Raw genomic sequence first — 110,659 nt, forward strand, 5'->3', positions numbered from 1 at the left:
GGATATGTTATGCTATGCCAGGATGTGCCGGGCAGCTGTGCTCAGGGGACACTGATCCTGGACCACCGCAGCCCCAGCTGCACTGCCAGACAGTGGGAAACCCCAGGCAGTGTCCTGCACCAGGCAGCAATGTCCCTGCTGCTCTTGTCCCCGCAGTAAACCTATGGCAGCTGCCCCTTCCCACAGGCTGAAGGTTTCTCCATGCACAGGCACCTCCAGCCCTTCACATAGCTAGAAGAATCCACCAGTTTCTGGTCCTGTCTCCCAGCCTTCCTGCACTCCCCCTCTACCTGCCACAGCAGAAATAAGCCCAGAAAAGAGACAGACAATCCGTAACTAGGTGGTTCCCCAGAAGGACCCCATTGTACAAACAAGCACATGATAGACAGCTTTTTTTGCAGGCTATGAAATGTGCTGTGGGCTTGGAAGGGATGCTGTGGGTTGTTGGAGAGTAACGGCAAGGTTGACACTAAATGTTAGGGCAGATGGATGTGATTCTCCTCTTCCATGGGGCTTTTGCAAGGCAACGGGAGAAAGGAAAGGTTTTTTCCAGACCAGGATGGTAAGGTGCAACCTGCTTGCAGGGTTAGTCAGATCACTTCAGGCAATTAAAAGACCTTCATCAAAGTCACAGGGATCTCACTATCCTGTTTTCAACTTGCAAGGATTACACTTTTTGATTTTGGTTTGTTTGTTGGGTTTTTTTAATAAATAATTAGGGAACAAACTCTGCTACTGCCTTTGCAGGGAATTGGTTGGTTCTCAAACCAAAGGTGTCTTTCCATGTCGAGCCTCATCCCTACAGGCAGACAGCCATGAGCTCCTACCCATCCATCCCCTGGAAGCTCCACAGCAGTGCTCCGAGCTAATGGCCAGCGCTGTGTCTGTCATTGCTGAGCTTCAGGCCTTGTCCCAGCAAAATCAGCTCAGTGTTTGGTATAAAAGCTCAACTTCTGCAGCTACCACCTGCTCTAAGGATGGTTCATCTTCTATAGAGACCGCAACAACTCAAGATGCCATCACCCTGTGCTGCCAACAGGCTCTGGTCATGTAGTGTAAAAGAAAGGACTGGCTGGGGAAATTGGGCAATTTTGGCCTTAACGCCTTTCAGCCAAGGAGGATAATGACAAAGAGGATGATGGACATGGTGCCACGTTTGAGAGGAACAGACGGGAAGGTGCCTGGTTGCTGCAGCAACAAGGCCAGGCTTTGGAAAGACGGGTTTTTCTTTCTCTTTTCACATGCCAATCTTCCCCCCGCGTCAGCGCTCTGCCGCTGCGGGATACGAGCGGTGACATTTACACTCCCACTAACAAGCTGGTTTGGTGATGGGCAGCTCCGCAGGAGAGCATCTGGTGTCACAGAGCCCGAGCAGAGAGGAGGGGAGGGTCCTCTCAAGCAGTTAGCATAATTTGGGGCTTTTTATTAGTATGGGCATTATTAAGGTATGAGGATGCACAGAAGCAGCCGGCAAAGCCTCGGTAGGGCATGCAGCCCTTCTTATGGGTCTGGTGCTGCAGCCAATGGGACCAATAAGATGCCCAGAGAATGTCTCTGCTCAGAGAATGCCTGCCCAGAGAATGTCTCTGCATGTCCTGCTGGGAGAGGAATGGAAACAAAAAGGAAAAGAAAAAGGAGAAGACAACCAAGAAGTCAAGTAGCACCACAGGAGCAATTTCATTTCTCGGCCTGACTTATGATAGCAGGCTGAGCCGTCAGCTGTGCCCCTGTAATTCGGTGTTCCTCAGTGATCCACCAAAGCTGCCTTTGTCCTTGGCGCCTTGGGAGGAACCTTGTTATGGTGGCAGAGGTGAAACTCAAGCTGCTGTCTCCCTCCCATCAGGTTTGCCCACTGCTGAGCCTCCCTGTGCTCTCCTCTGCCTTCTGGAGAAGACAACTTTCAGTTTACCCAAATTGTCCCAGTAATAACAGTCACAGTAGCAATAACAATAATAATGCTGCTACTGCAAAGTCAATGCAAAGAAAACACAACAGCACTGTAATTAATTTTGTGACATAGTGGTGCAGGAAATTGCTTTGGGTCATCTCCTCTCTCTTACTGGTCAATTTGCTGCTGGTGTCAGGAAGAAAGTGGAAATTAAGAACCAGGTGCCCTGTTGGACCATGATCCCCAAACTGAGGGTGGAAATACCAGAGTATCGTGGCCAATAAAACTTGAAATTTGTGTATTCCCATGCCCGGAAGAGCCAAGGAAGCTAGGTTTCCTAAGGATCTGTGGCTGTAAGTCAAAGACCCATGTGGAGTCTCTGACGTCTAGTATGGTTTGCACTGATACATTTTTTCTGAGTGAGAGCGTTAATAGGTTTTCTCTTCTCAACAGTGCCATTTTTTTTCACACAGCTTGGAGTTTCCTGACATCTTGGAGATTTCCACCCTTCTGTCAAATCAACATGAAAGAATGTGCTAAAAATTATTAGCAAGACACAGGAAAATAGGGTGCTCCACCTCCTTCCCTGTCCCTATCATTCCCTCTGAGTGCAGAGCATGTGCTAATCAGCCACTTTTCATTAGGGAGCCAGGCTAAAAGATTAGGATGTCAAGGAGGTCAGCCCACCTCTTGTGTCCTTGTCCCTCCCTGAAGCTGATGCAGCCACTTCAACTGGATTTGAAGAGGGGCAAAGTACCCGAAGTAGTGGAACCCAGTTTTTTCAGAGTAATTGTTCCTCTTTTCTAAATCTTCATTAAAAATCTCCCTACCTATTTCAGCTAGTGCTTAGAAGTAAACCCAGTAACCTGCAGAGAAGTGATGACTGAACAAAGGTACAGTCAAGCCTGGGGAAAAAAATGCATGAAGGCAGATTATAAAAGACCAGATAAATAATCCTTCAAATATGGAAAGTGCAGAATTTAAGAGGATATTTGCAGAAATCTGTCATTACGGAGAGCTCACAGGAAGCATTGTCAAGATCACAAACTGACCAGTGCATGAAGGTTATTCAAAGGAGAAACCAAACCTGTCCATCAGCAGTGACCATCACATCTGCAGTGGTGTAACACGGTGACAGAGGCAAATCTCCTGGCAGCAATGTCAATCAGCAAAGCATGGAAAATGAGGTCACCTGTGGAGGTTTCTCCAGAAATCAAAACTCTGCAGGGGTGACCCCTAACCAAACCTCAGCATCTTTCAGCAGAGGGCTCAGGATGGAATGATGCTCCCCATGGCAATGGAGCAGATCTCATGGGCAGTGGGACCAGATGAAGAAGTAGAAAAAAACCCCATTTCTTTAGCATGGTTTTCTGCTTCCTGAATCCTTGCACTTCCCGAAAAGTGTGACTTGCTTATTGTGAAACCTGCCAAGCAAAGCAAGTGATCAGCTGTCCTAACAGGGCAAGGAAGAGGCTGTGCCACCCACCGATCCACGTATCCATGAGTCCACAGTAGGAGGGAACACCAAGGATCGTGCAGAGGCTTTGTTAACAACTGCAAACACTTCTACAGGCATAAATACTATTCTTTAACTGTGTGGATGCATCTCGCATGATCCATATTCAATTTTCCTCCCACATCCAGGGAGCTGTCAGGGCTGGTCAGACCCACACCAACAGATTTGCACTGACCTGCTGGCTTGCCCTGGGGAATCTGGTATCGATTCAATATTGCAGAGCTGCAACAAGCATGGAGCAAAGAACCTTTGTCTGGTTGAACTATAGAAAAAGCATGTCCCAGAAACAGGAGCCTCGTACACGGATCTGAGCCAAGCTTTTGGGTCCTACTGCTGCCCAAATTATCTTAACACCCCAACTCCACCTGGTCAGCATGAAGGAGAAGGTTTTGAGACCTGCATTGAGTGACATCGGGGTTGGATGTGGGAACTCGGTTTCCCTAGTAGTGAAATGAGTCTTTCTGAGGCTCGCCTCTTCCCCAGAGAGCTGTGACAACTCATTAGGCGATTGTAAAATCAGAATGTAGCTGCTGACTGTGAGCTGCGGTCCATTAATAGCCCTATTTATTGCCAACCAAATAATTAGCTTAGACATGCATCAACAAGTCTTGATTGCATATGAAAAAATAGTCTTATTATCTAGAAATTAAATGAGTTCCTGAGGACAGCTCAGGTGTCACCTCAACCTCGGTATTGAAGAGGAAAAGGAAAAAGACAGAAAAAAACATCCCAGCCATTTTGATGTGTTGCTCAGCAACAGAATTTGTGGGGGAAACAATCTAGGAATGAAGGAATGAGCATTTCCAAGAGAACAGGTTATTTCAGGCAAGACAGCAGGGACAAGCAAATGTCACAGAGGTGGAGAACTTCTTTTTTCCTCCTTTAATCAATAATTTAAAGTAGGCATTTTGAGTAAAATAAGCATTTCAGTTAGTTGATTGAAAAATGGAGATCCCAAACCTTTACAAACAGCCACATTGCTGGAGAAATGTTTATTCGGTTGTGTGAGGGAAACATTAGATTTACTAGACACTGAATTAAAAATTGAAAATGCTCTTAGAAATGTCACCTGTTCATTTAATGTGGAAGATGATGTAATGCCAACATTGCTTTACTGTGCAGCATCCCTCCCGGAGCAATCTCGTATTAATTTTGTTGTTCTCCTTCCCATGTTCCCTCCCCTCCCTCCCTCCTCCTTTCTCCTTTCTCTTCTTGTCTAGGACAAGACAAGCGCGCTGAGTCTCAGCAATGTGGCGGGGGTTTTCTATATCCTCATCGGTGGGCTCGGACTAGCCATGCTGGTTGCCTTAATCGAGTTTTGTTACAAGTCCAGAAGTGAATCAAAGCGGATGAAGGTGGCAACCCATTCCCCGGCCTTTCACACCTTCTCTCTGATCCTACCCCGGCTCCAAAGCTGCCTTCAGAGACGGATGCAGCCCAGACCACGGGTGGAAAGCCAAAACATAGGGATAAAGAAGTGACCGTGTCACTCAACTTGCTAGAAAGGAATAGAAGCTTCAGAGGAAGCTAAGAGAGGGTCAAGTGGGGCATAGCGGGGAGCTGATGCAAGATCAGACGTGGCATAATGCTAGTTCAAAATCCATATACAGAGCAAAATCATAGCACAAACAGTAACAGGAACACATTGCCATTCCTTAAAATTAACAAAAGCAGACAACGGCAATGTTCATGCAGCATAGATGAAGTGTGCTGGGGCTGGTGTGATACAGCTGTTACTGCAAGATGAAAAAATCCCCAAACCCAAGCAGTTAACAGCAAGATAAAACTGGGGGAGCTCGGTAATGAATCAGATCCTGGTGTTCCCTTTGCTGGCACCCTGCTGGCACCGTTTGCAGGTTGGCAACAGTGATATATGCTCAGAGCGTTGATGCCCTGGAACGGATGATGTGGGTTTCCAAAATCGCCATTACAGGTCCTCTTAGAAATTGGCCTCTAATGTCTCCTGTAATGTGCTGGGGTTTTTTCACGACCCTGTCATGGTCTTGCAGAAGCGTACTTCCTATGACCCAGGAGATTCGTTTCTTCTCTTAATTCTAGTGTGCCTGAATTTCAGAGTGTCAAGAGTGGATTAGATTTGAGAGCCTTGGGGATGCACATTTAATGCAGCATCAGTGGAACAAGTACATGTTAACTCAGATGACTAGCAGAAGCGATCCCTTATACAGATACCATTGTGCACAAGAGTGCAAAGGGATCTGTGCTGTAAGAGTAACACATTCCTTTTCTTCCTCATATTGACCTCTCCCGTGAACATGGAAGTCAGTTCGAGCCTATTAGTCTGCAGTGAGTTTCATAACATTTAGAGAGATTTTCACTTCTCTGAGCACTGATACTTACCCGGAATCAAATAGAAAATAAGCAGTCATTTCTTTGGGTTTATGTCACCATTTCGCTACATGCTTAATGTTTTGTCAGCAATAATAACATTTCTAATTCACTGCAAATGTGCAACAGCTCTTTTCCCATTGAGGTTCAGGAAATTCTACAGGCAAGGAGAGGTACATTGAGCACAGGGATAAGATAATGTGAGCAATTAATGTCCCAAATATACAAGAATTAAATTATAATTGCTGTCTACACTGTTAAGCTAGGTATGTCATAAATACACTGTGAAAGAGTGTCAGAATGCAATAGCTCCACAGTTTTAGTCTTAAGCAGATTCTGCCCTGCTCTTGGCTTCCCTGTGTTGCTTGAAATGATCCACTGATTCACGTCAGTGTTAGCTTGCAGTGCTCTTGCCATGTTAAAACCAGCCACTATGGGAAGGAATTTTTGCTCCCAATGTTAACATCAGACCTAAGCTTGTCCCTCTGGCTGACTCCTGCCATCAGTGGCTGCCCTACAAAGCCATTCAGCAGAGCCAGGTGAGCGCCCAGGAGGATGGGCCAGACCCTCTAAATCCAACCTCTCAGCAAGTCCCTACTGACACTGGGGTGTGCTGCGTATCCTGCCAGCACTGGAGGCTACTTCATGCCTGGCAAGGCACGAAGTTGGCTGTTTCTGAATAGCTGTTGCAGATTTATCTGTTCTGGATAATTCTTCACCTGCATATCCCAGTCCAGAAAAGATGATGGTGTCCTTAGAGATAGTTTAAATGCAAAGAAACCACATTGACTTCATCTTTTAGTTTAATTATTCTAAACAGGTGGTTTCCTTAGATCTCTGAAAGCAAACATTTTGGACAGTATCTGGAACAGGAAGATGAGATTTGGTTTCCTGAGTTAGGTTTGCACTTCCTGGTAACCTCAGTAGCCACTGCAGACAAAAAACATAGGCACATGCTCAACTTCTCACATGAGGAAAGTTAAACATATGCTTGCAGTGAGTCAGAGTCCACCACACGTAACAGTACTGGAGTAGTAATAGCGTATCTATGGGGGAAGTGTGTGTAATGCCTCTACTCAGATCCAGGATGGCTGTTCTTTCTTACGTTGTAGTGTTTGAATAGTTTTTGCATATGGCACATATGCTCTATGCCCCAAAATACAGCTGAAGCATTTAATTGTGAATGTAGAAGAGATGTGAATTAACAGAGCAGGTACAGCAGAGACATGCAGAAAGTTAAGAGTCTGAATGGAGACAAGGAGGGAGAGAACAGTGAGAGAAAGACAACACTGGTTTATATTGCAACTTCTCCAACATTGCTAAGGACAGGGGGAGACCCCCCCGTCCTTCCTAAAAAGGGTTTTTGTTTAATCCCACAGCAATCAATCAATGAAGCCATACGGACATCAACCCTTCCCAGGCCGGCTGCAGCAGGAGGCAGTGGAGAAAACGGACGTGTGGTCAGCCACGATTTCCCCAAATCCATGCAGACGATCCCATGCATGAGCCACAGCACCGGCATGTCCCTGGGAGCTACAGGATTATAATTGGCCTTTTGACCCATTGCCTGGGTGAGAGCAGGGGCAGCCCAACTCCACCCCCTCCAGAGCCAAAAACAAACCCAACACCAACAAGACAAACGACGATGACAGAAGGGACAATTGGATGGATCATCTCAAGGAAATCAATTCTATTTCCCTTTTTATTTGCTAACAGATCCACGGGCAGGAGAACAGAAATAGGTCTGTACTGCAATAAGGAGAGTATAATGGGATTTAACAGACTCGTGAACCATCCCTGATCAAAGAACCACTGGAACACTAATGAGGACTATGCCATTTTGTTTTAACTTGGTTGTTAATAAGTCTTAGTGTGTGCAATATATATATTTTTTCTTACTAATTCCTGTGGTGTCAGGGTAACATCAGCCCTTTCCCCTTTCCCTGCTCAGTCCTTCAATCTGGTTTAGTTTGGGATGCAAACCATAATGTCTGAGCTACTAACAGCAAAAAAGAGAATCCTATAAATGGCAAGTTGAACTCCCTACTGGGCATCAGCGTTGACCCCTTTTGTCCATCGTGATTCTGCCTTCTGTTGTTCTGTTGTGAACTTGGGCTGTGGAGTTACTGCAACGAGGCAGACAGAGCTGCGAATGGCTCTCCCTGCGACAGGAAGAACTTTACGTGAGAAAAACCCTGAACAAAGACACAAGGCTGTTTTACAGGGGCAAAGTGATGAGTGAGTTTGGAAACCCCAGGTAACCTGAGGACAAAGTGATTATTCTTCCAGGGATAATAAGTGGTGGTTCAAGAGAAGAATCATGTGCCTGGAGTGAAGAGCGTCGTGCGTGGCAGACTAGAGCAGATGGTTGGTCGAAGATCATGGTCAGCTGCAGTTTATGGAAGAGAGAAAGTAAATGCCGCATTCCCCTCACATGCGACTCTCCTGCCTAGGTTATTGGGGGCTAATAAGCAATTGTGAACCATTTCTTCATTGCTTAGCTTCTGTGTGTGCTCCCTTTTTGGTGGTCACATAAGGGAACCACCTTGAGCCGGGACTAGACCATCTCAAGACATCCAGTTCTAGATGGCTGCGTATTAACCAGTAAAACATGCTAGAAGTCATGGGTCTGCAATGAGAATATCCCTGCCTTTTTGCTCTGAAATCCCTTTTTGGCCATCTTTCTAATGAAGAGGGACATTTTGTAGATAGTCAGCTCCTGGAAGGAACTGCTGAAGCAAACCAAGGAGGAGACCCTACAAGAGCTTCATTCAAGCATCCATGACATTCGACAGCATCAGAGCTGGTCAAACTCAGCCTTCCTGTCAAGTTGTGGCCTGTCTGGGTAAAAAGCCAAAAGTAGCAGATTCCCACTCATGTATCCTTAGAGAGGGGGAAGCATCCACACGTCAGGAGAGCAGTTTACTGACCCCAAACTTGGTATTGCAGAAATCAATAGTCCAGCCACAGGTGTGGAGATGAAAGGGGCAAGGATGATTTTCCAGAACCATACAAAAGGTTCATTCTGTGAACCACTGGCATGGACAGATAAATGCTTCCCACTGGTAGACCTCTGACACCTCCCCGGAGCGAGGGATTCGCAGGGAAGCATCTGGAGAGAGAGATCTGTGGGGCAGGGACCACAGTGAACCCACTTAGCCTTGCCACGTCTCACTGATGGCAAATGAAGTTCAAAGCTTTTCACAGGACTCAGTAAATACCTGTCTGGGGACTGAGCTGCTATTGGAGTGTTCTGAGATGCTTTTTCTCTTCTTTTTTTCTTTTTTCTTTTTTTCTTCTTTTTTCTTCAACGTAGCAAGAGAGGAGCAGGAAAAGAAGAGAGGCAGATGAAGAGAAAGTGATGCAGACAAATGACTGGCACAGGTCTATGAGGAGGATCTGTCTATACAGCTGTCTGTAAGTACAGCTGGAAGCTGCCTGAATACGTTTCCACTAGTGTATGAATGCGCAGAGCAATACGTTTACCACCTTTAACACCAGCCTGGTCTGAAGTATCTGTTCCACTTATCCACTTGTCACGCAACACTTTGGAGACCAGCAAGTCAGAGTCAAGGTCCTAAGCTCGGGCACAGCATGTCTTGTGCCAATCTTTTCCTCTCTCCACAACTGGAAACCATTGTGAACTCTCATCACCGAACATGAACTCTGTTTTCAGACCACTCCAAACACCTCTTCAGGTCACACTGTGGTGGTTAGCATTGTTTTTAATCCACTTCTCTTAATTTTAACTTCAGTTCTGTGTAAGTGCTAGCACAGTGGGGCATCCCACAAGCTAGCCTGTTTCCATGCCCAGAGCTCTTGGATACATCTCTTTACTCAGCTCTTGCCGCATCCTGGACCTTGTCACAGCAATGCACCACTGGGAACTGTGGTGGGATCCAGCTCCAAGACCCATGATTGCCCTGTCCTCCTCCAAAGACAGGACCACGTGGCAGCAGGTCATGGGGAGCCCGGCCGGGCAGTTAAGACTGTCTTGTGAGAAGCAGCACATCTGTGCTAGGACTGGCCGCCTGTGACATGAAGATGTGAGATGCAGTTGTCAAAGGCTTTTGATCAATGGAGGGGTTAAAAAAACAAACAAGCAAACAAAAAAAAGATGAATAGGACAAAAGCGTGGAAAATGTTAACTTGTAATATGTATTTTTACTACACTTTTCTTAAAAATAGAGTAATGGTAAAACTCTTGAAGACATTGACATTTTTTCTCAACAGGAATCCATATTTAACAGTTTTGGCTTTCATTAAATTTTGCTCTTTGGTACCTGGATCTTTTATTTAACAGCTATATTTGTTTTAACTCTTTTTTGGTTTTTTTCCTTTCTTTTCTTTTTCTTTTGGCAGTACTGCAAAGGATTTTACTTTGTCAAACACAAGAGTGCTTTTCTTTTCACATTCTCTTTTTTTCAAGCAACATTTTTATTGGTAATTATTTAGACAAAAATGAAATTATCAGCTGGAATTTTAATACCAAGGATCCATCATCCATTTTTCATACCTGTCCATGCCGTTTTGTGCCAGTGCTGGATGTGTGGAAATGAAAATGATGTTACCCCTCAGGCAATATTACCCAACCTGAATCAAACGAGATTTCCTTGATTATTGCTGTGTCTGACTTGTGAACAGCAGCCAAATAAACTGCTTCAGGTTGAAATTGGGTATCTATCTAATATTTACCCAAGAGTCAGGAAACTAAACATTCATTGGGTTCAAAGTCAGTGATTTTGCTTCCTTTGGAGTTTTGTGGGGTTATTTTTTGAGGAGGGCTATTAAGGGATTTTAGCTTCTTTCTACAGAGAGAGAAGTCAGGGTCAGCTCAGAGATAATTCAGAACCAGCACTGGTCCAAAAATCCTCACCAGGATCAGCTTTCCTAGGAGCTCCCATGCTGTTTCAGAGGCTTGGACATTTAAAGTGTTTCTCACTCAGTTTTCACACAATTAACCTGCTCAATTCCTTGCCCAAAAGTCTGCTGAAGAGGAAGAGAAAGCGGGATTTAAAGAGCTTTGGACATGCTGACAGCTGCTGAGGTTAACTATAGTCATTAATGTTCTTGCATAGCACTTGGTGTCACAGATCTGGGACTTCCCCGTATCATCATTCCCATTTATCAGCTGGGGAAACTGGGACACAAAAGTACCTCGGACCAGGCGTCCCAGCTCACCTCACAGGCTGTAGGTTCCAGGTGTCGAACACTGTCAAGGGGTTTTTAACACACTGGTAAGTTTTAAAGATAGAGTCAGCAAGTGGCAGAATTAATACGATTTGAGGCTGTGAACCCTCAGACTTCAAAGCACAAAAGACTCCCAGTCAAGGGGGCCTGAAGGAGAAGTTTACCATGGGCTATGCTGGATCAGCCCATTTTGGTCTCCCACAATTGCTTAGGCATCCAGTACTGTACTGTGGATTTGGGTCCCGTCTCAAAACACTGTTCTTGCTCAGTGGTTCACTCTCGGTTCCCAGTGAGGTTGCAGAAACACACAAGAAATGTTCCTTTATATCTTGGCATCAACAGGACAAAATTCCTTCCTAGTGGCAAAAGCAAATATTCCCTGTAAGAGAGTTTCCAGTGAGAATCCCAAATCACCTTCAGCAGCTGCTGAAGCAGATGAAGCACAGATGCATCACCCGGTCCATCCCTTTGCTATGAGATGATAATCCTGGTATCAGGACACAAAACTGGGATGCTCTGAAAAGATTTGCCTGGACTTGTTCATTCACCTGCCTGCCATCAGATGCAAGGTGAACTTACTCATCTAAGCTCAGTGAAAGGATATAGCATGGGCTTATCAGTGTTTGCTGTAACACAGTGGATACCACTAACCTGTTCAGCTCCAGCAACTCAGCCACATAGCTCCATCAAAAGTTTGGGGAGACATGGGGAAGTTTTCACTGTTAACACAGGCTCATGCTCAGTTTTCAATGACATGGTCAGCCACCCATCTCACACAGGGCTCTGGGTCCCCAGGAGAACATTTTTGTGCGTGTTTCTAACATATTGGTCCAACACAGAAGCACACATGAGAGCTTAGGTGACCCATCACAGTGATGTGTGGTACCCTTTGGACACTGCTGGTATTCTTCACTGCTATGGCATGAGAAATAACAACACAGACTGCGGCTTAGGTAGCGGAGGTCACTTTGAAGCACCACTTTGGAGACCAGAAGAGTTGAGTTCAGGCTCTTCCCAGCAGCAAAGGTACCAGACTAACCCCAAATACCTTTTAGAGACCTGTGTGGCTTCTTCTCTGATGGCTTTTTTAGCTGCTGACATCTTTTAAACACAGATTCCCCGGTTGCTTTCATGTTACCTGGGGGCGCAAATCAATTGGTCATCCACCAGTGCTGGTTTTGTGTCTTGGCAGCACACTGCTGTCTGAAGCCCCCATGCTTGCATCTCTGCTACCCAGATAATTAATTAATTAACAGAAACTCAGGGATGTCACTGTGTTTCAGCACAATCCATGCACAGCTGCCCACAAGCCTACAGGAGGTCGTTTTGGGGACAAAAATCCACATGCAAGCCCCAGCTCAAAAGATGCAAGACAGTGCCAGACAAAACTGCTAGGGCTCCACATTGCTCCAGCTTCGTTATGAAGATGATACCCCTCCCAGTTTCCTTCTCACACAGAGCTGCTCTGTTCTTTTCCAGGCACTTGGTCCTAATGGTTTGAGTGTGTAAGAGAGACGAATTTAGTGTGAAAGGACCTGGAAAAGGTTCTCCTATGCATGGAGGGGTAGCTTGAGACCAATCTCTCTGTTAAAAACCCAGTCATTCTTACTCTGGGATTCTCCACTCAGCCCTGACCTGCAGCATCACCTCCCATTTCCCTTCTGTCCATCACCATCTCTCTTTCAATCTGTACACCAATCCCACCCTCAGCACTGCCAGCTACTCCTCTCCAGGACCTGGAATAGGCTCTAGGTATGTACATGATGACTATCTTACTGCAGATAAGTCTGTATCACCATACAGCTCTAGAAAGCGGATGACCTTAGCTAGTGGATGTCACCTTCCTTTGGGATGGAGGCAGACAGGTGACTCCAGGTCTGCACAGGGCAAAAGTAATCCCATAATCCATCACACTGCACTCAGCAGCAAGGAGCCTTTCTGCAAACAGAGTGTGATATGGAGCCACAATCTTGCAAAGCACTAAGTTATCTGGCAGTTCCCAGAGCACTTAGACTAAACTGACTTTTGCTGGTGTGCACTTAGCCGAGGAGATATCGCTGTCTGGCTACGAAGAGGTACATCTGGCTCAAGGATGGAGAGAGGCAAGGGCAGCATCTCTACTGAGCAGGTACCAAGTGAACTCGCCCACCAAACATGCGCAAGGGGAGAGCTGCCTCTAGAGCAGTGAAAGACCCTCACCCCCAGAGCGGTATGGACAAGTATAATTAGCCAATGTTTGCACATCCCTTTCTCATGCACTAATTACATAGCACAACACATGCATACACAGACATTAAGAGATGCCTTTGACAGCCCCAATTAGCTGTCAAGGTACCTTTTTGTTTCTAAGGATCTATATGGTATAATGTAACAGTCACAAGTATGTTCATTACAGGGCTGGTTTAACATGCTCTCTGGATCCCTTTGGCAGTAATTCCTCCTCTGTTCCAGCTGGCATCAAAATTAATGGCACGTCGTGTTCTATAAGTCCTGACTTTTTTAGATGAAAGGTACATGGTGTTGTTCACATCAGTATTACACTGTAATAAATCAATGCTTTCCCATCGGAAGGATTTCAGGCGATTCACAACTTGCCCTCAGGAACTCAAAAGACAACCTGCCTGCCAGGCCCTGGCTGGTAAAAAAATTAAAATCCATATAAGCAGGAAAAGGAGGGGGGGAAAACCCCCACATTTCATTGCAGTATTGTCACCTGTTCTGTGTAGGATGCTGGAGCCAAGGCAGCAATGCCAAAGTTTCATCAGGCCCCATCGCACAAGGTGGTGCACAGTGCAAGGGAGCGTATTCCCTGTACTAAGGAGGTTATGGACAAAGCTGATAGAGGGTGGGATACACAGCCTGATTTCAGTTGGCCGAATAGCAGCAGAGACAAAAGTAAAGTTTCCGTTCTGACTGCCAGGCTCTAGAACAAACTGCTCCTAGTTTTCAGGAAAGCAGCAGGAAAAGGGGAGTGAAGACTGAGCATGCCAGAACAGAGAACTCAGCAAGCCACTGAAAGGTGCCCATAGAGAAGTTGACAACATCTTTACCAAGTAAAACTTAAATTCCCCTGCTCCCAGGAGCACATGTGCAAGATGGGAAGAGGCTGAACTTGAAAGGGGAGCCTTTTTGCTGCCTCAGATTAGCTCAAACTGTGTGACAAGATTTCCTCACTTCAAACCCAATGTTGTTAACCTTGAAATCTGGATTATTAATATTTCAACATGTGTCCCATCAGGAGCTGCCAAAAGAGCTGTCCTGGAATCGTGACAGCTCATCCTGTTTGATTCTAATCATATATGAATGCATGATTTAAGAAGACATCATTAAAAGTACATTAGATTTAATTATGCTAGCAGCCACAGACAGTGGGAGCATCAGCTTAATGCAGAATGCATAATTAGATCAGACCTAATCCATTAGATTCATATTTGTTAAAGAAAATGCTCCTTGTCTATGTGTCACTACAAAGTGATCCATAGGATTTGGAGGAATGACACTTTTCTGGGAGCTACTGCCCTCTTCCCTGCTCCTTGCCCATCACCCCTGTGCTCGCTGCTGATCCCTCCCTCATTCAGCTCATTGCACGTCCAGTTTAACAAAAACACACAAAGAAAACAGAGCAAGATCCTCGGCCCTGGCAGCCAAGCCCTGGAGAGGTGCTGCAGTGGTTTAAGCCATTATGGACCCAGATCTGCTTTTCAAGGACCTGGCACCGCCAGAGTGGTCTGTAGATGCAGGAGTACACCCAGTCCTGGGTGGGTAGATGGCCTCACAACCCAGTTAGACCAGTGCAGCAGTGCTCAGGGATGGAAAAGGATGGTCCCAGTGTGGCTGATGCCCTTTCACAGATTCCAGCCACTCTTAGCTGCAGAGTGGGTTGGAACAACTTCCCAAACAAAACAAAACAGAAAGATGTAAATGCAAAAATAAACCAAAATAATGAAAGCAAAAGAGTTCCAGGTCCTTGAGGGCTGGTCCAGCTCCCTCTGCTAACACCAGGAGGGCTGCAGCTGCAGCAGAAGGGAAGGTGGCATGTCTCTTCTCAGCAGCATGTCATCACAAACCACCCATTATCTTGCTCTACAATGCCACTGCATTTGAGAGAAGCCACCACCATTTGAGCTAAGCCCCAGGATGAGCAGCCGTGGGTTGCCATCCCCATCTTCACCCCTCAGTAAGGTCACAGGGATAACTGGTACCAGCAAGCCCTTGCAACCCCAAGCAGCATCATTGAAGTAGGGACAACAAATCTGCCAATGTATTACCCCCATCCCAGTAACCAAGATGCTGTGTCTTGATGCTTCTCAGCTGGGATACAGGGGATCCTGTAGCCATGTGCTTGTCCCACAGAGTGATATGTGTGTCTGTTGAAGGGATTAACCACTAGTCCCCCAGCCCAGGGTAAGGATTTCTTTCCTACACACCTGCTTGGAGAGCAGCTCCATAACATAGAAAGAGCGTGGTGTGATATGCACCGCAGTGGCTGCTGCATTTCGCAGCTCCTGGGGGCAGAGCCAGAGGCGATGCACCTCATCAGCTTGCTGCTAAACCACAGTGCCCATGGGTCCACATGCTCATTGCCATCCTCCTTGCTATGGAGAGAGGTGAATTTACTGTGTGCCTTTACCTGCTGCAGGTTAATTCACATCCATCGCCCCACAGACTAATTCAGCTCAGCACTGGATGTGGAGAGGTTCTGTGCAAAGCTGAGGTCCCAGTCACACTGAGGGTGATTTCAGCTGATGTCCCCTTTAGCGAGGACACAGAGCAGGCTGGAAAGGGGCAGAGGTCTGAGCCACCACACAAGACATGCCTGGCAGCTGTGAGCAAGCACAGGAGAAATTGTGGTTCAGAAGGGAAGCCGAGAGCCCTGCGCTCACTGGCACTCATCACAGGCAGGACACACGCTTAACAGCTCAACCGAGCCCTCTAACACCTGCTGAAGTGTTGAATATTATTGCTATTAAAATATAATGGCCTCTTCCTGCCTCTCTTCCATGGAGCTGGGTGAGGGCTATGATTAGGAAGCCAGCTCACGGAGGCACAACCCCACAGGCAGGGCAGGTGGGCAGGATTAAAACCTTTCTGAAAGTGCCTTTCGCAGCCAAGGGCCAGCTCCAAATGGACCATAACTACCGGTTAGACAATAACCAAGATTTCCAGGAAGTTTTCTGAATAAAGCATTTGCTAATTTAGGTTTGGGGAGGGCTTTTTGGTTTGGGTTGGATTTTACCTTTTTTGAGAGAGAGAGAGAAAAAAATCCCCACCAGTCAGCCCATGTTATCTGTATTCCATTTTCATCCTTTCCACCTCCATCCCATCCCTGCTCTGCTCATGCAGGCAAAGGTGGCACAGGCAGTGTGCAACATGGCTGTGCCATGGGGTCCAGGAGGGGACGGGATGGGGGTCAGCAGCCTGGGGGTCCCTTTTGCCCCCCTTTTGTCAATGCGGTAGGACACCAAAGCCATCCTGCCCACAGGGTTTCACACAGGGGGTTGGAGGACCCCATGGCTGTTTACTTGCTACAGAGGTGGTTCCCATGTTCTCTATTTTTCAGGATTTTTAACCAACAGTGGTCATCAGCATTTCTAATTTCAATCTAATAAACATGGGAAAAGACCATCTAAAAGCTGTTGTGATTTTCTTTCCCATTTGTGTGCTGAAGTGTGTCTGTTTGCCAAGAGCCACCATGAGCCGGAGCCCTGGTTCAGCTGGGAAGTAGGAAGAGACATGGCAAAAACTCGGGAAAATTTTCTTCCCTAGGGAAGCAGTTGATTTCTAGTGAATTGTATGTACTCTTCGCTGCTGTTGTCCTTTTGCTTGGGGCATATTTGGACAGATATTTGGAAACAATCTAATCTCATAAAGCCTCTCAGAGAAAGCATCGATCTTTCTAAAAGGGCAGCAGTTGATGTGTTCAAAGTGAGCATTATGTGCATGCGTGTTTGCACAGGTGTGCATCGGTGTGCCATTTAAAAATAAAGCAGTAACCCTCCCAAAAAATCAAAGACGAGCACAATGAGCAGCTCTTTGGAGAAAGAAATGTGAGGACCTTTATATCCTCACTATTAATTCTCTTTAGTGTGGTAATCCATATGGCAAGATGAAAGACCAACCCGGTGCTGTTAATTGTTCTTTCCAAAGAAAAACAACTACTCATTGAGCAATCAAAGGGAAATCTAAGTTAACCCCTTTGTGGCCAGTTTGCCATAGGCAGACCTCTGTCATCCCTGATGGGAGATGGGATATAGCTTCAGCCCTGGCAGCCACAAGCCGCATATTCCCAGAGACTCACAAGCAAATGTTAAGCTTTAACAACTCTCTCTGAGATGCCGCCAGACACCTGGCAGGATTCAGCAAGATGTCGAATATCTCTATCTGTACTGCAATACAATTTGATATGATCTTGACACAGCGACATGACCACACTGTGATCAGCTCTTAGGTTTCTTTCGAAGTGTTTCACTCTGGGGTAAGAGAATTCTACCCATCCCTCACAGACCATATGGCAACTTTTTAATACATTTGCTGATCATCCGAAAAAGCAGTAAGAGAGCCTGAACACTGTCCCAGCGATTCCTGGATCCTCTTTTACAGTTATCAGCACAGAAGGGGCTGCAAAGTTCCTTACTGAAAAAAGGGAGGCACAGAAAGATTCCCATGGGATTGGTGCTGCACAAGAAGCCCAGGCAGAGGGACAGGTCACTACCCCAGCTCCTGGCTCCCAGAGGGTTCCCCTAGTGTACAGCCAGAAGGTCACCCCACCAAGACCATCCTGACACTTCCATGGAGCCCAGAGCTCAGTATTTCCAGAAACAGAGGAGTATGCCCATGCTGCCAACCCTCATCCTTTTTAAAAGGGTTTTGTGATGCCATGAGTTTGTGCCAGGTCAGAGAGGAAGGGAATAGCCTGTGGTTTGATGCAGGAAGACAAGAGAAACTCCACTTGATCCTCCCTCTCTGTTGTGTTTCTTGGAGGGACTGAAATGTTAATTCAGAAAGGTTTATTTCAGGTTTAAGAGAAGCAAAGCCCAGGTGTGTAGCTTTGCAGTAAATGCTCTGAGTCCAGCCTGCTGGGTCCTAGAATCAGCTAGGACTTCACAACAGCAGCACTACCTCCCTCCACGGAGCACAGGGAATGCTTTCCAGGACAGGGTTTTCATCCTGGTATTCCCAGTGTCCCCTGATGCCACACAGAGGACCACACGTGTACTACACGGTGGGGTGTAAAGGTCCATGTCTGGAGGCTGGTGGAGAAAGGGTTAACCCCCCTCCCAGCTATTAGCTGCAAAGCTGGGCCAGACTGGGAGGAACTGAGAGGTTATCAGGAGCTATAAATGTGGGCAGAGAGGGCTTTACTGGGAGAGCTGGGCTGAGGCAGAAGGTATGGATGGGATTTAGGAAGGGATAAGGCAGGCAGTTTGCTGCCCTGATGCAGGGAGGTTTCTGCAATTACTGCCTGCATCCTCTCCTGGAGCTATGGAGAAGGTGGAAGAAAAGGTGCTTGCTTTTAATACCACAGGTAGTGCAGGAAACATTGTCAGTGCTTTCCTGCTGGCTTTTGAACTGATCTCCAAGCAGGCATGCAGGAAAGAAGGCTTCTTTATCCTGGGCTGAGGGACTAGTGGTTAATCCCTTTGATAGCAAGAAGTTCTTCAGCTGCTGACAGAGACAGGAGGCTGCTGTGTGGGAATAATGCAAGGGAGATCAAAAAGGGTCAAGAGAGAGCCTGAAAACTGCTGAATAATGTGCCTGGGGCTTCATAAGAGACTGGTGCAAAGTGGAGGGAATGACATTAAAATTAAAGGGAATCAGGGCACAGAAAGGGAGATTTCATATACACTGAGCAGAGGCAAAACTCGGGAACAAATACCCTCAAGTAAGCAAAACCAGCTACTTTGCAGGCCAGGAAATACTTTTTGGTAACGATAGTGCATCAGGTAGTGTTATGTGCCAGGAAGAGCAAATATAGCCTGTGTCCAGGAAGGAATAACCAAACTCATGCAGGCAGTCTGCAAGCAAGAGAAAAAGCCCTGTGTGCTTTCCCAAAGATAGAGCGTGACAGACTGCTGTGATTTGTTTTCTTTGTCTGTTTCTCTCCTGAAGATGCTTGTGCTTCTAAGTGAGGGAGGTGTGGTAGGTTTAATGTAAATGAGCTTCACAAAAAACATTTGATTTAGTGAGGGAGTTCATTAGCTAAAATGAAGACTCTAAAAGAAGAGTTGTCAAAGTGAGACATGTAAAGAGAACATAATGAGTTGTACTGCAAAGAATAACTGGGTGGAACGAAAGGTACATATATAGTTTCTATGAAGGATTTATCTTGCAACTGCTGTTGATTCACTTGAAGAATTGAAAAACTTCAAATTTGGAGGATAGAAAGACAGGATGAAAGGTGGTGGTTCAACATTCTGATTGAGGGGCTGACTGCAAGACCACCTACTGCTGAAAAGAACAAATGAAGATCTGGGTACACTTGCTGATCACATTTGCAACCAACAGGACAACATGCTGCGGTCATTAAGAAAAGGGGTGTGAGGGGGAGCAAACACATTCTAGGGTCACAGCAAGAGAGTTCCAGCTGGGAGAAGCCTTTCATGGTACTGGCAGTGTTCAAGGCCAGGTTGGACGGAGCCTTGGGTGACATGGTCTAGCGTGACATGTCCCTGCCCATGGCAGGGGGGTTGGAACTAGATGACCTTAAGGTCATTTCCAACCAAAACCATTCTATGATTCTATAATACCAGAAATATTATGCACAATCCTGGCCAGCCACCATTGATAAAGCTGACATGAAACTGGGATATCTGGGAATTCAGTGGTGCAGGAAATCATTTCCAGCCTCATTTATGTTCCTGTCTACCAGCAGCATGGCAGCCATTGTCACCTGAACAGCCTCTCTGTATGAAATGTGAGTTGTGAAGTTACTGGGCCATGGACTTGTCAAAGGCAAAAAGGATCTTTCCTCCCTGGGCTAGCTAGCCCCAAATTGCATCCAAAAAGTTTTGCAACTGCTTGGGAAACCTGTCCTGAAATTTAAGCAGGAGGAATGTAAGGTGGAGACAGGGCCAAGGACACAGCTGGTAGACAGGAGAAAATGAGAGAGGGGAGGATGTTAACACAGGTGCTGGTGCATAACAAGTACCTTGTCAGGAGCTGTGATGGAGCTCATCCCCAAGCAGCAGTTTACAAGACACAGCGAGGCTGCGAGCGCAGCACTGAGGGAATGGAACTCTGTAGGTGTTACTGTTCTGATTTAATAAGCTCTGGCTGCTCCCTGTGAACGTGCTGGCTCCCTTCGGAGGTGCCAGCTATGTAAGTGGGGCACTGCTCCGGCCCCCGCTGTCAGCATCTCTCGAAGGTGAGAGAAAACCCGTACGAGCACCAGGTTTGCTGGCTTCAGAGGCGCGGGGCTGAGAACAGCCCGCCTTGGAAATACTACCGAGCTGACACGTGGGGCTGCTCCTACGCTTGGCAGGGAAGGAAGGCTTAAAAGCATCATTTGTGAAGGAATAAAAAAGCAGCGTCTTTGTGCCAGTTGGATTGGAGGCAGGGAGGTGCAGCAGGGAAAACATGGTGGGGTGGGCTTTTATGGTGGGTTTGTCATCTCTCCAACAGAGACTGGCTTGTAATTGCTGCTTTTTGCATTGTATTGTGAGTTAAAGAGTGGGTTGTTTCCTACAGTGCCCTGATATGTAAATTGTGGAGTGGTAGGTTTTTAGTGAGATGTTTCTGAAGAGCTGTGGGATGCTGGAAGTGAGGTGGCAGATGACCCCATCAACTGAGGTGGTGTCTCCTTGCTGCTTGGATATGACTTACCCAGGGTCCAGGTGCTGCATATCCCAAATGCTCCCCTCACCATAAAGCCCTGAGCAGTCCTTTGCCACCAGTGATGGAGAGGAGATGCACAAAGCACGCACTACCCTGGAGGATTTTGAAGACCTGGGTGCTCCTCCACGGCTCAGGTCAGTGCTTGGTCAGCTCCTGAGGTTCCCCCATTTCCACCCATTTTAGGAAAGAAAATGTCCTGAGGTTTTTCGCTGACACTATAAGAATGGGGAGATGTATGAACTGGGCTTGTCCCCTCCCATTACCTGAGGGGACAAGGGACTGGCTGGTGCAGAAGCCACAGTGGCTCCCTTGGCAATGGGTGACTGCTGGGCAACAGCAAGGCCAAAAGCCGTGGAAGATCTTATGATGGGATATTTCTTCCAGTGGCTGATTGCTTTGCCATCCTCCCCTCTGCTACTTGTCATGTGTAAACATATTTTAAGGAAAAATGAATACCCAAGGTCCCATATCCCACCATGTGTCCATAAACTGATAAGCATGGCAGAGGGCAGGGGATCTAGGTGGCTGGTGAGTATTGCACTGATCCTGTTTTCACATGCAGCAAAAGGCTTCCAGAGGGAGGAGGAAGATCTAACCATGTCTGACCACTTGTTTTAGAAACCAACTTTGGGTCTCATCAATGCCAAAGTCCTAGGACACATCTTCTAGCTCTAAGTCCAACTGTAAAGTCTAGTCTTTACAGTTGCAGCCATGCAGAGCTTTCTCTTGCAAGGTAAAAGTGGGCTAAAAGTAGCTGAGAGAGGCACTTCATAAAAGATGACAGCAAAGAGAGCTTCTCCTGCTCACAGAGCCCAGCTGTGGTGCCACAGAAGCTGCCTTGCGTGGCAAGGGCCAAATGATTGGGATAATTGCTCTCCCAGCAATACACTGACTATGTACATTTAGGTTTCAATTAATTTGCTGGCTCTAAATGAACTGCCTCCTATTGCTTTCAGCAATCAAGTCTTGTTAATTGAAAATAGCGTTTATCTTATCTCTAGGAGAAGGCTGGACAAAAGTAGGGCAACGAAATCCAGTATGAAGGTAGCACCAAGTGAAAGAAGGAGGGGGAAAATGAAGCTGACGGAGGAGAGCACCCATGGTGGCCAGGGGAAAAAGTTCAGGCTTCTCTTTCTTTCTCAACAGCTTCAATGCTTTCAGGGTATCCTGGGTTTTCTTTTCACTTGGACTGGTGTGGTCCCACTTCTAGCTGGTTGTGTGCTGTCAGTGGGGTTATGTCATTGGGGGGACACTAGTTTGTGCTGCAAAAGCTCATGAACATGGAGTTTAGCATCTCTGAAGCACACAATGAGTAGCTCCCACCTAGTTAGAGCACAAGCAGTTGCATTTAATGCATCTCTTTGGGTACTGGTTGAACGCCAAGTCGTTGTTCATCCCCTCTTTGTTTTCACAGGGGTAGTCATGCTCCTGGAGAAATGGTGGCTGAAATGACAAAAATGTCTTGAAAATCAAACAACTCACATAGCCCACGTCCTGCTCCATTTCCCAAGGAAAGTCCTTTAAAAAGGACTTTTCCCTGGCCTGTTTGAAGAATGATCCCAGTTTGTTACCTCTAAGCTGTGAAGTAAGTCCTTAAGACATGAGATATAGCACAGGTTTGGGTTTCCTTTTGTCTATTTCTTCCTGTGATTATTTAAACCCTCTCTGCGAGTTTCCCACCAATAGAACCTAATGTTATCTCGTAGGCACAGTTGTCATCTCATTAAAGGAAAATCAGAGAAACTGACTTTAATAAATTTTAACACCCTGTGTGAAAAATCTGGCAATTAAAGTTTCCTGCCCCCGGACCTTTGAAAGCGACATGTGGCTCATCCCCTTCAGTTTTTAATAAGCGCGTCTCATCAAAGGATGGTGGCATGTGAGGGTAGAATAGGAGGTAGGGGAAGGAAAGAAATAGGAGCATCAAGACTTAAAAGAGACTGAAAGACAAAAGGTCTCCCATTTTCACCCTCCTTCCAAAAAGCGAGGAGAGAATGAGCATCATTAGGAGACTGATAAAGCCAGCTTGCTCTGAAGGGGAGGAGGGTATGGAGAGGGAGGTGGGATGGAGGTGGGTCAAGGCAGCGCTGGGAATGCATCATTACACAGAGGCACTCAGAGAATAATGTTTACCCTCTAAGCACAGTTCTGTGATGATTTTTGTTGTTGTTGCTGATCTCAAAAGGCAAAATATTATGGAGAACAGCAAGCAGGTGGGTATCAAACAGCCATGGAGCAGGTTGGCTGCTCCTCTGTAGATCTTCTGGTAAAGCATCCTAGAGAGAAATCTATCATCAGGATAAATTCAACCTCTTCACCATCCACTGGTAACAATCACTTATCACTAGGAGGGACAACTGCTTCTAGTGTTGCCTTTGAGGAGAAAGGGTTTGGGCTTTTTTCTGGATGGGGGAAAGAGGTAGATTTGATCACTGCTGAAGCTTGGTCAGTGGGAAGGTACTAACCGGGCATTCAACTTCTCTGTAATCAGATGGGAACCTCTCAAGATATCTTGGTGCTTCTACCTCCTCCTGAAACCTTGAGCGGGTTTTCTGAGCGCTCAATCACCTGGTGTTCCTGGTCGGGTACAACAGAGAAGATGATTTTCGCTCCCATTTCTTTATGGCTCATCTCAAAAGTGCACTAAGTAGAACAAACCTCTTGGAAGAAAGGCAGAAAGTGTCTATCTCTGTTTTTATGTTTACCAGAGTCTAAGTGATGCTGATATCTCTTTATCTGGGGCTAAAATCTTTCTTTCCCTTTTCATTACATTCCTTTATTATCTGGTCCTTCCAAAATGGCAAGAGATGGTGAATGAAGGAGATCTTACAAGAGAAATCACTGATTTTGTGTACAGGCAGGTGAAACACAAGCTGTGATGATGGCCTGGAATTCATTAGCATAAGCATCCTCAGGTGCCTCATAAGGTTCCTCCTCTGCTGAAGTGATAACACCACTGGAAGTGGCTTTTCCAGGAAAGGAATAGCCAACCAGGGACTATTGGTTTGATTGGATTGCAGTGAAGCTTCACATCAGGCCTGAAACACAATCTGCGGAGCCAACAAAAGTTTGCTAGAAGACTGACAGAAGAGACTGTGATGCATCTCGGCTTTTGCCCAGCACAAAAGCCAGGTGAGGTGAGCTGCAAGATGGAAATTGGCAATGTAGCAGGTGGAAGGATATAAGGAACTTGCTCTGGGTGGGCTGAGGAACCCAGACTGATGCAGAGCAATTGGAGGAAAAAAGAGAGCTTAATGTAGGTCCTGGATAGGTAGCTGGGACAGCACTGCCTCTTCCCCTCCAGAGGGAAGGAAAGCTGGTCAGCCTCCATGGACAATGCTTGGTAGCCATGTGAAGAGATGTTAATGCCTCTGTTTGACTCCTGTGGCCATTTCTTCTATCCCTGTCTTTCCTGTTACATGTTTCCCTTGCTGGAGACCTAATCTCACTTGGGTATGCTGTGCTTCTGTGTCAAATGTGAGGTATCCTGGCCAGTCTCTAATGCGATGGGCACACAGTCAGCTGGCAGCTCACCCAGTATTCCCATGGTGTTTTCTGCCAGATCTCTAGTTCTCTCTTTGCCACCTAGTGTCTGCTAACCCCGCCTAACCTCAGCCCCTCACATCCATTTGTGACCCCCATTCGCAGCACTCCCAAGCAAATGCTGCCTTGCAGCAGCAGCAGCTCACCCAAGGTGGACCATGCCAAGAGGATACCTGCCTGCTTGGTGGTTGTCAATGGGTGGTTTGGGTCCTTCCTGTGCCAAAAAACACCATTTTAGGGAGAGCTTTTGTTTTGGCTTTGCAACTTCAGCCATTACTCATCAGTCCATGTTAGCAGACAAGAGGCAACACTCAGCACCAGTTGTACCATGTCCTGTGCTGTATTGCCTTTGGCTTCAGACCTAGATGAGTGGTCTCCTGTCCTGAAGCCCTCTCTCAGCACAAGCCTTTCCTTCTCAGGGTAAAATAGTCTGTTGGCCTTCTATCACACCAACAGGCCCTCCTCCAGCCCCCAGGACCCCAGTTCTGTGGCTACAGCAGCGTTTAATTTCCAAGGCAATTTAGTTTGGGGCAAGAAGCGGTTTCAGCACCCCCAGTCACTGCCCGCTGCCGCCTGCCTGCAGCATCCTGCGTCAGAGCAGCTGCTCTGCTAATGAGCTGCTGGGGGAAAACACAGCTGGGAGCCTCGGGCAGACCCAGGGGCCATGGACCATGGGAAGTCTAGGTGTTTGATGTCTGCCTTATTTATTTATTTAGCAGCCACCACCTCTGCGAGACCCCCTTTCTGCAGAGCAGCGATAAGCTGTGCTCAGCTCCTGCATGCCCACCCCTGCTGGCTCCATTCTCTGCCAGGCATCATCTCGTTAACATGCACCAAAAAGCCCCCGCTTCCATCCCTGCTGGGCTGCCCTCCCTGCCCTGCCTCTGAAACGCTGCTGGTGTGCCATGGAAACAGCCGACTGAGCTGCCAGGCTCAGTGCAGTGTGCAGGGGAGAGGGATGAGGGATGGCTCCAGACATGCCCCGGGAACCCACAATGCAGAGATGCAGCTCCACAGTTAAATCCCTCCTTCTCACAGCTGCGCTGGGTATGGTGAAGTATACAAAGCAATTTAAACATGTATAATTAAGTCAACTTGCTTGCACAGCACTGATTTGCAGCTAACGGTCAATGATGCATGTCTGAGGCTGCACTGGAGGTGACTGAGGGCTGAGCCCAACAGGCCCCACTCTTGGACCTTCTTCCCCTGCATCAGAGGTGGGAGCAAATCCCTTGGCATGGATACTGCGTGCGGGCTTGCATCTCTCCAGGTTAGCGGAACTCATCCTCAGCTCCTGCCCTGCCACATACTCCTGCACACTGCTGCTCCAGCCCACACTAAAATCTCATTGCTCTGCCAGGGTTTGAGCAGCAGTAGTGTGCTCCTGTCATGGCAGAGCTCTGCCCAATGATGCTCCCACATCCCAAATGTCCACTTGCTCCACACTGCGATGCTCCCAGCCCACCCCACTCCTTCCATCCCTCTGCAGCTGAGCAGCCAGGAGGGAGAGATGCTCTGCTGGGGGGGATGATCACTTTATAAAAGGGTTTGGTAGCACTTCCCATCAGAGCAGCAGGCTCAGTGTGCTGCCAGAAAGGGAAAGTATCCAGCAGTACCTAGCAGGGCAGGAGAATGCTATCGCCCAGGCAACAGTTCTGTTTGTCTCACCAAATACAATCCAGGCAAGCTACAGCAGAGCCTTTTCCATGGGCCAGGCCATCACCAAGGGGACATTTGTTAACATGCATGGGCTTGTGAAGCGCTGAGCACGGGGATGCTGGAGCTCAGAAACATCGGTCCAGTTACTGAATTAACAGCAATCCTCTCATGTAATCAGGGCTTGTGGCTGCACGCACAAGCCCTGTGCTGGGCTTTATCCCAGCTTGGCCATAGATCTGCTGGTCGACACTGGGCAAACGGCCTCACTTTCACAGTGCCTGGGAGCGGTGCCTTGGACAAGGGCTGAAGAGGGCACAGCTCCTCCTCAGAGAGCTGTAATTAATATTTGGAAGCTTCTGGTCTGTTTTGGCAATCCCAAGTTCTCCACACTGTGCCTGTGCCATACATCTCTCTCTTCCTGCTTTCTGGAGGATATTTATTATCTTTATGAATTACATACTGCAGTGCACTTAAAATAGGGAGGAGGGGGAAGGACCACCATGGGGAAGCCAAATGTTACATTTTGTACTTGTTGAAAGCAAAAAAATCTTTCGTTTCACAAACTGTGAGATGCATTACTAATTGCACAATTATTTTGTTCCATTGCGCTCGCAAAACAGAACTTGGAGTGCTTTCAGCAAATTCTGGTGTTGAGGAAATAGTGATTTGATTTTTTACAAAAGTACTAAATTAAGTGCTCTTCCTTTATGAGAATTATTTCTTGGGTTTCTAAGATATTTCTTCCCTACCTCTTCTTAAGAAGCAAAGCATGAGTAATATGCTGGAGTTAGCGTGGACCCTGAGAAAAGGAAGGATTGCTTCCTGTGTACCTCCCTCCACCCCAGACAGTGTTTGAGCCCATTTCTGGAAGAGGCTGGGCTGCAGCAAGTCACTTGCTTCCCCATGAAGGATGCTCCCATGAAGGCCAGGTGACACTTACATGCAAAATTCACCCTGTATCCTACAGAGGTGGCAACAACACAAATGAATATAGCTGGAGCAGCTCCTGTTTCCAAAGTAGGGTGATACAGGTGCTCCAGCAGTCTGATATGAAGCCTGAGCAATGGAAAGGGGAAGGACAATGTATGTTTGCACTCAGTGAGAGGGAGAGTGGCGAAGCTCTCATACAGCAGATGAGTTCCTTTCACAAGATGTTCACAGACTACAGTATGCAAATACTCCTAGGGAAGTGAATTTTGCAGGTCTTTAAATGTGGAGGTGCCAAAAGTTCTCCTGAGGTAAGAGGTGCGATAGTCCCATCTGCGCAGTGCTGGGCTGTAATGTGTCCTTCTATGACTGCTCTGTGCAAGCCCACCCTGCCTCCCTCTCCCCATCACATCTTGGCTAGCCAAATTCAGTTTAATACAACTATAAAACTTGAGCAACCTGGTCTAGTGTTCCTGCCTATGGCAGGGGGTTTGGAACTACATGATCTTAAGGTCTTTTCCAGCCCAAACCATTCTATGATTCTATTACATTGAAAATAGCTCTATGGGCTGTTTTCTATGTGTGCCTCCCTTGCCATCCTCCCACCAGTACCACTACACATATAAAGATCCAACTGTTGGGGCAGACTCAGGTCTCTGTTCCAGCTCTGCCCTAGGCTTGGGCTGTGCCTGGCAGCATGCAAGAGCAGCATGGATGGGCGAGAGCAATCTTGCTCAGCTCAGCAGGTAAGCACAGATGTTTGGAAAACTAACCTCCTCAAGACCAGAAGAAAAATAAGTCTGTTTCTGTGAGATTGATCTGCTGGCACCGACAGAGCAATCAGCTGGACGTGTAGGAGAGCAGCAACAAACAGCAAATTAAAAGGTGTCAGCCCGCTGAGATTTCAAATGAATTAGAAAGTGAAGCGGCGATGTCACTATGCTGTGCCTTTCAGCAGCTAAACCAGCTCCTTGCTTTCCTGCAAGCCAGCCCATGGCTCTGCTGCCGTGGCAATGGCCATGTGCTAAGGTGAGGGAGCTGGTGGCTGGGTGGGAGCTGCTGTTGGAGCACCCCATGGGGATGCTCACTCACTCCCTGCAGTGCTGGGCTGGCAGCAGCCACCAGGCACCTTCAATCAGAGCTGTTCCTCTTGCCAGCCAAAACTTGACTTCCTGTCAATCATCCAGATTCTTAAAGCAAGTTTGAAGCTCTTTCTGCTTGTCATAGAAGGTTTTTAAGTACAGTCACCCAAAATCCAAACTGCCAGCGCCCCCTGTGCCGCAGGAGCGCTGGGCAGGCCCTGCAGGGTGCTGTGGTGGCCAGTGTGAGCACACATGGTGAGTCACCCTTCTGCTACACTGAAAATGAAATCCTTTTATCGACTAAGCAGCATCCCTCAGCAGTACCCCTGTTTATTTGTGCAGCCCAAAGACAGATTTGGCTTTTCCTTAATGCCCCCTAATTGTGGGCATCACCTAATCGTGATTTTTCCAAATCTCTCCTCTCCTGACAGCAAGTTATTCCTCGCTGTGCAACTGAAGAAGAAAGTGAGTTGTGTTCAGAAACAACCATTCCCATGGGAGGTCAGTGGGTCAAATAGCTTGAGTTGCCTTCACAGACTGTGATGGTCTGATGACAGATGTTTCCACCAATGCACAATATTTCAGTAACTGTTGTTGAGTTGCACTAAGGAGGATCTGAGCCCCCCCCAGAAATTCTATATCCCCAAATGCTGATGTAACATATAATTTAAACTCTGATCCCAAGGGAATGATGCTCCTAATGCTTTCATCCACCCAAATTGATATTGCTCCAATTGAGATGGAAAATTAAACATCTCTGCTGATCCTGAAAGCCCTTGGAATAAAAGATCACTGATTCCAACAGCACAGAAGCATATCACTGAGGAGTGCAGATTGACAGGCAAATTCTGTTCAGGTAAAAGCACTTACTTGCATGGTTTTGTCTTTTTCTGAAGTCACAGAATTTATAAGGAGACAAAATTTCTCCTGACATTTTTGAATACAGATTAATGAAGTCTCCTTTTCACTCCTTCTCCCATTCCCACTGAATAAAGGCAAACACTTCCCATTTTCTCCTGCCACTTTTGTTGTAGAAATCAATGTTCCTTTTTGGCTGAAATGTCTGGAATGAGTTAAACTACCTCCAAGAAATGACTGCAATAGCTGGATGTGCAAGACAGGCAGGATGAAGAGTCTGCAAACAAAGTGGGGGAGGGAGTATGCTTTCAAGTGTTTCACAATTATTAAGATTTTTTTACAAATCCTGTTTACATTTAACTTTTCACATTAAATTCATAACCATGGTGTGCAACCAGGTGTGGTAGCAATATACAAAATCTTATTAAGAGGAGCAAATGAAAACAATGGGAGAAATTGGGACAGGAAAGGAGGGGCATTGTGATGGAATTAGCACCTGCTGATTTTCATCCTTTCTAACAACAAATTGCTTGTCAAGAAACCTGATGGGGACCAACTACCATCAGTTAACCATGCCCTCGAGGAAAACAACTGGAGCAGTGGCTCACAGCAATCTCCAAAACTTGGGTTTCAATTCAGTGGGCTCTGCCTTGCTGCAGCTTGGTGTCGTTCAAGGTCCTTTCTGCTCCTCCCTTTCACTCACTAATGCTAATTGCTGTGGTGTTTTTACAACCCTTGTTCAGACTGAAATACAGAAGAATCTTGAGCAGTCTAGCTGGATTGAACTATTGTGCCTGCTCTTTTCAGCCCTGCCAGTGATGCTCAATAAGAGTTAGCTTTTAAGCAGGTTTGCTATTAGCACAGAAACAAGGCTCAGCTGATTACTGGTCTCACTTAGGGAAGTCTCTCAGCTGACACCGGTGCTAAAGCATTATCAGCCACTTCATATTAATAGCTGTAGAAATGAAAGTTAAGTGTCATCATCCTTCTCATACAGAAGTCCTGGACCCAGTGGGAAGTGACTTGTTAAAATTGTGTAGGAAAATAAATGACAAACCAGAAACTTAATCTCCACCTGGGGATTATTTAAAATTCTCATTGCTGCCACAGAAACAGGAGAAGGACCAGTACAGAGAAAAACAAGAGAGAGGTGGGTACACTTTGGGGTTTATTTTCCTATTACTTTTCTATGGTCAATAGGTGCATCTGCTCCCATGGGCTGGGCTGCATACTGCAACTCCCTTGAACAGTGAATCACGACAGAAGCCTTCCCTGGATTCCAGCACCATTTGTCTTTGGAAAGGGAGGTAAGATGCCAAATCAAACCTGAACTCAGGGCTGAATCTGGGTTAAAAACTACAACCAGGGATGCAGTGAAACCCCCAGCCTCAGGCAGCTAGAGGAAGCAGCTGTTGGGTAAATGAGTTGTAAGTGAAGGGTCCCATAATCTCAGTGCAAGCTCTGCTGAGCACCCCTGGGGCAACCTGAGTGCATCACCCCATTCCCAGCAAAACTTTGGAGAATCTCAGGGCAGACCCAGGGCTGAGACAGCCCACGTCTCCATGAGCACCTAGGAAGTTTAAACTCAGTCTAGCACAAGCCCAGAAGCCCAGCCAGCCTGAGCCTGCTCAGCAGTGGGATCTTTTCCATCACATAAGTAAACATCTCCTGCAGAAACTAGAGGAATGAAAGCTTATCTCTGAGACATGTCGTCTCCCTGGGCCACCTTCAGCTCAGTGTTATCGTGGAGCTGCCAGGGGACTCTGACCTTTGTGGGAAATGTTAAATCATTGCAGCTTTCATATTGCTTAATATTCCTCATTGATTAGTTCCCATCTCCCTGAAGGCAGGAGGATTTGACTGAGAGCCAGAGCTCAGCAGTACCCAATGCTGTGGGTGGTATTGAGCTTTTGAGTGAGAGAAAGCTGGCAAAATAAAATGCAGCGAATGACTTTCAAAAATAAAGACAGGAAAACTAATAACTTTCAAGATTTCAGAACGTCCATTCAGAATGCGTATTTTTTCCTAACCTGGACTAAAATCCTGCTACCATTTCCATAAAGCTTTAACTTCCAGAGACAGACAAACATTGACACCTTATTTCAGCTCCAAAGCACAGATTTCATTTGTTGCAGCTACAGAAATGTAATGTGGGCCTGGTTTTATCTTTTCTTTTACCCAAGAATTAGATGTATTTGCTGTGCCCACCCAAGTGTAGGCTTGTGGGTGCACCAGCCATGTGTCCTTGCCAATGATGTGGGATGCCAGTGACACGATGCTGTGTGCCAGCTCCCCACCTCTCATAGACAGGACTTCCAAGTCCAGCCTCGAGCCTGTTCATCTGGCACAAAGCTGCTACCAGGGAAAAGGCTGACAGAAACAGGGCACAGAGCTCAGGGGAAGCAGTTTTACTCAGTGGGGTCCAGCATGGCTCCCATGAGGACTGCCTACTTCTCTGGACCCAGAGCATCCGTCCTCACATAAATCCACTCCTGTGCCAGACATCCTGAATGAAGCAGAGCTGCTGAGTAAGGAGCGGACCCTTCGTTACAGCCTGCTTAATTGCCTCAAAGCTAGTTTTGAGGAACCATAAGCAGTAATATACCTCCTAGTAGAAGAGCCAAGAATAGCCATGTCTGGGCAGCTCTTGCTACTTGATTAATCTCATCTTGGCCCTGGCCTCCCTCTCCCAAAGCTCCTTCCACAAAGCCCTGACTCGCCTCTTTCTAATGAGTCATGCACAGCACAGATCCTTCCACTCCCAGCCTGTTTCTTCAGTCTCATTATATTTTTAAAGCCTGGGTTGGTTTTTTCTCTCCCTCTGTGTCCAGCCAACTACATGTAGGTATCTGTTTATGAAGTCAGGTTTTGCATCACTTGACAGGAATCTCACTAACAGCCTCCAAAGGGGATCAGCACATCCGATGTCATGCTGGCCGTGCAATAGCTTTTGGCATCAGCAGAGGAAGAGCCTGGTTGCAGGAGCCGGTGCAGGGGCACACGCCACTCTCTTCTGCCCAGTCATTCCCTCCCTGGTCCCAAGCTCTCCAGGTCTCTGACATGTTCAAAGGGTTGTTACACCTCCCCAGCTTGCCTCCCTCTGCTGCTGTGTTCATTAACAGGTCCTCCTGCCCACGAGGCTGCAAAATCACTGCTCTCACTTCTGCCAACAAGTATCAGAGACATGGAGAGAAAAAAGGAAGAAAATGAAGAGGAAAACATAGAGCTGAACAGTGGTCATTACTCTTATTGTCTGAAGGGTTTTGTGCTATCCTATGTCAGCTTAGGCGAGGCCAGTATAATAATACTAGTAGGTAATGGAGTATTAAGAAGTAGCTTTGAATTAATCTCAGCTGTATTTATGTACAGCAGCGCGACTCCTAGCTCCCTTATCTTTTTGGGTACACCTGGAACTGTGAAAGCTTTAAATTTGCAAATCCAAAGCTTAACTGAGGAAAATAGTTTTGCTTCAAACACTCCAGAGTGGTAAAAAAAAAAAAAAGGGGGAGGGGGGAGGGAGAAAAATAGTGCTCTATATTTGGCCTTCGGATTTATTGGGTGTACAGAAGAGGAAGTTTTGGGGGAGCTTATGGATTTGTACAGGAGCTGAAAAGCTTGTGCCTGCTTAGCAGCCTTCACCGCAATGCATACAGAAATGAGAATATCTTGCCTGCCAGCATGAGCCCCAGCACTGCCTGTCAATCGTTGCTTGAGCGTCCTGCTGCAACACGGACATGGGGGATGTAGTGATACATCCTTACAAGGTCATGTGGTGGTAGGACAAGGGGGAATGGCTTTAAATTAGAAGAGGGGAGATTTAGGTTAGATATTAGGCAGAAGCTCTTCCCTGTGAGGGTGCTGAGGCGCTGGCACAGGGTGCCCAGAGAAGCTGTGGCTGCCCCATCCCTGGCAGTGTTCAAGGCCAGGTTGGACACAGGGGCTTGGAGCAACCTGCTCTAGTGGAAGGTGTCCCTGCCCGTGGCAGGGGGTTGGAGCTGGATGAGCTTTAAGGTCTTTTCCAATCCAAAACATTCTATGGTGATTCTATGATGGATTTTCCCCAGCTCTACTCAGCGCCTTTAAAAATTGATTTTAAGTATCTTTTTCTCATCTCAGAATAACACTTGATTTCCTCCTTCTGCAGTTACTTGTAGAAGCTTTAGGAAGCATCCGGGAAGGAGAATCATTTTCCTGCTTCACTCCTGAGCCTTTCAAAACTCTAAAAACCCCACTTAATTTAATCAACTTCCTAGAAAAACAATGGTGATGTCAGTGTGAATGAGTGATGTCAGGAGTGGTCATGGAGAGAGCGTGGTAACTCACCCCTGAAGGATCCCCATGGGTCTCTGCTCCAAAGGAGCCCACAAGAGGCCAGAGGCACCCGAGGGGACTGGCAGTGAAGGATGCTCCACCAGCACAGATTTCCACCCCACCACTACAGCACACGCCAGCTGCAGCCAGATGTTTGCATCAGCCTAACACCACCACCTACATTCTCTCGCTGCAGAAATACACTCCAGCTGCACCATCCGCAGCATTTCTGCACTGCAGAAGGTGCAGCCAAGGGCACTAGCAAAGGGGCTATGACCTTGAGGCAGATCCTGGCCAGAGGGTTAAGGACAGCTTAAGCCATTTCCAAGATGCAGACACAAAGGGAGACAAATCCTGTCTCTCTGATATAAATATATTTTCCAACCTATTTGGAGCACAACATAATATAAGGGGTTTTAAGGTTAAACCAGCTGGTTTTAAGGTATCTTTTGGAGTTCAAGAGCAGGTTAATGTGCCAGTGGAGATCCATTTCCCAGCTTTTCTTCAGGAAGAAAAGACAAGGGTCCACATGTTTTCTGCAGACTCAAAAAGCAAGAAGCCAGAGAGGGCTTCCAATCTATTCATGTTAATTCTATTTCTTTCCAGTCTTGACTTTTACAGCACTCCCTAGTCTGAGCTCCTCATTTTTCAGTGTTTGGGGCTATGTGGCAGGTTTTCAGTTTCCATCAGTGGAGTAAAGAGGATGGTTACCCCCAAGTGCCTGAGAACACCCAGAAGAGCCAGGGGAAGTCTGGAGGAGGGAGTGGGATGGTGCTGTCCTTGCAGCAGAGAGAATGAAGAGGGACAGCCATGCCATGATACATCCCTACCTGCTGCTTTTCAGTAATCACCCAATTTAGCTGGTTTTTTTTTTTTTCCCTCTCTCTACTTTTTCACTATTGAGATTTATGAGGAGGAAGGTGCACAGCTGCATCTGAGCACTATAAACCTCTCGTGGCTGGTAAAAACTGACGAGCTATTCTTCCAGCTTGTTAGCAGTCAGGAAGATGGAAGGAAGTGGGAGGAATCCAGAGGGTGAGGTTTTCTAATGCCTCACTTGTCACTGCCGAATCCAGCGCTATTTATGGTGCAATTATCACCACAGACAGACTCCTTTATCATCTAGCCAATATTCTGGGTAGAAATCCTATTGCAGCCCAGCCACTCCATATATCATCTGGGTGCAGGCAACGGCCAGGTGAAGAGGTTCTCTTGTGGAGAACATATCTGCAAGATGATGCTTGTCCCTGGCATCCCTGCCCAGCCTATATTTACAACTAGGGAGGAGGCTGTCGTCCTTCTGCCCTTCCAACGCAGTGGGAGGGGGTGAGAACAGTGTAGGGCTGTTCTGCCCAGCAATGTCAAGGGGTGCTCCCCATGGGAATCTGCTCCGGTTGGGCACGAGTCATGGGTTTTTACTAGTAACACAGACACGGAGCCAGCAACAAGTCTGATGAACTGCACCTGGCTCACGGCAGCAGGGAATGGAGAGGGATCTTCAGGGAAATGATGGGAGGTGAGTTGAACCCCCTGTGGTTTCATACATGAGCCACAAGGAAGGAGAGGGGGGATCAAGCACCTTGCATCCCAGCCATGCCTCTGAACAGCAGGTTCCCTGGGTCTCTGTATACCTCCACAGCTCTGGTGTACCCTCCTTACCTCCTGCCCGGCCCCTTTGACAGCATCATCCTCAAGGAGTCACCTTGGGTGACTCCTCTGCAGACCAAATTTTGGATTTATATTTTTCCCCCCAGAATGCCTTTTTCTTTACAGATGAAACTGCCCATTTCTCTTACTTTGCGCTGAAATCCCTCCTGAAGCTTGGCTGTGCTTCTCCACGGGGGTAGAAGGTCTCAGCGCAACCATGCAGCCCACTCCTCTGGCTGGTTTGGGACAAGACCAGAGCAAATTGGCTCATGGACAACACCAATTAAGCCAGTTTTCCTCTTAAATGCCTATCTGGAAAAAGACTGTGGCGTAGATTCTCTGGCGTCAAATAAGGGTTGAGCATCCCCTTCGCCTCCCCATTGGCAGATGCGTTTCTCTGTTTCATTGCTCATTCTCGCAGACCTTGTCAGAACCTCTATATATGTGGAAGCTGCTTCCGCTTGTGTCAAATCGTGGGTGGTACTGGGCAGCTGCTGGTGGGAACGAGCAAGAACACACACAAGGCTGCTGAGTCACATAGCCTAATTTTCCTGGAGCATCGGACTAAGCTCCCACCCATGTCGCTGTTTCCATTGCCAGGGCAGAGCTGAGATGCGCCTTGGTCTCCACTCCACCAGCTCCATTTTATCTTTCATTGCACAGAGCTGGGCTGCATTCACTAAGGGATGAGCCTTAATACTTTCAAGAAGTGAAATTCTTGAGTGCCAAGGAGCTAAAATAACCGTTCCTTGCACTGCCTGTTTACCTTCAAATTGTCACTGACTGCTGCCTTTGCACATTCCTGGGTGCTTGAAAAGGGAAGAGCAGATCTATGCAATGTAATTTAATACACCAAACATACTGGCTTAATTGCAATCCCCATAAGCCAGCCACACAAAACTCTAAACAAATTCAATTCATTTATTTCAATTTGCACAAGTCTCCCTCTCAGACTGTAATTAATGGCGGGAAACAATTAAGGTAAACACGGCACAGCTGAGAGGGCTGTCCTTGCTAAAAGTCACATTTTGTTTTAATAATGTCCTATTTATATAAGTTCCACGCTTTTAACAAGTTCCCCATTTCCTCGATGTTTAATCAGTCCTGTAAGTATTTTGCCTGTGCTGAACTGGTTTTGTGAAATCACAAACAGGGAGGCAGGAAAAGGCCGAATCAGGATGGACATGGCTGTGGGCACAGACTCAGACAAGGGGCCACACTGTGTCTCCCAAGGGGGATGAGTAGGTCCCACTCCAACTGCTCCAACAATGGCTTTGAATCACTTTTTTCATCACTTGTCATTTCCCAGCTTTCAATACATCCCATGGGTGAGTTTTCTTGAAAGCAATGGCACATCTGTTTTCATTGATTTCCTTTTTGCTTTCTTTTAAAAAGCAGGAATAATACGATCTGTCTTTCATTGCACCAACTGGTATTGCTAAAGGATGGGAAAAATCAGTGCTAGTTTCCTCCTTTTTCTTCCCACCTTCATTAACCTTAACATGTATTGTGTTCCTCTTCCATCCGAGCCTGGCCTTGCTACGGAAGATCTGAGCTCAAACAAACCTGTGTTGATTTTCTGCTACCTCAGGTACTAGCTGGTCTAATTAGTTTGGAAATGTACCATTTGTTAAAGAAAGATGAGGCACAGCCTGACACCTGCTGTATTAATTACTTGCCTCTTTAGCTAATTGCTTGCCCACACTGTTAGGTGAGGGAAGTTGTCACCAGTGTCTCACGTGTAAGATGCTGAATGGGAAAGGAGGAAATGGTGCTGTTGGAAAGGTCAGGTTTTGGGATGATGGAAGCAGGGCCAGTGCTAGTGCTGGTTTGCACCTCTTCAGGGATATAAAAATCATGTGCAGGATATGTCCCAACATCCACAGAGGTGGGGACTGGATGGAGTGGGAAGAAGGACACATTTGGAGAGTGGTCCCCTGACTACCAGGGACGTTGTTGGGTGACCCTGCACAACTTGTTGACTCTTCCCACACTTGGTTCTAGCCTGTAAATTCCAGAGAAGGATACAGATGTCCATTTGAAAAGCTCCGATGAGGAGTGTTACATAAAGGCCAGAAGTCATTACTAAGTGCTGTTGGGATGCACAGGGGAGGAGTGCACACAGAGATGGAAAAATACAGGGAAGAAACAAACCCAGGCAGCAAAAAGCAAAGTGTGGTCAGGACCTGCTGTGCCGCGGGGCCGGGTGGATCATCTCCCCTCAGGTCCTGAGTACCACCAGGAGCCTATGCAGAGTTGGACTCATCTCCCCACAGCTCTGGCTGCTGATTTGAGGTGAAGCTGTCCTACACACTGCCACGAAGTGTGGGGCAGAGAGGCTTAAGGTGCCCACAGCTGCAAGCCCCAGCTGGGCAAGGCAGCTCCAGATCCAGCCTCTCTGCAGGCTTCAAAATGGACTGTGAAGATTAGAGCATCTCAGCAGGGGATGGTTTGGTGGGAGCTAGTAATAAGCCCACTATCTACATCACAGTCCTACCTGATGGTGAGAACACTGGATTTCCCTCACACACGCAGACTTTGGGGCAGGGCTGCATCAGTGGCAGAGTGGAAGTTGCCGGGTCTTTCCCAATTGCCCCCAATCAGATCCAAACTGCTCATCCCAGCATCCCGTGGGGCTGAGAGATGCCTGGTTGGCCTTCACAAGGAGCCGTGGGATGCTGTTCTGTCCCAGCTGCGTGCTGGGACAAGGGGTTGCTTCCTGTCGCACCTCTGAGGTGAGGCCATGGCCAGCAGAGTGGCTGGGGAAGGACAGGGAGGAAGACACCCCCAACTGCCACAGTCCCCTGCTCCATCCCAAGAGGGCAATCAAGACCTTTCTGGCCCGAGTGGAGAGAGGATTCCCCAGCACAGACCCTGTGCTGAGGATGAGAAAAGCACGGCCAAGGCTCTGGCAGTGCTTGATGCTGCGCATCCCCTCTGCTGCGCTTTCCTCCTCGCCTGCACTCAGCCTCTTTCTGACATCTAGTGGGAGCAGGACAACACGGCAAAGGGATCCCGTGCCAGATCCAGATTCCAAGACAGAGCTGTCCTGGCAGGACCCCTGTGCGCAGGGTTGAAGACCATTCCCTCTCCGTCTAGGGCCACCCTTTCATTTTAGAGCCCGTGCGTGGACTGTCACTCATCCGTAATGCCAGCTGCCAAATGCAAACTTACTCCCAGCTCCCAGCCCTCTACCCATGTTTGCAAAGGCAGGGCAGGGACAAGATGCTCTTCCCACCATTCGAGGGATGGACACCACTCCAGAATCTCTGACCACACTGGTCAGAATCTCTGCCAGGCTGGTCTCTGTGTTCCCATCCTTCTCCAAAGCCTTAAGCCGCAATGATGAGCAGGAGCTAGTCCCTCCTGCCTTGTTTCACATGCTCACTTTCTGTGAGCAAAACCACCTTATTTTTCTCCCTTGTTGCCACCTACCTTTGCTGGACTGTGTTCACTGTGTTTATCTCACCTGCTGCCTGAAGGCCAGGGTGTCACCTCTCCACATGTCCCCAGATCTCCCTGGTGATGCCCAAGCACTTGCACCAATGAGCAGCTAAAAGTTAAAAACCTGCAACAAACCACCACCAGCACCAAAAAAAGAAAAAGTCTTTATTTCAGTGACCAGGAAGAAGATTTAATTCAAAGAACAAAGATACTAATACAAACCCCAAAGGCGCTGCAAGCAAACCGCAGTGATTCGCACGAGTCCCTTCCCATCTTCACAGGCAGATGTGGCTCTGGTCCCCAGCTCCTCTCTAGTGTGGACATGGTGCAGACCCACACTTCCCCCCTGCACCCCTAAAGCCACCCCCTTGCTGAAGGGACCCACAGAAGCCCAGGGAGCTCCCACACATGGGGAAAAGGTAGGTGAGGTGCTTGGGGCAAGGCAGCCACTGGGTGAGCTCACATCAACCCCACAGAATAGAAAGGCACTTTCTGAATGACAATGGCATCCTGCTACCTGCATGTACCTGCCCAGGATTTCAAGGCATCCCTCCATGCCGGTCTCCATCCAACATCCTGGAGATACAGTCTCTTTGGGGAATCATGGTGCCCCGGAGACAGCAGCAAAGTGGGGGATGACATGGCTTAAAGGTAGAGGAGCAAATCAGCTTTCAATCACCCTCAGCTGCACCCTTGTGCTCACTGTGGTCCCTGAGGAGCAAGCACTCACGTCGCCAACTGTTGCTCTGGGGAGGCACTTTGCTGGAAAGAAGGGAATGAGACCTCTCATTCCTGGAGACAGCAAGGACATGGAAAGGTGATGGCACTGGGCAGGGACCTCCGGAGCTGTGTCTAGAGCCTCCTGTCCCATGCTCAGCCCAGCAACATGTGCAATAAGGAGCACTGTACTCACAGCCTGATTTTCTCTCCCACACACAGGTCCAACAACCCACTGAGCCCCCACATGGGGTGTGGAACCTTTGAGAAAAGCAGGGATAGAATTCTGGAACTGATGTTCATCCAATGACCAAGTGGATGTCATTCCTAAAATTCAACCCAAAACCGCTGAAATTATGAATGAGAGACAAAAATCCCAAACCTTCAGGATTTCCATGGAGGAAAGCCTGGTCTGTCCTGGGGGATAATCTTCCCTGTAGTCAGAGACAAGCAGCATGCAGGCACTTGCAGATAGGCACTTGCTCTCCTGACAAGGAGCTCAGCCTCAGTCACTGGTCCTACCCTCTCCCTGCTTCTCCAAAGGTTCAGTTCCCTTTAACTTCATTCTGTGCTCTTTTGGAGGATCCTGAACTGTTCTGGGTCCCAAGTGCAAGGATTTGGCCTCAGCTTGGATCCTGATTTTCTCCTGAGGAGGCAGAAAGTTCACAAGAAACATTGAACACAGGAAAACTGCAATAGTCAAGGAGCAGAAAGTCTCACAAAATCACTGCCAGGCTTAACTCCCTCATCTCATTGGCTTCTTCCAGCCCACAGGTCCAAATCTGGAACCTGAACCCAGCCAGGCTTTGGACAGGAGAAAAAGCACCAATGCTGCCAAATTATCCCCCTTCCCATAGCACTTCACAACAGTGGAGCTGGCAGTGAGAGAAGTGGCCAGGAGCCTCCGGCAGAGCTCCAGGGCCAGCAAACTTGGCACAGCAAACACAGCAGAGCACCAAGCAGAGCGGTGGGAAGGGAATGTCCAGACCCAGGTGAATTTGGAAAGCAGCATCTACTTGCTATGTGCCATGGAGGTGGTTAGGAGCAGGGCCATGAGATTCAGATGGTTTAATTTAAGCTTTCTTCTTGTTCAAATAGAAATTAAGTCAAAGTCGTAAGCAGTGGCAGGACAAAGCAGTCAGGACTTCTCTGCCTCCTGGTGCCACCTCTCCCAAGCCTCTAAACCTGCAACACGGAGCCGGACCAGCTATCAGAAACCTCTATGTTGTCCTTCAAAGAAGAGCCAATACTGAGGCGACCCTGTCACTCAGTCCTCTGCCTAAGGAGAATCCTCCTTAGTACCGAAGCAGCTCAAGAAGAGATTTTAGCTCCTGAGCCACAACCCATCTTTCCATCCCAGTCCCCACTTCGGCAGCACGGCCCGGCCGTGTCACTAAGCAGCTCCTGGAGGCAGCACGGACGGTGCAGCATCACTGCTGGTGCAGCATCACTGCTGGTGCAGCACCAGCCCCACCGAGCCAGGCAGAGGGTGCCCAGCTCATCACTGAGGTCACTTTTGGAGGGGCTCAAACCACACTTAAACCCAACACACAAAGAAACCCTTGGGGCGCTCTCCCGGAGCCGGGGGGCTCAGACACGGCCCCGGGGGCTGCGCTCGGGGGGCTGCTGCAGCATCGTGGCCAGGATGCGCTGCAGCTGCGTAAGGCGGGTGCGCAGTGACGTGGTGGAGAAGAGGTTCAGTTGGTAGGACGGGTCAAGAGGCAGGATGGAGATGAGCCACCAGCACCACGTTGGGCCGTCTGCTGAAGCCTGGAAGGGAGAGAAGGAGAGAGCCTCGCATCAGAACTGCAAGGTGAATGCATGGCCTTTGGGCAGCATCGCTGATGGGAAACAGTTGCTCTTGTCAGGATAGCAGTGCCAGCTTTAGCTAAGGTATTTCTCCAAACAGCCCCGTTGTCTACCCAGGCTCAAAACTGCTGGATAAACCAATTCCATTTCCAGACAAGCATTCCCCAGGGAGTCTCCAGACACAGATGTAACTGGGAAAAAGTCTATACTAAAGAGACAACACAATATCTTGTACATTTTCTTGATTAAAGCAATGCTTTTTGGAAACACAGGCTGAATCCTGCATGGCTGATGTCTTTTGCGGCATTTACTGTATCATCACTCAGCAAGGCGAGGTGCAGGTCAGTAAACTGTGCAATGCTTTTGTAAACTGGCTTTCTTAAAACCTGAGCCAAACCGACAGGGAAATGCTCCATTCAGCTGAAGGAGGAAGAGTTGTTTTGTAATTTTGAGCACAGCACTGATGTGACGGCTGCCCAGAACAGCCTTAGCCTGGGACACAAGAGCCAGCAAGAGATATTTGTGATGATCCAGACAGGAAACACTTTCTTAAGGAGTGAAAACTAAATTTTGGGATTTTTTTTTTTTCCCCCTCCAGTATCTGAATTTGTCAGAGCAATTTAATAAGCAAACTAAATCCTGCCCTCTTAGCTCCTCGCCTCTGGACAGCTATGCCTGTCTCAAAGGAACACAATGAGAAAGGAGACCACAGATTCGCTGAGCTCTGGGGTTTCTTTGCCTGTTTGTTCATGCGTTTGGTGGTTTTACACAAGTGTTTGGTGTTTTTACCAAAGTGTTTTCAAATCCAAACAGTTCAGTTTCTCAGTTCTTATTTAGGAAAAGACCCTGGGAAAGCTTTTAAAACTCAGTGCTTCGTTTCCAAGAGAAGTTTAAACCCATAAAGAAACATTAAACAGTTTTAACAAACAAGCCCTACAACTCTCTGAGGGAGAGATGCTGGTAACGGGAGTGAAAAACAGGGTTTGTTTTGCTCATCTTGTCATAGAATCATGGAATGGTTTGGGTTGGAAAGGACCTTCAAGCTCATCCAGTTCCAACCCCCTGCCACGGGCAGGGAACACCTTCCACTAGAGCAGGTTGCTCCAAGCCCCTGTGTCCAACCTGGCCTTGAACACTGCCAGGGATGAGGCAGCCACAGCTTCTCTGGGCACCTTGTGTCAGTGCCTCAGCACCCTCACAGGGAAGGACTTTTATCCTAATGTCTAATCTCTATCTCCCCTCTGTCAGTTTAAAGCCATTCCCCCTTGTCCTGTCACTATATGCCCTTGTAAAAAGTCTCTCTCCAGATTTCTTCTATCATGTTGGGTAACCAAGCAGGGAAGCAGGGTAGTCAGCGCAGGAACCTACTTCAGAGGCTCTCGCAGTCCCTGCTCTATTTAGAGCATCCCTTCCCTTGGGGCATTACCTGGATATCCTCCTCCTTCTCCGGCAGCGGTCCATGCTGCATCAAAATGTGCCTGGAGGCAAGGTCTTGGTGCTCACAGAACTGCCGAGCCAAGCAGTAGGTGCTTTCATGCAGGCATTGCAGCTCCTGCAGCTCCTCCCCAGCCACCTACATGGAGGGAAGAGGAGAAGGTGTCCATGGGGAGGCTTTGTCCCAAAAGTGGCAGCTTTTGCCCTGGCCCTGCCCTCACCTTCCTGTCCTCCAGGTACTCGATGTCGGCAGTGTTGTAGCCGTCCCTGTGCCCGCGGCTCAGCACCCGGAACCGCCGCCGTCCAATGGTGTCCACCAAGGACCTCCCATCCGCCAGCAGCTCGATCTGCCGTATCTCCAGCATGCAGCCATAGTCAGCAAAACTGGAGGGAGACAGGCAGAGAAAAGAGGGGTGAGCTGCGGTACCGGTGGTGAGAGATGTTCTACTGAGGCACCACCTCCAAAGGAGTTAAAAACCCAAGAACTAGCTGGCAGGAGGGGGAAATTTTGGAGTTGCTGCTAAGAGGGCAGGGAATAGTGAGCACCCTGCCTGTACTCCCTTGGATTTGCCAAATAGCAAAAAGACTGAAGTCCTCATACTGCCCTGATGTACAGCGGTCCTGACAATACTATCCCTTGTAAAGACATCCTCCCGAAGCCCAGAAAATGTTACTCATCTCATTTCGTTTGAACAGGACTGGAAGGAGGAAATGTCATGTAAATACACGTATTTAGCAGAGTATTTGGGTTAAGAGCCTGGAGACTGAGCCCATCCAAGATCTGGATGCCATAAGGAACATAATGGCCACACTGCACCAAAAACTCATTTAACCCAATGTCCTCTCACAGCTCATTAAGGGCAAAGTATAAGAAATGTGGCAGTTTTCAAGTGCTCACTAAGAGGAGCTGGAGGTCACAGCAACTGAGACATCCTGAGGCAGAAGCTGTTCCTACAGCATCGTATTTAACAGTGACTGCTGGTTCTGCCCAGCTCCAGCACTGGCCCCATTCCTTGCCATGCCAGTGGTGATGCTGGGAGGCAGCAAGATCCCGGTTTAGTCTTCTGTGTGGGGAATGCACCACCTCCCTGCTGATTTTATCAGTGAGGTGCAGTGGAATAGGAAGTTGCACCTTCCTCTGAACCACTCAGGATTTTAGATACTTGGGGCTGGGGCAGAGAGGGGAATATCAGGCATGGCAGAGGGAAGCCACCTTGCCCCGGAGCTCACCTTTTCCCATGCTCATATATACACATGCCGAATCTCCTCGTGCCGGTCTCCTGGCACCGCCGGATCATGAGGCGGTAGCGAGGCTCGAAGACGTGCAGAGGGCAGGGGATGCCTGGAAAGGACATCGTGCACACGAAGATGGGGATGTTCTTGGTCAGGCTGAGGGACAGGAGGAGAGATCACTGTGAAAGCTCCTGGAGTAAATCCCACCCCAAGGGCTGCTCCCACAAGCCAAATGTGTCCTTTATCCCAAGAAGTGATTCTTCGGAGCAGAGCAACATCAAAGCTTCCACTTGGCTTACCAACAACCCAAGTTCAGACTCTGCCCACAAAACAGCTCCTTGTAGAGATGCTCCCTTATCCCCAGGTGCCCCATGGGGCATGTCTGCACCCACCCAGCCCTGCTGTGAAGTGATCCTAGAAGTGGGACAGGCATCACTTGAGTAGGACCAAGCCAGAGCAATGGTATGTGGTATGGACAGACCTCACAGATGCCCATGCGAGCACACACATGCACACTGGAGCAGGTCCCTGCTTACTTGGAGAGCTCTGCCATCTCAGCCCGGTGAAGGTCCCGGCGCTCGGCCAGCTCTGAGGGGAAGGTGGCCAGTATGATGTCCTGCAGCAGCACAGTGGGGCTGTAGCTTCCAGCCTTCAGGTACTAAAAGAAATGAGACCCAGAAATAGGTTGGAGAAGAGCAGGGGGGGAGTCCTGAGGCTGAATCATGCTCACTTTTATTAGAGCTGAGGGCAATTTCAGGTCAAAGTCACGGATAAAACCTATTGGGGGATGTCGAGCCATCGAGCAGGACGGGATGGCAGCTCCACTGAGACCTCCAGACAAAGCTCAGACCTAGGGCCCGTCCAGCGCAGTGTCCTGTCCCTTACAGTGACGCAGTCCTTGTATGACAACCTAATCTCCCTGATGGTCTCATCCGAATCCCCTTTCATTAAAGATTAAATCAAATCTCCAGACCATCAGGTTTTCCATCCATTTCCATTTTTAAAAGTAATTAGCATTCACTTCTTTCCTTCTCTCTTTCTCTCTCTACCTCTCTGTCCTGTTTACAATCTCACTAAATCACTGTGGCATCTTCTGGAAATTAATCTCTTGGTCTTAATTATCAACTATCTGGTTATTCCCATGTGAGTGGAGCTGACACCACTGTGCTAGGGAGCTGCTAACGTAAGAGCATTGCACCTTCCCACCCCAGCCCTGGGGACGCTGCCCTGCTCTCCCTCAGGCTCCATCCCATGGGACACATGGCCTCACCTCTCTCAGGCTCTGTTTGCAGAGGGGGCAGTTGGGCCGGTGGTCCAGGCAGCGCTCAAGGCACTCCTTGCAGAAGGTGTGCCCACACGGCGTTGTCACCGGCTCGAAGAACATCCTGCAAAGGGGCCAAAGTCAACGAACCACAGAGAGAGCATGGGGGAAAGAGCACAGGTAAGCCCAGCAGAGGGAGACTTCACAGAGCCTCTGTTCATAGGTGCCCTTCAAAGCTGTTATTCCCCAGGCCTGGCTCAGCACGTTGCTTTGGAAACCCCAGCTGGTCTCAGCCCCATGGTGCAGGGGTCCCACAAAGTGCTCAGGGACTCAAGAAACCCAGGCTGGTGCTGCAAGGGTAGAGCAGGTCAGGGTGGGCAAAGCTGCGGTGCAGCTTCTGGCTATCCGCAGCCTTGTGCCTGCATCTTCCTTGATTCACCTTGCTGAGAGCAAGAGATTTTGCTTCCAGCAGGAACAAGACATTTCCCGTGTCCTTTCCTACCATTTCAAGGGAAATCTGCTGCCTTCACCAGCCCTCTGCACTGAAGACAGCGATGCTGCAAGGATGCAACACCATAAAAGCTATCTCACACTGTGCCTTCCAAGCCCTGGAAGCCCATGGTTATGAAACTCACCTTCACTAAAGCTGCGTTGGCTAAGCTTTACTCATAACTCTTGTTAATTAAGTGTAAAGGTTGCTACCTGGCTTATTCCTTTAATTAGAAGTCTGGACTCAGACTGCTGGACTTGCACAATGATAAAAGATGAGTTCCAAGCCTGAGCACTGCTTCCCATCGCTGCAGGGTCCCCATGGACCCCATCAGCTACTGGTAGGGCTGCAATTCCCCAGACACACACAGTGGCGTGTAGCCTAAAAGGCAGTGATGGAAAATGCCTGCTCCTCTGTGCTCCAAGAGCAGAGCCAGCAGCACGCTCTTGGGTTGCTCACAGGTAGCTCCAGGATCAGAAATGAAATGAAGGTCTTGGGAAAGCCCTGCTCAGCACCGAGCCCTGACTCCTCCTTGACATTATGTTTCCCTGCTCTCCAAAGAGACCTAAATTCACCTAATTCAGATCAGATAGAGCTTTGATCTCTCTCTCCACTGTGTCATGCCCCCATGTCATGCCCAGACCTGGAAAAAGCTGCCATACAGCAGACCTTGACTGTCTTGCACATCCAATGGTGCAACATCCAGCCCTCTGCCAGCAGGCGCTTGCACAACTGCTTGAGGTCCTGGGACGTGCCAGAAATAACAGCCTGGTTTCAGCATGCCCTGTGGCAGCACCCAGCCCTGAGTCAGCAGACAGACACTGGCCCACCCTGTCCCCTTTTCCATCTCCAGCAGGCACATTGCTGGGAAATGCTCCCCTTTGGGTTTGCAATATCCCCATCATGGACGGTATTTCCCTAGGGCAACACCTTCCTGTTCCAGCTTGCAGTTACAAAGGGCAACCACCACCTTCAGTCTTTGACCTCACTGAACATCCCCACCACATCCTCACCTCCACACCAACTTCCAAAGCGATACAGACCTAATGATGCTGCACGCTGAGGCAGGCAATCTGAGCTCTTACAGCCTGGCAGGGCAAAGCATGCCCCTGTCTTCCCCTCTTATCTCTACTGAAACCTTTGTTTCAGCAGTACTGGGGACTGAGTTTGCTATTAAGATGTGAAGACAGATCCACACCAGGAAAGAAAACCCATCAGGTGCTAATTCATCTTCCTAAAAGCTCTTCTGCTGGAGAACTCACCGTATGCAGAGGGAGCACTCCACATCAGATACACTCAGCAGCTCCCAGCATAGCTGGGTACACTTTGCTGCTGCTGTTTCCTCTTCGTTATCTAGTGGCAGAAGAGAAGGAAAGTGAAGGAAATGAAAGATTTCAATACTGAAAATTAATCTTTGCTTTCTGATCTTGTCCTAAGGTGTAAGCAGTTAACTGCTACACAAAAGTGTCTCATAGTACTTGGAAGAGGAAGGTGGTATCTCCCTACCCCGTTTTGCAGGCAGGGAAACTGAGGCACTGGGAGGTGAAGTGGCCTAAGATGCTCCCAGATGGATGTCTCTGGAGACCTGCCATGGGTCATCACCGCCACTTTATGCAAACCCAAGTATGTGGCAGCCATCTGGCTGGAAGCTAATGGCACATTAATGTCGATGGAGGTGCCACTTCCCCCAATGCATGTTCCTCACAAGGGAATTTAATCTAAATCTAAACCCATCTAAATCCATGAGAACCAAAGGAAGCCTTTCCCTGACTCCACACAGGGAACAAGTGATATCTGGCTTTAGCAAGAACTTTTCACCACACACCAAGAAGTTTGCTCAAGACAGGATCCTCCTCACATGCATGAGGAGCAGCGAATGTGCTGACCAGAGCTGTCCCATCGTGTACCCCTGGGATGCCAGCTCACTGAGCTGGCACACAGCACAAACACAACTTTCAATGCCAAAGTGGATTTTAAACAAGTATTTTGCATGAGATGAGATTTTGGTACCTTTGATGACACTCACCTACCAGCCACCGGCCTTGCGTCTCTGCTGAAGTCTCCGGTTCTTCTTGTTGCCCCCGCTGGGAAAGGGTGGCTGTCCCCTGGCTGTGCTCAGACCCAGCGTCCCCTCTTCCATCCGTTGGCTCTCCCTCCTGATCCTTGGCACAGGAAAGATGAAATTGAGCCCATTAAAAATTACTTTTTTGGGGTTTTTTTCCTGAATGTAGTGTGACTTGGGTGTTAAAACATGAGAGTCTAAAATCTTAGTAGAAGTATTGCAGACTAAAACTGGGAGAGGAATGCAGACAGAAGGAGCCTCTTCTGTTTCCCCAGTCCCCACAGCACCAGCTCCAGTGGTGTCTTTGCTCTCCCACCTTCAGCTACCTGCAGCTTCTCATCCCAAAATGCACCCGCTTGCACATGGCCATGGCCCTGCACAGCCTCCCCTTATCATACCTCCTTTTCCGTCACTGGAAAACCCCAGCTTGGGAAGTCCCAGAGGGACATTAAGTCCCATCACAGACTGAGATCGTTGCAGGCTCTCTTACCTGAGCTTGTGCAGAAGATGGGAGCACAGGGCTCCCCCCATCAACCTGGGGACCAGTTGAGCCCTGATGAGTATCACCTGGGTGTGCAGCAGCCGTGCATGGGGATGCCTGGGGAGCATCCTCTTGCATGAGGATCTGCAAGGAAAAAGCAGGGCTCAGGAGGTGCTGGAAGAAGGAAGCAGGGAGGTGCCAGGCTCCATCTTTCCCCAAAGCAGCCTCCTGCCCACCACAGGACACGTCAGGGTTTCTTGTTTCAGCGCTGGCTGAGCTCTGTGTCAAACAAATGTCTTGGCAGAACATAAGGAAGAAAGCAGCACAAGGCAGTGAATAAAATGCTGTATTTTAAGGGCTGGGAGCTGTGTTCTCCATCACCCACAAAGAGCAGGAGGGGAGTGAGCTGAGGGGGTACAAGGTCATTCCCCATTCCCCTGCCCTTTCCCTCCCGGAGGGCAAGTGCCCACTCACGGTATGAAGCCCCCCATGCTGGGGACACTGCTGGAGGCCACACCAGTGATGATGATTTTGGTACACAGGTGGGTGCTGGCCTGAAATAATCTGCAGAAAAGACACTGGCTCTACACTGGCAGCTTTTGGCTGGTGCTGTGCCTTGAGTGACTACTGATGCTGCCATAAAGCCCACCTCATGCCATGTCAGCCCCTAAACGCTGCAAAACCCAAGACTTGAAATATGGACTGAGCAAGGGGAGTTTTCAGGGGTGAACCTGCATTGGAGCAACGGAAGGCTCTTGGACCAGGACCCAACCTTGATCCCACCCAGAGCAGCACAATCATGATTGATACAAGTCCTTCAGAGGATATGGGTATCTCCCTGCATGATGTGAGAGCACAGGACCGCGCCACAGTATCACTCACCTTCTCCATCTCTTTCTGAGCAGGGTGGAAATTGGGATTGAGTGTCAGGCAGTGTTCCAACACCAGCAAGGCTTCAGTTCTTTGTCCCATCTTCAGAAGCACCTTCCCTTTCCTAAAGAAACCCTACAGAGCAGAAAAAACTGTGGTGACTATGAGACAATGACCAGCTGAGCACATACCCCTTCAGCTCCCATGCAAGCCCTGAGGGAATCTCCCTCCAGCCTCCTCCCATCCCAGGCCAAAGCACATGGACACGTTGCTGCTCCCATGCTCAGACTTGTCTAAAAATTATAGGAACCCATAAAATGGGACTCTCCCAAAGTGCAGCAGTTGCAAAAGCCAAGCAAACAAACCCTACAGAGACCTAGAGAAGGAGTCAAGGGCTCTGCCTTTGAAGATGGAAAACTATTGCCAACAACTGCTTCACATAACAGCAAACGAGCTCCCAGGGCTGATTTCTCCAAGGGCAGCTCAGCCTTTGGCCAACACTTCCTTGAACCCCAGCTGCAATCCTGTGCACCAGCATCGCTACGTGCGCTATAAGCAAGGACAGACAGGGCACCAGACCTGGGTTTGCAATGTAATGGGTCTGGCAAGTGTGTTTCTGAGCAGGATGAATCCACTGGCTTGAATTCAGGGAAGGGGGAAACTGCTCCCATACAGTAAGATTTGGCTCCAACTGCAGCCAGTCAATGGGGTCTTCCCTCTGCTCACCTCGTGCTGTCCAGGCTCAGCCCTGCACACAGTGTCCAGGTCCTCCAGTGCTTGTTGGTGCTGCCCCAGTGCTGCGAATGCCTCTGCTCGGCACAGCCGCAGGGAGGTGGCATCTGGGGCTGGAAAGAGAAATGTTATCACTCACGTGATGAGTCCATGGTGAGACAGTGAGGCTGAATGAGGTGGGGAAGATACCACCATGGTGGGACAACCCCTGTGCCACTGCCTTGCACTGAGCACAGCCAGCTCCTGCACTCCTCTTTGGCAGGAGTCACTGCCCTCATAAGGCTCTTCAAGGAAGCTATTTCTCCCAAATATCTAGTTTTAAACTCTTCGAGACTCTTCCCTTTGTTTTTCCCCATCTCACCCAAATGCCCTCAGCCAAGGGGCCCCACCACTGCCTGGGGGCTCAGCCATGCTGGGATCTGGGCTCTCATCCATCCTTTTGGGATGCAGAAAAATGCCATAAATGTAATCCCTGTAGGGGCTGTTGCCACAGAAGGCTTTGCAATATGATTCACCCTGCAAAGCCACAATAACACATTACTAAACAAGCCTGCAACTACCAAGACCTGAATTCCCAAAACTCCAGGGAGCCTCCCTGACCCACCTGGATGCTCGCCCAGGGCAGAGGAGAAAGTAGAAGCGTTCAAGGATCTGCTCCCACCACGACTCGTGGTTTCCAAGAAAAGGCTGAGACTTCCCAGAATGGAGGAAGGGAACTGAGCATCCAGTTCCTCATCAGTGAGATGTCACCGATGGAATATCAGTAGTGGTAGCATGGCCACAACACCCCAACTGTCACAGTGCTGGGCACCCCACATACTCCTGCCTGCTCCTAAGTAACAGGCACTGAGACCCTCTTCTCTCCTGCCTCAGGGAAACCCCATAAAGACCTTCCTTCCTACCAGCACTGCCAGCAGGGGAATTGGGGTGGGGGATGTTGGGGAGTACGAGCAAGCAGCACCCCAAAAGCCCACATGGAATAACCAGGTGTGGTAATGTTTGTGGGTTTGACCTGCAGAGATTCCCAGACCCACCCCATTATATCACAGCTTGCCATGGATGTGACCTACATCCAGTGCTGCGCTGGTTTTCCAGCTAAGGCAATGGGGTTGTACACTCAGCCCTGTGTCACCCCACAACTGAGCATGGCCCAATGGCTGCTGAGGGCTGGGGTTGGGGACCCGCTGCTCTCCAGTCCCTTTAGGAAGGCCTCTAGTGTCACATAGGTTCTTCCTGGCTCCCCATGGGACAATGGTAGGTTCAGCATAGGTAGCATGTGTGGTCGCCCTGCAGGATGCTGGCTCTAAGGCCAGCACTATTTGCAGGCCACCATTCACTGTGGCAAAGTGGTGTGGGGAACATCACCTTGCTGAAGGGCTAGCAGCTCCCCCTGGGATTGATCAGTGATCAGTCATCAGGAGACATCCTTGTTGATGATGTCTCCAGTGCTCCCAACCCCAGCAGCTGATGCAGCTCTACCAGTGAACTGCAGGTGCAGACCAGCAGTTCAGTGACAGCAAGGCACAGAAAGCAGCATCTGCCTGCACCCCTGCCTGCATCCACTGTCAACATGCGAGGGCATGCACCAATCTGCCCAGGCACCCATCATGTCTTATCATGGAGAAGGAAGCTCTCCAATGGCTATTGCCTCTTCATCCCCTGTGCTCAGTGTGGAGCATGGGGAGACCTTGCTCTCTACCTGGCGCCACCATAATCCAGACAGCATCTGCACCAAGGCTGCACTGGTCACACTGAGCTGTGCAGCAGAGCAACACCTGGTCCCTCAGAGCTTATCTTCATTTATAATGTTAGCTGAGACCTTAGTGCTCAAGTCAGGAAACGTGGGAACTCGCTGCTCAGTATCCTGTCCCACAAACACACATCCAGAGAGGAAATATTCCAGCCCCTAATGACGGGTAGGAATGAACAAATGGGTACAAAGTCTAGAGGCTTATTTTCCATGTGGGCAAACCCATTCCATGTGGGCAATAAAGCAATTGATTTGGCAAAAAAAGATGTGTAAACTGGGGCTATGAATTCTGGATTTCTCTTCTGCTGCAGCTATTTTTGATCTATGATATCATTAGACATTAGGGACGTAAGCCAGCTGGCGGCCCCGGCAGCTGATGAGTGACTGATAGCACTCGCCAGCCTCCTGGCTCCAGGCATGTCAGGAGGCCTCCTGTGTTACGTGTTACAGTGCATTTTTGTGTTCACTTATTAAAAGCAGAAGATAAAAGGTTGATGATTTACTTTCTCCCAAGCAAAAATAGCTGCTCCGCAGTGTGGGCTGAGAGGGACACTGCAAACCGACCCACACAAACACACGTTCCCGTGGGTTAAACATTTATCAGTGGTTCTGTTTGAAAGCAAAGGCAGCTCGTAAGAAGCTGTGCAGCCTGAAAGAGGGCTGCAGGAGTTGGAAAACACATCCCAAAAGCACCACCCACGTGGCTGAGCCTGAGCAGCACGAGCAAGTGCGGGTTTATGAGAGCTGAGGCTGGGATTGCAATTTCCTCCTTTGCCATTAAGCTGGACTTCCCCTGTGCTTCAGGGAACAGAGCACGCAGGCGAGGCTGAGGACAGAGCTGGCAATGTTTCCTCTTTATACTCACAAAGGCTTTTTAGAAAGAGATCTATAATTGTACACCCCAATCAGACAAAAGCTTGGCAATAAGGAAGGAAAATAGCACTGGAGAACTGAGCTCATGCATCCGAGTTGAAGGATGGGGGCGCAGGGTATGAGACAGATGCCGCAGGAGGTTGCATAAAGGGACATGCTTTCTGCTGCCAACACGGGGATGGGCCAGCCTGCTCAGCCCTTTGGTTCCAGGCATACCCTGAACCTCTGGCACTCGTCTTGCAGCAGGCGATGAATAAGTGTCTGCGCTGCGGGAGCAGAGCTGACTGCTGTCATAGAAACACCAGTGAAGAAAGGACCTTCTGCCTCCGTCCTGCTCCAGCCGCATTGTATAACTCCTTTTATTTAAGCATTACTCTCCAAGAAATCCACTTACAGCCGCAAATTAAAGCAGATCAGCCTTCCCTGGGCGCGATCCAGACCCTGGAGGTAAATGACTCTCCAGAGCTGGCCACAGAAAGTGGCTGGGGCTGCCCTGCACCATGGAGCTCAGCCAAGGCTGTGTCCCCACCAGGCTCTGGGGGCAAGGATGTGTCTGTCGTGGACTGGAAAAGTCCTGACCACTTTACATAATGGCCACCCCCCTGGGCAGAGCTTTTCTTCTGGCTCTGAAATATTGCTGTGTGGGAACATGCAAGAAGCTGCCGCTCTTTCCTCTCCAGCCACTTGCTAACACCAGAAGCATGTGCCTGATGGGACATAGGCTCCGTGCCCTGCCTGTGGCCCTGGCAGCTGGGATGAGCAGCATGGCTCGCCCAGCCACCTACCTTGGGACACCTGTAGACATGGGAGAGATGCCCAGCGGCTGGATCCTCCCTCCCAGTCCTGACTTTCCAACACTTCCAGCTTCCCAGGTCTCCCAGTTCTGGACCGTGCAGGCTTAGAGAGCACTGCGGTGCTGGCACAATGTGACCCCTATTGGTACCCACCTGCTCCCCCATCCCAGTCCGAGCATCCTCGGCCCAGCTCCGCACCCCCAACCCGGCAGCCCCTCGGTCCAGTGGTGCTTACCCAGCTCGAGCCCTCTCTGCGCCATCCTCAGCGCTTCCTTTACATCCCCACGCGTGAAGCGGTCCCGGACGCGGGCCACCAGCCCGGCCAGCCGGCTCTCCCGGGGCACACACTTCTCCAGGAGGCCGCAGAGCACCACGCTGCTCCTCGCCGCCCCGACGCCCAGCAGCTTCAGCCTCTCCTGGCACAGTGGGCAGCGGGGCCCCCCGAGGCAGCCCTTGCAGACAGTGTGCCCGCAGGACACGGTCACCGGCTCCCACAGCAGGAGGAGGCAGGACGGGCAGCGCAGCACGTCCATGCCCCGGCTCCCGGGGCTCCCGGGGCCGAGCGGCTGCCGTGCGGGGCTGCACCCCCGGGGCGGGGCGGACGGGCTGGGGGTGCCGCGGCTCATCGCTGCAGCCGAAGAGGGGGAGCTGCCCCAATGGCGAGCGGTGCCCGTACACCCCAACCGTCGCCGGGTCCCCGCGTATTGACCCGCTCCGCTCCGCTCCGCCCCGCTCAGCCCATCCTCCCCTGGGCTCCCGCCCCGTCCGGCCCGGCGGAGGGCTGCGGGGCCCGGCGCGGCACGACACGGCGCGGCCCGCCGGGGCAGGTCCCCCCCGGGCAGAACCGTCGGGGGGTGCCGGTGGCGGAGCTGCCGGGGCCGCTATTGGCTGCCGTCGCCGCCCCGCCCCGGCCGCGTTTCGTAACGGAGCCCGCGGTACCGGGCGCGCCGCGGAGCAGGGTCGGGGCGGCCCCGGGCGGGATGCAGGAACGGAGGAAGCTCCGGGTCGAGTAGCGCCCCGGGGGTGCGGGGGGGCTCCGAGCAGCCGGGCTGCGGGGGGCAAGTTGAGGTACTCGGGGGTGAAGCCATGCGGGGATGCTGGAGATCCCTCCGGACCAGCGGGGGTGCAGGGTCCCAGGGGGATCTGGGGCACTCTGAAGCAGGACCAGGGTGCAAAATGCCGGGGAAGGTTTTGGGGTGCCCCAGGGTGGGGCCAGGGCACTTTGGAGAGGGCTGCCGGGGCTGTCCTGGGGGACACGGGGTGCTCTGGGACAGGGACGGGAGGGTGGGATGCTCCAGAGCGGCTGGGGTACAGCATACGTGGGAGCAGGGGGAGCTCTGGGAGCTGGGGAGCAGTCCAAAGTACAGGGTGCCTGAGCCAGCAGAGGATCTGCAGAGAAGGACTGGGGTGCAGGTTGTTGGGGTGCTCCAGAGCAGCCAGGCCTGGTGAGGCTGGGGGACACCAAGTGCCCCTTTTCGGACCCCACCATGCAGACCCATCAGGACAGGATGTTTGGTGGGAAAGGGTTGTCCCTCCAGTGTAGATGGGAAACTGCATCTCCCTCAGATGCTTTACTTATACAGAATTGAACAAGTTCAGACCCTGTAAGGGAACAGACCCCCACAGGATGGGCTCTGTGTCCCAAAGGAGATGCATCCCTCTGCCACACAGCCATACAGCAAGGGGCCAGCAGTTCTTGCATAGCAGGTGCTGGGAAAAACAGCTGAAATCTGGCAACCCCAGAGCTTAGTAGATCAGACTTTATATAAGGATGATGCACATTACACAAGGGCTCTTTGTGTTTCTCCAAAACCAAACCAAACCCCTGTATGCACTGGAAGGGATGCTCAGGGAGGGAGATAAATAGTGGGACAGAAGTGCTGGTGAAACCCATGTTCCACTAAGGGAGTGGCTGGTGAAGGTTTAGGCTGTAGAGCAGGTTTTGTTTCAAAATCTGCTGTAATTATATTAAACAACTTAACAGTGGTGTTAAAAGCTCAACAGTTAAGTATTTTATGTGGGCTTGGAAGGTTTCATTTATTCCTCCGTTATCTTTTTAAGTGATCCCTTCAGACTGGAGAAATCTCAGGCGATATTTAGCAGCACAGCCCTGAACACCTCCTGAGTGTGGCATTAAGGGCAGTGGTTGCCCAGGAGTGGGGCTGTTGGGGACTCTACCCATGGGGTATGTTTTCCATGTTCTCCATTGCAGGATCAGTCTTTGGTCGCCCTCCCAGAGGGACCTGCAACATCGCTTCCCCCAGCAGTTCTCCCATGGGCATTTCTCAGATGGGTAAGGTTCATTCACACCAGACACTGTCCCCTCATGGTTTAGTTCCACCAAACCCTGCCTATTCACTCAAACAAAAGGTTCCCACCAAGGAGCCCTCACCAGTCTTACCTCCAGACTACCCCTCAAAAAGGACACATTCATGGCTCCTGAGCTGTGAAAAAGGGTGATTTTAGCTACTGTGGCCAACTTTGCAGCGATGCACTTGAAGAGTGCTCCCATAACCTGTTTGTGTGGCTCAGGTTGGGAGCAGCCGGTGTCAGGTGAGCAGTGAAGCATCTTCCATCACCCCAGCAGACACCAGTCTGTTCTCTGGGACCTGCCCCTGTTTTTCCTCACCTCCTGATTCACTCCAGAACCACTCTCACGTGTGTGGGCTCTCCAGCGCCTCGCAAGCAGTGAGGAGGATGTGCTGCCTTTGCATAATGTGTTAGAAATCAATCAACCACGCCACATATGTCTATTGAAAACCAGGCTTCACTAGCACCAGGGCAAGAACAATTTGTTTTCTTCATTCCGCCCAGAGCTGAGCTGGTTCTGAACTCCGGATGCTTTCTCTTGTCGTTGCTGTGTTTGTGCTGACTCAGTACATAACTGCAAAATAACATAAAAAGAAAGCTTTAAATGCTGAGTGCTAACCCTTCTGCTGGCCAGATGAGGACTCTACGCTTTGTGTAACACAGAACAGATTGCCCTGTGCTTAGAACTACTTACAAAGCACAATAGGATTTAGTTTATATAATTTATTTCCACTCTGAAGGTGGAAAACAGCCTGGGTCAATGCAGAGTGAGAAGTTCAGGTGTTGCTACAGGGAAAACCAGCTCCTCTGGCTCCCAGCCACAGGCACCATTTGTGCTTCGGCTCCAGCACGGCCTCATTAATGTGGTCCAGGCTGCTGAAAGCACAACGTGGGGATCAGGGGTTTCACGCAGGCTCTGTTTGCTCATTTTTTAGTGCATAAATCTTTGTTGCAGGCATTGACATTTGATTTGACACATTGGGGATTAAGGAGTGGCTCAAAGGTGACAGCACCTTCCCGGTGGTGTCCTTTTTTTGTCTAGAGAGAAGATTCCTGTGTGCTCCTTAGGGTGTCTCCAAAGGCACCACAAGCGCTTGCTGAACAGCAGTATGCACCCTGAATGTCATGACCCCTTTTGCACACAGCTATTCCCGCTCTGCCCACCAGCCTCCTGCCAGGATGAGCCTGTCACCATCAGACCTGAAAGTCCTGTTGCACAGACGTAAAACAAGTTTCCCTGTTTCAAAAGCAGTGGAAAGAAAAAAATGTTGGCATCCTACATGAGGAGTGTTGCCATCAACAAGGGCCCTGCAGGGCTGATGCTGTCATGGATGTGTAAGAGCCAGTGCAGCCTCCTGTGTGACCAGGCAAAAAGCCAAGGTCAAACCCAGCCTCAGCCCCCGTGCAGACCCACTCGTGCCCCCATGGTTTACAGCACCCTTTTGCTGCTTGTCTGCAAGCCTCAAGAGTTGGCATAGGGAATCATTTTTACATCTCAGTACGTGCAAATAACATGAGGGGAGTTATTTGCGTCATACCCCTCCCAGCCTGTCAACAAACACATCAGCTTCCTGCAATTTTTGCTTTCTTTGCATCATAGTATTTCTAGATCCAGGATGTTATTCAACCACCTGGTTTCTCTTTGCCACACACGGTTCAAAGCCAGTCCTGGGAGCGATGTAAAAGGAACTGGAAGCAGGTGGTGTGGGAGACACTTCATCTGGACTCACAGCTTGCCTTTTATGACAAGCATTGTTTCTTTCAGGTCTCTATGTAATAAGGGGAGCTGCTCCATGCCTGGTTTTCTCTCGGGCAGAGGCAAGCAGATTGCCACACTGCTCCTTCATGTTTGGTATTCAAGTTCTGTGCTGTGCTGACTAGGCGTGGGGCAGGGAGCAATCATACAAATTACATGGTATGGTTCATGGGTCCTCAAACTGCTGCTTGACAGTTCAAAGAGGCCCTGACTCTCCCAGTAAGGAGGATCAGATGTAAACAGGGTTGAGGAATTAAAGAAAACTTTAATATTTTCCTTTAAAGAAAACTTTAGTATTTTCCCTTCTGAGTCATACAGGCTTTGCCTGAGGCATCATCATCATTCCTACAGAAATGAGTTGACTACCATGCGGACTGACAGGACACAGAGCTGCGATGTAATGTTCTCCCATGCTCATGTAAATGGGCTGATGCCTGAACTCATGGAAACTGGAGAGTCACAGTGGGAGAGCCCAGATCTGTATCTGGCTCATTTTACTCTCTTCAGCGAAACATCTTGGCAAAGAGTTTGGCAGAACATTAACACCCAGTCTTGGAAGAAAGTCCCACGCAAAATACATGGAGATATCTCTTTCCATGGACGGTCATGTACCCGCCACATACCCCTGAGGATAGGTGACAAGACCATGGTCTGTGGTGCAGGGTGCTATAAGCTCGCCTTGATGCTTTGCAGTAGTTTTATTTGTGTTTCAAGGGCAGCTGAAGACCCCCCATCTGTAGGGGATCCCATGGAGGGGCCCTAGGTCAGCACAGCTTGTTCAGCACCATCTAATCCTGGGGTGCATAAGGACATGGATAAACTAACCAAGTGATTAGAGGAGAAAAAGCCATAAGGAGCCCACTCTCTGAAGACATGACTCCACCTCTACACTGCAGCAAGCTCCACCACTTCCAAGGGCGTTCGTGGCCACAGGGAGCTGCGTCCTAGTGGGCCAGACCTGGAGATCGCATCACCAACTTCATCTTCTGGAATGGGAGAGCTGATGAATAATCCATCATTACTACAGGGTCAGACAAAAGCTACCTGCTCCACAAGCTGCTGGGTGCCACATGCCTGACCTGGGACGTGTGTCCAGGGGTGATGCTGTGGTGGTCCCTCACTGCAGCTCAAGGACTCACTCCTCACCAGCTCAAGGCCCTGCTCATTCACCAGCCCCTGTGGCCTTGGCTCTTTGCCACAGCAAGAAGTGAGTACGTGCCACCTCCCTCATTTCTTCCTTTTCTTCTTTTTCCTGTTGAGCTCCCACCCACCTGACAGAGATGCCAGCAGGGCTGGCGGGGACCCAGCGCTGCCTTTTCGCTTTGCCAAAGGAGGCTGCAAGTGGCAGCGGGTGAGCTCTGCAGATGGCAAAGCCTGCTGTGTAGTGATGCCTCTATCCTGCCATGGGCAGGCCAGGTCCAGGGTCCAGCTTGACCCACTCGTCTCACATCATAGTGGGTCCCAGGAGGGTGGTAGCTGGTGGAGAAGCCTGGCTACGCTTCACAGAGCGAATCTGCTGGTGCTAGCAGGGTTGTCTGGATGCAGGGAAGCACGGGCACGCTGTGAGGTCCTGCAGCTAAGCATCCCCTCCATGAGTACTCCCTTCCCCAGTGGCCATGAGCTGCTGGATGAGTGCTCACCCTGCCTGCACTGCCTGGGGGCTGCAGATCTTTCCCTGCTCTCTGCCCTTGGTGTTGTCTCCTGTACAGATGTTTTTCCAGATGAGCTTTTGTGTGTAGCTTCCTCATCCTCTGACTTTCATTCATTCAGCTCCAGAACCTCCACCACCAGCCTGATAATTCAGTGATCTTCTTCATGAGGACATCTTACAAAGCCAATGGCTCAGATTCCAGCTAAGACCCATGTCTGACCATGGAGGAGACCTGGGGAGCAATGCTCAGGGTCATCCTGCAGCCCCCTTTTCCCACAGCCAGCCAGTGTGAAGCCCTAGCCACAGGCACTGGGCTGATTTCAGGCAGGATGAGCAGGGCTGTGCCTCATAATTGTGGTTGGAAGGAACCACAGTTAAGATTCCTTCCAACTCTACCCATTCTATGGTTCTATATACAGCTGCTTGTGGGCTCCCTGTCTGCTGCAGCAGTGGTGGCCTGGGCAAAGCTCTCTGCTTGGGGAGCAGACGAGCATTTCTGGCTGTGCCTTTCTTTTTTCATGGGCTGTTTCTCCTCCACCTCTCGCTGCACTTTGGACAGCAGGTGAATGTGTTTGGGTGAGTGAGCCATTGCCCCAGTGCACCCTTTCATAACGCACAGACGTCACAGCTTCTAAAGAGGTCAGGTTGTTTGTACTCAGCAGAAGATCTGTCACCCAGAAACCTGTCCTGGTGGATCTGCCAGAGCACACTGCAGGTTTTCCTTGGCAAGAAGCCTGGCACCATTTCTTTGTGGATTTTAGGAATGAGAGGTTTGGGGAGTAAAGAGCCCGCTCTGCTCTTCCGAAAGAGCAAATGCAGGAGTCCTAGAAAGGTTTGCAGGAGAGAGAAGGGTGTGTGGAAGTTGTGTATCCTTAAAGTCATTTTAATGTAAATGAATCCCAGCAGTTCAGTGAATAAAGCTCTGCTATGACTTATAGCTGCTAATTAACATAGCAAAAAGTCTTAATTTACAGATTTTCAGAAGGAAGGGAGGATGCAGCACAGAGAGGAGCAAATATGAGCATTCTGCAGGGAGCAGGAGCAGAAGCAGAGATTTATCCTTCCGAAACATCCTTCACTTGCAAGACTCAAGTACTCTTTGGGTTTTGCTTTTCTTATTATTCAGCACAAAAATAGAAGAGTCATTTCACAGCACCCCTCTGCCTGGCACTCTGCAGAGATTAGAGGATCATAAGCAGGGCTGCAGGAATCAGCTTGTCTGGGAAAGTCAGGATTTCTAACTGTTTCCATTTTTTAATGGAATGAAAAAGCAGCTTAAAATTTTCCATGAAGAAGGCCGCTTGTGAACAGAGGAAAGATTTCCTTTTGATATCTGCCTTAGAGAGGCTTGTTTCCCTAATAGGACTCTTTACATAATAAAGCCTCTAGATGCAAGATGAAACAAATCATTGCAAAAATAAAGGTCCAACCTTTCTGTTCTGAAATTGTTGACATTTATAGAAAAATGCCTCTATTTGAGGGCATCTCTGCATGAAATGGTATGGAAATCAGTTCTTTCTCTACACCTAAGCTCTCCTGGCATCTCTGCTGCTACAAGGTTCTTGCAGGTACTGATGCTGTGAGCAGGACCAGCTGAGTTTGTTATATAAAGAGGCATAATTGTGTGTAAACAAGATGTAAGTAGCTCCACGGCTGCCAGTTTCTCTCGCTGGTCCTCTTTTCCTACTCCACCCCTCCGGAGCCTGACACAATGGGTGTTCAGCACAGCTCTGTCCTCACTCTTCTCCCAGCCAGCTGAAGGCACAGCAGCCCCAAGCAGCCCCAAGTTGAACCTTGCAGGTGCTTCAAGCAATTGAGGTAAACACCCTGATGAAGCCTGACCTCATGCCCAGCAGTACTTGGGAAGCTGCTGGCTGTCACGTCTGTGGGCAAACACCCGTTTTGGCACACCGAGATCATGCTGGTGGACACGTCCCACTGTCCCCCTGTGGCTGAGGGTCCTCAGCATCTGCAAAAACCAAACGTTCCACCTGCTTTTTGCCTCCTCCACTAAGTGTTTTTAGAGTCCTAATCCACATGGCTGGCACCAATGCTCATGCTACACACCCTTCATGTCACCTGGTTTCAAGCCAGGGCTGCAACACAATGAGGACTTGGGAACACCGGATAATTTGAAGTGATTTTCCCCCCCACAGCCTTCTGGGGAGCCTTGACCACTTCAAGTCAAGCCAGTACACGGGTGCAAAGGGGAGCAAGCTACATGAGGATGAGGTGCTGAAAGTAGGACAAAACCTCTTCTTGTGCCACAGGGATCTGGCTGCACACGTTGTGTTTGCACAGTGGCCTGAAGCAGGGACCATAAAACACAAACAGCAACCAGAAGAACTTTACTTGGCCTGGCAGCATGGCGTGCACTCAGCACTGGTGCAGAGCTCATAAAGATGCTGAGATTTGGTGCAGTGTGAGGTCATGCTGATGGAGTCAGCTGCAGACAGCCATTTGCCCTTCAGCCACTTTGGGAGCTGGGGCACAAGGTAAAGAGGACAATGGTAAGGTTTTTAGCTTGTTGGGTGAGATATCTGTCATCAGCTGAAAAGCAGAGTCTCACTCGGGTGAGATGCAACACCTCCCAGCTCCCACTGAACATCTACAGGCCTGCTTGACCTCAGAAAATAGAGTCTGGCACAGAGTGCTTGAAAAGTTTCCAACCTTTAACTTAAAAAGCAAAGGCAGGGCCTCCCATTTTCATGTCCAGACATTATTCCAAGAGATTTCCATCCTGTGGGAGCGTGGCCTGAGGGGACTGAAAATAACTCAACTCCATATGCTATTTGAAAGTAGGTTGTGTCTTGTGCGAGAATCCTGTGTACTTGCACGAAGGGAAAAGTAATATATGTAAAATAACCTCACACAGGGTTATTTTACATTAGGCACCCTTGTTTGTGGAGCAATAAGGCACTCAGACTCAGCCTTTCCCTGCTGAAACCAAACAAGCACATTGAAATGCAGTTTAGCTTTTGGTGATGTTTGTTTTTCCCATGTTCATGGTTTTCCTTTAATCTTTGTGCCAGACAATTAAGACAACATTCCTCTGCATCTTTCCTGCTGGTTTTTGTGATCATATAAGAGCCAGCTGTATTTGTTCCATGAAAACAACATCTAAAGCCATCCTCTGTGGTTTCAAGTGAAATCCTCCACTGTGTTGGCTCTTAACCTTGAGTTAGTCTGAAATCTGCAGTGCTTAGGAACATACCCTTAAAAATAGACTCCTTAAGGAAAGCAAATCAAGGCAGTGATGCAGCGGGGAGAGTTTGTGCTCAGGTTTGCATTGGAGTTCTCGGTTGACGGGGAGACTTCGGGGAGCCCTACAGCATAGCCGAGCGGTTATGAAACCCGGACCCGCTGTCACACGTCCCAGTCCCGGTAGATGGCGGTGCCACATCATTTATCCCTATTTTTTTCCTGCTATTTTCTTTTTTCCCAGGATCTGGGGCCGGTTTCTGCCCCGCTTGGGCGGCGTACACGCGGGGCGCTGGGGCAGCGCTGCGGAAGGGAGGATGCTCTTGGGTTTTGTTCCCCTAAAACTGCTTTTCATACAGTTTTGATAAATGTGAAATCACAGTCAGTTTCAGCGCAGCCCCAGGGCTCTGGAGCCACTTTTTGTGAAGCCCATCTGTCCCCACTCAAGCTGCTCCATCTCATAGCAAGCAGCGTAGAAGCGACAGGGAGGAGAGTGGTAATACCTGATTTGAGGGGACTATGCAGAGCCAGGCAGCCACAGCCCCTGGCTTTCTCTCCAGACTCTTTAATGGTCTCGAACAAAACCTGCTCACCCAGATCCCAGCTGCTTTCCTTAGATGATTCCCTCTCGGGAAGGACACATAGAACTGGGTGGGCAGTGTGGCTGGATGAATAAACAGCACTTCTCTTTGTAGCCTGCAAAAACCTTTATTTGGCTAAAAGTGGCCCAGGCCCCATCCAGCGCATGCTGCTGTTCACATCTCCACCTTTTTGGTGTGTCCAGGGCATGCACTGCTACTCCAGCATGGAAAGGCTAATCCTCGTCTTCCTTCTCATCATCCTTGAAGCTGCCATGGGCCTGGGACAGGAACAAAAAAGAAAAGGGACAGGGTGTGAGGAGAGTGTTGGGTGTTTCATGTATCATCCTCTAGTACCTCTAGGTATTTGATAGCACCCACAGAGAGGGTTGTAGGTGCAAACCCCACAGGGCTGGTGTGCAACAGGACAGGCAGGTCCCAGCACAGAGCTGGCGGTGTGGTTACCTCCTCCAAGTTGCTGTTGGAGCTGCTGCTCCTCTTGTCCTCTCCCCCATCTCCCTGCACGGGCTAAGAGAAAAGGACAAGCACCACCAGGGACCCTGGCACCCAGTTTGGTGTTGGAGCTGGAGCCTCGACTTAGGGACATGGCTGGTCTTGTGGGTATCTAGAGTCTGGCTGTGCACCAATGGAGCTGCTGTGGAACCACATGTGCCCATGGCCCCACAGAGACCCGCAGAGCCAAGAGCAAGGATTCGATGGTGTGTGCAGCGCAGATATCACTGTCCACAGCAGTTGAAATAGGAGGAAAAGGAGGGAGAACTGACTAGGAATATTGGGACCAAAGAGAGACCTGTCTCTCAGTGAAAAAGCCATGCATGCAGTGTGATTGCCAAGACATAGCTCCATCTGCCAGAGGTGTGGGGCTGCCATGGGTCGGACACAGCTTCCCTTCACAGTCAGGATGTAAATTAGTTGGAGCTGGTGCTTTCTAACACCCTGCAAACCCTGGCTGCTGCCTGTGCCAAGCATCCTTCTCCACAGGGCTCGGTGGCAACCTGGGAGCTCTGCACCACTCATGTCCCCACTGCATTATGCTCACATATAGAGGTGCCCTACTCCACAGCTTCCTGCTCCCTGAGACACCAGCCCCCAGCATCAGATAGTTTGGGAAGTGCTGGGCTCACCCCAAGCACCACGCTGGGGACTTTGGGTTGGAAACCCTCCGGCAAATGGTTCAGCAGCTGATCTGTGGAAAACTCCATCATTGCCCTACTTTTTCCTCTTCCTTCTTGTCCTTCTCTTTTTCTCCCTCAGTCTTTTCCTCTTCTCCCTTCTCTTCTTCCTTGTCCTTTTCCTTCTCCTCTGTCTCCTTATCTTCCCGTCCAAACCCTACAACAGGGCACAGAGGGAGGTTCATTGTCAGCATGCAGCATCCAGCACACACAAACCCCACAGGTCCCCCTGGGTTCACGCCAAACACTCACATTTCAGGATTTTTTGACATTTCAGTGAAGCCAAAGAGCTCTGGGGCACGAGACTGTCACACCTACACCACAGACAGGACCTGAAGGAGCAACTGGAGTAAGGGGAGCTTTTCAGGGATGAAAACACCTCCCCAGATCCCACCATTTGGTTTTCTCTTCTCCACCTCAGAAGAGGCCCTGTGCACTTCCTACCCCCTGAAACAGCAGGGAAAGGGGTAAAGCAGTCTGTGACCTCCACAAAATAAACATTAAACAGGACCAGACCTTGTGCCAGCCAAGCAGTACCCATTGCCCTCTGCCCAGGAAAGCAGCACGAGGAGGGTGACAGAGGCAGACAGGGAAATCTCAGGGGAAATGCACATGGAGCACACTTAAACCCCTGGGAGTAGGTGCAAATTACAGAAGTATTTCAAATTAAATGGGGATGAGTCAATAGAGAGCAGGGGTTGGGGCTCCCAGGAAGCCCCAACAGAAAGGAGATCTCCCTCAAGGACAGGATGATGGCAGGAGGGAGATGGAGACAGCAGTGAGCAGGAAAGCTGAGAGCAACAGCAAGAGAACTCCAAGCATTGATGAGGTGCCTGAAAGGTGACAGATGAAAAGGAAAGAAAGAAGCTTGCTTTAAAAATAGCAGGACCAAACAAAGTCCAGGAAATGGCCTTGTCCACAAATAGCAAAATAGAGCAAAGGGAAGGCAGCAGGGGCGAGGGATCAGATCCCTTCTGCCCGCAGGGAAGAGCGGGATTGTTCCCATGCCGCAGCAGGTAATCGGGAAACAGTTTCTGTTCCAGCTGTTGATGCAGGGAGACAGAATATTAATGTTTTCTTTTCACGCTTTTTTATCCACAAAATTACATCATCTGGTTGGTATTTGGGCTTTTAAAAGAGCAGATAACATTGATTTGTATTTTCTAGACAGGTTTCCCCTGTGGGGCAGTGGCAAGCAGTGGGGTTTGGGGCAGCGTAGCAGGAGAGACAGGTTGGATGGGGAGGGCAGGAGTGTGGGAAGTGACTGATAAAAGGCGGAATCAGTGCAAAGTTAAAATCTAATTAATAACAAACAGTAATCTAATTAATCTTTGTAATTAAGAAGTGCAACTACTGATTGGAAATAATTGCATTTTAATCTAAAATCATTAAAAATAATCAAACATTAACAAAAGAAAAGGCAGCCCCTGGGAAGATGCAGGAGGTGTAGCTGATACCCTGAGTGCCGGTCCTGCTCACCAAAGCTGCTCCACAGCTCCCACAGTGTGTGCTCAGCCCCAAACCCATGGGGGATGTCCCTGCCTTATGCCTTCACTGCTTGGGTCTGAGCAGATAGGAAAGGCACAAGGTAAACAGAGATACACAGAGGTGGACCTCAAAGAGGTGGGCAAGCAGGCCAAAGCCCAGCAGTCATGGCTGGGATGGGGTAGTGCTGCCCCAATGCATGCTGAGCAATGCCACTCTGGAGGTTACAATCCTTTAATTCCCCTCTGCACCACTAACCATGTACCTGGGGACCAATCCAGCTAATTTCCAGGAGATGGGGTGGGCTCCATCACCTGAGGGGATGTCCCCAGCACCCTGTGTAGCTCCCACCATGATCCATGGCCCAGATGACAGTTGCCAACGCTCAGCTTTATCCCTATCCCAGACCAGCAAATCCAGTTTTGCCATTCCTTGGCCACACAGAGTTTTGGGCAGGCAAGTTTCCCTGCCCCAGGTGAGCTGGTTCCCAAAAGCCCAGGCAGGCAAACCAGCAAAACCCAGCACATAGACCCATGGCTCCCAGTGACAAGCTGTGACTGCCCTCCATGGCCGAGCAAAGCATGATAAGCATGTGGCTCAGACCTCTGGTTATCTGTGTATTCATACCCCACCAGTACAACGGGTTTACAGGTTGCAGTGTTTGTGCCCACTCCTGTCCCACCCAGGGAACCAAAATCCTTCCCATGAAGCTCAAGCATGATGCCCAATTGTCATCCCCAAGACCACACTGAGCACAAGCTGTCCCAGGGATGCTCCTGGTGCACCCTCTGCTTCACCCTGCCCTCCTGCTCTGCTTTTTTAGCCTGTGGAGTTGCTATGTGAGTCTGTAAATCCCCTCAATGACACGAGGGAGACAGGGAAGTGCCTTACCTGGAGCTGAAGAAGGCAAGTGGCCTCCTGGATGCCTGGCTGGCAGCTACTGGGGATCTGGGTATTTGAGTCTTGAGGTCTCCTCCCCAGTCCCACTTTGAAAGCAGAAAAACTGGCTCTGCCACGGACAGCACATGACACTGGGAACATGACCAGTCTCATTCATTCCTGCAAGAGGCATTGCCTCCAGCACAGGCAGGAGCAGAAAGACCCTTTGCAAGCAAGCCAGGACAGCTCTGGAGGCTGCAGACATCCATAGGGACCAGCCCCAAGACCCAGGAGGACTCAGTCTGGGAATGTGCTATGGTCAGGACCCTAGTGGAAGTAGAGAAGAGGGGATTTGGAGGTGTCCTTAAAACCACAGTGAGAGAAGCCTCCAGCAGGTCTTTGTTCCACTCCTGGTGGGAGGTGTCAGGCAGCTCCAAGAGGTCCAGAATATAGAACTCAGTATTCCCAGCTCCCTCTGATGCATGTCCTTGCTGCTGGCTTTCACTCCAACATATCATTAAGCAAATACCTGTCAGCAGAGAGCAGTTACCAGCAGGTCTAAACACTTGCATAATGTGCTTCCCCTCTAATGCAATGCCCTCGTTTCTAATAGCACCAATATGGGATAATAACAGTAACAATAATGTCAAGGAGGGCTTGTGTACCTGAAAGCTAATTTGTTTTCTCCACCTAATAAAAGGTATTACCTCTCCCGCAAGATTTGCCCCATTTAAAACCTTCAACTCTACAACAAATTTGCTCCCGCAGTCATTTGACTTTAATTTACAGTAATTGCAACGCGCATGGAGCCCCCTCCTACCGAGTGAGACTAACCCTGGGTAACTCAATGCAGGGAGCAGGCAGCTGTATGGAAGTCACTTGTCCTAAAAACCAGCCATGTCTGCCCCAGGCCTCCTCCACTGGAGCCCTAAATGAAAAGCAAGACTCCCCTCAGCAGGCGTAGATCAGAAATAAAGGATGTGTTTTAACAGCAAGGGTGGATAAGCCCCGGAGCAGCTCAGCAAAGCCGGTGGCAGAGTCCCCGTTGCTGCCAACTTTACAGTCAATAGCTGTGGTACTTTATAGCAGAGATGCTTCAGCTCACATAGAAGTCATTCAGGGAACTCCTGGCAACCCATGTTGGGGTAAACCATGGCAGCAATCCCGCCTGTCCTGGCAGGATGAAGCCACCAGATCGATGCAGCCCAGGGCACAGTGCAGAAGCCTGGCAGAGATGTGCACAGGGAGCACAGTGCAGGTCCCTGTTTGGATCCAGGGAAGCTATATGGTGTTGGGACCTGATGGCATCCAGTCCTGCCACTTTAGGAGGATCCTCCCCTACAAACACCACACTCAACCTTACTCTTAACTGCTGCCTTATAGCACAGGGGCGGCTGCCACCACCCAGCAGGACAGTAGAGAGTGGAACCTGCAGCCACATCCAGGTCCCAACCCACAGACTGTGCAGGCTCTGCTCTCACCCTGCAGCAGGGTGACCCAAAACACCAGCACACGGCCACCTTTGAGCTGCTGTCACAGTGCAGAGCTGTGAGGGACTTACAGAAAACATTAATTAGCACAGTACTGGGCACTTACATCTTCTATTTCTGTGCACTTACATCTTCTTCGGCTACAGAAGACCAATCTCTGCTTAAATCCCATCATTGCAGACTACCATTTATTTAGGATCCAGTGTCCACACCTGGGAAAGAAATGCCTCCTCCTACCACAAATTCTCCCCTTCTTGCCTCTGAGTCAGGGCATTTAATTTGTGCTTGGGTGACGTGGGACATACTGTCCCTAAGGGGCCACCGGTGGCAACGTAGCTGCTGCTTCTTCCAAATGACAACAACTGCTCATCCCGCCTGTGTCAGAGGTTTTGCTGCTACTGAACGTGTGTGTTTTAATAATGAAAAAGGAGTCCCTGGGAAGCTGGTTGGGCAAGGGCTGGCAGCACGTCCCAGAGCCCATCGGGAGGACCAAGCCTTTCTTATGTTTTAAACCTTTCCACAGCAGCTGCCAGGAAGCAGCTTTTACAGCTGCAAATAACAGAATCTCTCCCAAGGAAAGAAAATAATTGCGGAATGCTTTTTATCCCTATCCCCTCCAAGTCCGTGCCAGCATCCTAGCTAACTCTTCTCTATTCTCAGCCACCTCTTACCTCCCCAAACACAACCACAAGTGCTGCAATTACTGCCAGCTCTCATTAGGTTCATGCACAAGGCCGAGCAGTAAGACCTCCAGACAGTTGGATGCTGAATTCTGATGAATCCTTTGGGTAGGAAGATTTCAGCAACTGTGGAACTGTTTTAGTTGGCTGTCTATTGCAGCCTTCACACTGGCACACCAGTGAAGCTGGTGCCACGTTTGATTACTGGCTGCTGTAACAAAATCCAGGTGTGCAAAGAAAGAATTAGTGTCTGCATCTTCAAAAGAAATCACCTCGTTTCCTTTAATTATTAAACTTCACTAAAGCACTGCAAGTCAGTAGAATGTATCTGCAAGAAAAGCAGCTGCTGTGCCATAAAAATCTATTATTATCCTTATTTCTTTTCTTCTGCCATTTCTGTACGTTTTGGCCTTTTTGGCAGGAGCAAAGCTGCCATTTTGCACTGGCGCAGGAACTGGGAGCTCGGCTGTGGGAGCTCTCACTGCCCAGCCTGAGTTCAGAGCACTCTTTCCTCTGGGAAGAATAGAGAAAAGCCATGAGAAAAGCCATAAGAAAAGCCCCAGCTGTCCCAGCCTTGCCCCACAAACCACAGCCAGGGCTAGAAGAAAAAAACCCCCATAGTTCTTGCTTCTCATTGTGTTCATGCCCACTGCTACCTCAATAGCTTTTCACTGAAATGGTTGTCAAAAGAAATCCTTTCTTTAATAATGCTATCAACCAAACCAAGAAAAAATACAGACTTTATGGTAGCGCAGGTTTTTTTACCCCAGACATTCTCCTTTGAAGTTTAGTTCTCTTTAAGATGCAAAAAAACCAGCTCTCCCTTTGGAGATCTAATCAGTCTACCCATGACTAAGGCAAGGCTTTTCCCATATATATATACATATATATATATAAAATCAGAGGAGCATTATCCAAAAGGTATTCTAATAATAAGACCACTACTGCACAAATAGAGCAGAGGAATGTTAAGCCTTCAGTACAGCAGAAATGTGCAAGACCTGCTAAAACTCAGAGGATTTTCCAAACGGGATTTGAGCATCGTTGTTACCAATGAGCCGGTACAGAGGCAGATGTGACACTCGGTCACCTCTGGTTAGCTATTCTGGACTTCCTGCAGTTCCATTTTAACTGTGCATTTCTGCTCTTGTGATTCCAACAGAGGCTGCTCCCTGTTGGAACAGCTCAATAGGCAGGCTCAAAAGATAGAAATTGGAGAAAGGAACAAAGCAGGGAACTTTCACAGCACAAGAAACAGATACCATACGTGAAGCTTCTGAGACAAATTAGGACTCCTGCCAACAGAACCAAATTGCTTCCTCTTCCCCCACTTTAATATACCTTCCAAGAAGAAGGAAAACATTATAGTGTTTTTACACAGAAAGAGGAGACAAGCAGTATCTGAGTTGTCTGTGGCTGACATGTCAAGGTGCACTGAGGAAGTGAAATTCTCCTGCTAAATTCTCTCATTAAATTGCCCAAACATGAGTCAATCTCTTTTTGCCAGTTCTCATTTATTGCTATAAAGCAAAGTACCCACATTCTTAGGGCCACATCAGCATTTTCCCAGCTCATGCTGAAGCAAGCACTCTGCAAGAGAACAGCACCCTGGTGAGAGTCCCAGCCCCACATCCCTGAGTCATTAACAGACATCTTCAGGAAGCCAGGGCTTCTCTTCAGCAGCAACGGCTTGATAAGGAATCCTCTCTTTCCAGCTCTATTCTTTCCAGCCTAGGAACTGCAAGGTTCATAAATATTTGCCTTTTCTTGCACCTCCTATCCAATATTCAGTTCAACACCAACGCAGAGCTATCAGGAGCCTAATTATGTCTCCCTGACTTAAAAATCACACCATGATTTTAGCTAACTCTTTAACTAGCCAGCTGCTACTCTTCTCTCCAGCACTGGGAGAAGCTCTCCGGACTGTGAAGACAAAGGGCTTGTTAACAGATACAGCAGAGGGATTTCAGTGAGCAGATATAGTCCATGGAAACACAGAAGCAGTCTGCACTTAAGTCTGTCACGTTGCCCACCAGCCTGGACTATGCTAATCACATCTCTCAGTGCTGTGGAAGCTGTCATTGCCAGACTGCATTTAATCACCATTCCTGCAGCAGCAGCGATCAGAGTTAATCTTTTTCCCTTTAATAAGAGCCATTACATCACTCTCCAGCATGGAAACTACGAAGAGGGAAGGTCAAAAAGTTCTTAATTAGAAGGGTTTTTATTACTGTGATAGTTCCGTTCTAGCCTCAATAAGAGAGATCTGCAGTACAGGCAGCAAGAGCTGGAAGGCATCTTGGATATATGAAGCACTGTTTGAAGCCTGTGAAAACAAAAATCAAAATACACACATGAATAATTATGCTACCAATCAGCTTTCCTAACCACACACTCATTTCAAACAGCATTGATTACTGCACGTAACAGAAGCCTCGTGTTTGTTGGCTTTTTAAGGCTTCATTTTAGAAATCAATTTAACATTAAGTTTTTGAGGAGTTTTATGCCACAAGGCAAAAAAGCAACTGGCTTAAAAACTGCCAAACAAGATCAAGTGCAATCCAAATATAGGACACCATTTTCGACAATAGATGAGAGGAATCCATTTCAAAGTGAGGCATAAGCATGCTGTGGCAGGAAGGAATAACACACCAACAGGAAACACCCATTTCCTACCACGCCTCAGTTTACAAGCTCTGAGAACCAATTTAACAGGAAGTGTGGGACTCTTGCATGTTAATTTCTGAGCTTGTCTAAGGTTTGACTTTGGACACTTAAATTCTGGAAAGCCACACTGCAGGATGTAGTATGTGTCTTCTGACCCATCATAACTGCCAGCTGAGACCATACAGGCTCACTTTTCACTACGTAACTCATCTCTTGTGCAAATCTACAGGCATTTATTAGAACTTTCAAGTTATTAGATAAGTAAGCAGAATCTTAGACCATGTGTCTTGGCACACACAAGGATACCAAAGTGGAAAAAAACAGCATATCTATTTTTTAAGTATTAGCTTAATGTTTTAACTTTAGCGTAACTGACCTCCAAAAACACTCCAGTGATTAAGGGATTAAGCACATCTGCTTTCTCTTTGACCTGCAGAGATCAGACATATATTATCCCGATTGAAAATGTGATCACATTTCTTCAAGCAAGATAAAGCTAAATCCTCAGTAGGCTTAAAATCACCATTGCTCCCCTGACTATAGAAAAGCTAAGTCACAAGCTGCAGAGGACCTGCCTTGTAGAGTGCAAACAAGAACAAAGCAACCCACATATGCCCGATGCAAGCTGTATATGAATATACACATTATACCTTTAAATGAACTGTGGGCAGCTGGAGAATTGAGAGATAATGATATTATCTTCAGTAACACCTGAGTGTTTTAGAAAATCCACAACAAGATCACAAACCTTACTTCTGTCTCCTTAGTACTGCCAGCACTCATTCCCCCCCTCCACTCACCCTCACAACCAGGCTGAATGCAGCAGGAGGCATTCAAAAGCTCAGCATACATTCAGCTGCCACAATTTGGAGAACACTGACCTAAAAGATCAGTTTACAAGGCAAAAAAAAATGCATATATAAATGTGCCAACACAAAACGCACTTTGCGGTGAAGATCCCAAGGCTGTAATCAACTAGCCACATCTCGTTCCTAAGAACTATGGTGTAACTCTTACCCCTGCAGTTGTTAAGCATGTAGTAAACTCTTTAGAGAAAGTTGACAGTTCTTTACACAGCACAATTGTCATTCTGGGGAAGAAGAGTGGGAAAACAATGTAATGAATGCAGCCTACAAGAATAACTTTTAGCATTCCTTTAACACACAAATACCTTGTTTCCATGCATATAAAGCTAAATGAAACCAAAACTGATATAGAGCATATAAACAGTGTACAAAGACCCAGAAGTTCCCTGAATAAATTAGGGAGGGGAACGATGGAAAAATAAATAATTAAAGCTGAAGGATTGAAAGAGCATTCAAAGGACAGACACATCCATTCAAGAGGGAATGGTACTAACTCCCTTTTTTCCTTTACTGACAAGTGTCATTTTCTGAATCAGAAAGTAATGCATATTTCATGTGCTTGCCAAGTATCTCCTGACATAAAAGAAAAATCTTGTGTTATGCATTATTGGGAAGACCAATCTACTAATTTAGCTGCAGTACTTTTACAATATCACATACCTAACATGCTAAATGATTAACCAAGAGGTAATTAAGAATCACATTTATATAACTGCTTTGTCATATTTTAAATGTCTAAATCTACTAACTAGCACAAGCTTAGGGCAAACATTCTACTTGGCTATATAAAAGCTTTCAAGGAGGGTTTCCTCTTTCTTAGCAAGAAATATCTTCAAGCTGGAAAAAGAGGCAGCTGAGTTCTGCTGGAAGATAGTGATGCCACCCACTGCAATTTTGAACACACATGCAGAACTTAAAAGCCCTGCACCCCATGATTTGCAAAGAATTATTAGACAATTTAATCAGTATGTCAGTAATTATAAGCTACACGTTTAGTAAGAGATGAACTTACTGTGAAAGGGACTTGGCTCTGTCTGTGGCCGTCACCTCTTGTTTCTGACCATGTAGAAACAAAGCTGCAGTTTTGTGGAACATTTCAATGGAGCATGCTGTCAGTTCAGCCAGACTTCTTATGGCAAATGCATGAATATCCTGTAAGAGTTAAAAAGATTCCCCAAAAATAGCAGCTTTTATTATTTAAAACAAGTGAATCACACAGCGTGCTGTCACTACACTGCACTTTCAGATCTCAGGATCTGCACAGAAATAGAAACTCAAACTCTGGGAAACACAACTTCAGCAGCCAGATAAACACTCTGTGGTCAGACATTCTCTTCCTTCATCACTCAGTTACCTCTACTGATTTTTTAGCATCGTGGTCACCATCTCTGGATTCTACTTCTTGGTTCTCTTCGCTCTCTTTTTCTTCTTTAGGAAGACTGCTGTTGAATTGTGCTATCCACTCATGAGCAGATGTCCTCACCTGCATGAAGATGTGCCATAGTATTTAATGACTGGAATGAAGCCCCTCTGCCCACCACAAAACATGGAGTATTGAATCTCTCCAGAGGAAGGAAACAGCTATGACTCCTGAGCTAGCGAGAACAACCAAAGCAAATGATCCTAGTGGCTTCAGGGTGGCTGGCTGCACTGATGTAGTTGAGGGCAGTCATTTCTCCAGCACTGGGTGTTAGAGTTTACCAGCAAGACCACAACTAACAGAGCTGCTTTAAAAACTTGTCTGCAGCATACTGCTGCCACTTGGTGGATCTGAAGGGTAGTAAAATGAAGGCAAGAAAAGTGATTTTTCCTCATACCAATTTCTGAACACAGCAAAAGCAGCTGCCCTGTATCAAGACGAGAGCTTCAGTTCGTGACTGTAGGTTGATTTCACTGTGGTGGCTGAAGGCTCAGTGCTCACAATTATCTTTGCCACCATTTGTAACTGCCCAGTGAAAGGGCAAAGACACACTGATGTCTACTGATTCAGAGCCAAAAACATTACAGAACATGATTTTGCCCCATAAGGTCAAAGGAAATGGTCCACTTCTTTCGCCTACCATTGTCAAAGGATCTAAAACAAATTTTGTTTTCATGCATTTGATATTTTCACAAACAAAACAGGAAGAGAAGCAGTTCCTGTAAGAAATCTCTCCAGCTTTTAGAAGATGGGAAATAACTCACCGTAATCAGTTTGGCTGGGCTTGAGGAGATGCACAACTCTGAAAATAACTCTGTTACTTCTTTTGTGAACTCCTCATCTCCTAGAGGACAGGGAAAGTTAAAGAATCTACACAAAGGACAGACACAGGAATAAGCAGCACTTTAACACAGGACTATTTCTGCACAAGTCTATCAACTATATCCTTTATTTCTCTTCGAATCAACACCTCAGGCAAGAATGCACTGAGCCTGGTCTTTTTAAATACAGTTTATAAGGTAAGTTCTGAAACGGTGGAGATACCAATCCCAGAAGGTTAGCTTCTGCTTTGTCAATTCTGGTTTGGTAGCTCAGGTAATTCCATTTTTATTTTTTTACAGGCAGCACTTTATAATGCACTAACTTGCACATCACCTTGGAGAGTCTGAAATATCACTTAAAACCTATGGTTTTCCTATTATATATGCCAGGGCACATGTTAACAGTGGGGGGAAGGCTGTGAGATGCATCACGTGCAAATATAAAAGATACATTAAATGTTAAATGATAGGAAGTGCAGGTGTGTAAGCCCTCCCTGATGAGCCATTTAGGTAAAAGCAATGTGAGAAATTTACATTTAAATCTGCATAATCCTCAAGAATCAGATGGCTCTTGTGCATGGAGGTACCTCTTGAGTCTTTTGGTCTGTGTGGCTAACTTTCATTTAACAAATAAATCAAAAGGCTTTTTGCTTTCCCACAGGTTGGACATCTCTGTTCACAAGATTTCCCTCATGGTCAGGGAAACCCAGCATCTCTTTGAATTTGCATCTTTGCTCAAGGTCAGTTGTATTAACAGACCAGGAGTTAAACAACTCTAATCCTGCTCTGGCAAGAAATCATTCCTTCTACAGAATTAATGCACAGCAGCTTCCCAGAGATGAAGGGTGTTGCTACCTGTCATGCTCCTGGCCACAGCTGGCTTTAGGGTTAAGCATCCATCACGCCCATTGCTAGTGACCAAGGCTGGTTGGTTCTACATGAGAATTTCACTGAGAACCAGCTTCTTCTCCCAGAACCTGGAGCTCTCTTACCCTTCTTTTCTTCCTCCTCTTCTTCAAAGAATTCAGGTAAAGAAAATGCTTCTTTGAGTTGTTCTATTTCCTCCTTCAGTGTTTCCAACTCTTCTCCAGAGAGAGCACTTAGAACTGATTTCACCTGCACAGCCAAGGAGAGAATCATAAATCCAACAAGAAAAAGAAAGACACTGGTTTACACGGCACATAAAAACATTGGGCTGAATGTTAATAAGAAAGTGGTACTTTCCTACAAGGAAGAGGAAACAGAAAAAGACCTATTTGTGAAGACCCATTAAATAATAACAGATTCTTCAGCAGTTATTCAATTTTTCATTAAAAAAGAATGTCTTCTGAAATCGCATGTTGGTCTGCCCTCCTTCCTGCCCCAAGACAGAGAAGATAATCTCTGCTGTGCTTACAACACTCTCTTTTTCTCCAGACCAAGGCAGCAAATAAGTGAGTATGAGGAAAGAGTAACTTGTGAAATGTTGTTGAAGACATGCAGGAACTGAGGCTACTTGGGTAAAGAAAATGGCTTTAGGAGCTGAGGACAGGACATAACCCTCCCAAAGTAAACACCAGATCTTAATGCACGGGTCAAAGTGAAGTTGTGTAATCCACCATTTGATAGCAAGTTCTGAGCACTCGATTTTACATGTATATCCATATATTTCTAGTCTTTTTTCTCCCTGCTCAGCTGACTTCAAAATAGAAGGCAAATTGCTCAAGGCCATTACCTTTGATTCACTCTCTCTGGAAAGCATCTCTAAGGCCTCCAGATGAGAAAGACCCTGAAACTCATCAAACAGTAACCCATAATGGGCTTTCTTCTCTGTAGCCATGGTAACCTCAGTAGCTGTCTGCTGCTCTTCCTTCTCCTTTGCCTCTCGTAAAACCTGAAAAATAAAAGCAGAGTACTCAGGTCAGTGCCAGAAGATACAGAGCACGGGAAGAGAAGGGTTTTGGTTCAATAGCAAAAATGGTTGTATAATGATGGGACTGCAAAAGAAGGGAGAAGAAATGAGAGAAACCAGTGAGCTGCTGACACGAAACTGCTGTACCTGAGATAACGTGGAGTTTCTGTTCATTAGGCCCTTTGTTTTTTTGAATCCAGGGTCTCCCTCAGCTATTACATCCATTGTCTTTTTCCCAATGAATTCCAAGGCATCCAGACCTCCACTAATAACACTTTTTCCCTAGGAATCAGATTTGGATATAGACAGCATGTGAAAACTCACAGAAAACTATACAACTGAAGGAATTGAATTGGGGGATTTATATTAGCGGTATTATGCCGGACACACATATAAAAGCCAAATTGATCCTTGTCACCCTAAAATTCAACCCTAACCGCCACAAAGAAAGCAGAAGGACATGGAAAGAGCCACAACACACTATGATCCTACAGTTTAATAGAGCGCTCAGACAGCTACAGCAATCTGATGGGAAATACATTTTTATTTCGTGAATAAGCTGGTTCTCAAGCACGCTGAAGTATTTAGTTCTCATCCTTCCAATCAGAAAACCTAGACCTGTGGGTTTTGGTTGTTAACTCTTGTTCAAGCCTTAAAAGCAGAAGCAAGCTTTCTATCTGCAGCTCTTTCAGATTCATGGGCAAATTGACAAGACAGCAGATCACAAAAGCACAGTTTCTAAGGGTAATGGGTTCCTTTGAAGTGTATTTCCCATGGTCGCAGGAGCAAGCTGATTTCCAAGCCATTTGGGCTAGTTTCACAGGAGTTTTTGAAGAGGAGAATGGATTTCATCTCTAGACAGTTCTGTGGAAATATTCCAGGAATGAGTCTGACCCTGCATTTACCTGAATATTCTAAAGGAATCAAGCAGAGATAACAGGGTACAGAGGTGACATGCACGGGAATGCACACCCCACACTGTCCACTGTTAGGTTTTTTTCATATGAGTCAACATTTAATACTATCAAACTTCAGGACAACTTACACGTTAAATACCAGTTAGAAGCACGGCACAGGATAAAGTTTGTCTGAAGATTGGAACAGTTTCTCACCATTCATTCCATGAAAATAAGAATTAAAACCATTCTCTTATGATGTTTCAGATGAAAGGCAGAAACCCCAATGCTCTCTTACACCCATTTTCTCCTGCATTCCCAACTCACTCACTGTGCTTTGGACAGCAGTAGTGATGGTTGATAATACTTCAAGAGCCCCAGCAATAGGAAAGGAACTGCCATCCTCAACTGCATCTGTGCTGCCAGCACCAGGATTTTCACTTCCTGCATTAGAAGGCAGAAAATTAACTTCCTTGCTCCCCAAAAAAGATCCCGTCAGCTGCAGAATGGAGAAAATAATCAAACAGCAAGTGTCAGCCAGGAGCAGGGCTAAAATTGGGATTACTTTTCCTACCTACTTTTCAGAGCTAACAGAAGTAAGCATTAGAGTATTATTTTAGCACAGAGATATCTACCTCAATATGCAAGGTGCAGAGGAAGGTGACGTTATTTTGGGGCTGATTATGTTATGAGAAATGTTTCAGTGTTGTTCTTACAAAGTAAAAACTGACCTCTTGTAGCATCTCTAGTCTCTGAAGAGATTTCACTAGGACTGGGGATCCCAAGGGTTGTTTCTGCTTTTTCTATGACATTTGAAATACCTTGACCTAGAGAAGACAGCAGTATTACTTTAACCATGAGATAGAACAGAAATCAGATCAGAAACAGGATTAGGGCTGCATATTGGGTTTTACTATTCTGGATTCTTCCTGTTTAAGACAGTTCACCCAGCACTAAAACCTACTACTTGCTTACCAATGTAATGAACTCAGGTTTCACCTCAGCTTTTAAATCAAGTTGTAAATACTGGCTGAATAGCAGTTTAAAATACCATCTGAAAATTATGCAAACACCTTAAAAGCTTGAAAGTAGTTTTGGCTGTGCATAATCTCCTTAATCTCATTGTACATTTGGTACAAGTTTTCCTCATTACTTGAACAATCCTCTTGACATTTTTCCAATAACTGCTCCTACCACAGAAATCCCCTTTTCTAGAAACAAGCTCAAAAGCACTAGTTGAGACATGAAGAATGGTTAAAATATGTAAAAAATACCAGAAAGAGCCTTACCTACAGTAGCTACAGTAGCAGATGCAGTTGACAGAAGAGATTTCCCCCAGCTTCCCCAGTACCCCCATCCTGTCTGAACTGCAGCTGAAGAATCCGAGACCTTTAATGAAGAAAAGCAGAGGAGAGTGATGCAGGTATTATGGTGAGGAGAAGAACACAAGCAGTCTGTGATGTGTAATTTTTGTGCAGCTTTTTCCTTTCAGAAGAGTAGTGGGCCTTATGCTCAGCGTTCAAAGCCATGAAACGTGAAATCACGTTATTCAGAGCTAGCACAGGAACATACCTTGAGGGTTTCAGCTGCAGGCTTTTCTGTGGCAGCAAGCTGGCTTGGGGGTTTGGGTTCAGGTCTTTTCCGAGTCATAGGCATAGACTCCATATCTTGCTCTTTCTCTTGCTTGCTCTCAGTGCTGTCAAGGTCCTCTGCTTTCTGTTCATTTTCATCTTCATAAGAGGTTTCTTCTTTCAGATCTTCACCACTGTCTTTCTCAGACATGACTACGAACACCCATAGAAAGCAAAGCAGATAAAATAATCACTCCCTTGTACACTTTGACATTAGTTCAAAAGCATCACATTTGTGTTTTAAATAATTAAACACAACTAAGACAGAAAGCCCTTCATGTTGCCACACATACCTGCGTGAACAGATTGTGTTTTCGAGCAAATGTGTACACCAAGTTACATCTGACAGGAAAAAATGTCACACTTGGAAGTTTAAAGTCCCACAGAACCACTTGGCTTTATCTAAGTGACACACCCTCTCCTTGGGAAAGAAACAGGTTGTTAACTCTGAAAAGCAAATGAAGCATACAAGAGGTCCTCGGATAATTAAATACACGACTTGCTTCACTTAAAAAAGTGAAAACAAATGGCTTGGGAAGGCTGCTTTGAAGGGGGCTCCATTAAAACGGAGATAGCTGTCAGAAAGCCGGGCAGGGAGGGAGGCAGAGAGTGGTTTGCTCCTGTATTTAGGGCTGAGGGCGTTCACACCACCCAGCACCCGAAACACACTCAACAGGCACTGACATTGCACATGGGGGATGAGGGTGGCCCCATGAACAGCGCTGCCACGTCGCGGCCTGCTCACGGGGGCAGAGGTTTCTCTCTGCTCTCCTCCCGGCCTCGCTGGCAGCACCTCACCAGCTCCGGGGCAGTAACTTGACGGCAATAACAGCAGGCAGGGCCAGGCAGGGTCATGCTGGGCACACTGCCGGCGTGAAGGTGCGTCCCCTCGGAGCCAGCCACGGATGCAATCAGGGCAGCTACCCCCAGCCACGGGGCTCTGCTGGCTCGAAGTGAACGCAGAGGACAGCTCGGGGCGACGGGCTGGGGACCCCCACTCCATTTCCCCACGGCCCCCCACAGTAGTTAGCGGGACCCTGCAGCACCCCCAGCACACCCCAGCCCTCGAGGCCTCCCTGTCTCCACTTCCCCCTGGGGTCCCACATCCTCCACATGGCGCTGCCTAACTCACAAGGGACCCTCCATTCCCTAACCCCCCCCGGCATGGGACTCCTGCCCCATAAGGAGCCCCCCAGCTGCCCACAAACCTCCCCCCCGCTGCCGACTACTCCACACGGGACCCCCGTGTGCCCCAAACCCCCCTCCCCTTGGGACTTCCCGTCCCATAGGGGACCCCTTGGAGCCCTTTGTCCCCGGTGCCCCCCGCCTCACCCACCGGGCCGGGACAGCTCCGCGCTCCCCCGCCGGGCGGACCGTAACCATGGAGCGGAGGCGCAGAGCGGCACCCCGCGGAAGTGCAGCCTAGCCCGGAAGGGTGAGCGGGGAAGCACATCCGGGCGGCGGGACGGCGGCGGCGGAGGTGAGCGGCGGGTGGGAACCGGGGCCAGGCCTGGCCGCGCTGCTCCCGGTGAGGCGTCGGGGGAAGCTCAGGCCCTTCCTCGCTGCTGAGGGAGAAGCCGGGGGCATGGAAGTGCTGCCGGGAGGGTGGTGCTGAGGGTGGCTTTGGGGTGACATGAGGCCGGCGGGGTTCCCTCGGTGTGGTCCCCGCTGCATGGAGCAGCCGGGCTTGAGCGGGGTTTGACAGGAGCGAGCGCGGGGCTGGTGCCGCTGGGGACAGAGCGATGGTTCTGTGGGGTGCTGTGCCCGGTGGCGTTTAGCTGAGCGCGGACAATACCCGTGTTTCCGTGTGCAGCGGATCCCGTGCCCTTCGCGAGCTGTGTCAGGCAGACAAGGACCGTGTATTCGTGCCAAAAGCCACTCGCCAGCGAGGTCTGCTCTGGTCTCTTGTAGGTTTGCTCCCAAAACTGTTTGGTTTTGGGCTGCGGGTGCAGCTGCTCACCCGAGGAGCCTTCACCGGTGCTGGCAGAAGGTGAACCCTCCCTGCAGCCTCTGCCACGCTGGGAACACCGGTATAAGGCTCTGGCCAAGGCCACGGGTCTGTTTCCATTAACTTCCCAGGAGTTAATGACTTCAGGGCTCTGCCTGATGCAGCTCCCTGATTTGATTTCAACGGGGCCTCACAGGGTGATCACAGTCACACTGGGAGTAGGAAGGTGCACTCGGTGCAAAAGTGATCCATTTTAGTGTGTGTTATTACCCGTTAGCTTGTTGTGAATGCCAAAATATGTTTCCATGTTGCAAGCCAGAAGTGGCAGTCAGTTAGAGCAGTCTGTGGTCTGTCAGGTGTATCTGGGTTCATTGCTTCACGTTTCTCCAGGTATGAAGTGATGTTATGAGCAGTGAATGTAAAGCCATATAACTGGCAACCTCTTGGGCCCCAGTTTTGCAGTGCCTTATAAATGCGTGTGATTTTAAGTACTATCAGTACTTCCATTGCCCTCGGTGGGACTACTTAGAGTGCTCTAAGTTTAACACAAATATGCTTTTTCAGGATAAGAGCCAAAGATGACTCACACAAGCATATGCATCACAGATTTTTATCTTTCCACTGCTATTTGTTGTTACAACCTAGGGTTTAATAAAGGTTAAGTATGTGCAGCTCAACTTCAGGTTCAGTTGTAAGATAGCCAATTTCTATTCTGCATGTTTCATCTTGCTTGGGCTTAATGCTTTCTGGAAGAATTGTGATGTAGGCACTGTTGATGCTTTATCCTTTTTGGATCCTTTATCAGCTCCAGCAGCTGTTTTGCATAAGTGTGATGGTTGAAGAATATGGATTTTGCAAACCATTTTATTTTTCCCAGCACTGAGCAGTAAGAGATTATTGTCTGCCCAGCAGTAATGGCTTTTCCAAAGCAAAACGTGACAGTTTCTAATAAATCAGACCTCGAAGAGTTTAATAGTAAAATTCAATGACCCATCACCAATGTTTTACCCATTATGCAAGCTCAGTGCAAATATAGTGGAAAGCATATGCAATTACTGAAGATAATTGTTTTATTCTTATGAGGGAAAATGTCGATGAGTATTTCTTGTGTTAAATAATTGACTGAGGTTCCTGATGTCGTTTTGGGAGTGTCACAGACTCTTGGAACTCTAACAATTTGAATATAATAATTTAAAATTACAATAGTGCAGGCAAAATACAGGAGGTCCTGGAATTATTCTCTAATAAATCTAAAACATAATTAGTTGGGAGGTTATTGTTTCAGAGGACTTTAAAAGTTATGTGTTTGATTTGGTACTGAAGATGAGGGTTTGTCTTTACTGCAGAGCTTTCATCAGCTGCAACTGCCTCAAATGCTGTGAAGTCAGGTCCTGGTGCATGCAAAAGCCATTAAGTGTGGTGGCATTTTTAACTAAAGGCAGACAGGTTGTGCTGAAAATAATAGGGGTCTGAAAAAGGAAGGTTAAACCCACACCTTCAAACAGAAGAATAGTTGCTGATCAGCAGCAACCTTAGTATTGTCTTTTTTTCATATCTATGCAGTTGATGTGGCTGGGATGCTCTTCTCCAGAGGCAGCAGGGCTCAGCAACACTTTCCCTAATGTGTAACTGGTGGAAAACAGGAACTAAAGAGGCCTTGGGATTGTTTTTAACCGTTTAGCTATGGGGAAGTAGCTTCTTCACAACAATGGTATAATTGAGTTCTCCGTGCTGATCTCATCTTAAACAAACGGACAAGAGGCATGACAGAAAACAGAGTGGGGCCAATTAAAAAGAGGGCAGATGGAGGGATTGCTGTTTACAGAGAAACAAGCAGAGAGCCTGTTTTCCAGTTTCTCTTGCAGGATTCAGTGGGTGAGTTGGTTAGTCAAGCTTGAAGGAGAGTTGGACACAGCTGTCTTCTTTGCCGCCTTTGTCAAACTGGTTTTGGCAACAGCCGCAGCACAAGTGGGTCAGACAATATGTTTCTCATCAGATGTTGGCTGGAGTCTGGTTTGACCTTCCACAAATTAACAGAAAAGAATTCCTAGTCTGGGTAATGTGTTACCAGCAAATTTTCTCGTGCTTGAATCTGCTTAATTTTTCTCTGCTGAAAAGGCAATTAGTACAAATTACCTGTATTTATTTGTGTTACATATTTCTTCATAAATGACAGGATTTCTGTCTGCTTTAGGCAGTGTTAACTAGTGATTCTGGAAGGATGGAAGTGTATGCATTATTTATTAAGAAATTTTATTCCTTTGTATTGTGATACTTATGAAATTCAAGTCTCCTGGCATTTGTTATTGGTAGAAGAAAAGGTGATAAATCTGAAGTCACACAATCAATGGGATGAAGCGAGGTATTCTTTAGGATAACATTTTGGCTTGTGGCTTCTGTACTTTGTAAATTGGGTTTTTTTAGGGCTCTGGGGCTCTATGGACTCATAACTTCAGGGAATGCATATTAGCTTAGAAGTTTTCTTGAATCAGGCTTCCAGGAAAAATTGATTACAGATTTTTCTCTTATTGGTGTCATCTCATTTTGTTATCAGTTGGTTTTATTCTGGCTTTTAAAAGAGGAAAATCCTTGTGTGCAAAGAACAGAAAGTTAAAGGCTGTATCCTGATTTCCTAATATACCTTTTGTGCACATTAATCTTCAGATTAATGGTTCTGTCCTTAGACAAAACCATTCTTCAAATTGCTTGGAAATATGAGGCAGCATTTGGGTAGAGAAGATGAGAAACAAGATCTGACCCATGAGATGTGGCAGTATAAATTAAAAGGTTTTCAACAGGAGCTTATTGTAAAATGAACAAGAAAAAAGAAGCAGAATTAGAAAATACAGCAGCAGCAGCAGCAAGATACATTGCAAAAAAGGAAGTATGTTTAGATATCAGTGTCCTGATACTCAGTAAGAGACTTCCTCTCTGTGGCTGTAGATAACTGCCAAGAGAGCTTTCCCAACACAAGAAATCAGAAGCATTTTATGTATCTAACACCGATTGTGCCTCTAAAATCAAGTAAGTAGATGTATAAATGCTAAAAAACATAAGGGGGTGTGCTTTGGGTTTTTTCCTAGGGGCTAAATAATAGACTGTCTTTAGAAAACCAGGGGTTAAAAGCAATTCTGGGGGCGAGAGGCAGAAGTTATATCCTCTTTCTTCTTTTTCTTCCTCTATTAAGAAAGCACTTTTTCTCTTTTAACAAATGCAGAATCCACTTTCTGACCGTAACGATAGTTCTGCATTTTGAGTAGTCTGAACAATTTGTTCTTTTTTAAAAGCCTTTTTCCCCTTAATGATTATTGTTCCTGAGGTTATTTATTTGGACTGGAAGATGAACATCTAGAGGACGGAAGGTTGTGCTAATGCCTTCTTACCCTTGTTTCATTACTGCGTTCTGAGCAAAGCTCTGGTTTGGAACCTCTTGGCTGACAGTTTGTATTATGCTAATTGAAATCTGTTTACTGGAAATGAAATTTGAATACACCATAAGCTTGCTGTCATTAATAAACTTAATTCTTTTCCTTTTATTTTTTTCCAGTTGGATTTCCAGTTTCCACTTCTAATATTGATGGTCTTGAAAGTGCATTTGGATCCCAGATTTTTTCTGTCACTGAACAAATCGAGAGCCTCCCCTCCTATCTCAGAGCAATACAGGCAGCTTCATATCATATAACCTCATTTCTTCAAATTAAATGAAAGAAGAATTTTCTCTGGCTTTCCATGAAGCTCAGCTATTGCCTGTTAATTTTGACTGTTAGTGCTGATCTTTCAGTTGGATTTACACTGGAAAATGTAGCTTTTAATGGGACAGTCGCTTTGGGGTCTTTCAATGCATCCCTTCATACAGTGTCTCAAGCTTTAATAAGTTCTCCAGCACACCATGATATCATAGCCAAAGAGGGGACCAGTATTTTAATTGAATGTAAACTGAACATCAGCCAGTATGAATATATTCTTTGGTATAACTCCAGAGGACACCTGCTTGAACAGGACGATGAAGGTGAGCTTTCCTGCTGTTTTCTATCCTTCAGTATTCCCCTTTTATACAAAGTATCCGAAAACCTCTGGGACTTTATTATCATTTTCTCTTCCTATCCTCCCATTTTTACAGTTGGGAGATAAGGAGAGAGCAAGACAAAGCCCTTTGCCCTCTGGCATGTGACATGTGAATTATAGCTGAGTTCTTCTGTCCTAGCCCATCCGTCCTGCTACAGTGGCACACAGAAGAAAGGAGTCTGCATCCTACTGGATTCTAACTGATGTCTTATTTATTATTGCTCTGGTTTATATTGTATTTTTCCCAACACTTGAATTAAACACAATTCTCCTCAACTTGTGACCTTTCCCAGCTGGCAATCAGGGCTTTAATTTTCTTACAGGATTTTTTAAAGCATGGGGTAATTTACTACATTTATTTTCTGGTTTATGGAGCAGCGTGACTGTGGAAACTAACACAATTTGTAATGGCCAGTGATGAAATACATGCTATTTAACCCCTTTGTACAGAGGGAGAATGTATTTTCCTAGCATTGGCTCTTAGAGGTCTGTCCCTGTAGTTTTTAATTTTCATTATTAAAATATTTCATATTAAAAATAATGTCTTTCAGAGATGCATGTGGTTTTCTCTACTCTATTAGTATTAATGAAGGTCATCAAGCTAATTGATAGGATCTTCTTGGAGGCCATCTTTCTGCCTTAAGTATGCAGTAACCTCTTTGTAGTTATAATGCCATCTGGAGATTAGTTCAAAGCAGAGTAATTAGAAGAATGAGTTATGAAAACGGTTTTTCCCCCTAAGTTATAAACGCCTAGGAAACACCATAGAAAGCTAACCTCCTTATTGATTGCTTTTTGCGTGGGTTTTGTGTATCAGCCCTGCATGCTCAGCAGAAAACTGCATCTCAAGAAAACCCTGGGTTCTTTTGCCAGCAGAGCCATTTACAGACTTAGATCTTTTTCATGGCGCACTTGACTTCTGACTCTGAAAAGATGGAAAATTAGACTTTATAGAGACAGTCTTTCAACATAGTGTTACAGTCAATGAGAAGCAGTAGTGAAGAACTAGGTTCACTATCGGAAAGAGCTAGCAGTCTAAAAGCACTCAAGAAAGTGCCAATGAGAGGAAGAAGAAAAACCAGAATAGCAAGCATGAAGAATAACTTACCATTAAGCAGTAGGATTGGTAACTGGATTATGGCTTTCTGTATCACAAGCATGAAAAGGAAATTTCAATCCTTGGTGTGCTGTTTGTATTATGCTAGAAATGGACTGCTTATTTCCAAGCTCTGTCTCCCATTGATGGAGCAACCAGCATGTGTCTAGTTTACCCAGTGATTTTTGTTTCCTTAGCTCACTTTATTTCTTTTGACTCTCCAGGTGGCCGGTGGAGGATTGCTGAGAATTCCCTTAACATCACAAAGGTCAGCTTTGCAGACCGGGGCCGATACACCTGTGCGGGAGTTAATCGTAATGACACCTTGTACTACACAGTCACTCTGAGGGTTACCTTCACCTCAGGAGATATGAGTATCTACTACATGATTGTGTGCCTCGTTGCCTTTGCCATCACCCTCATCTTAAACATCACCCGCCTGTGCATGATGAGCAGTCACCTCCGCAAAACAGAGAAGGCTATCAATGAGTTCTTCAGGACGGAAGGGGCTGAGAAGCTTCAGAAAGCTTTTGAGATTGCCAAGCGTATCCCTATCATCACATCTGCCAAAACACTAGAGTTGGCCAAAGTCACTCAATTTAAGACCATGGAGTTTGCTCGGTACATTGAAGAGCTTGCCCGGAGCATTCCCCTTCCACCTCTGATCCTTAACTGCAGGGCGTTCATGGAGGAGATCTTTGAGGCTGTGCGAGTTGACGATCCCGATGAAGTTGGAAAGGAGGAAAAACAGACCCAAGCCTGCGGTACCCAAGCTGCCATATACCCCATCAACCCCGAGATGAAGCGCAGTGATTCTCCAGCCGGGGATTCAGACGACGGGTCCATGAACGAGCCAGGTCAGGAGATAGCAGTTCAGGTGTCCATTCACCCGCAGTCAGAAGGGCAGAGCATTGACACTGTTTCTCACGACAGCTGCCAGTTTGCACCTTCTGAGGAGGGCGCCTGCTGAGTCCGACAATGGGCTGTTGTGAAGGAAGCACAGCCCACCCGAGGATGCCACAAGAAAGGGGTCTGCGAACAAGCTGCCTCAGTCCCACATGCACAAGAGTTTTCCAAATTGCCAGGTGCCAGAACTGCTACTGAAATCTGTATTTTCTGTCAGTGTTGATCGAATGGTTTCAAGTCTCTCAGAGAAGGGCCATTTGGAATATTGTGCAGTGGCTTTTCTTTTTAAAGCAAGTTTGTTACACTCAAATTATTTACAAAACAGGAATTCTTTGTCCTTGGCTCCTTGGTAGCTTCTGATGCTTCTCATCTGTATTAGAAGTGGCCAAGCTGAGCGGTACAACTTGCAATAAAATCTTTTCCTTTGTGAACTCTTTCTTCCTCACAAAGTGGAGCCAGAATTCCTTGAGTCAGTGGTGTTGTCCTTGATGCATTGAGTTGTGTGCTCCTTTTGAATTGCCTCTTGGTGTGCGTAGCCCGTCAGAGCCATGGTGAGCTTGAACAAATCTGTTCTGTGTCGTGTGCTTCTATGTTGCTATCAAAATGTACTGTACTTAGGAAAAGAATAGGACCAGGATCTGCTGCTGGATTCAAAGAATTGCTGTAGTTTCGAAGCAGCTTAGAGAACAACCAGGAGGTCTCAGTTTTCCGTACATCTGCAGAAAACTTGGGCATACTCTAGTGTGTGGAGAGCGAATTGTTACAAAGCTCATTGCTTAAACTTGGTGCTGATTGCCAAAGCGCCTTACCCTGGTTCTGTCTTACAGAATGGAGCAGTAACAGCACTGCCAGCACGGTCTGACTTCTGACTTTGCTGATTTCACTCACCGTAGAAAATCCAAAGTTTTTTATTGTATTTGACATTGTTGTGAGAAAAGAATGACAGTAATCACATAGTGGCATAATGTAAAAATGAATTCATCTACAGATCAGGCGTCTCGGGCACTTCTTTCTGAACAACATTAGAATAAAGGAGGTGAAAAGTAGTGACACTCACTTTGCTCTGGCTAGTACTTTCAGAGAGCACTAGAAGAGAGAGTGGTTAGTGGAGGGGCTGGGTGAGCTGTTTGCCAGCCACTGATTACAGGAGTGGGGTGTCTCCCTGAACATGGCCTGTCTTTATCACTGCAGGGAGAGGTGCAGGTGCTGACATACGCACACACGTGAGTACTTCACCAAGGATCTCCCGCATGGCTGTAGAGATCCAGCCTCCAGGAGTCAGAGTGCAGACAAGAATCTAGTTTCTTCTTTCACTCTTTGGTGCTGATCTTTTTTTTTTTTTTTCTCCTTAACATTTGTAAGTTGTATCACTTAAATAGCATTTTGTATCCTGTTGAGATTTAGTAGATGTAAAGCTTGTAAGTGCTCTACAAATTAATTTCTTACAACTACTGGAAGCATATTGCCATATAATTTTAACAACTTGGCAACAGGAGCACCATTTAATTCCCCACAACTCTTTTTTCTTTCCTTATTATTACAGAAATGTCAGTTGAACAAATGACTCTGGACGGCTGCTCAGGATTCTTAAGAGGATTTGACATTACATTTACACGAATAGAGATGGAAAACAAGCAGGCAGAGTGGTAAAACCAGGGTGGGGCCATCTGTTGTAATGCATGCTCGTAACAAAGGGTCTGAGCAAATTATATTTATCGACTCATATTAGAGAAGGGGAAAGTAAAGCATCTGTTACCATTTTAAAGTACCTTCTGGGGAGAGCTCTGCAGTCAGCCACCAGTAAATGCACCCTAGTTGGCTTTGGCGTGTCAGGTAAGAGTGATGTTTTTCAGGAAGGAAGAAAATTGCTAGCCTGGGTTATAGTAGCATTCCCACCAGCTTGGTACCATTTCCAAGACTGTAGTAAACTTTTATCTGCTTCAAGGGAATAAAGCCTTCTGTAGAGAGTTAGAGTAGTTACTGCCCTCAACAGTAACTTCTTTTTTGCTTCCATAGTTCGATGGCACTTTACGTCCAGGTGAAAAGTTTGTATAGTTTTGTGTAACCTGTCTGGTTTCTTTAAGTTTTTTTGAGGTGATCAGTGTTAAAAGATACTCTTGTGGATAAATGCCCGGTTCTCTTAGGAGCTCTGCTAAAATGCTGGTGGCTTCACTTTTGTACTACAACAGGCTCTGCAGGTTTGTTGCACATGTGTGAGTGGAGATTTGGGGGGCTTTACACGCTTTTGGATGTCCTAGTTGAAAGAGGTGAAGGCTACGGGAGAGAATGATCTGCTTTAATCTCTTTTGTGCCACAGGCCATCAGGATTGTACCTGCCTCTGCCTTTTTTCCCCATGAGCAGCTCTCCTTGCTCCGGTAGACTGTTGCATTATGTGCAGCAGTAGCAGCTTGGATATTTTGCCTCTAACTACATATGCATGTAGAGATGCAGCTACAAAATCAAAGCTCCATTAATCACTTCCTGAGAAGCAGTTACACAGTTGTGATTGACAGATGTCTCATCGGAAGTGGCAGCAGAATGACACCAGAGGTGTGTTAGATGGGTGTCAGGAGAGCAGTTTCTACATTAATTCGATTTGGTCTTTGATACTTACACTTTATTTACATAGCTCCGAGTTTTTACTCATCACAGTAACCGGTGTCTTCGTGTGTCCTGTTGCCAGTGGAGAGGAAGGAATGATGATGCATAAAGGTCCTCAGGAATGCAGTTGCAGTGTCATTGCTGGATAGCAAAGCAAAGAGTTTTCCTGAGTTACTACAGTATGTTGTTTGCTAAATTAATTTCATTCCTGGGAAGGAGGCTGTTTGTAAGGATTTCAGTAAATCAGGAGTACTTATTAAATGTAGGAACTGATCCTACTCCCACTGAATTAAGCTAGAGCAGATTTGAAGCTCTGGTGTATTTTACAAATGATATTACAGGATTTTTATGCATCTGAAAGCAAGGATGATGGTGATACGGTAAATGTAATTTCACATGACACTGATTTCCAAACAACATGTGAACTGCTCTTTATCCTGAGTAGATGTGTGCACTTTAATCTCTTTGGTGCATCTAATTGAACATTAACATTGAAAGATTATGTAAACATCAGTGTTTCTCTTAACTTTCTGTAAGAGGAGGAGGGTCTGCAGTGGTTTCCTTGCTTTAAACTAAATTCTTTGACAATCACAAGGCTATTTTGTCTTTTCTTTGTGACTTATTTTAAATAATGTGAAATCTACTTGTTACCCAAGAGTACCTAAAACTAACTTTGTAGTGGTTATTTGTATTACCTGGCTTGTGATGTAGCTGTTTAATGTAACCACGTAGGATTTCATACTTTCATAAAATGAATTGGTAGATTTGCAAAATAAATGAAAAACAAAAGCTGTCTTTTGTTAGAGCTTTCCTTTGTCTCTGTAAGGGGTGATGAGTACCTGTCTGTGTGTCCGAGGTTAAACAGCAGCTGTATTCAGCTAAGCAGAAGTTGTTAGCCGGCCTGTCAAAGGTTTCTGGGATATTCAGCCATCTGCTGTGACATCTTCAGGTCTGTCAGTGTTTTAAGTCTCAAAGTCCTCAGCAGCATCTGTAATAATCGTTATCAGCTGCATAAACAAATAGTTCCAGACCTGAAATGGTTTCAGGAGGGCCCATATATTCTTTAGTTCACTTTTACAAGCTAAGATGGTGATTGTGAAGTGCAGTGACCTTCAGCCACAAACCTGTATTTCCTGTTCTTACCTGTTTCACAGGATCGTACTAGTCTATATTGTAATTTATTTTCTTAATTCCCCTCAAACCCCAGTATATTAGGACACAACTTACCTCCTAAAAGGCAACACAACACTAATGTGGAGGATCTGAAGGCTTCAAGTGACCAAGTATCTAAAGGCTTCAAGTGACCAACTCTGCCTCATGTTTTTTCCAGTGAGTTGCTGAGATGCCATAAAGAAATTTCCACTCCTGTGCCAAGGGAAGTGTGTGTGCTGCTCTCACTGCACCCCCTGAGAGGGAGGAGATGGAGGTTTGGCTTCATCCTTGCTCTTTGCAAGTTTTGCAGCAGTTTATTAACTTACATGGAGCAGGAATAATGTCCATCTGGAATGCTGTGCTAAGCATGCTGAGAGTGGGAGGGAGGGGGCCATCCCACCTCATTTTGGTGGCCAGGCTTGGGTTCCTGATCCCGTTGCAATCAATTCAGTGTATTAAACTTTGCCAAGGGATGATTCCAAGCCTCTAAGTGAGCCACTTACCCACTACCACTGGTTTGCACTGGGAAGCTGTATCTCTCATGTGAGTGTGTAATGTTGCATGATAATGGATGTGTTCTGTATGGGCATGTCCTGCAGCTCTGGAATACAGAGTAAAAGTGCCTCTAGTTAGTTTAAACTGCAACCCACCCCAAGGCACCAAAAATCCAGCTTGCTGAGAAACCCTCTAAATAACAGTCAGCAAATATGAATGAGAACAGACTTCACCCACATTGTTTTTAAGGAATACTCTCTGGTCACCAGTCTCTGCACAAGGGAGATCCTAGAATGAAAGCTGAATCTTGGGGATTTTCCCATGAGAATCATCTGTTTAAAGGAAGAATTATTGGACCCACACTCCTCAGGCTAGGCCAGTGGTCAGTCAGCATCTGCTTCCTATCTCCATGTTACGAGATATGCATGAATGATAACAATTCAGTTTCTTACAGCTCCTGTAACCTGACTCTTCATGATCCTACCCACAGTGAAGAAATTCATCCGCATGAATTTAAAGCACTTTTCCATTTGGATAACAACAGCTTATTGAAAAGGGAGCTGCATAAATGATGATTGTGCTTCAATTTTAGGTGTGCTCTTTAAAAAATACAATTTTCCTTAATGTTGCAGCACTCTCATCTGGTGAGTCAAGTCTCCTGCTGGAGACACGCGGTGGAGACACCACCATTTCCTTCAACTCAGGCAAGTTACAGCTTGTGTTCAACCAGGTCATTTCACACCAGCTGGGGGTCTCTCCATTTTCTTTATTGTATAGCAGCCCATGCAGATGTCTCCACTTACTTCCAGCTTTTCTGCCTGTGGAAAGGGGAATTACACCATCACTCAAAAAAACCCCCTGTTTTGCTAGATGCTCACATATCACAAAAGCCTCCAAAGCTGGAAACTTGAGCTTTATCCCTGCTAAGACAGTGCCTATTCTTTGGTCACGCCTGGCTGCCAATGATTGTAATAATACTGAGCAATTAGGCCTTTCATTTTCGTTAGGCTAATTAATTGTTTGCACAGTGCCCTGAATATGGAATCATTTTCCTTTGGAAAGAATAAAAGGATTAGAATGGCTTCATCCCAAGCTGCTCAGAATGTATTATATTTATTTTATGGGAGAAAGATTCTCTCGCACGCCCCAAACACAACCCATAGACTGGAGTGTTAATGCCTGCGCTGGGACGTTCACGTCAGCAGGGGTGCACACAGACTACGCATATGTCCACCCATCTGCATCCACGCTCCATATGGTATCTGGGGTTTCTGCTGCATGTCAGTGAGGCCATGAGGAAGCTGGAGTCACCATCGTGTGTGTGCTGCCGGCTTTGAATATCAGGCGCTGGGAGGGTGATGAGGAGCTCCCCCAGGACATCAGCTGTCCCCACACAGCACCGAGGGCAGCACTGCTCTAATGATGGGGGCTGGGTTGTGGTAGCACTCAGAAAGCAGAGCTCTGCGGTATATAAATGTATTGGAGGCTGTCTCAAGAGGTTTGTGCTCTGAGTAAATCAAAGGTGGATGAAGCCCAGGCCAGGATTTCATGAAGAAAGGCACCCAGTGGATGCAATATTGCAGAGGCTGTTGCTAGCTGTTTTTTATGTTTGTCCTGCTCAGTGCCTCTTTGTGCAACCATTTTATTAAATATGTATTTCATATTAAATCATTCCAAGTGTAATACAAGCTTGCAGAAAGCTTTTTAGTGGAAAGCAAAGGGACATATTCAGCCGCCGTCACACAAACTTCTAGTCAAGTAGTTGGAGATAGCTGGAGTTCTCCTTGCCTTTCCCTCTCTCTGCCTCTGGTATAAGGCCTGTTGTGGGCCATCTGGAAGAGCTGAAAGTGAAAACCGTGTCCTGTGCTAATTTCTCTAAAGATTGGGGCAGTGAGAAGAGCGTGGGCCACCTCAAACATGAAGGAAAGGAATCAGGGGGTGATATAAAGCAGGGACCTTGGCTTTATGTGCCTGCCATGTCTGAAGAGATCATTCTGTGTTCAGGCTAAACCTGCTGAATTTAATTGAAAGTCAAACTCCTGTTTATTTAATGCCTGGATGTCTGAGTGTTGCTGCTTAGACTTTGGACTTTCTTGCTGTCTGACTCTGCTGGGTCATGCAAATGTCCCTGACATTAGTACTGGCAGCCAACAGTTCCTGCCCCTATTCATGTCAAACGAGTAAATCCAGTAATTTGGGTGCAGCATTCTTGCCATAGCTTTGTACATATATGTGGTAAGGGATGGAAAGCAGCCACTGCAAAGAAAACAAGTATGTCCTGCCATTATCTCAAGAGCTTTTCAGCATTTCACTTACTTTCCCTCCTTGGTGCCTTCTCTTCACTTTCCTTCATGGTGAATACTCTGAGTATCTTGGTTAAAGGGAGAATCCAAGTTTTTCATTGTTCTTTCTTTTCTTTTGTCAGTTTTTCTCAAGCTTATCTCTCTTAAATAATGATTAAGGAGGAAGACAATGGGCCAGAACAGACAAGAAGGAGTTTGGACAACTGTCCTAAATTAGATGGCGGGTTTGCTTTGGAAATCCTATCCACATCACACTCTGTTACAGAGAGTTGGCTGTAATGGCAAATCTCTTGCAGCAGTGTCACTTCACTTCCATACATTACTTGAAATGCTTTATTAATTTGATGACCTCTTGGACTCCCAGAAGCAGCCATTTATCAGTGTTTTGAGGAAAGAGTGCTCCTCTGAGCTAAAGGGACTGTTTTGTTGCTCAGATTTATTGCTTGGCTGGCTTAATTCACCATTCAAATTCAATGATTTTTAGCTGCCGGGCAGTGGCCCTTTCAATGCTGAAACTAATTAACTGCTGGAACTCTTCTTAGTAAGGCTGTTTTCTTACTGTTTGGTTTGGGTCTGGGCTTTTTTAATCTACAGAAATAAAACAAACACGATCCTTGAAAGACAGGTTGCGTGGATACGGTATCAGCACAGACACGGCCCCGTGCTGAATGACTTTGTCACAAAGGAAGTAAGGCTGCCGGCTGTTCCTGCTGTCGATGTGAAACTGTACAAAGGTAAGATAAGAAAAAAGACAACAACTAAAGACAGAAGAAAGGAGGGGCGTCAGAATCATGATAAAGAGAGAGCTTGGAGAATAGCAAGAGGGGTCTCTGATAGACAGTGAGGGATCCACTGCCATCAAAGATCTGAGCTATGGACCTTGCTGGCAGGTCAAGGTCAGTGGCTTTGGAACTGCTGAGTCCTTGCACCTCCTTCCTCTTCCTTCCTCCCTGCTGCTGCTGTCGCAGGCTCTACTTGTGAAAGAACCATGTACTTCATTGCTCGGATAGGTCATAAGGACTGCGGTGCCTGCTGTTGGGACCTTGTCAAAACCTTGCTTGGGAGGAACAGGAAGGGAAAAGGGATCACTGGTTGTCAGGACACATCTGGCTGCAGGAAGTTAAGCTGCTGGTTGTTATCTCATCAGGGAATTCTGCTCATCAAAATGTTTTATAGGAAAGGTGAATAACCCCTGTGATATTTCATGGTGATGTCTAAAGAAGGCATAAACAGGTCTAGAAGCTCAAGTGCAGATAAATCCAGTGCCTGTTGTACCTCTCCCTGCGGTGTTTCTGTAAAGCACTGCTGCCCTGCTCCTTGCTCCAAGTCTGTAGGTGTGAATGAAATATAAATCATGGCTGTTAACTGAAAGCAGGGAATGCCTTGCTGGCTCCAGCGAGCTCCCCATCTGTCTTTGTTCCTGACAGTTTGATTACCTTTATCATCATCTTTAAATGCAGAGCTGCAAATACCATTAGTGGCTATAAAGAACGGCAATTCTTCCTGACATACCTCAGCCACAGCGTCCTCCTCGACTGGCAGCAAGGAGCACAGGCCAGCCACCTTCCTCCTGTGAGTTTAGGCTGGAAGACTCTGCTCCAGTTGCCAATTCGCCTCCATCTGATTGTCTTGTTCCCTTTCAGATGTCTCCAGGATTTCCAGCCTTCTTATGAAGCTTCATGGTCTAGTTGCTCATCCCTGGAGCACAGGAGTATAATGGAGCATTCCTGGGTGTGTGATCAAGGAAATCTTATGCCACTCGATCTGCTCTGAACAAAGGGGAAAGCACAGAGGACCAGCTGCATCTGGGAGAGAAGGGACCTTTACAGCTCCACCATGGATGTGGTGAAGCTCACCTGGATTTGGCCAGATAGGGGGGAGCTCCAAAAGGATCATGAGGTTTTCTGCCTGCTAGTTCTCACCACAACCCACCCGGGTCTGACAGCCCATTCAGCAGCGGCTTTTCTCCATGGTGGCAAATGCAGTGTGTTAAAGCCTGGGTGGGCAAGGGGACCCCCAGCTCTGTGCCAGCCTGAACCCAGGACACAGGGGACACGAGAGGCTCAGGGACCTGGAAGCAGGGATGTCCAAGGGAGGAGGCTGGAATGAGAGCCTTGTGCCTCCCCATCCTGCCCACACTGAGAGCAATTCCCCACCACTGGCATCCTGCAGCAGGAAGGTGGGAGATAAAAGCCATCAAGGAATGGATTTGGTTTGTTCTTTCTTTGTAGATTAACAGATCCAGCTCTGACTGAGGGATTTAGTGATTACAGCGACTTAATTGCGTGGGGGAAACATTTCCTGGCAATTACTTACGTGTCTGTCTTGGCTCGCTGTGTGTTTCCCTTCATACAGCGAACAGTGGTGCAGCCCTCCCATGGCGTGCTGCCCCGGAGACACAGCCAGCCCCATGGAAGTGCAGGCACAGCCTGGATGGCACACATGGATGCACCAACACTCCAGCCAGGACTTCAGGATAAGCCTTCCACATGGATGCTGCCTGCATTGTGCCCCTGCCTGCTGCAAGCCCTGGGGAGCCCTGGAGAGGCTGGATCCACTCACCCACCACCCACTTGGCGCAGGCAGCCAGGCAAGTCCTCGGTGGCTGAGGATGTCCTCAGCAGCCACCCCAACTCTCTCTGTCACACCAGGGTTCAGCCCAGGTAATTCCCAGCATTGCTCTTTTCATTTCATGCAGCAGGAGAGAAGGCTGATGGTCACCTTACAGGAATAAACGATGCATAAAAATATTTGATCAATTAAGCTGAATGATTTGGCAGGCGCAGGCTCCCGCTGTACCCATCCTCCTCACCACTGCCTCATTATCCAGCCCTAAATCAAGCTGTCACAGCTATTTTTTGGCTTGAGGTAGAAAAGGAGGGAGGGAGAAAAGAAAGGAAGGAAGGAAGAAAGGAGGGAGCCGCTTTCCAGTGTTCACCTCAAAGACAGAAAACCCTCTCCCGGAGTGGGGCAGTGAGTAGCCAAGAGCATCCCCCTGCCCACCTTCCCCCCAGCATCTCCTCTCTGCTCACTCCCAATGCCTGAGATGCTGCTCCTCAGCAACTTGATTGAGGAGTAGGGAGTGGAGATGTGACCGCAGCGGCCGGAGCAAGGGCTGTGTTAGCCAGTGTGGAGCCATCCGTAATGGCCCAGGCTCAGTCATTCACTGATGTCTGGGAAGCATCCCAGAAAGCGGACACGTGTCAGTGAGGCAGGAAGGTCTGGACGTGACCTATGGAGGGAGTTTCCACTCTCTTCAGGTGACAGTGAGTTTCCACTCTCTTCAGTGAAGAGAGCTCAGCTTCTGCTTGATTTTGTCTGCGCCATATGCGACAAGTGTCTGGAGATCCTCCTCTTGCCTTAGCTGGGACAAGGGGCCCCTGGAACTCCATACCAATGGGCACACCTGCACTGTAGTGTCAGATCAGCCTGTTTCCACAGGTCCCAGAGAGACACTGTGTGTGTGTGAGCCCCAGACATCAGACATGGAGTATTTCACTGTTTATTAATCAAGCGAGAAACAAAATCTGTCTCTCTGGGACACCCAGTGTTTCACAGGCCCTGGAAAAATCACCTGAGGACCAGCATCCTTAGGACAACAGAGCATCCCTCACCCTGCACACATGGAATCCTCTCTCAGGAAGGGTCCTCCTCACCCTCTGCCTCCCTCAGCTCCACCCTGGATGTTATGCCAGACCTGCCTGCCTCTCCAAGTCTGCTAAATGAATTTGGAGCCAGACTCATTGATTCACTCTGCTGGGATAGTGACTAACAGCTGCAAACTCATCTGTTCATGGGAGCAGAGCCAGGCAGCCAGAGCATCTCCACTACACTGGCCCCCCCGCAGCAGAGACAGCCCAAACCAGACCCTTCCATACAAGAAAACCTTCAACCTAAGAAGGAAAAAGGAGGGATACAAACACAGACCCTTGCACACAAAACTGCTCTGGATGGAGTTAACCAAAACTGTGCTGTTTTGTCCCAATGGCACTAGCTCTGCAAGCAGAGCATTGCAGGGATGACAGCTCCAGTGGGCAGCTTGGGATCTTTCTGGACCTGCTGCCATGGCCACCAGGAGATCATCTCGGTGCTGGATCACTGATGCTGGATTGACACCTTCATGGGTGGCATGTTCAATCCACGCTGTTTAGTTTCTCTTCCTTTTTAACACTGTCACAACACGAGAGGCTTCCACTGCTTTCTCAGCCTTGCTAGTTGGCTGCAAAGAGCAGATTTCTGTTCACATTGCAGTCACTTTTGAACTTTGGACTTGCCTTTAAAATCCAATTCCCACGAGGTTTTTCTTCCCTCCTTTTCCAAGCACGGCTCCGCTCCAGCTTGCAGAGCTGTGAAGTAGCACAAGCAGTAAGTCGCTCCAGCAACATTCCTTGGAGGACCAAGGGCATGTTGCACACCCCACAGGGCTTTTCTGCTACTGTGCTTGTTGCCCCAGGCTCGGGGACCCCTGGAGATAGAGGAGAGGAGATGCCAACCCAACGCCTGGAGCCTGCAAGAGAGACCCTCTCTGGGGAGCATCTCTTAGGCTGAACCTCCAGCAGATGCTGTGGTGTCTCCAGCCTTTCCCACTCTGGCCTTATAGTCTCTTCTCCCTACACCAGTGACTGTTCATCCCCCCAACAAGCCTCACATAGGTGCAGGATACCACCATGTGGGATAGCACCATGTGTTGGGTGCTGAGTGAAGCACCTGCGTGGGTCACAGCAGTAACTCTGCTCTCTGCCCGTCCTCCAGCTCAGTCATCCCTGCAATTCAGGCTGTTTCAGTCTGTTTTCCAGCTCTGCCAAACTGGACCCTTCCTGGCCGGCTCTGGTTTTCCTTAGATGAAGCCACACAGGAGCTCTGGAAAAGCCCAACTGAATCTAGTGGCAGCCAGAGAAGGGCTGGTGAGCTGGGACATCTCCAGGCTCAAACTACTGCCATGTCCTCCAGGGAGACTGAAAACCACGTTACAAGAAGCAGTGGAAGGGGGAATAGGGGAGCTGGACAAAGCCTCCTTATCCCTCTCCGGTCACCCCTGAGCCTGCGCTAATGAAAACCCAGGTGATGTCCATGTGTGCAATGCCAGGAGGACGAGCCCACAAGGATGGTGCTGGCACTAACACACATACACAGCCCAAGCGCTTGCCCAGAGCCTGTCACTCAGGAGAACAGGCTGAGACTTGCAAGGAGCTACTTGCCAGAGCAGAAAATGTTCATCTCCAGCACATCCTTCACTCAGCAGATGTGTTTCAGGTCCTGCTAAGCTGTAAAGAGACAAGCCAAGAGTTTTTGATGGGAGCAGATGGGCTCAGCTCCATTAGCTATCATTGGCTATCCAAAATGCACTAACCATCGTGAGCCACAAAACCAACCTGCTGCTGGGCAGGAGGCATGGCCGGAGGCGGCTGCAGCCAGATCCAGCACTGGAGGCTACTGGGCACAGCGGAGGAGAAGCTGGACTTGCATAAAAAATCATGGCAAAAGCACAGTCTGTGGGAGTAGTTGGAGCAATAATTCAGGGTTTCTACATTACTTGATAATTTCAGATCACAGATGGAAATATCCAAGAGAAGCATCTCATAAATCACATCGTCTGTGGTTTTCCCCTTTCTCCCTGCTGTGTTACAATGGAAAACTGCAGCTGGTGCTTCCAAAAGCCATGAAATACTGTGCAGGTCCTGGCAAGTTCCCGTCCAGCTAAAGCAAACTCCACTCCGACTTGTGGCTCGCCTTCAAAAGGGCACCAAACCCACAGCTCTATATTGCTGACTGTAATTTGCACCTTTCTCCCAGCTCATTTGACTGCTCTGACGCCTTTCCCATTAGCACTGATCCAACATTATTCTAATGCCAGCCTTACACCCCTTGAACACAATCGCAACCAGCGGATTTCTGATAGGAAACATGGAAGAGGGCATGGACTACGTGAGAAACAAGTTGCAAGTTATTATGCTGTAACCCAGCAAGTTACCATGCTTGTTACCCGGCAAGAGAAGATGCTTGGCCCCAGACAATCTTCTCTGCTGCTGCCTTCCTCCATGGCCAGGAGAAAGCATCACGATCATTGTGGCAGAGATGCCTGGTAGCGCTTAGTGCTGCGGCTCTGCTATCAAAGCCACGTTCTCCATCTGTGCTCAGCCTCATCAACGCAGCAGTAAATTGTCACTGTCCTTCCCTTGATGCTGCCCCAGCTGCTCTCACACCCCTCCATGTCCCCAGTTTACCTCCAGGGCTCCAGGCGAGCATCATGCCATTGGCTGTGAGCAGCAGCATCTTCGTGCTGCAGCCCAGGACATGCTGGAGTCCAGGATGCGGCCCTTTGATTACCCTGGAGCTATGCTAATGGCTTTCTATTTTAATTACATGGAAGTCTAAACATGCTGCAGGGTCTGGCTAATTCTGCAAGTGCAGAGAAAAGCCTCTGTATCACTCGGCAGCTTATTTCTTTAGCATAATAAAGATAAAGTGACACCGGGGATATGTGCCTTTTATGGTCCCAACTCAGCTGCCTGCAGGTCCCGAGAGCCACAAACAGCAGGGGAGAGAGAGGGAGGGAAGGAAGGCAAAATAAACAGATAAATCCCTGGAACATATGGCTTGTGCTCAGTATCTTTACGCATGAGGCACCTCACTTAATAAAAGTTTAGGATGGAAAAGCCAAATAAAATTGATAATCTGCCCAGGGAGGGTGATTCAGATGGAGTAAGCACATTACAAGGGGGTGAGTGATTTACAGTTTTCTTCTATTTGCAGTTTTATGACTATTACAGTTATTCTTGTGAATATAATTCATTACCACGCTATTATTCCCAGAAGTGAAAATCAAAGGTTTATCAGCCGACACCGGCAAGCATGAAATACTGTCCCACTGCACAGATCTACACTGGAAACAAAGCTCAAGACCAATTGAGGAGGCAGGAGCTGAATGCTTGCCTCCCTCCATCTCCAGGTCCCCCCTCGGGATGTGGGCAGAGGGAGGCAACTCAAAGCCTCCCTGCTGGATAGGAAGGAGGTGATGAAGCAGCAGAGGGATCCGCATGACCAGGAGCTCATCCTCCAAAAGATGATGGACACAGGAGTGGGAGAATGAGGCTGGCTCAGTTGTTTGGAGAGAAGTATTGCAGGCATGAGTGTTGGCAGGCATTGGGGAGATACAGGAGTTGTGGACCACACAGGGTCAGACACGCTGCCTCTCCCAGGGACACAGCACTCTCCAAAGCATGGGTTTGGGCACAGCATCTTGCTGTGAGGTGCCAGCAGGAAACGTTGATGGGCTTGAAACCAAGAGAGAGTGACCTGGAGCCAGGAAGATGAATTCAGAGGAGGGTATTATTTTGACTAACACCTATAGCCGGTAGGAATGGACTAAACCAGGGGTTTTTACAACTTCACAAGCAGCGCAGAGAGGACCGAAATGTACCTGAGGTTGCTGCTCAGTGGATACTTGATTCTATAGCCCACACTCAACACAAAACCCATCGTTTCTGCGGTGAGGTTTGTCCAGCAGCAGCTGAAGGTCAGCCCCAGTCAGCCACTGATGCAGCCCAGTGAAACAGCTCTCCCTGCTGCATGCTGTGGGCTTTTGGGCTTTGTCACTCCTGCTCGCCTCAGCTGAAAACCAGGACAAATCCAGCCTCCCTTTGCTCCTCTTCTCAATGAGTTTTCTTCTGAAGAGCCACCACCCTTTGCTTTCCCCTGTTTGGCTCCACAACAGATCCTCATCCCAAAGGCTTCTTTGCAGCACTCCAGATACTCCTGCTGTCCTGCTCCAGTGCCAAGGGATACCAGCTCTTGATTAACAAAAAGAACAACTCCAGAAGCTAATGGCAAAGAGCTCTGCACAGCACGGAGACCCTGCAATAACCCCCTGTGAATGCGGAGAGGAGAGGAGACGAGAGGAGAGGAGAGGAGAGGAGAAAGGAGAGGAGAGAAGAAAGGAGAGAAGAGGAGAAAGGAGAAGAGAGGAGAGAGAGAACCCAACATCAGCACGTCTGGGCCAGACCAAGGGCCCTTTCGGCCCAGCAACCCAGCCCTGGTCCTGGCCAAGGCGGAGAGAGCAGGAGGGATCAGGCAGACTTGAGGGACACTTCGCTGGCATCCACCCATCCGGGTCCCAGAACTTGTCTTGGTGCTTAATAGCTCTTGATGGATTTTTTTCTTCCTAGAACTCATCTAATCACTTTCTGAAGCCTTGCAAAGTTTTGGCATTTGCAGTGTCTTCTCGTAATAAGTCTCCATCTGAAGGACATGCTGTGGGAGGAGGTTTGTGTGCTTCCAACGCCTCGGTCCGCAGCGCTGGGATCTAAGTCACATACAAGGATGGGAAACAAAAGCAGAGGCAGAGAGTTTACTCCTCATCACTACAAAGTGCCACAGTGGGAGCAGAGTCTCTGAGGTCTGAATTGCTCAAAAGGAAATAAAACTGTCACCAGCTGCGTTGTCAGCCTGTCCTCAGCCCTCTGCTCTCTCCAGAGCCCTAGAAATGGCACATCCCAGAGCAGCTGAAAACAAGCCACCAGGACGAGCTGCAATTGCTTTTTAACAGCTTTAGATCAGGGAAAAAACCCCAACCCACACTTAAACAAATGTTCTCATTGCTGGGAACTGGAGTGAGCTGAGTGAGTGAGTGAGCGGAGCCTCTGAAGCAAAGTGAAGCACATGCCAAGTGCTCTGTTGAGCAGGGGCAGTTGGTGAAGCCAAGAGCTGTGATAGAGAGATGTGACCAGACCAGCAAAGGCTCAGCCTAAGGGCAGCCCCTCCTCTGGCCCCTTAGGCTGGCAGTGCCAGCTCAGGACACTCGTCCCCATCCTTGTGCCATGGCCAGGCTCCAAGCTAGGGCTGCCCTTGTCTTCCCGAGCTCCACCAGCATTGTGTGCAGCAAGCAGCTCCAACTGGACATGCGCAAAATAAATCCTATTAAACTGCAAACAGCATGAAATAAAGGCAAATCAGCTGCAGCAATAATCATGTACTTTCCCTGCCAGAAACTGGGGACAGGGTGCAGTGGGGCCCTAAAAGTGTCCAGTGAGGACACAGCTCCAGACTGAGCTAATGGCACATGTGTGGCCCAGAGGCTTTAGCATCATGGTTAATTGTGATGAGCAATAAAATTCCAGCTGGGAATGAAGGTCCCAGCGCCTGCCAATTAGTCCTGGCATCCTGAAGACAGACTGTAATGGGATTATTGAACCAGTCCTATTATGTACTAAAGTGTTTGGGGAACCTCACCACTGTGCTAAAGCTGAGCTGAGGAGAGCGATGTGAACACCAGCACGTGCCAGGAAGGGCTGTGTACGGAGCTGGGATTGGAACCAGGCACCTGCCCATCCTTCCCACAAAAGATAAGCACTTTTCTCCCTCCCTGGCTAAAGCACTCATCATGCCAAAGGTATCTGAGTCAACAAGCAAGCAGTAAAGTTGGGCAGTGACCAAGATTTTGCTGTTTGATAGAAATGGATTTGTTTTCTCTCTTGAAATACAAACCCAAAGTAGCTGCATCAGCCCCCAGCTGAGAATACTTAAAAGGCAGCTCTGATGCAGGAAGCTGTTTGCTTGGCTATCTTACTATAACGGCAGGTATTTGTGATTTGGAGCCTTTTTCTTGGCAGCCCTGCTGAGATTTCATGTTTATAACACTACAGTTAAGGGTGGGAGGATGGGCTCAGCCTGCCAAAGGAGACGCCGCTCTCTCCGGCTCATGGGTAACATTTGGAGCTGGTGGGTCCACCACAGCGGATGATGGAGGGAGCATCCTGCAGACTCATCTCAGCAGCTGCTGAAAATACGTGACCCTCTGGCTCTGCTTGCTGCAAATGTTGCTGGAGGGATCTCTCTTTCATGGGAGAGATACTAAACTGCTATTTAGATGACAGTGACACTGGCAAACCCCGGCCATGGAAAGGTGCAGATGTTTGTGTTGTGGGTGCTGCCTCTCCCATTGCCTCCCAGGAGGGTATCCCTGGCATCGGCATCTCAGAGGCAGGGACCACATCTGGGTGTGTGCCCGCACCATAACCACTATGGTGCCATCCTCAATGAGCTGATGAACAAGTGCCAGGGTGGTCACTATAAGCGTCCGGATAAAAACCACTGCTCATTTATCCCATCGGCAAAGCAAGGGCTTATGACACTTGGAAGCATCCCACAGACCCCTCTTGCCTCCATCCCTGCTTGCCTATGTCAGTGCCCTGCCCTCTTTGGTTCTCTAGCAGCCTAACACAATGTGCAGGCAGCAAGGGGAGAGGGGGCTGTCTCAGTGCTGGAGGGTCTCCTAAAAGCAAAGTATGCTTTGGTTTGCTAAAAATTCGGTGCTCAAGGGCTCAGCTGCACTCGGGGCTCAGGTACAAGAGCCACACATGCTGCAAGAGAGCGGGCACCATGGCTGGGGAATGCACCATGAGGGCAGCCTCTGTGGATGCTGAAGGTAGGAAAAACATCAGAGGAGGTCTACTCCTCGTGTTGCAGGGCAGGAGGTGGGTGGCAGCAGCAACCATGCCCCTCGGCAGCACTTTGTGTGATTAGGCACATTAAAGGACAGAGCGGCTGCCATCAGCTGCTTTGGGGATGTTGGAGGGAGGGAGCATTGATCTCTTCCCAGCTGACAGTTTCTGTGACCGGTGGCAGCAATTAGAGCACCCCTGAGGAAGACACAGAGCTGCCGCAGAGCACTGACGACAGCAGCAGAGGTGAGACAGGAGGATTCAGTCTGAGCCATGCTGGTGGTGCTGCACGCTCACAGCTTCATGCTGGAGGGGTCTGAAATGAGCTGGGGAGCAGGATGCTCTAAGAGCCCTGGGGCTGTTGCTGGTGCCCCAGAGCACCACGACGGTTCTTCAGTCTGAGAAGAGCACACTGGGTGTCCCCAATGGGCTAATAGGGTCCCTGTGCTGGGGAGATGGAGGGAAAGCTGGTGGCTTCCCCCAGGACAGGCAGGAGAGGAGTCAAGGTCAGGCTCAGGACAAGGGCAAGATCACATTGCTCAAGCAGGCTGTAAGCAGCAGCATTTCTTCCCATTGAATTCCCTCTCATTTAGCTTTGCCTTTCCTCTCACCGCTTTTCCTACCCTGAAAGGCTTTCTGCACACAGCAGGGAGCCCTTCCCAAAGCCCTCCTCTTGAAATACGGTGTCAAGACACCACCTCCCTGCTAATTGCAAGATAAGCCTAGATTTGAGGAGGGATGGCACGCCATGTTTGCCTGCACCAGGGAGCAAAGAGATGCCAAACACAGAGGGCCAGAACAAGGGCACCTACTGAAACAAAGGGCTTGCGGTGAGGATCTAAGAATGTATTGGGAATTGCAGTGTTTGCTGCACAGACATTACATCACATTTCTCTGCATAGAGCCCCGGTCCATCAGAGCCTCGGTGTTTTAGCTCTATTTCCTCAATAAGACATAAGCTGTTTTGGGAAAAAGAGCAAACACGCCACAAAACTGACAGGGAGCCTGCAAGCACGGATGGAGAAAAGGCAAAGCAAGTTCTGCGTTTCCCATCCACCCTCTCTTGAGTGTCCTATTAAACTTGCAAACTGACTGGAGGCAGAGCCATCCAAAGCCCAGCCGTTGCACAGCTGTGCAGTTGGAATTGCTCTCGGTCCCATGCTGCACTTTGTCAAATGACGCTTTCATCTTTAGAGGCTCTTAATTACTCTCTTCGTCATTTGCCAAAACCCTCTTTGGTTTTGCAGCCTGCACGTTGGGCTAGGGTGACCCTGGGTGCAGGATCCTGGAACCCCAGGTGATGCTGTCCTATTCCTAGGATCATCCTAGTTCCCTTTATAACCTCTATGGAAATACACAGCTGCATTTCCCTCCAGCCCCCCAGTATTTTTCCCCAAGTCATTTATTTCTAATAAGATTAGAAACAGGTTTGAAACTCTCCTTTTTGCCTCCACTCTAACCCACTGATGCTATAAACATACGGCAACAGCCTCAAACCTCTGGACAGAAGCTCCTCTTTTGGGGGTGCCCCCCTCCCAAACCAGGCTGCTCCTCAGGGCTGCAAAGCTGCTCCCCCAAAAGAGCATGATCTGAGGGGTGCTCAGAGGTGGTTGCATCTTGCCCACAGCCCCTGCCAGCCCATTCAAGAGAAGTGATGTCCCCTTCCCACTAACCTCCAACCAGGGAGAGAAAGCGCAGGGATGAAGCAGGAGCTGAAGCATCCCAGGGCTCCTAAGTCACTCAGAGGAGGAGCAGCCAAACAGCACTCCCTTTATTGATTTATTTATGGAGAATGAGATATTAATGCAAGACCTGTTGTTTGAACAGGTTTCTTCTCGCCGTGCTGAGAGAGAAGCTGTGATGTGATGGGATGTGTGCGTGCATGGAGGTGTGTGCAGAGTGCTAATCCCTGCCTGGCCCTCTCCTCTCTCCATCTGTTCCTTCGGATGATTCGCTCTGACTTCTCAACTTCCTATTCCCTTTTCTCCTCCCTGAGCAGGGAGTGGCTGGCAATTAAAATACTAGCAGGGGGGTAAATGTTTCCTAAACGTTTCACATGATTATTCCTTAGGCTAAAGAATTTCAATGAGCTGAAAACACAGATCAAGTGTTGCAGGTCTGACCCTGCAGTCTGGTGGTGAGACCTCGCAGGCTGCTTTCTCCTGCCCACAACGTGCCTTGGATGGTCTGCTACTGCTTACTCAGAGCTTATGCCTCCAGATTTTCCTGCAGCTTTATTATCATTTATTATCTTGAGTTTTATAACACACGGGCTTTACGGCAGAGTATTTTCTTGTGATGGTTTTTTATCTCGGTTTTGGTTTCTGCTCAGTAACATAACGAGAAGATGGGATTTATGGGCAGCTCTGGGTTTTCTGTTATAGCTTTTCTTAGCAAGATCATCACTTTTGTCACTACCCTTGCTGGCCTTTCTCTCTGGCTTCAGTGGTCCCCAAGAGATGCAGCCTACATTAGTCTCCAGCTGTTATTTCAGCAACCCAAGCAGTGATCACATAGGAGCTGTTGCAGCTAAATAAAAGTTTCAAGAACAGCAGGGTTTTAAAAGTCATCTGAGATATTTCTGTCATCCATTAAGAGTCTTGAGCAAAGCCTTGCTTACGAGGGACAATGGCAAAAAGCATCCTCGTTTGGAAGGCTAAGGACTAATGCAGCAGTCTTAAACGATCGGCTGGGGACTGGGAAAGCAGCTGAGAGCTGCAGCAAAGCCAGGAGCTATAAATTGGCAAATGGATAAAAAGAACCAGGGTGTTATTTCTTAATGATGCCAGACTCAGGACTCAGGTGGGGAAGGTGTGAGCCAGCTCCAGCGTGTGCCTGAGCTTCTCCAGGAGGAAACAAAGGCCATGAATTCGGGGCTGTGATTTGGGGGCGGTGGCCAAGGGGTCCCAGAAGCCATCATGGATGAACCTTCCTGCAGTTTTGTAATGAAGGGAAAGCAAAGAGCATCCTTCAGCTGGGATTGTGGTGGGAATTGGGGAAAGCCCCAGCCAGGCAGCCAGCAGCCTTTGCAGGCAGATTCTTGATCCAGCCCCATCTCGGCAGAAGGGCTCTCAAAACACAGCATTGAAAGTGTTTTACCGTAAGTGGACTAATGATACTCACTCATTAAAACCCCTGCTGGCCCACCCACCCAGGAAGAGAGTGAGGATAAAGATCCAGAGAAAACCTTCTGCCCTTTGATTTTATGGAGCTGACACTTGAGACTTGTGGTATCCTTTAGCCAGAGCCCCAGAGTGGGTACCAAAGAGTGAAGGGATGTCGGTACTTTCTCCTTCAGCATCTCGCAAGGAAGGACAAGGGCCAACAGCTCCCTTTTCACACCCTCACCCCTGATAGCTTGCAAAGATGAAGACATTTCAATGCTTTTGTATACACTTTGCAAATGCTGCCCCACGTGTTTGGCCTCAAGAGAAAAATCCCAGTTGCAATGAGGTCCACAACAGTGCTAAGACAAAAACATAAACTGGAGGTGTCCCTTACAGGGGTGCCTTTCCTAAAGCTTCATTTTAGCTTGGCAGGTACAAGATCATGATCTTGCAAGTCCTTCCCTGGAAAAGACCATGGAGGGGATCACTGGGGATTTCACAGCAGTGGCACAGCAGCATTAAGTACCCTGTTCCACTGCCTCGGACACCACTAGTCCTTCACAGTCCTGTGTGGAAGCACAACTGAGGCCCCAGCCCTGCAGTCAATGCAGCCAAATTGTCTCCAGTTTGCAAGGAAAAATAAAAAAATAAAGGTGAGTTTACTCACGCTTTACACACTCCCAAAGCCAGGGCTGTGAATTGCTCTGCTCTGCATGGGGCTGGGGCTAAGCTGGGACAAACTGAGCAAAGGCAAGGCAGGGTGAAGTGATGGGCTGGGCAGCACTTTGCTCTGAAGCCAGCCCTGGAGGCAACCGCCAAGCTGGTGTGTTCAGACCCTTGACCTTTACATCACCAGAGAGCTGGACCTAGGGGCACATTATAGACCCACGTCCCTGGGGATGGTCACCATGGACTCTTGCAGCCATCCATCATCCGAAGCTGCGCAGGCTGTCCACAGACTGACCTCTGGGGCTTCCTGGTGGCTAAGTGCTGTTGGAAACTGCTGCAGGACACACAGCATTAGGCTGGGAAAACCTTTCCACAGCCCTTGGGTGAGGAAAGAATAAAAGGGCTCAGTCTGAAGCAGAGGAGGTGGAGAGGCAATGCTAGAATGTGTATCCCAGCTCCAAGGGCAGAGTAGATAGAAGGGATTAAGAGCAGGGGAGACAATTATCGATCATAAATGGCACTGGGAGAGCTGGTCCTGCCCCGGAGCTGAGAAGGGTCATCTCTAATGAGATGTATGAAATCAGCCTGTGGAAAATGAATATAATGATAGTCATTTGAGATGCACCAGTAACACATAACTTACATCAACTAAGCATTATCACCGCATTAGCAAAGCCTTCCTCCCCAGAACTGCACTCAGCCCGGCCAGCAAGACATCATTCCATTATACCTGGGAATGAGATGAGAAATCTTGTGTGGTTTCCCTGCAAGGGACAAAGCAAATGGTGCTGGTTTCTTTGGCAGAGTCATAGTGAATGTCAGAGGAGGAGGGGGCCGGCCTTTGCTGGTGCTGGGCAATGTGAGGTGGCAGTGAGGGATGCTGATGGAGTGTGGCTGAGGCTGTCTCCTCTCCACGTCAGGTGCCTGCAGGACACAGCTGCTGCAGGACCAGAGCCAGGCTGGGCTGGTGCGATGCAACCAAACCCCAATCTGTTCAGCAGGGGAAAATGATACCAAGAAAATGACATTTCCAGCTTTAGCAGAACATGTACTCAACAAGAGAGATGAGATGCTCAAAGGGGCACTTGCTATCAGCAATCAAAAAGAAAAGGGCAATAAAAAATAGAAAGAAGGGGCAGGGATGCGGGATAGAAGCAGAGGTGCAGATGCTGGTAAAAGAAATCTTTGGTGGAGGCACACAGCATTCATCTTTCCCAAACTCCTGGAGGACTCAGGCTGACCTCAGTGTCTCTATCCTTCATCCCACAGGAGACTGATGGCAGCTCCAAAAGGAACAAGACCTGTCCTCAGCAGCCTGTGGTCAAAATAATAAAAAGGAGGCAGAAAGCAATCGAAGCCCAGGAGACTGAGGTGAATTTAAAGCCAGACAGGAATTTCCCATGGGAACAGTTTTCTGGCTGAAAATGCCACTGTCATAAAAAAGAGAATTTTTCCTTTGGGAATATTACAAGATTGATGAAAAATTATGAGTTTCCTCTGGGAGAAGGGATGGGAGAACCAGAGACATTCACCTTGTCCCACTTCTGCCTTCAGGGAGAAAACAAAATTAATGGGCACCAGTTGAGCAGTCACACGTTGAGCCGAGAAACCCCACTGAGCTCTCCTAAAGCTTTTTCCACACGCTCGGAATACCTCTTCCCATGAAAAAAACCCCAACAACCTGATATTGCATTTTGTCCCAATTCAGGTGAAGAAAAAAGTACCTTCTAAATCACATCCTCAAGCATAGGATGTGATTTAATTTTCCAGCTGGCAGTGGCTACCTTGCAGCAGCAAAACCTGTGCTCTCTGCGTCATGCCCTGCCCAGTCTGCCCCAGTGTCACCAATTTAATTAACTGCTGTCCCCAGTGCTTGTGGCTCAGCTTAACCTCATATGAATAAAACCCACTGTGCTGGCTGAGCTGGGTGGAAATCAGGGCCTTTTTCCCCATTTTTTCCCCCAGGATTTCATGCCTGGTTGGAATCGAAACTCAGAAGATGGCCCCAGGAGGATTTGTACCTGCCTCGGTCGCTCAATGCTGTCTTTTATCCAAGGAGGAAAATAGGAAGGGACCTAAGGGAAATGAATCCTCCTCCGAGCTTTGATGCATGGCTTTCCAGGCTGCCAGTGTCTGCCTGGGAGTGGGATTCATACCCATCATGGGCACTCATGGAGTCAAAGAGCATCTTCCGCAGACATAGGAGCGTGCAGGGAGGGTCCAGGAGGGCCATGAGGGGTAGAAAACACAAATACAGGCTGGCAAAACTGGACTTTAGGCTCAAAAAGAGTAGGTTGTAACAAAGCACTAACAGGAAAAGTGAGGAGGCATCAGTTCCTCATCCTCTGTTGGTTAGGACAAGGTGGGATGGACCGAAACAGCAGCAAGAATGTTTGGGGTTAGACATCAGAAAACCCTTTTAAGGACAGCGATGGAACTTGGGGCAGGTTGGTTGGGGAGCAGACAGACATGCTGTCAGGGTGAAGAACAGACCAGATGCACACCTCTGGAAAGATACAGGCGGAGATAGACCTGCCTGGACACAGAGCCCTGAACTAGACAGATTGCTGAGGCTTCCACAGCTCCATTTCCCACTGCTCCAGTCCTGTGGACATCCATTTACAGCCACTTTTTGTCACTTGACCACTCATTTTCCAAGTGGCAGCAGCACCCACCGAAGGTTTTGGGAACCCGGATGGGACCCCACAGAGGGAGCTGGATTTACTGAGCCGCAAGGCAGACCTGTGCATCCCCATGTGCATGGAAGGGGCTGGCAGCACGCATGGCTGGATGCAGAGAGGGGAGACAAGGGCATCTGCATGCGCTCAGACACCAGAGGGGACTTAGAAAACACCTGGGAAAGGTTTGTTGAAGTGAGGGTTTTCCTGCTTGGCTCCATAGACTGGATCAGGAGTATGCAGCTGGTATTTCAAAGCACTAAAGTGATCACTTTCCCTTTGGATACACAATCAGGAACTTCTCCAAAAAGGTAGTAGAAGACAGCCAGGATATTTTCTCCCAAGAAGAGGAGCAGCACCAATGGACAGCATTGCACCTACCAGGCTGACCTGCATTTCCCTGCATCCCACAGCCATGCCCTGCTCCTTCCCTGGGGCTCAGCCAAACCTGCCCCATCCTCACCAAAACCACCTCCCCATGGCAATGAGCAGCGGTGACTCAGGGACAGGGCTTCATCTCGCTCTCAAGGTAGAGGAGGGGAGCGGAAGGCATGCACAGGAGGGGGTACTCCTGCTGCTATGGAGTTTACCAGCCTTTTATGGTGCCTGATTTTTGTCATCTGCAAAGCTATCAGCTGAAAACGTCAAATTAGTGCTGTTAGTCCACTGTGCAGCTCTTATCTGCGTCTCTCAGGATGGAAGACACTTCAAGATGATTATTGTTCCCCACTGCTCCTGAAATGAAATTGGCCCTCCCAGAGTGCTAAAAGGGAGCCGAGAAATTGTTTGTCTGAATTTGCATGAAAAGCCTTGGAGATGTAATGAAAGGGGGCGACAGGCCCAGTGTCACCTTCTGCCAGCTAAATGACGGAAGAAAGTTTCCTTTGTGTTTCTGCTTCATTTTAGGGCCTTCATTCCCTATTCTGCCCCTTTCCGTCTACCTGTTCCTGAACCCTGCACATCCGCCTGTCCAATGATTGCCATGGGGGCTGCCGGCTTTGGAGCCTGGATGGTATTTTCCTGCCCAAGAAGG

The 110,659-nt window shown here is 48.1% G+C and overlaps 5 protein-coding genes across 15 annotated transcripts in view; 2 read left to right on the top strand and 3 right to left on the bottom strand.

Annotated features, from left to right (window-relative positions):
* The window catches only part of GRIA1 (glutamate ionotropic receptor AMPA type subunit 1), a 121,876-nt gene extending 111,838 nt beyond the window's left edge, over positions 1-10,038 (top strand). For 3 of the 4 annotated variants that reach the window (XM_030504316.1, XM_030504315.1, XM_030504318.1), the window contains 2 exons: positions 4,625-4,759; positions 7,109-10,038. In XM_030504316.1, coding sequence (XP_030360176.1) covers positions 4,625-4,759; positions 7,109-7,297 — 324 coding nt within the window. In that variant the 3' untranslated portion in view covers positions 7,298-10,038. Of the gene's footprint in view, positions 1-4,624 lie in introns of all 4 variants that reach the window. The other variant, XM_030504317.1, reaches the window with a different exon arrangement.
* A 28,343-nt stretch (positions 10,039-38,381) lies between these two features.
* On the bottom strand, positions 38,382-53,590 carry LOC115616039 (LON peptidase N-terminal domain and RING finger protein 1-like). Its single transcript, XM_030504850.1, has 12 exons — positions 52,987-53,590; positions 49,329-49,447; positions 48,615-48,737; positions 47,742-47,876; positions 47,216-47,351; positions 46,452-46,542; positions 44,709-44,823; positions 43,975-44,096; positions 43,436-43,594; positions 42,427-42,589; positions 42,198-42,344; positions 38,382-40,732 (listed from the first exon to the last, which is right to left on the bottom strand). Exons 1-12 carry the CDS (start codon positions 53,375-53,377, stop codon positions 40,553-40,555), a joined length of 1,881 nt encoding a protein of 626 aa, XP_030360710.1. The 5' UTR covers positions 53,378-53,590; the 3' UTR covers positions 38,382-40,552.
* Positions 53,591-62,351: 8,761 nt separating this feature from the next.
* Positions 62,352-66,609, bottom strand: LOC115616049 (E3 ubiquitin-protein ligase BRE1A-like). Its single transcript, XM_030504863.1, has 5 exons — positions 66,592-66,609; positions 65,817-65,956; positions 63,693-63,784; positions 63,482-63,597; positions 62,352-62,528 (listed from the first exon to the last, which is right to left on the bottom strand). Exons 1-5 carry the CDS (start codon positions 66,607-66,609, stop codon positions 62,484-62,486), a joined length of 411 nt encoding a protein of 136 aa, XP_030360723.1. The 3' UTR covers positions 62,352-62,483.
* Positions 66,610-69,467: 2,858 nt separating this feature from the next.
* FAM114A2 (family with sequence similarity 114 member A2) lies at positions 69,468-79,583 on the bottom strand. Of its 6 annotated transcripts, none has more exons than XM_030504200.1 (15): positions 79,503-79,579; positions 78,460-78,587; positions 78,108-78,319; positions 77,825-77,924; positions 77,267-77,362; positions 76,867-76,979; positions 75,787-75,921; positions 75,463-75,621; positions 74,741-74,864; positions 73,692-73,771; positions 72,862-72,990; positions 72,520-72,659; positions 71,659-71,731; positions 71,018-71,071; positions 69,468-70,300 (listed from the first exon to the last, which is right to left on the bottom strand). In XM_030504200.1, the coding sequence occupies exons 3-15, from the start codon at positions 78,315-78,317 to the stop codon at positions 70,202-70,204; spliced, it is 1,512 nt and encodes a 503-aa protein (XP_030360060.1). In that variant the 5' UTR covers positions 78,318-78,319; positions 78,460-78,587; positions 79,503-79,579; the 3' UTR covers positions 69,468-70,201. The 6 variants fall into 6 exon arrangements, with proteins under 6 accessions (XP_030360060.1, XP_030360057.1, XP_030360059.1 ...); XM_030504197.1 differs by having other exon boundaries at positions 78,460-78,613; positions 79,499-79,573; XM_030504199.1 differs by having other exon boundaries at positions 78,460-78,613; positions 79,503-79,565.
* Positions 79,582-89,572, top strand: MFAP3 (microfibril associated protein 3). 3 transcript variants are annotated; one of them, XM_030504202.1, is made up of 3 exons: positions 79,582-79,646; positions 83,662-84,123; positions 85,500-89,572. In XM_030504202.1, exons 2-3 carry the CDS (start codon positions 83,844-83,846, stop codon positions 86,243-86,245), a joined length of 1,026 nt encoding a protein of 341 aa, XP_030360062.1. In that variant the 5' UTR covers positions 79,582-79,646; positions 83,662-83,843; the 3' UTR covers positions 86,246-89,572. The 3 variants fall into 3 exon arrangements, with proteins under 3 accessions (XP_030360062.1, XP_030360063.1, XP_030360064.1); XM_030504203.1 differs by having other exon boundaries at positions 79,607-79,694; XM_030504204.1 differs by lacking the exon at positions 79,582-79,646 and adding an exon at positions 81,574-82,170.
* The last annotated feature ends 21,087 nt before the right edge of the window (positions 89,573-110,659 follow it).

The sequence above is a fragment of the Strigops habroptila genome, chromosome 12 (assembly GCF_004027225.2).
Source record: "Strigops habroptila isolate Jane chromosome 12, bStrHab1.2.pri, whole genome shotgun sequence".
Lineage (NCBI taxonomy): Eukaryota > Metazoa > Chordata > Aves > Psittaciformes > Psittacidae > Strigops > Strigops habroptila.

What these genes read in the sequence shown, in the direction of transcription:
- LOC115616039 (XM_030504850.1), bottom strand. Translation starts at nt 53,377, where the DNA reads ATGAGCCGCGGCACCCCCAGCCCGTCCGCCCCGCCCCGGGGGTGCAGC. An exon ending in ATATATGAGCATGGGAAAAG is followed by an intron (nt 42,590 to 43,435) that starts GTGAGCTCCGGG and finishes GTCTCCCTCCAG; the next exon opens with TTTTGCTGACTATGGCTGCA. An exon ending in AGAAGGAGGAGGATATCCAG is followed by an intron (nt 40,733 to 42,197) that starts GTAATGCCCCAA and finishes TCTCCCTTCCAG; the next exon opens with GCTTCAGCAGACGGCCCAAC.
- LOC115616049 (XM_030504863.1), bottom strand. An exon ending in CTTGCCTTCTTCAGCTCCAG is followed by an intron (nt 63,785 to 65,816) that starts GTAAGGCACTTC and finishes CCCTTACTCCAG; the next exon opens with TTGCTCCTTCAGGTCCTGTC. An exon ending in ACAAGAAGGAAGAGGAAAAA is followed by an intron (nt 62,529 to 63,481) that starts GTAGGGCAATGA and finishes TTCCTGTCCCAG; the next exon opens with GCCCATGGCAGCTTCAAGGA.
- FAM114A2 (XM_030504196.1), bottom strand. Translation starts at nt 78,317, where the DNA reads ATGTCTGAGAAAGACAGTGGTGAAGATCTGAAAGAAGAAACCTCTTAT. An exon ending in GACTAGAGATGCTACAAGAG is followed by an intron (nt 76,980 to 77,266) that starts GTCAGTTTTTAC and finishes CTTCTAATGCAG; the next exon opens with GAAGTGAAAATCCTGGTGCT. An exon ending in AGAGGAGGAAGAAAAGAAGG is followed by an intron (nt 73,772 to 74,740) that starts GTAAGAGAGCTC and finishes CCTGTCCTCTAG; the next exon opens with GAGATGAGGAGTTCACAAAA.
- MFAP3 (XM_030504202.1), top strand. Translation starts at nt 83,844, where the DNA reads ATGAAGCTCAGCTATTGCCTGTTAATTTTGACTGTTAGTGCTGATCTT. An exon ending in GCTTGAACAGGACGATGAAG is followed by an intron (nt 84,124 to 85,499) that starts GTGAGCTTTCCT and finishes TTGACTCTCCAG; the next exon opens with GTGGCCGGTGGAGGATTGCT.